At 41.9% G+C, this 144,179-nt stretch overlaps 5 protein-coding genes, 1 long non-coding RNA gene and 1 other non-coding gene across 16 annotated transcripts; 2 read left to right on the top strand and 5 right to left on the bottom strand.

The window, feature by feature from the left end:
• The first annotated feature begins 6,978 nt into the window (after positions 1-6,978).
• On the top strand, positions 6,979-10,194 carry adra2a (adrenoceptor alpha 2A). Its single transcript, XM_061830977.1, has 2 exons — positions 6,979-7,250; positions 7,856-10,194. The coding sequence occupies exon 2, from the start codon at positions 7,967-7,969 to the stop codon at positions 9,230-9,232; it is 1,266 nt and encodes a 421-aa protein (XP_061686961.1). The 5' UTR covers positions 6,979-7,250; positions 7,856-7,966; the 3' UTR covers positions 9,233-10,194.
• Positions 10,195-55,935: 45,741 nt separating this feature from the next.
• Positions 55,936-73,089, bottom strand: LOC133506756 (uncharacterized). The gene is made up of 3 exons (XR_009796595.1): positions 72,590-73,089; positions 72,090-72,473; positions 55,936-55,961 (listed from the first exon to the last, which is right to left on the bottom strand). It is a non-coding gene; the product is annotated as an uncharacterized LOC133506756 (long non-coding RNA).
• A 12,550-nt stretch (positions 73,090-85,639) lies between these two features.
• LOC133505989 (ependymin-2-like) lies at positions 85,640-89,813 on the bottom strand. Its single transcript, XM_061829623.1, has 6 exons — positions 89,297-89,813; positions 88,733-88,767; positions 88,469-88,612; positions 87,714-87,897; positions 87,244-87,331; positions 85,640-86,948 (listed from the first exon to the last, which is right to left on the bottom strand). The coding sequence occupies exons 1-6, from the start codon at positions 89,457-89,459 to the stop codon at positions 86,798-86,800; spliced, it is 765 nt and encodes a 254-aa protein (XP_061685607.1). The 5' UTR covers positions 89,460-89,813; the 3' UTR covers positions 85,640-86,797.
• Positions 89,814-89,953: 140 nt separating this feature from the next.
• Positions 89,954-121,011, bottom strand: pnpla6 (patatin-like phospholipase domain containing 6). Of its 10 annotated transcripts, none has more exons than XM_061829614.1 (37): positions 120,873-121,011; positions 115,650-115,735; positions 114,750-114,803; positions 114,270-114,357; positions 114,080-114,162; positions 113,911-114,002; positions 113,695-113,835; positions 113,453-113,612; positions 110,491-110,571; positions 110,090-110,218; positions 109,824-109,904; positions 109,584-109,719; positions 109,355-109,417; positions 107,582-107,682; positions 107,200-107,379; positions 106,496-106,573; positions 106,146-106,351; positions 105,801-105,932; positions 105,561-105,684; positions 104,374-104,487; positions 104,229-104,304; positions 103,960-104,109; positions 103,797-103,860; positions 103,459-103,627; positions 103,155-103,337; positions 102,922-103,040; positions 102,686-102,842; positions 101,977-102,093; positions 101,844-101,913; positions 99,852-99,968; positions 95,197-95,313; positions 93,490-93,638; positions 93,198-93,350; positions 92,414-92,530; positions 92,081-92,168; positions 91,732-91,877; positions 89,954-91,345 (listed from the first exon to the last, which is right to left on the bottom strand). In XM_061829614.1, exons 2-37 carry the CDS (start codon positions 115,695-115,697, stop codon positions 91,286-91,288), a joined length of 4,143 nt encoding a protein of 1,380 aa, XP_061685598.1. In that variant the 5' UTR covers positions 115,698-115,735; positions 120,873-121,011; the 3' UTR covers positions 89,954-91,285. The 10 variants fall into 10 exon arrangements, with proteins under 10 accessions (XP_061685598.1, XP_061685597.1, XP_061685600.1 ...); XM_061829613.1 differs by having other exon boundaries at positions 115,650-115,738; positions 120,873-121,010; XM_061829616.1 differs by having other exon boundaries at positions 109,355-109,414; positions 115,650-115,738; positions 120,873-120,938.
• Positions 114,420-114,492, top strand: trnas-gga (transfer RNA serine (anticodon GGA)). Its single transcript has one exon. It is a non-coding gene; the product is annotated as a tRNA-Ser (tRNA).
• A 1,140-nt stretch (positions 121,012-122,151) lies between the features above and the next one.
• Positions 122,152-124,868, bottom strand: atp5pd (ATP synthase peripheral stalk subunit d). The gene is made up of 6 exons (XM_061829978.1): positions 124,739-124,868; positions 123,866-123,996; positions 122,808-122,904; positions 122,629-122,700; positions 122,445-122,507; positions 122,152-122,336 (listed from the first exon to the last, which is right to left on the bottom strand). The coding sequence occupies exons 2-6, from the start codon at positions 123,985-123,987 to the stop codon at positions 122,205-122,207; spliced, it is 486 nt and encodes a 161-aa protein (XP_061685962.1). The 5' UTR covers positions 123,988-123,996; positions 124,739-124,868; the 3' UTR covers positions 122,152-122,204.
• Positions 124,869-125,948: 1,080 nt separating this feature from the next.
• On the bottom strand, positions 125,949-127,763 carry LOC133506229 (homeobox protein MSX-2-like). Its single transcript, XM_061830162.1, has 2 exons — positions 127,394-127,763; positions 125,949-126,862 (listed from the first exon to the last, which is right to left on the bottom strand). The coding sequence occupies exons 1-2, from the start codon at positions 127,680-127,682 to the stop codon at positions 126,444-126,446; spliced, it is 708 nt and encodes a 235-aa protein (XP_061686146.1). The 5' UTR covers positions 127,683-127,763; the 3' UTR covers positions 125,949-126,443.
• Positions 127,764-144,179: the final 16,416 nt, after the last annotated feature.

Here is a 144,179-nt window from a genome sequence, read left to right as displayed (position 1 = left end):
AGTGAAAATAAATTTGATAAAAATCCATTCATCCATTATCGGTCAGACGTATCCAGAAAGTCGTCTGTCTCGTGAGGTAAATTCATGCCCCTGGGTAACACTACCCCCTGCTGGTCAATTCAAGGATTCGTATTAAATCATCCAAATTACCCCCGACCCTCCCCACCCACACACACAAATACTAATGCTGCCTGCAAGGCTCTTGCAGGAGACGACAGATGTCACTGTATCACTTCATCTCTACCGCCATGCATCAAGCAGCGTCACGCTAGACCAGCGTTGAGCAACAAACTAGTCAGTCCGCGTCAGCGGTTCCTCCCCAGGCTACAAAGACCTCCCTGCCAAGCTGTTCCCCGTCACAGGGAGCACCTTATGTGCATCTCAACCTTGTTGAAATGTTACGAGACTCGTTTGAACCTCCACTTAAAGGCCAAGTGTCATGCCTATAAACATTCTAAAATAGATATTGTAATGACAAATACATATAACATAATTCACTTCTATGTCTATACGAAAAAATAGCCCGTCATCCATGTGCAAAGTTGCAGAAGTGTCATTCTACGACATCCAAGTGGTTTCCATATTGACTGCATCCACTGTCCGTGATGTCACCTGGACTTTCGCCAATGAAAACACGCGGTGCACCCTAACTATGGGAGACGAACACGCCCCTTCTGACGCAGAAGCTCTTTTCGAATAGGAAAACACTACACAACCGAGTGAAGTGACCGGGGCAATATTACACGATTGTTTCGAGCCATATTCAGATGATCTGCGATCACGGCCAAACCGCCTCCCCGTCCGATCCACTTCCACGGCGGAGATGAGCCATCGTGGCTCATCGCAGCCGGCCGGTGAGGCTCATTTTTGGCGCCGAGTTGGCTTATCACGGTGCCGAGGGGCGCCAAAAAGGGGAGTCAGGGGTGCTAAATGTGTCGATGTGCCACCCTGGCCGATGCTGTGATCGGCGGACGTGCCGGGCCGCGTTGGCTCATCTCCGCCACGGAGATGGATCTGATGGGGAGGCGGTTTGGCCACAGCGGCGTCATCGCTCGCGGCCGCGGGCACCGTTGTTCATTCCCGCCGCGGAGGTGGATCGGGCAGGGAGGTGGTTTGGCCACATGCGGTTTGGCCATGATCCGCATATCATCTAAATATGGCTCGAAACGATAGGGTAATATTGCCCCAGTCACTTTATTTGGTTGTGAGATGTTCTCTTCTTCAAAAAGAGCTTTCGTGTCAGAAGGGGCGTTGGAAAAACTCGAATATCTCTGTTGTTCTCCCATAGCAGGTTGCACAGCATGTTTTTAATGGTGAATGTCAAAGTGTGATGTCACGGACAGAAGATGCAGCCAATATGGCTACCATTTGAATGTCGAATGAGACTTCCGCAACTTTGCCCATGGATGACGCGCTCTCCGCTCATTTTTTCATATCGACATATTTTTTCATTGTGTGAATAATGTTATGTGTATTTTTCATTACAATATCTATTTTAGAATGTTTATAGGCATGACACGACCTTTAAGTCAACATAGTATGATGGTTTACCACCGACTGTACATATATAATGCAACAAATTTCATTCATTTATTCTTACAAAGAATAAATACATGGTTAATTCCAAAACACTGATTATTGGTTTTAATCCATTTTTTTTGAGGAAGAAACATCCAAGGGTGCTGTTGGAGCATTCATTAAAAATTATTAAAAGCCATCAAAATGTAATCAAATGTAATTGTTTTTTTTATCACTTTGAGGAAGCAATTGTGATAGTAACACTGTTATTACATTTTCAACAGGGTAACTTGTAATTGTAATCAGCTATTCAGTATTTCTAAAGTAACCAACCCAACACTGGGAGGGTTTTACGAAAGATTTGTACCCAGAACCTCTTGACTGTGAGGCAGGTTTCTTAACCACTAGTGGTCCATGCTAAACTAACAAAATACAGCTCTTTGGAATAATATTTGCTGCATATTATTGACAAGACATGCTAACACGTTCATATTCCCCCCCCCCCCACCCAAGTCAAATGATTTAATTTTTTCAGTGAGTGCATAAAGGATGGCTTCTGAATGAAACCTTTTCCCCTTGAAAGCAATAACGCCGTTCTGATTTGAAGGACGAGAGAACTAACTGGAAATATATTAAACATGTGTTAGTTGATCCGTGAATGTGAGTATTTATACGCGGCCTGAAAGAACACGCTGCAATAGTAATATATTTTTATTCCTGTGCCAATTATATAAATGCGACTCCCAGTTTCCCAATAATATCCAGCACAAAAGCTGTGAAATGATTGTGTTCGATCTTTTACGTTGCGCCGCATGGAGTGTACTACATAAAAGCAACTTCATTCTATTATCTGACAAAGAGTGGATGCAGCTTTCTGCAGGAGCGATAACTCTTGGTGAGAAACTGATCACATTAATGAGTAATGCAGTTCTCCCTTGGCGTCTCAAGAAGTTTCATTTCCTCTCTGATGACCCCAGGGGGATGTCAAGTGGGCCATACAAGTGTAACTTGGTTGCTCGCAATAAGGGTCTCGGTTCCCAGTGTGGGAATCGGTGAAAATAATAATAATAACAACAGATTATTAGTTTTTTGTTTTTGTCCATGCTTGTGCTCCCACAAATGTATGCTTAAAGACTAGAATGCGACGAGGTTACCTGGTACAAGCAAATAAGTGTTGCTCATCAGGTTTGAATATTTGGCTTGTCGCGGCTCACTTAGAGTATTTGTTATCTCCTGCAGAAACACATTCCATGAGCGAAACCTGGTCGACAGAGGTATCCACGAAAAGGCGGACTCCTCCTTACAGTGTGAGGGGTGATTGACGGCTTCCTCCAAACTTGGCAAGTGAGTAGCACTCCGACCAAGTTTCGGTCACAATTGCACGAGTGAGATGAACTCGGCGTTCCTCGCGTGTGTTGCATTTGTCACAAATGGAAGGTATCTAACGCCTAATAAGAAAATGCTGGAGGTGCACATAGTGGAGAGAGGCTCCGGCTGCTGCTAGGCAACCAGTTGCACACTGCAAAAAATGCCGACCCAACAGGCTGTGCAGCTTGCTGTTAAAAAAAAAAAAAAAAAAAAAAAAAAAAGAAAGAAAAAACTCCATCCATCCAGCCAAACCTTTTTTTTTTTTTTTTTTAATTGAGTCAGAAGGTTCGGCGGTGTCCCATTTGAATTTGGGCGAGAGGCAGGGTACACCCTGGACTGGTTGCCATCCAATTACATGGCATAAACTACACCGATAATCAACCTTTGACAATACTTGTACAAAACAGCAAACAATCACTGTAACTTCCATTCACAATTTATTTGAGATCTGTTACACTGAGTACCTGAATAAATTATTTTATCAATTTTACTTCGTATTCCTTTAAGTGGAATGAGAAAATATTTGTCTTTCCATGGCTTCTTCCAGAATGTTGGTATTGATTTGATATTGTTATTTTTCAAACTGAATCATGGTATTGATTTGATATTGTTATTTTTCTTCGTGATTTAGAGTCATTTATTTACTTTTTGTTTTGTCATAGGTTCATTTACTTCACCAAATACTTCCCAAGTTGTGCTCACCCTTCAAAGAGATTCAAATGTTCACAGTCAAACTGCTCTTCTTTAGCCCCAAATATGATACAATAATTGCAAAATGTATGAATGGTACACAAGTACAAAGTCATGGGCAGGAATGCAACACGCATCTCAATGAATTAGAATGAGAAAAAAAATATTTCTGTAGTTCAATTAAAAAACTCCTATACTGGAGATTCAGGACACAGATGAACTATTTTATTTTCATTCGGTATTATTCTGATGGGGCGGCACAGATGGATCAGTTGGTAAAGTATTGGTCACACAGTTCTGAGGACCCGGGTTCGATCCCGGTCCCGCCTGTGTGTTTTTTTTCTGGGTACTCCGGTTTCCTCCCACATCCCAAAAACATGCAACATTAATTGGACACTCAAAATGGCCTTATGTGTGATTGTAAGTGCGGCTGTTTGTCTCCATGTGCCCTGCAATTGGCTGGCAACCAGTTCAGGGTGTACCCCACCTTCTTCCCGTTGACAGCTGGGATAGGCTTCAATACTCCCCATGACCCTTGTGAGGATAAGTGGCAAAGAAAATGGACGTGTGGATGGATTATTTTGATGATAGCTAGTGAAAACTCACATTTTACCATTGATTCATTTTCGGAACCGCTTGTTCTCACTCGGTTTGCGGGCACGTCGTTGCCAATCACAGCTGACTTTAGGGAAGAGGCGGAGGAAACTTCAGACAAAATACAGACAAGCTTTTGAGTCTTCAATCAACTTACCATTTAGGATTTGGCATATCAGAGGAAACCGGTGTACCAAGAGAAAACCCATGCAGAAACGGAGGGAACATACAAACACCACAAGGTGAGGCCACGATTAAACCCGGGTCCTCAGAACTGTGAGGCGAAGGCTTTGCAGCTGCACCACCATGCCGCCTTCCTTCCATCCATTTTCTTTTGCCGCTTATTCTCACAAGGGTCTATGAGCCTATCCTAGCTGTCAACAGGCAGGAAACGGGGTACACACTGAACTGATTGCCAGCCGATCGCTGGGCACATGGAGACAAACAGCCGCACTCACAATCACACCTAGGGGCAATTTAGAGTGTCCGATTAATGTTGCATGTTTTTGGGAAGTGGAAGGAAACTGGACTGCCCGGAGAAAACCCACGCAGGCACGGGAAGAACATGCAAACCCGTGCCGCCTTGTTTGTCTCAATGTTTTAAAATGAGAAAAAACACCATAAAATGTAGCGAACAGCACACATGTGCTTTACATATATGATATTAGCTAGAAGAACGCTTCACACAAAATGTGCTAATAGTATGTTTTCCTGAACCATTTTAATTTTGAATTGGATTTAATGACTACTCCTTATTATCACTCAATGGGAAATTCAAGTTACACTCAGTTGGCTATTTTGCAAACGGCTCGCAAGGAGAGATGTCAGTGTGAAAGAGGCACGCAGTAATAGTGCTGTACTGTGAGCTGGAGAGTGGCGGCAGTGCTCTCACTGAGGGTACCTCAATTCTTGCCAGCAAGCGCACCAGCATCTCTCCACAAGAACTAGTTGCTATCTTTACTTTTTGGTCTACAGCGGGACTTGAACTGGTAAACATGTGGCTGCAAAACGTAAAAATCCTTACAGAAGAGCGACTGATGCCCTCACTGGTGGCCCAAGCTTGATTGGGACCCTGTTCAAGAAAAAAAAAATACAAAACATGCATGGATTGACAATATGATACTATGCTATTAATTTCACGATCAGTAGTATCAATTAAAAAATGGAACAGAAGTTGCTTAAGTTAAGGCACACTGAGTACCTCTACTGTTACATGTTCAGTAGCTCATCAGACTGCCACTGACATTTTCTAAGAATATAGAGTTACTCTTACATAATGACACTTCATTTGAATTGAAACATTTCGAGAACATTCCAACTTGAAATTGTCACCTGTCAAGCAACAACAAGACCTGGTTAGCACACGCAAGTGATTCTCCTCTTGTCAAAGCAAGAAAATTCACATGTAGCCTTTTGACTTTCAGACACTTGCTTGCCCTACAAATGCTTCTTGAAAGGATCATCAGTTAAAATCTCACAGTATTTTCTAAATACTGAGCTGAGCTGTGACTCAAATTTGGACCCTTATTTAAAGTTTGGCAACTCTGTTGTTGAACAAAATGACCACAAATGTTCACTTTTACATGACAAGTGTCAAATTCAAGGCTCGAGGCCAAGCCTACTCATGTATTTGTATTATTATTATATATTGGTCATTTTGATATAGCAGTAAATTGATAGTAAAGGCTGTTCTTATTGATAGACAAAAAGACATAAATAGCTTAAAAAATATAAATTCTACAATTTAGGCATTGCCCTTCAAACTCTACAGATACATGATCCTAAATACTCATAAACTCATTAAAGTCTTACTTTTATACAGTTCTAATAACGATACACATATGATACGTCTGACACTTTCACAAACTCTTCCATTTTCATTCATACCTCTGCAATAATACCATTTATTTTGCGGTCTGCTGTTGTGTGAATGCAAAATGTTTGCGCCATCCTGTCATTCCAGCTCACAGATCCCTCTGGTGTAATTGCAATAACACGACGAGGCTCTCTACAGCGGCATTAACTGGAAACAAATTAAGTGACAAAGAAAAATAGAAACCTGAAAAGGAACTCTGAAGAGACTACGATGCATTTGTGTTCATTTCCACAACAAGCAGAAGCAAAAATAAAAAAAATAATTTGAAAAAATCCACAATACCCAGAAATGTAATTTGTATCTTAATAATACATGCTGCAAATCATTAAACTTCATTTTGATGGTAACGATATATTTGCGTTCGGTTTGAAAAAAAGAAATTCGACGGAATAATTTTTTTGTTGAATACACGATTTTTTTGGATGACATTTTGATCAAATTAAGTATTTTTCAAAAGGAAATTCGGTGGCCTATGTCTTTCCCGTTACTGATCAAATCGAACCTGTACATGTTGAGAACCTGTTCAACTAACACCGTATATTACTGTTATTTTCAAGGGTCTCCAAGAGGGGACAATGTAACATTTTTACAACATTTTAATCACGAGATGTACGCGATCATATGAAGTACTTTTTTTTTTTTTTTTTTTTTGCAGTAGCCTATAAACAACCGAAGGTCCATGGTCGTAACGGGCAACTGAGACTATTAAAAAAAAAAGCTCCGTGAAAAAGATATGATGACGTTTTTAAAAAAAGAAGAAGAAAAAGAAAACAAACAAACGGTCTCAACCCTTGGTGCTGCTTTTACTTTGGACGCGCCCGCATGTTGCGTGATTGTGCGTGGGGCTCACTTCTTACAGCGTGCAGGCTATAAAAGGAGGGAGTGGCGCCCGGCGAAGCGCACTTGGAGCGCTACAAGCCCCCCCGCCTCCCACCCCACCCCACAAGCACACGAACACACACCGACTCCCGTCAGCGGCCGCTCGCGTCACAACGCAATTGGAACATGATTAGCGCTTTAGTGGCTCCGCCAATGCCGGGCGCCACTACACGCCGCACACCCGTGGGTGGTGGTCCGGGCACGAAGGACGTCGTAACCGCCTCGGCCATGGATCTTCTTTACTTCCTGATGATCCGCTTCAAGAAGTTACAAGCTGACAGTTGTTAATGTCACTCGACCACCTGGAGGCTCACAGCTGGCTCAGGTAACATTTTTTTGCACTTTTCAATAACGGCGCTGACGTCATACGTCCACGTTGTTCTTTACATTATGTAAATATATACAGTACCTATTCCGATTTGTATATACTCGATGTACCCCCACCCCAAATGTTATTTTGATCATCACACTAATGAAATAACTTACACTTTAGCGTCTTAAGTTCCTCCCACCCTGTGCTTGTTCTAATTTGCGAATGTTTCCCATTTCTCGTTTGTCATATATAGTGTGTACATTGTGAACCAAAATATCAGATTTACAAAACCGTCAACGTACAAATAACATGACAAAAACTCTTGAACTGTATTAAGAGACCATAATATGCTTAATATAGGTTTTGCTAAAACAACAACTCAAATGTTGATACTAGTTTGCTTCCCCACTGTGCCGTTGAGCTTCCCTTGACCAAGCCACTCAGCCCCCCAAATCAATTAAGCACCTCCCTATTCCATACTCAGATATCTCTCCCTTGCCTTGAAAGCTCATCTGTGCATGTGTAACGAAACAGTTCTAAGAGATAATTGTGGTATGATAAAATGTCAGTCAATATCAATACAAAGTGATTGTGTCTGCCTTGCTTCACGTTTTCAGATGCACAAAACACCTTGTCAGTGACCATGAGAGAGAGCAGCCTGTCCCCAAAGGGCTGATTAATTTCCTGTCAGTCCCATGTCAAGCGTCTAGCTGCGCGCATCCTTGTGGATGATATTTGTCAGCCTGGCATTAATCGCACGGGAAGTGGGACAATCTGCCTCCATGGGCTTCGACAACGACACCAACCAGACGCTCCCGGGGGTGACCCCCTTGAGCCTGCACATCTCCCTGCCGCTCACGATGCTGGTGAGCATCATAATCCTGCTCACTGTGTTTGGAAACGTCCTGGTAGTCATAGCTGTGTTTACAAGCCGGGCTCTGAGGGCGCCGCAAAACCTGTTCCTGGTATCCCTGGCGTCGGCGGACATTTTAGTGGCTACCCTGGTGATGCCCTTCTCCTTGGCCAATGAGATCATGGGATACTGGTACTTTGGGGAGGTGTGGTGCGAGATCTACCTGGCCCTAGATGTTCTTTTCTGCACCGCCTCCATCGCGCACCTCTGCGCTATCAGCTTGGACCGCTACTGGTCCATCACGCAGGCCATTGAGTACAACCTGAAGAGGACGCCGCGCCGCATCAAGTGCATCATCTTCATCGTTTGGGTCATTGCAGCCGTGATCTCCTTCCCGCCTCTAATCACCATGGAGAAGGAAAACAACAAGGAGGACCCTGCTTGCGAGATCAACAACGACAAGTGGTACGTCATCTCCTCCTGCATCGGCTCCTTCTTTCTCCCCTGCGTCATCATGGTCCTGGTCTACGTTAGGATCTACCAGATAGCCAAAAAGAGGACAAGGGCGCCCCCGGGGGAGCGGAAACGGATGGACAAGTCGAATACCATCGCAGCCTCCAACCAGAAGGAGAATGGGGTGGCCACAGGTGAGGCGGAGAAACTTAAGGAACATGAGGACATTGAGCTGAAGGAAGGGGCGGCGGGCAAAGAAGGCGAGGTCAACGGTGTGGACATTGATGAGTCGTCTTCTTCTGACCACAAAGTCAACAATCCGTGCTCTATGAAAAAGAAAGCTGCCAAGGGCAAGAGCAAAATCAAGCCAGGAGACGGCGATGTGCAGAAGAAAAGCTCCAGGGGAAGCCGCTGGAAGGGCCGACAGAACAGAGAGAAGCGCTTCACCTTCGTCCTGGCGGTGGTCATTGGAGTGTTTGTCATCTGCTGGTTCCCCTTCTTCTTCACGTACATGCTGATGACGCTGTGCGAATCGTGCCCCGTCCCAGACACCCTCTTCAAGTTCTTCTTCTGGTTCGGCTATTGCAACAGCGCGCTGAACCCTATCATCTATACCATTTTTAACAATGACTTCCGGAGGTCCTTCAAAAAGATTCTGTGCAAGAGGGACCCGAGACGATACGGATGATGGACCACAATGCTTGTAAATACCTTCGTTCAGCATATTCCGTACACAAGTGATAAGATAAATATGTTCATATGCTTTTGGTGCGACTCCTTGGAAAGTGGTGGCATAGAGTTGGTTACCAGCGCCCAGGCAAAAATACTGGGCCACTGGTGTGGCTCACGTCCACCGGTCCAGTAGTGCCACTGTAATTCAAGCTCATACTTGGGAAAGCGGTGAGCCAAAACATGTTGGGGGTGGGGTATATTTAAAACAGCATATTATGTTCATTTGTGGCACTGCCTATTACTGTCAATTTTCATCAGTCTGAGGGAAAAAAAGGATTTTGGTCAAAGTCTCATAGACCTCATCACCGGGTAGTTTCATGACTGACAGGGACTCTTGCATGTGTCAGGGAGGGGGGGTTGCAAAGTGCATTGAGAACAGCAAAGTTGGGCAGTAAACCAGTGATTTGTAAATCTACTACTATACAAACTATATTTTTCAGTCCCCCACCCCATATATTTTCATCCAAAGAGACCCCCCCACAACCCCCCGTTCCTTTCGCCCACGCTACAATACTACTTGATGAGCTTTTGCAAACTGAACTTTACATACAACATTGACTTGATTCCTGCTGATTTGAAAAGCATCTACCATGCAGCTTCAGCATAAACCTTGAAAACCCAGGGCGGGTCTGAGCAGTACTTTTATTGTAAATGTATTTTTTTTTTTTAAATATATAGCATCTAAGTCAATGTATTGTTTTATTTTGCTATAATTTGGTGTACAAAACCTGTCTGAATATTGCTATGAATACTGTATTGTGCCATTTTGGACGATATGAAAACTGTCTGGAATGGTGTTGATGATGGTGATCACAATATGCGGAAAATGGCACCACTTGAATAAAACCCATTCCCTGAAACTGTTTCAGGCTCTGCGTTAACTTGTGCTATCAATGTAGTGATGTCATCTCACATTAACTGATACACGAATATGCACACATACACATACACATACACACACAGAGTCAGAATTTATTCAACGAACTGATGGAACAGAGGTCCGGACATGAAAGTTGGTGTTTTAGTTCAACCATATATGGTAAAGGCAGAGTCCTCTTTAATAAATGAATGTAAATTAGCAAACATGAGTGACCTTTCAGCCAAAATCAAAGAGAAAATAAAGAGAACACCAGTGAGTCTGACCTTTACAAGTAATAAAAAAAAAAAAAAACTTTTTTTTAATGAGCCTGAATTCAACATGTGTACATATTTTCTAGGCTTGAATTCGTCACATGTGGGATTAGATAGCACTTGTTATGTTTCATATTCCCTATTCGCCACAATAAATAAAATTTCTCATTATCTAGGATGCTCCGGGGTTTAGTCCTTATGAAGCCAGTGCCTGTGTGAGGAATACAGCACTGTGAAGCAAGAAATCACTGAGGTAATGGTTCATTTGCACTTTCGTGTTGTGGTGTGTGTGTCGTAAAGTAACAAGCTTGTCAAACCAGAATCTCTCTCCCCTTTCGGTTCCTCGCTCAGTCAAGCGTAAAGGGACGGGTGCAGGGTGAAACAAGAGCCACGGTGGTACAGAGAAATGTTTTCCCAGCAGAGGGAGCATAAGTTAAAGTGTTCCTCGCGCCAGGCACGTCGCCTCTTTAACAAGGCCCTCTTCTGCTCATCTGTCCAGTGGATGCTGTGTGCCGAGTGTCTGTCTTTCTGCACGTCTGCCTCAGTTGAGCCATGCCTGGGCCTGTGAGAAAGGGAAGAAAGGGAAGGAGGTCAGGGGGGGGAACGTGCATTTGAACAAGGAAACAGTTGGCGGAGGCTCCACTGGCCTGACAAGTTCACTGTCTTGTCACAATAGCCAAGAGTTACTAAACTTTTACATTAAATGAGACATACAATATAATGTATCCCCCCACCCCTCAACAGTTTATGATCTGTTAATTACAAGTCAAGACAAGCTGTAAGCAAGTTACTACTTGGCCAGAATCTCAAGAAAAACGTGAGTGGTCATTAAGACAAGCTGCCGAATTACACTTTGTCGATTTAGGTTCCGATCTGTTAGGTGGTGCATGCAGCGGAGTCATTGTGCATGACGCCGAACAGTCATCACCCTGTCCAGTACTTCACTGAGCAACCTAACATGTGGCACTTATCAGAAGCTAACGCTGATAATGCAGCCGCTCTGGTTAGCCTTTGGCTCCGGTGCTTCTGTGGTATTTGCATAGACTACAGTGGATGGAACCTCAGTGTAACAGACTAATGAAGGAAAGGGGTCATCCCTTACCATCGATTGTCCGTTATATTGATGCATATTTTTTGGTTGTCATATGGATTTATACTACTGTACCAGTATACAATTGTTTTGTACTTTTTTCGTGGCCTAAAACGCCCAGTACAGATAAAAGAATAAAAAGCTTGAAAATGTTTGAAAATCCCAAATTGACCATATACATTTGTGCTTGTTGTCACAGTGACTCGTGGAAAGTTGTGGCGGGTCACTTTCATGAGCTGTGATGAATTAGTGTGCTTCCCATTTCCGTCCATCCATTTTCCATAGCACTTATCCTCACTAGGGTCACGGTCATGCTGGAGCCAATCCTTGTCATAACCAGGACTCGAGGGCAGACCCAAATGCACGACTCAGTGAACAGGAAGGCAGTTAGGAGAAAGTCTTTATTCGTTCCAAAGTCGGTAACCGGGGAGTCATTCAGCATAAGCACCAGGAACAGGAGCGACAGGCTTACGGGGTTAGTCAGGAAACAGACGTTGGTCGGTACACGGGAGGTTGGCGTCAGGAATGCAGGAGTGCGGGAACGAGGCATGGGTGGCAAACCCAGACCGTCCACTGGGTCCTATAAAGACAGGGGTTAATCAGTGCCGATGAGGTGCCGGTGTGCGCCTCCTAATCAGTGCAGGTGTGCGGGGACCCGCACAGCCAGGGCAAGACCAGCAGGACCATGACAATCCCAGCTTTGAGTCCTCAATTAACCTAACATAAATGATTTGGGGATGGGATAATCTGGAAGGAAACTGGAGTACAGAGAGAAAATCAATGCAGGCAAATAGTGAATATACAAACTCCACACTGGTGAGACCAGATTTGAACTCAGGTCCTCAGAGGTGTGAGGCAGATGTGCTAACCATTCATCCACGGTGCTGTCCCTTCCTATTTCCAAATTTCTTTTTTTGATGCCAACAATGAATGGGTTAACAAAACTACTAATGTTAAAAAAATACAATTTTCCAGACTCTAGAGCAGGGATGACCAGACATGTTTTAGGAGGGGGCATCACCGCGACTGCCGTGGCGAAAGGGACCGTAAATAGGAGGCTAGCTTGCTAGAATGTACCTTTATATGCGTGCGATCAACGTATTGGCCACACCTGAATTAAGAGATGAGATGGATGATAGGCTGATGTCATTTTTTTTTTTTCATTTGTATTTTTTTGGCACACCATCACCGATCGACCAAAACTGCCTCGGCGATAGACCAGTCGATGTGCGTGTGATCAATGTATTGGCTGCACCTGAATCAAGCAATGAGATGGATGATAGGTTGAGTCTTTTTTTAGTTTTATTTTTTTGGCACACCATCACCGATCGACCAAAACTGCCTCGGCGATCGATTGGTTGATCGCGATTGACACATTGAGTACCCGTGGTATAGAGAGATGTTTGTTGTATTCCTATAAAACTCCATCACCATGTACATCCTCTGTATAGGGCTCTATGCAACAATAAATTGAGCTGCATCCACTATGGAGGCGACATCAATGCAGTGGTTGGAAATGTCGCCACATTCAACATGGCCGCCAAATGTCAACCCATTGGCTTGATGGGAATGTCACCATGTTCAACGTGTCCACCACATCGGCATGGGAGGCACCTCTGTTGGCTGGCTCTGGTCATATTTTATATCTGTGACTCCCATACCCATGTCCTGGTCTCAACCTATTTTGCACCACAGCATAACTAAATTAGAGTGGCCAATTCTGGAACTGACATCCTTTGTCAAGGCTGGTTTACATTGTCAACTGGAAACTATTTTTGGACACATGGTACTAGAGTACCACCACTTCCGATACACATTTAACACAATGAAAAGCCTTAATCCGATAGGTCGCGTCATATGTATCATACCTTGAAAATGTGAGGTTAATCCGATATCATTTAATGGTGTTTTGAGATTTTTATCGGCAATTACAAATTTTCATGGACGTGCCATTTTGGCGAGTCACATGACCCACTTGCAAGGATGTGACGTATTCTATGCGTAAACAAAGAAATCATGGCTGATTTGTAATGTCATCACATGCAGGAGCAGCACCATCGGACACGTGTACTACTGTATTGCGAAATTTTGCCATAATTTGGATAGAAATAATCCGAGGAAGGCTCGGTGGCATATTCTGCCCAGTAAGAAAAAGAAACATTTAAGGACCCAGTGGCTAGCGAAGTGTGGTCGCCCTGAGCCGTACGACATATGTACAAGTGTATTTGCGCATTTATTTAAGACCAACACTTTTAGAGTACAATGAGTCTCTGAATTCTTTTAAAAAATATTGCTATGATGTTGCTCACCAATGATTACAAAACTACTTCTTTCTATTAATGTGACTTCTTGAGATTCATACATCATGCAGGCGTTGAGACTTCCATCCGTTAATTGTGAACCATATTCAATTTGATTTGCCATCATGATGCTACGATGATGAACAGTTCTTGCCGACAAAGGCACGTCTTTTATCCGTTTCATTTTCTTGTCTTTATGCGAAGTTGGCAAAATGTTGATTGGCAACGTCGAGTACGAATGCTTTGGCATACTCCCCATCTGTGAATTTACACAGCAGAACCCTCCCTCTCCACAAAGGCTGTCCAATCTTGTTGAAAACTTCGGTATTCCTCATGTTTTTTTCTTTGAGCGACCTCTGTCAAAAGTTTCCATAATTATTGTCCCAACATGATCGGCGTTCAACCGTTCTGCGCCTGTGGTTAGTTAGCTAGTCAGACTCTATGTCATTCCCGTCAGAAGATCGATCCAAATCTTCTTTTCGTTTCGGCTTGTCCCATTAGGGGTTGCCACAGGGTGTCATCTTTTTCTATCTAAGACAATCTCGTGCATCTTCCTCTCTAACACCCACTGTCCTCATGTCCTCCCTTATATCATCCATCAACCTTCTCTTTGTTCTTCCTCTTGCTCTTTTGCCCGGCAGCTCCATCCTCAGCACCCTTCTACTAATATACTCACTCTCTCGCCTCTGAACATGTCCAAACCATCAAAGCTCTCTCTAACCTTGTCTCCAAAACATCCAACTTTGTCTGTCTCTCTGATGAGCTCATTTCTAATCCTATCCAACCTGTTCACACTGAGCAAGAACCTCAACATCGTCATTTCTGCCACCTTCAGTTCTGCTTCCTGTTGTCTCTTCGGTGCCACCGTCTCTAATCCGTACATCATGGTAGGCCTCACCGCTGTTTTATAAACTTTGCCCTTCATTCTAGCAGAGACTCTTCTGTCACATAACACACCAGACACCTTCCGCCAACTGTTCCATCCTGCTTGGACCCATTTCTTCACTTCCTTACCACACTCACCATTGCTCTGTATTGCTGACCTCAAGTATTTGAAGTCTTCCACCCTCGCTATCTCTTCTCCCTGGAGCCTCACTCTTCCCCCTCCACCCCTCTCAATCAAGGACATATATTCTGTTTTACAACGGCTAATCTTCATTCCTTTCCTTTGCAGTTCATGCCTTCATCTTTCTAATTGTTCCTGCACCTGCTCCCTGCTTTCACTGCATTTCATGATGTCATCTGCGAACCTTTAGATGAACGCTCATATTTGTCTGGCAGTTTTTTACGCCAGATGCCCTTCCTGATGCAACTCTCTGCATTTATCCGGGCTTGGAACCGGCCTACAGATTCCACTGGCTTGTGCCCCTCTCGGGCTGCATTCAAATCCAAATCAACCGATACTGCTATTTCTTCATCAGATGAGGATGCATTTGAGAAATCAGCGCTGTCCATGATTGTGTATTCCTTTGTTTATGCACGGGATACATCACTTCCTGTTTTTTAAATCATGTAAAAATTGTAAAAATGACACCGCTCGTACAAAAATGTAATTACTTGGTTAAAGAGTGCATTAAAGTTATTATTTTCAATTTTTTTCTATAATTTTTCTGGATGTTCTTATATTTATAATGGATTAACAAGATAATTGTTGAGGTAAGGAATCACCGGAGAATTCCTTTAATTGGAGTTACATTGTAATTTCATTAAGAACCACAAAGAAATGAAATCTAATTCAGCAATTTGTTTTTAATCCCATTTTGGCTTTGTACAAGTACATGTCTCCCATGCTAAAAGTCCCATTTTTAAATGTTATTGATGATTTAAAATTTTAGGAATTCATACAAAAGGCAGAGAAAATGGTTGTTGAACATTTGAAAGACATAACTTCATAATGATAAATCCAAAAGTCTATAACAGTCAAGACAAACGTTTTCATAAAAAAATCATGCAAGTTACATAATTTACACACCCTTAAAACTCTACATATAAAAGTACTTAAATTATCCTAATTACTCATGAAATCCTTTACACTTTTGTCTTCATACAATCAGACGATTGGTAAAGGTTCCGTCTCACCATGACGTTCTGGTCAACGTCCTCTGAACATTTCAATCGTTCTATTTTTCAGCGTTCTCAAACGCGGATGACACATCTGGCGTGTGATTAACGCGTGTCTAATGCATGACTTAACGAGTGTGTAACGCACGAAAAGCGTGTAACAGCGCCCAAATAAGATACCCCTAAAAACCATTAGCGTGTGGAAACGCGTCATTGGGGCGCGACGAGCGATTTGTCAACGTAAGACAAGCGCGTTGAGCGTGTGACCAATGGGTGAATAACGACAGAAAAGCGTTTTGCTGGCGTGTCATTTTTACAGTGGAACCGGGACTAAAACGTTGGAAAGTTCATAGTCACTTCAGTTGTTGTCGTGAGTTAGAACAGTGAGCATCATGCCCCCGAGAAGAAAAAAAGTTGGGGCGCGGACTTCAGCAACTAGCGCTGCGAGTAAGAAAGCTAAGACTCTTTCATCATGAGGAATGTGTTTGGAGGAAAAACAACAGCAGGAGGAAGAGCAAGTCCGTGAAGTCACGCACCATGTGACACCCCCTGGGCACCCTAAACACCTTGCAAACCCCAGTGAGGACGGTCCAACAAAGAGACAAAAGAAGCAGAGAAAGGATTGCAGGATCCTGGACTGGGCTATTGAGGATAGTCTGGTGGAGTTTTTCCGTGAAAACGAACTGCTGCTTTCTGGATCTTCCATAGTAGGTGCTCTCCACTGTAGCTTAATATTAAATGGACCTTGCTTACAAAGCATCGGGTTATATACCCATATGCATGGAAGTTCGGGAAAAGCTCGAATGTCGCTCAATGGACGCCAAACGACGTTCGTTTCACTTTAGTTACACGCTGTGTGTGCGAGAGGATTGTTCAGTGGTTGTTGACAGGTCGCCTGTGAGTCGTTCACTGCAAAGCAAATGATTAAGTAACAACCAAGTAAAGCTCGAGTTACGAATGACTAACGATAGCCAAACGCGTGCAACGCTTGGCAAACCTAAGTAAAACGTTCCACGGACATTCTTGAATGTTCTGCAGCATTTAAAATTAAATGTTGATGAACACTGGTCTTGGTGAGAACTTTTGTGCATGTTCAAAACTTTTTTTCCGGACCGGCATTCTCTGCGATTCCCAGCGATCATTGACGTTCACTAGTGATCAAACAACGCTCTTCTGGAGCTATCCCGGCGACCATGGGCGACTACCAACGTTTCCTCAAATGCTATAGAACGCTGACCAGAAATTTATGAACCTCTGACATGTAAACAAATTCTTGCGTAACCATTCATATTCATAAAAAACACATTTACTTTGCTGCCTGTTATTGTGCAAATGTAAAGAGGCTGCCTCATCCTGGCACTTCAGCTCACAGTTCCCTCTGGTGTATTGCACCAACTTAAAGAGACTATCTGCAGTGGCATTAAAGAGAAAAATATCAATACCAATATCATATCCATCCATTCATTTTCTTAGCTGCTTATGCTCATGAGGGTCACAGGAGTGCTGGAGCCTATCCCAGCTGTCAACGAGCAGGAGGCAGGTTACACCCTGAACCAGTTGCCAGGCAATCGCAGGGCACATGGAGACAGACAACAGTCACACTCACACCTACAGGCAAATCAGAGTGTCCAATTAATGTTGCATCCTTTTGGGATGTGGGACGAAACCGAAGTGCCCGGAGAAAACCCACGCAGGCACGGGGAGAAGAGGCAAACTCCACACAGGGAGGGGCTTGGATTTGAACCACAGTCCTCAGAACTGTGAGGCAAACGCTTTCCAGCTGATCCACCCTGCAGCCTCAATATCAATATAATTCACATATTTATTTGGTGGGTGGGGATTCGGTGGGCTGAGTGTTTTCCTTAATTGGTCAACTCATATGAAAAGGATCCTTCTGTGCAGCCATTGGAAGTGGTGGATCTTGGATGTTGGTTCTTGTCCGTTGAAGCGGCAGGAGCTCAGCCTTTAAGGATATGGTGTACTTGAGCAAGGCATGGTCCTCACCACCTCATGTAGTGCATCTTATTCACTCTAAATCTCTCCTCGCATGTCAGTATGTGTGAGATCTGGTTCTATAATATGGGTGGTGTACAGCACAAAATACTGTATACATCAGAGTGGGAGTGAGTGAATTTCCTCCTTAGGGACTACAATACTTAAAATGTATAAGAAATGAAAATAAATTCATTCATCACTCTTCACCCACATAACTACAAAGTCAGAGGTTGAGAAACTGGACGTGGGGGCTATATTTTGAAAATAATTCAGAAAAACTTGCTCACACACTTATTTTTAGAAATGGGCAGCCCAAAAACATTTACACACTTTGTATTTGGATACAAAGATTCGATAGTCACTTGTTTTTCACATGTTTCCATTTCAGATTAAATATCTAAACCTACAGCCAGGTGTAAAAATGCTGGGAAATTTGGTAATTCGATTGGGTTTAAAACACTCGCTCTACCTACAGTATGTCACCCACATCATTTAATCTAACTACAATATTGTTTGGGTCTCTATGACTTCCTACAGTATGTCACCAAGATCACTTGAGTTTTTTACAGTATGGCAGCCTGGCTCACTTCTGCCAGCTCATTCATGGCTACCATGCCCCCGTTTTTTTTTTTGGTTTGTTTTTTTTTGCTATTTTGCTTGGGTCAGATATGAAGTACGGGACATACACGGCACCACAGTGGCCGCTTTTGCAGGAGTCACCTGCAAGATCCAAATCATTTATGCCACCTGTTCACCTATAATATTTATTTTGCCTCTTTTCTACTCTGCCATGTTACATATGTCACAATATCTAGCCTAGGATGAGCAAGTCCATATTTTGTCTCTTCCAAAGCACATGCAGGGATAGATTCCTTGGGACTAATTTAAAGGTGTGAAGAAACCCAGCTGGACACTTGACATTCGTTGATGAATATGTCCATTTTCCTTGTCTTTGCTCCCTTTCTCCACTATCTGTTTTCATATTTGTAACCCACTCATCACCAAGTAACGGTGATGTCTTACTGAGAGCTTATTGGAGGGGGCCAGCTGTTGAAATGAGAAGATCCCCTCCATCTCATACACACTCACACACACACACACACACACACACACACACACACACACACACACACACGCATGCGCACACCCTTCGCCTCTGGGAATCGAATGGAAGCACGGATCATCAGGTTAGAGTGTACATCTGTCACCAAAAGACTGAGTGCAGCTACGATTCAAAGAGGCGGGGACAAAACGACGACAGGAGTGCCAAATTTTTGAGGACCAGCAGTCATCGGGAGCCGAGATTGAGACAAAGGATGAAAGTTTGTAACACTTCTGAAATTATTTTTTTTGCGCATGGATGTGGGACAGTGGGCGCTTTGACTGTTTGCAAATGTTTAGTAGGAGTTAAGGTGAAAAGGACGCAGTGACGCTAAATGTTAAGTGTGGCACCCACATATGGCAAACTGTTATGCATCTGTTTTTCAGAGTGACATCCACCCATCGGGGAGGGTTTCAATATGACTATTTACAGAGTCACTCATCGATGACTCACTCTTGTTTTTTTCCTACTTATTAGTCCCACTTGAATATGGCAGTTTCACACGTCCTTCTTTGCCGTCTACGTGACTGGCGCTATCCATTTCAGGGAGAAGCAGCATCATGGCGAGCTGTCAGCTCCTTTTTCAGAGAAGACTTTTAAAAAGTGTCTCAGAGCTATCATTTCAAATGGCATTCCAGTCTCATTAAGAGTAGCTGATTAGCTGTCAAGCCTCTGGGAATGATTGGAACTGCAAAACAATGCTGGGCCGGCGGATATTTCCCTAGAAAATAATTTGTCTAGACAAATCTATTTTCCAGGAGCTCATTATGATCGAGAGCAATCAGCTCTGATGGTCCTAGAGACCACGCTGCACCATACAACGTGATTATTACACTGGCCAGACAATTCATTTCGGCTGAAAGACAGGCATGTTGATATCCCTGTTTGAAAATGCTCTTAACATCGTGATAGTGACGTCCCGATTTTCAAAATAGGTCGATTTTATGCTTAAAACGTTTTTGGGGACACTATGGATGAGTAATTTATGATTGCGGAAATAAGGAGACTTTTTCCAATTTAATGTAGGCAACTCCCAGGGTGACAGTAAAAAAAAAAAAGCAATCAGAGCATGAGAAGAGAAGATCACAGCCGGCCTCTGATAGTAACATAGAACCCTTTAAAGTTGCACTCGCTGTTTACTTTTATTCAATGCCATGATTTGTAACAGTCGCCATGGTAACTTGCTACAGCTGCTTCTTTCATGTCACGTCGTCCTCCTTGGAAGCCCCTGAGCTACTTGACATCACCTGACTGAAGTGCGGAACGTGAAGCTCGTATTCATTTCGCACTAATGCATACTATGTAAATGAAGACATCAATATTCTTGTTTTGATTGAAAAAGGGCTATATCAAAAATATGGAAACCGTCAAATTACACGTGGCGGACACTGTTCAAGCATCAATGCATACACCTGCTTTGAAAAGTTTGAGCCATTTCTTTGTAAACACAACATTTTTTTAAAAATGTTCATGGTGAGTGGAAGCAATTAGGAGAGGTGGCTGTGGAGTTTTTGACCAATTTAATCAATCGAAATACTACCAGGTGAGAAAATGGCAGAAGAATGGCAGAAAATTGTGCTAGTCCCAATTTTTAAGAAGAAACGTGATGTTCAGAGCTATGGAAACTATAGAGGAATAAAGACGATGAGCCATAGAATGAAGTTAAGGGAAAGAGTAGTGGAGGCTAGACTCGGGACAGAAATAAGTATCTGCGAGCAACAGTATGCTTTTATGCCTAGAAAGAGTACCAGCGATGCGTTATTTGCGTTGAGGATGCTCGTGGAAAAGTACAGAGAAGATCAGAAGGAGCTACATTGTCTCTTTGTAGACCGAGAGAAACCCTGTGACAGAGTACCAAGAGAGGAACTGTGGTACTGCATATGCAAGTCTGGTGTGGCAGAGACAGGACAAGCCAAAAGGGAAAGAAGAGAAGTTCATGGTGAGTGGACTCACCTCATTTCTTTAATTCATCTGGAGGAAGTACTTACCCTGGTGGCTGATGGATGATTTTTTTTCTTTTTTTTAACTGCCTAATGGAGGTTTGCAGAGGAGCATGGTCAGGAACATGCATGGATAGACCCATGTGGTGCTCCAGCACCTGCCCTGTTTTGCTCCCTGCCTTGAATGAAAAAACGGCATTTTCACTGCAGCCCTTTGTTTTCCTTCACTCAGCAAGTTTTAAAATACACAATGACTCAAAATGTTGACAGGTGATTCCTTTTAACACGAGTTCAAATGTGATCACCTAATTCTGAACATATTCATGAGAAGGTACGTGTCCTCACATTAATACACATTATCTCACTTGTTTCCTTCTGCTTTGCCGCTGTAGTTTGAGTTGTACAAGTTCTTGTCTGAACAAGGCTAGTTCATTTCAGTAACTGCCTAATAGAAGAAAAGTAATAGACTTGCAGATATAGTGAAGCTTATAAGTTTGTTGTGACTAAATCACACTAAAATGTTGATCAAATGTTACAGCTTACTTTGCAACACTGATTTTTGCGAAGTATTCTGGGAGGATAAAGGGGATTTATGTCAGTTAAGGGACTGTTCCCATTTCTTGACTGTTTTTCAACACTAATAATAGCTCTATATATTAAAGAGTTGGTCATTATATTCTTGGGCCTTGGCCAAAGATATTTGAGGGTTTCCACTATTCTGGAATTAAAAAAAAATCGTCTTTTAGACATAGGAAGCGCTCAAAGAAAATGAGAAAGACTCCCTTACAATAGCATTTACTTTGAATCCATCCATCCATTTTCTTAGCTGCACTTTACTTTTAATATGAGTGGAAAATTAAAAAACAAAACACTTTGTTCAGAGCATGGCGGTGCGCTGTGTGGCTTCGTAATGGCCACCGCTGAAGCTCCCGTTGATGACTCTTTTGGACCTGTGTGATAAAACTCCAGCTCTCTCCAGATGATGGGCAGCCCAGAAGAATAGAAGTTTGTCACTGTGAGAGCGGCAGGGCCAACATGGAGGAGAGGGCAGCACAAGTGGGAAGCTGTAGTATCTGTAATGGTTGTGTAGAGCGTGCTGATGGGCGTTTGAAGGAGTTAACATCCAAGCACTCGCTGCACCTTTTACTTCATGTACACTGCTCTTTGGTAAACAGCTATGCCGTTTATCATGTACATGCTTTTCAATCACATACAGATGGTTATATATATCTTTTTATTTTGTGTCTCATAAATATGTAAATGAGTCTTTCATTATTTACTTATGTGAGAGAGATCTATCTTTTGGAGAATTACACGGTGCAACCAGAAGGTTTCTCACAGCGCTTCCCCTTTTCCACATTTTGTTATCCAGTATTACAGCCTCATTCTAAAATGGTTTCAAGTATTTCCCCCCTCAGGAGTTGACAGACAATACCCCATAAATGTATTGCTTGGAAGAAAAAAAAAAGAATAAAGAATTCACATGTACCATATATGCTGTAAAATAATTTCCAGATGCACTGTTTACTTCCATATATGTACAAACACATTGGTGAGGGTCCTTTTCAGATGCCCGTGCACAGAACATGGTCCGTAAAAGCAAGGTTAGATTAGTTTGGTGCGGAAGAATGACCTGACCTCAACCCCATCTATGATCAGCGGGATGTAAAGGCGGATCTGACTGGAAGCAGATCCAGCTTCATATCTGGAGCCATTTTTAACATATTCATATACTATAGTATAATGTTGCTAATCCCATATTTTGATGTCAAGACAGTCAAAGGTTCAGTTGCTTTATTGCAAATTACTTTTGCTTGTCAGTCATCTCTTTTGACATTTGTCTGATATTAAGATCACGTAAAATCTTGAGGCAAATTGACCTCATTAATGGAGCTGGATTAAAAAAACATTCCCCTAAAAATCCTGAAGGGGATTCTCACAAAACTTCAAACTGACAAAAACTGAACCAAAGTGCACAAGAATAAATGAGTCCACCCACTTCTCTAAGGACCATTCCAAACAATTTATTTAACCCAGTTGAACTCCTGTTCTTTTCTCCTAGAGGTTTATTTTGATATCTTATCAAAGATGATGTCAATATTTTATTCAATTTGAAAAACATCTTTGAGTAAACATGCATCTTGTAATGTAGATTTCATGAAGATGATGGCTGCTGTTGTTGAATCAAACGGTCTTGCAATGTCACCAAAGCATAGGTGTCAAAGTCAAGGCCTGGCGGCCAGATCCGGATCCAGCCCGCCACATGACTTTATGTGGCCCGCAAAGGCAAATCATCTGTCAATTTCCATGATTCTCTTGAAAATCTATACCAATTGTCATCTCATAATGATAATCATGATAATGTTGAGATAGTGCAAGCATTTTTGTGGTACCAAATGTTTGCAAAGGTTGAAAAACCCAATACTCTTGATATCTGATTCAGAAAATATTTCAGACAATTCATGTATAAACATGATGAGGCAATTAAAGATTCTTATCGTTTCACAGACATCATCATGGCCCGTGTTAGGTGAAAAATAAATCAAACTCAATACATTACTTGTACATTTGTTGTCGTTCATCACTCAAAACAGAAATCCATACAAGGAAAAAAATGTGCTGAAAAAAAATGTCTGCCCAGTGATTGACTGGTGATCAATCTGGGTGTAATCTGTCTGTTCCCAAAGTCATCTGGATTAGGCCTCAGATCCCAGTAACCCAGTGAGCAGTACAGAACATCCATAAATTAATGTAAAATCTATATGAAAGCTGCAACAGCGATGACATACCTTCACTATGATTGGAAAATGATCACCGAATACATTTAACATCTCTCTGTGTACTTTGTTAAAAACATCTGATTTTGGAGGTTGTCCCATCTCATGCACAGAGCCACTGCTCGTCCTGTCCAACCTGTTACTGCACTGCTCTCGCCCATGGCAATTTGAACCACTGCAGCTCTGCCTAGCTTTTGTTATACCAACGATAGTGGTTCTGTATAGTCCGCTATACTTACTTATATATCCTCAAGTCAAAATTTATTTGGTTATGGAATTTTGTCTGCAATAGAGCTGGCAACCTGTTCTGGGTGTACCCCACCTCCTGCCCGATGACAGCTGGGATAGGCACCAGCACTGCCGCGTGAGTATAGGCGGCTCAGAAATTGGATGGAAGGATGAACGAAATTTTACACTTGATGGGTGGGCAGGCACTTCATTCTACTGGACACTTTTTGTAAACATGCAACTGCAAAGTCAATTTTGAGAAAAACATTCTTCCAATTTCTGCTGCTTCATGCCGCTTCGTTTGGGTATGTGCTATGGCCCCTCACTAAGTAATGGGTTCGACCAAATGGAGCCTTTTTGAAACAATGTATTTATTGGGTGAGCCATCATAAGCCATTATGTTGCTCAATTGCTTCCAGTAACTGTAACCTGATATTGTTCCATAACTCGGCTCAGTGAAGCCGAGGGGACAAATCATGTTGCCGACTGCAGTTAGTAGTCGTCAATCCACACCTACAGATAGAACACAGAAATTATAATGCAGAAGTCAGATTTGTGTGTCGTTGATGGTGGAGTGGTACACATGCCTGCCTTTGGTGCGGGCAGCGTGTGATTGTTTCCCGCTCAGTAAAAGTAAGTTTCTTTCGGCTTGTCCCTTTCGGGGTCACCACAGCGTGTCATTTCAGATGTGTTGATATCTGCCATGTGCCTGACTGGCAACCAGTTCATGGTGTAGTTTGCCTTTTGCATGAAGCTAGCTGAGATAGGCTCCAGCTTTCCCGCAACCCTTGTGAGGACAAGCGGCTTGGATAATGACATGACACATCAGATTTGTCTTGTCAGAGTTTTCAATTTAGCCTTGGAAAATCTTGGTGCTTAAATGTTCAGTATAGAGGAGGAGACACTACCCCCCAACCCCAAAAAAAATATATATATCATCTATCCATGCATGGTGGCCTCCATTTATACAAGATCCTGTGCCTCATGCGGTCTTCAGGTTACGGTGGCCTGCAAGTGCAAAACAACATAACAAATTGTGAAGCACTTTTACATTTCGGAAAAAAAGCTGAAACAGTTTTGCAAAACACAGAACAAATTACAGTTGAGACAACCCAGAAAGGGAGTGTTTAATTTCACATCCATTCTTGGAAATCCCACGGCTGTTCTCGGCAAGACACACCCGGCTTTAACATGATTGGCTCCTGCATCGATGGAATGTGACGTCCATCTAAAATGGAGCTTGTGCACGTGACGTCGCTGCCATAATGCCGGTCGAATAGAGCTGCTCGACGTTGTGGGAGACATTGAACCGGAGGAGAATATTTACAATACCCGAGACCTGTTGTGCTGTTGGTTGTCAAAACAGATGAGACAGATATTCAAAGAGATCATTTTATGGAATACCAGCTGAAAAGACCAGAAAAGATCAATGGATTTTGACAATTAAAGGTGATGGATGGTGCCCAACCAAATACACACACGCCTGTCTAACGATCACTTCATTCCAGGTAGGAATTATTCTTCTTAATCTCAAATAACTAAGAAGTTTTTATGATGCCAAATTGACTCATTTGAGTACAATGCGTATTAAAAAAAAATATGTCAGTCACACGGAGCTTTATGGAGGTTACTGTGTGGCCGCAATACGCTTCCATGTACGGAGGCTAAAGTTTCCCCCCCCCCAATCTTCGTTAATGAATGTGAGTTTGTGTATTGAAAAAATCTGAGTGGCTCCATCACTATGAGGGATTTATTCTTGATTGAGAACAGATCTAGCAATGAAGTATTTGTATGTGTCCAGACTTTTATGCGCTTTCAAACTTTTCTCTGTCAATCTCGACGACTTACTCACCAGATACACGTGCAGATCCAGTTGTCCAAGACAAGTGGAAGCGTGTTAACAGTTGAATTTCTTATCGGCGAAAACATCGACTTTGGCGTTAAATATGGGTCCTCTTTGCAAAGTGTCTCTCATCTTTCCACGTACCTTCTTTTATTATCACCTTCTAAATGGTATCGGACAAAACTCTGGGCGTCGTGTGATAAGACATATTTTCGTTTCGTCTCAACTGACTTAGCATCGAACAATGCTTTGTTTGACCGGCAATATGACCAGTCACGTGATTTCGGTGACGTAGGTGCATGAGCTCTATAGGGATTGCATATTTTGATGCCCTCATCAGCTAGAATGTATAGATGTTTAACGGTGTATATCAAATGTATTCTACTCTCATTTCGTAAACTATCAAAAAATATTTAAAGAGTTAAGGAAGAAGCAGTTTGCTGAAAAGAGAATTAAAGAGAAAGTGTGCATATTTTTCTTTTTATGTCTTTTCACCTCTAAGGCAAGCTTCTGTGCATTTTCATTAAATGTAAATTGTGATGTGAAGACGCCGTACAAAGGAAATTCAAATTTCACACCGGGTCAAAACCAGCGGCCTACCAATCTGCCACTAAGGGAAACAGCTGCCAAACCTGGCACGCCGCTCCGCAGTTCAATCAATCAATCAACCTAACCATAATAAACTTCTTTGTTTATTAAATTATATTTGAGATGGACATTTCATTACATCTGTGTAGCCTACCTGCACAGTACAGTATTTAAATAGTATTGGATGCTTCTCTACCTGGCGGCACGGTGGAGCAGCTGGAAAAGCATTGGCCTCACAGTTCTGAGGTCCCGGGTTAAATCCCGGACCCGCCTGTGTGGAATTTGCATGTTCTCCCCGTGCCTGCGTGGGCTTTCTCTGAGCACTCTGGTTTCCTCCCACATCCCCAAAACATTAAACATTAATTGGACACTCTTAATTGCCCCTAGGTGTGATTGTGAGTGCGGCTGTTTGTCTCGATGTGCCCTGTGATTGGCTGGGAACCAATTCAGGGTGTACCCCGCCTCCTGCCCGTTGACAGCTGGGATAGGTTCCAGCACTCCCCGCGACCCTTGTGCGGATTGCATTCCCTCACTTCATCCACCTGCCAAGCACATGTTTGATTGTGTAATAATTTGCATTTGTAGTACCATAATTATACACATTTAGTCAACTTGTTCAACTGAAGTCTTGCCTGCTGTCATTCACTTGACATCTCTCAAGCTTCCAAAGCCATCTTTCTTTACATGGGCACGTTTTCTCTCGTTTCTGGTGTCTATGAATAATTAATAGCTATCCCTACATACTTTACAGACTGTGAGCAATATACTGTACAGTAGTGATGACATCAAAGCAATATAATGGACACTTAAATATTTCACAGTGATATTCATGGAATCTTTACAATATAGTTATTTCCTTGGGGAAAACAATGTTAGTATATTATGTGAATGTACATGTGGAGAAAACTACTTATCGACCACAAAGATCCTGTTAAATAACGTTTAATTACAGGGTTGTCAAACTAATTTTTTCCGAGGGTCACATTGTCGTGTCGATTTCCCTCAGAGGGCCATTATGACAGTGAAAACCATAAGTCATCGTATTCTTTCATATAGAATAAATTACAAGTACTTGTCATGCTCCTGGATTCCAGCCAGGGCTGGGCGTGGCCAGCTAATCTGAAGGTGCACACCTGCGCCTCATGACCTTTGATTAGACCCAGTACATATAGGACCCGGGGGACGACAGAGACTCTGCTAGATCGTTGCCTCTCATGCCTCGTTCCCGCACTACCGTACTCCTGACGTCTACCTCCCGTGTACCGACCAACGCCTGTCTCCCGACCTACCCCGTAAGCCTGCCGTTACTGATCTTGCTGCTTGTTTGGACTGACTCCCTGGTAACCGACATTGGAACGAATAAAGGCTTATTCCGCACTGCTTACCTCTCACCTGAGTCGTGCATTTGGGTCCACCCCCGAGTCTCGTCCGTGACAGAACGATCTAGCCAAGAACATGGACCCAGCCGACTCTGAAGCCATTCGCCGTGTGCTGCAAGTGCAGGGCAAACGCCTGGGTGAGCAAGAGGCTGCTCTCCAGGGTATGACTCACCAGATCCAGGAGCTCCGTGGCTAGCCTCCCAAGCTAGCGCGGCCGCTCCTGTGCCTACCCGTGCCACCATCACTCCGCTCTCTCGACCAGAGCGGTTCTCAGGCGACTCCGGTAACGTCAAGCCCTTCCTGGCGCAGTGCGATCTCCACTTTGAGCTGCAAGCTTCCGCTTTTCCCATGGACCGCTCCCGGATCGCCTTCGTCATTTCCCACATGACAGGGAGGGCGGGGGCATGGGCCACCGCCGAGTGGAGCCGTAACTCGGAGACCTGCCGCTCATGGGCGAGCTTCGTCTGCGCGCTCACCCAGGTGTTCCAGTATGCGGCTCCGGAACGCCAGGCGGCGTCGTCACTCATGACAATTCGCCAGTGGCGTCGCCGCGTGTCCGACTACGCCATCGAGTTCCGGATTCGGGCTGCCGAGAGCCGCTGGAATGAGGAAGCCCTCCATGACGCGTTTTACGAGGGACTGTCCCCACAGATCCGTGGTCACCTCGTGGCCATGGATCTTCCGCCTTCGCTTAACTCCCTCATCGCATTGGCCCTCAAGGTGGACCAGCGCCTCACCGTGCAGAGACAGATGGAGGGCCTGAGGGAGGAGGAGAGGGAGAGTCGCAGTCCGGTTGTTTCCGCTTCCCGGCCACCCGTGTTGTCAGCTTCACCGGAAGCCATGCAAGTGGAGGGGCTTGGCAGCTCAGCGGAGGAGCGCTTACGTCGGCGACGAGAGGGACGCTGTTTTTACTGCGGGCGTTTGGGACACTTGATCGCCCATTGCCCGACTCGACCAGGGCATTCTGACATCAGGATCGCTACTCCGGTGAGTGTGCGGTACACCGCGACGGGGTCAGGGAGGTCCCTTCTTCACCTCACCTTGGGAACGGACTCCCGTTCATGCTCTGTGACGGCTTTCATAGATTCTGGGTCGGAAGCAAACCTGATAAATCCCCGTGTGGTCGAGGAGCTGGGGGCAGCAACCTTTCCCACGCAATGTTTTCGTCACGCCTATGCCGCCAACGGCAAGTTCCTTTGTCGGGTTACACATCGCACTCAGACGCTACGTATGAGCTTTCCGGACGCTCACTCGGAGCGTATTAGCTTTCATGTCTGCGACCCACGTAGTAGCGACATCATCTTGGGCAGCCCGTGGTTCAAAGAACACAATCCGCACATAGATTGGACCACGGGTCAGATCAAGACTTGGGGAGAGGACTGTCTTAGTCGCTGTGTCGCTGGCCGGAGAGACAGGAGTATTCAAGTTGCGCCGGTTCGGCTAACAGAACCTAGTACCGCCTTGGACCTGACCGCAGTGCCCTCCTACTACCATGACCTACGGGAGGTCTTCTCTGAATCTAAAGCAAAGTCTCTGCCACCACATCGGTCATACGACTGCGCGATTGAACTCCTGCCAGGTTCCTCTCCTCCCAGAGGGAAACTGTTCTCTTTAACCGGCCCAGAGCATCAAGCCATGAGGGACTACATCGAGGACTCGCTGGCAGCCGGACTCATTCGCCCCTCATCCTCACCAGCCTGTGCGGGTTTTTTTTTTGTCAAGAAGAAGGACTCCACGCTGCGACCCTGCATCGACTACCGAGGCCTGAACGACATCACAGTCAAGAACAGGTACCCTTTGCCGCTTATCTCTACAGCATTCGAACTCCTCCAGGGAGCCCGGATCTTCACCAAGCTCGACTTGCGCAGCGCTTACCACCTGGTGCGGATTCGGGAAGGGGATGAGTGGAAGATGGCGTTCAACACCCCCACAGGGCACTATGAGTATCTGGTGATGCCCTTCGGACTGACTAACGCTCCGGCCGTCTTTCAGAACTTCATTAACGACGTTCTTCGGGAGTTCCTGAACAGATATGTCTTTTGTTTATCTGAGATGAATGGAGAAGTGTGAGTTCCATCGGGCATCCGTGTCCTTCCTGGGCTTCGTCCTGGCTGAGGGAGAGATATGGATGGATCCCGGGAAGGTCGACGCGGTGCTGCAGTGGCCTAACCCCACCAACAGGAGGGACGTACAGAGGTTTCTGGGATTTGCCAATTTCTATAGGAAATTCATGAGGAACTTCAGTTCCGTGGCCGCTCCTCTGCATTCGCTCACCTCGCCACATACCCTCTTCGACTGGTCCGGGACCTGCCAGGTGGCCTTCAGCAGGCTCAAGGCAAGTTTCACTACTGCGCCCGTTCTCATTATTCCGGACCCAGATAACCAGTTTGTGGTGGAGGTGGATGCATCGAATTCAGGAATCGGAGCAGTCTTGTCGCAGAGGAGTCCCAGGGATGGAAGGATCCACCCGTGCGCGTTCCTGTCTAGAAAGTTGACCCCGGCAGAGAGGAACTACGACGTGGGAGATAGGGAACTGCTGGCGGTCAAGAGCGCGTTGGAGGAGTGGCGGCACTGGCTGGAGGGCTCGCAAGTACCGTTCGTTGTCTTCACGGACCATAAGAACCTTGAATACCTGAAGTCGGCGAAGAGATTGAACGCCCGTCAGGCCAGGTGGGCCCTATTTTTCACCCGCTTCCACTTTAAGGTGTGTTTCCGCCCAGGCTCCAAAAACGGCAAGCCGGATGCACTCTCGCGGATCCACGAGGGAGGGCGCACGGATTCAGACGCCGCTACTATCCTGCCAGCGGGGTGCTTCGTGGCCGGTTTCACCTGGGCGATCGAGTCGCGGGTGAAGGAGGCTCTGGGAGAGACACCGTCACCCGCGGATTGTCCGTCGGGCCGCCTGTTCGTCATCCCATCTCTGCGGGGAGACGTCATCAACTGGGCCCATACCAACAAGACGGTCTGCCACCCGGGTATGGCGAAGACACGTTCAGTGGTCGAACAAAGGTTCTGGTGGCCTAACCTCATCAAGGACGTAAGGGAGTTCGTCAACGCCTGCCCGGTGTGTGCTGCCAATAAGACTTCCCGCCTACGGCCTGTTGGTGAGTTGCAACCCCTGTCCATCCCCTTTCGTCCGTGGTCACACATCGCGCTGGACTTCGTCACCGGCCTACCGCCTTCTCAAGGGAACACAGTGGTGCTGTCCATAGTGGACCGTTTTTCCAAAATGGTCCACTTCGTGCCGCTTCCGAAGATCCCGTCGGCCAAGCAGACAGCCCAGTTGGTATTAGACGAGGTCGTCCGTTACCACGGCCTACCCCAGGACATCGTTTCGGACAGGGGTCCGCAATTCAGCGCCCGTTTCTGGAAGGAGTTCTGCAACCTCATCGGCGCTTCAGCAAGTCGGACATCGGGTCATCACCCAGAGTCTAACGGCCAGACTGAGAGGATTAACCAGGAATTAGAGACCGGTCTTCGATGTCTGGCATCCAGGGACCAGAGCACATGGAGCCAGCACATCAAGTGGGTGGAGTATGCCCACAATTGTCTACCCTCCGCTTCAACAGGTATGGCTCCACTCCATGTCGTGCATGGGTATCCTCTGTCCCTGTTTCCTCCACTGGTCACAGAATCCACAGTTCCCTCGGCCCCGGCCGTGGTGCGACGCTGCAAACGGACCTGGGAAGCAGCTCGGAGGACACTGCTGCGCATGAGCAGTGCCTACAAGGCCGCAGCAGACCGCAAGAGGAGGGCCGCACCTGAGCTCAGAGTGGGACAGCGAGTGTGGCTCTCCACCAAAGATCTCCCGCTGCGGACGGAATCCCGCAAACTTGCTACCAGGTTCGTTGGCCCGTTCCCGGTTTCCAAAGTTATTAACCCGGTCGCCGTCTCGTTGAAACTGCCCAGGTCGATGAGGGTGCACCCTACGTTCCACATCAGCAGACTTCGCCCGAATCGCACATCGTCACTGGCTCCTCCGCTCAAGTCCCCCCCGCCCCCCCGCATGGTCGACGGTGGGTTGGTGTATACTGTGCGCCGGTTGCTGTCTTCCCATCGCAGAGGAAGGGGGGTCCAGTACCTGGTGGACTTTTAAAACAAGAAGGATAATAGTAGGCTCAACTATTGATCACGTTATCGTAAAAAGGCAACTGGTAGCAGAAAATGCCGCATTCCAACATTATCTTTCATTTGATGAGAACTTTTGAATTTTAGTTTAGATCACAGCAAGAATCACTGAAGTTGACGCGCATGATTTCCTTTTACAGGCCACATAAAATGATGTGGCGGGCCTTGAGTTTAAAAACCCATGGATTCAAACAAGCCCAGGAATAATAATTCAGATCATAATCCATCCATACATATATTTTTTTGGACCGACTTTACGCGAGAGGTGTGGTACACCCTAGACTGGCAACCCTGTCAGTTGCAGGACACACACACACACACAAAAAAACCTATCCCATATTCCACACTCACGTGAACAGCGTTAAGTCATAAATTAACGTTCCGTGCATGTTTTTGGAATGAGAGAGGAAGCATAAAAGAAGAAAAGGAAAGCCATGCAATTGTCAAGGAAGATATGATCACCACTGGGTTCTCGTCCTGCCCCTATAATATTCAATTGACTAATAATATTGTTAAGGAGTTGTTCAATTAAAAAAATGTTGTTGTTTTTTTAAGTCTTGTTACTTTTTATTTGTAATCCCTACTTTTGAAAACAAGCAAACTAGAAACACTGGTTTCTGGCAATTCTCAAATATTCTGTCTAATTTGGAAAAACAAATACTGCACCTGTAAGGTCTACAGGTAAGGTGTATTTTTTTCAGTTGTTGTCACGTCCCATCGGAACGAGAGTTGGAGCCAAATGCAGGACTCGGAAGATGCGAGGTAGTTCAAGGAGACACGTTTATTATATGCAGAGGTAGGGGATCGAGCAGGCAGTCCGGTGCAGCAGCGGTAGTTGGGACGTCGGGCGAAGAGAGCAGATGAGCGGACAGGCAGGAGTCGGTACACAGGGGAACAATCAACGCAGGCAGAAGTATCAAAGGAGTCAGGCTTACAAGGTTGGTCGGAGAACAGGCGAAGGTCGGTACACACAGGTTGTCGATCAGGGATCCGAGAGTGCTGGAACGGGACATGAAGCTCAACGAACTGGCGGGGACCAGTCGTCATCGCGGTCATATAAATCCAGAGCATAATCAGGCTGCATGAGGCGCAGGTGTGCACCTTCCAATCAGCGCACCTGCGCGGACACCCGCACAGCTCGTGCTAGAGCGGCAGGATCATGACAGTTGTTATTATTTGCTCATTTAGGATTTTGTGTTACTCAGATCACAGTGTTAGCAAATCACTGGGAGTACGATGTTTTGAGCGAATAAAAAAAGAGCCGATGTTAGCTAGTTCTCAAGCAACAAGCAAAGTAACAAGATTTTTAAATTTTGATTATGGCAAAACGCAACAAAAGATAAGTCATCTGACCAAGAAATTTTAGTTGTGTCTTGGATTTGCTGTTGTTTAGTTATTTGTTGTTATCAGTTAATTGCTGTTGTGTTGTTTTAATCTGCTGGTGTGGCTAGCCATTTGGTGTTGTGTTTTGCACTTCAAAGCCACAAAATTTAACAAGTGTGCTCATGTGAATTTGAAAAAGTACATTTCATTCCTTTTGACTTGATTTGGTTTTGATTTGATTTGATTACTTGAGTTGAATCAGTACCTTTCTTGTCCCAGAGTCTTTAATTACCCAAGTATTTCAGCACGTGAGTTCGTTTGGCCCCTGCGGAGGCCGATGTCGTTGGGGTTGTAGTCGAAGGGCGGACAGGAGGCAGCGGCGGCGACGGCGGATGACAGCGGTGGGAGTGCGTGTGACGAAGAGCAGCCGCAGCAAAGCAGTCGGCCTGATTCGATCTTGTGAAAACAAAAGCGCTAATTGAGAGCACCGCCAAAGGGGTTGAGGTGCACGGGCCGCCGGTGTGTTTTATGTATCTGAAAGCGGGTGGGTGAGCTTTTGAGTGAGTACACAAACTACTTTGCTGGGAACACATAGTCCATCTCATTTATATGCTAAAGGATTCCACTCCATTTGCACAACAACATCTTGAAACCTCTTCACGCTCGGCCTCGCTAATTCCTGAATATATCACTTCCCAAACCAAAATGCATTGTGAGCGTCCCGTTCTCATCTAGAAGTACATTTACTATCCAAACTGAAGTGACTCCACCCTTTCCCATCAATAAGAATAATCTGATTTTCTCGGGACAAGATTCATCTATCATGTCAATGCTGGTGGTAAATTAGGCCGAAGCGCAGCCTTGGAAGATGGACATAATAGTAAATATTTATAGCTAAAATGTTTTATGCGGCTAGCAAAAACAAATGGAAGCAAACCGCCAGTGTTCTCTCTGGAATAACACTCCCAGCCAATATGAACGCAGCAGACAAGTGATGTGTCCATGAATCAGTGGAGCGCATGGAAGCAAATGGCTTTTGGAAGCAGACAATAGCCCAACGTTGTGCATAATTAAAAAATAACAGCTGTTCGTGGTGTGTCACGCCAAGTGAGCGCCAGTGCATCTGTGTGTCCCCGACAGCCATCGTTTTCTTCAGCACCACACCAAAGAGGATCACTTTACCAAAAGACAAACAGCAACAACTTATTTCAAAGCCCCTCCAAAGGAAAGTCAAATTTACTACCCCTTCGGGCATTGCGCATTAGGAATAAAACACAATTGCTCTAGAGAGATCAGGTGGGACCTTGGGAAATAAATGTTCTTAGTCTTCATCCCAAGCTGCTCCAAAGAAGGAAATATCCCATTTGGATCTTCCGAGGTTTAAAGTCGAAAGTAAACAATAAACATTATCTCGATGTGCATGTTGTTTAGTATTGGTAGTCCAGTCGAGTCAATATGGTGGAAGCCGTTTGAAGCGAGTTTTAGTGCCAGCTTCGATGACCCTTTTTGAAACCCTGTCTATCACGGCCAACACCCACCCGCTATTGATTCCCACTACAGTATTGCACACTTCTGGATGCAGACGTCATATGTTGCTCCTGGTACCTGCTGGTGCTGTCCTCCCAGCTTGGGGGTTACTGCCCCCAGTGCCCTGATCTCTACAGCCACCACTACTGCCTACACCATCCACATTTTCTCAAGTTTTTCGTTCAGTCCTTGGTATTACACAACTTTGGTAAGTTGTGCCAGCCGCAGGCTTTTAGCTTGAGAAAACACCTTACAGTAAATTGCGGATGTTTTTGCTGTTGTTGCATAGAGAAACATTAGCACTATTTTATGGTCTCAAGTATAGGTAACAGTAAAAAACATGCATCTTGCTCTCTCTTTTTCTCTCTAAAACGCAGATACACACGCATACATATATATGTATACTCCTCTGGTGAGAAGTTTTAGAACATCCTAATTTTTCCAGCTTCTTTTAAATCGAAATGTGTGCCATTTAAATTCTCAATTTACTCTTTAATCTTCAAGGAAAGGTTTTTGGAATGCAGGAGTGCCTGAAGAAAATCCAGACAAGCACACGCAGAACATGAAATTCCACACAGGAAGGCCTGGGCTGGTATTTGAACCGCTAACCTCAGTTCCTTCTGCCGACTATTCTAAACACTCTTCTGGGATTGAAAACGTTCACAATTCATTCCTTTTTAATATTAAATCAGCCTAAACATATGATAAATTATGACAAGTCTGGAACAAATTATTTAAATGCATATCGCAGTATATTGCTTTGATTGATATTTGATTAATCTTTGACATTTATAATGGTCGTCACCATTGTGGTGTGGTAGAAAAATGGAGAGGTATTCAAAGCAGCGTTAGAAAAGCCATTCTAAGATGACCCTTATGAAGTCTATTCACAGTACTTTAATATGTGGGGTTTTTTTTCACTGACAAGCTTTATTCTTCAGGGTAAAAGAAATGTTCACGCTCCCCTTCCAGCTTTTCCCCTTCAGCGGTAACCTCTTCTGCTTTTATTCTCATTTCTCCCCACTTTTCTATCCACATTAAAGCGACTGAAAGTAGCAACCAATGCACAAAGGGCATCCTTTTAAGGATTAATAAATTGAAACCTTCAGCAGGGAAAGTGAAAAATGACACAGCGTACGAGCAGCCAGGAGAAGGCCTGCTGCTGAATACTGATGCCGTAATCATTTTGCATGCAAAAATCCAGGCAGCGCTTGGATCACTGAGTGAGAAAACAAAGTGCGAGCTGAGCTTTGGGGAAAACCAAACATCTGGCAGAGTTCTTCACTCCCATCACGTTTTTTTGGGTCCTTGTTTGTTTCTTGGGGAATTGTTGGGCCACGTGGGAGCCAAGTGAGGGAAATAGAGACATCAGTCTCCCTTGCATGATGACGAACGAGAATTGAGTTGTTCCCAGCACATGGACAGCTATTCATCGGCAATTACGTGACGTGGCGCTCAAATGTGTGCGCCGTGGTCGTGTGTGTTTACGGTTCGGAAGCCGTTGTCCATTAATAAGATTTGGACAGCAAGAAAAGTTTCTTCTGACAAAATAAGATCAAAATAAACCTGTTACGGAGCAAAATGGACTTTGACCAGCACTTTGTACCGCTGAGACCCCTGCTGAGTTGTGAATGTAGCTGACAGCGTGTTTGTGCATATGTTTGTGTCCACAAGGATACTAGTTCTGCACACAGTAGTCAGTTCTCACAGGATTTAAGATCTCTCTGAGGGGAATGGAAGAATAAACAGACAAAATGATTCCAGAGCTGCTCTCCCCCTACTCATTCTCCTGTCCTGTCGCCTCCTCACTCGCCATCTTCACTTTCTTTTGTGATTTCATCCCCTTCATTTGTTCCCGTTGTCCCTCGTGTCTATCCATTTGGGTTTCATTTGCCTCACAGCTTCATCAATTCCTCCTTTTGTTGACCCCAACGCTGTTCTATCCTTCACCCTGCTTTTTCCTCTTCTTTGCAATCATTTTTTTCTACTGTCCTTATCCACGTTTCCTCTTCCTCCCCCTGAATCTGGTGACCTCTCCTCCCCAGTGACCTCGAGCTTAAGTGGGAACTCGCAGAAGAAAAATGAAAACAAGGCAGAGGGACGTGGTGACAATTGACATGCTCCCTGCTCTCTCTCTCTCTCTCACACACACACACACACACACACACACACACACACACACACACACACACACACACACACACACACACACACGCATGGAGGCATGGGGAGAACATACAATCTCCACACAGGTGGGGCCGGGATTTGGACGCCGCTCCTCAGAACTGTTGAGGCAGATGTGCTCACCAGTCGTCCACTGTGACCTCTGTACCAAAGTAAAGAGTAAAAATGTACTTTTACCATCAATGATCAGTTTTGCTACATTGGTGGTGTCACAACCCATCGAGACGGAGGAAGGACCCAAATGCAGGAGTACACGGGAGACGCAGAGGTAATTCGGGAAAAACGTTTATTGTTCCACGGTCGGGGATCAGGCAGGCAGTCAGGTGCAGCAGCGATAGTCAGGACATCGGGTGTAGAGAGCAGGTCAGCGGGCAGGCAGGAGTCGGTACACGGGAGATCGATCAAAGCAGGCAGGAGTATCAAAGGAGTCAGGCTTACGGGGTCAGTCGGAGAACAGGCGGAGGTGGGTACACAAGGGAAAACAATCAGAGATACGGGAGTGCTGGAACGGGGCATGAACCGCTGTCGTCCCCATGGTCCTATATACAATGGGGCCAATCAGTCAGCATGAGGCGCAGGTGTGCGCCTCCCAATCAGCGCAGCAACCCGCACAGCCAGGGCTGGACCGGCAGGACCATGTCAGGTGGTACAAAAAAAAAAAAAACTTCCCTACACACAAAACAATTGTCTTTTGTCCACCTTTGTGAACTTACATTGTGCTATAGAGCTCATGCACCTGCATCATAAAATTATGTGACATCACCATATTGCCGGTCAAACAAAACATTGTTGCGAGTTAATTCCGTTGAGACGATACGGAAATATGTCTAATAGCATGGCACCCACAGTTTTGTCCGATACCATTAAACTTTCAGAAGGTGATAATAAACGAAGGTACGTGGAAAAATTAGAGATACTTGGCATAGAGGACCCAAATTAAATGCCGAAGTTGATATTTTCGCCGATAAGAAAGTGGACTGTTGATTCATTTCCACTTGTCTTGGACAACTGGACATACATCTACACAAGTATCTGGTGAGTAAGTTGTTGAGATTTACACCAAAAAGTTTGAAAGCATAAAAATGTCTGGACGCATACAAATACTTCGTTGCTGGATCTGTTATCAATCAAGAATAAATCCCACATAGTGATGGAGCCACTCAGATTTTTGCAATACAAATCCCAATATTTAAATAAATGACCCCTGGTTTTACACAAACCCACATTCATTAACTATGTATTTTTTTTTTTTTAGCCTTCTTACACGGAAGCGCATTGCTGCTACCCACTTACCTTCATAAACCTCTCTGTGACTGATGGTTTATTACCATTTTTTTAAATACGTATTATTTTCAAATGAGTCAATTTGGCATTATAAATACTTCTTGATAATTTGAGACTGAGAAGAATAATTCCTACGTGAAATGAAATGATCGCGACACTGCCATGTGTATTTCGTTGGGCACCATCCACCACATGCACGATCTTTATACACTTCTCATTTTTTCAATACAAATACCAATATTTAAATAAATGACCCCTGGTTTTACACAAACTCGCATTCATTAACTATATTGGAAAAAATAACTTTGGCCTCCTGACATGGAAGCGTATTGCTGCCACACGCTTACCTCTGTAAACCTCTCCGTGACAGACGGTTTATTATAAATATGCATTGTTCCCAAATGAGTCAACTTGGCATTATAAATACTTCTTGATAATTTGAGACTGAGAAGAAAAATTCCTACCTGAACTGAAATGATCCCTACACAGATGTGTGTATTTGGTTGGGCACCATACATCACGTTTAATTGCCAAAATCCATCGATCTTGTCTGGTCTTTTCAGATGGTATTCAATAGAATGATCTTTTTGAATATCTGTCTCATCTGTTGTGACAACCAACAGCACAACAGGTCTCAGGCAATGTGAATATTCTCCTCTGGTTCAATGTCTCCCACAATGTTGAGCAGTTCTGTTTGACTGGCAATATGGCGCCGTGAAAACGATGACGTCACGTGCACGAGCTCTTATAATCTCCACACAGATGGGGGGGCCTGGATTTGGACGCCGCTCCTTAGAACTGAGGCAGATGTGCTCACCAGTCATCCACTGTGCCCTCTGTACCAAATTAAAGAGTAAAAATGTACTTTTACTGCAGATTACCTCTTTTGCTAACTTAGTGGTACCCAAAAAAAAAAAAACCCTTCCCAGCACACAACAGTATTGAGTTTTGTCCACTTTTGTTAACTTACATTGTGCTATTGAGAAGAAGAAAATATTTTTTTAAACAGTGGTGGACTACGTCAATTTTAAAGCGAACCAGAGAGCTTTACCAACATTAAGAAAAAAAAATCCAAAATAGCAACAACAAAGAGGACAGCACCGCTGCTGTCCCGCCCCCCCCCCCTTTTTTAACACCACCTCAGCTTCCATTAATTAATCGTGTCAACTGCTGTTGACTTTTCCTCTCTCTATTTACACTTTTCTCATGTATTGCCATCCCCGAATGTCGAAATAAGTTATGACCTAATTTTGACAAGGAGTAAGAAGTAGAAAATTACGATTTTGTGTACGGAGTAAAAGTAAAATGTCTTTCGATAAACATCAATTAAAGTGGAGAAAGAACTGCTTAAGGGCATTTGCGATGTGTGTGTATTTTTTTTACCTTTCACCAATGCATGCTCACGCTGTCACTGGGCAGCTGGCAGATAATCGGGCCAGTGCAGGATTACGCGAGGCCACCTGAGGGGAATTCAATTTCAGGAACCTTGTGTGCAATTCGAGGGTGCTCCCAAAAGGTATTGCCTCCATATTGCCATTATGATGCTATTTTGCAAGGGCACGATGAACTTCGCATTCCAATGTGACACAGTGGAGATGCAGTTCTCAGAAAACTGATCGTGTAAATTAAGATGACGGTGCAAAATTGATTATCACGCTGCGTATTTCTAGACGAGATGTGACTTGAAAATCATGGATTATACATGTCATTTTTGAGAAATGGCCGAGAGATGTCAATATTTTCATGGAGGGAGGCCTCTCGTTCATCAAATAATAGTTAATTGCTTTGGGTAAGCCATGTCTGCATTCTTTATCGTAATCATACGGGACCTAGTACTGTGCAATTTGGAGTACCTCACCAAAAAATATGCTCCAAAGTTTGAAAAATATCTGGAATTCAAACCATCAACTGTCATACTACTTCATGAGCTGATGTCTGCGACACTTTTGTTATCTTCATTTATTTGAGTGATTCCCAACCAGTGTCACAGCACATTAGTGTGTCGTCATTAGGTGTGCCGAAAATGTTTCTGTTTGACTTAGTCTAGTCTGAAAATGATTCATTAACAACAAATAAAGTGTTTTTTGTCCATCCATCTACGCCAGCAATGTGTCGTGAAAGACTGAACAATTAAATGATCTTCCGTTCTGTTGTCAACGCAGTAAATGTACTTTTTGTGACATTTTTCTTTGGTGGTCTGCTACTGAATATTTTTTTACTGTATGTGAATTATTTATCTCATCTTAAAAAAAAGTTAGGAAACGGTCATAAATGTGACAAAATGAGCACACAATTCCTCTTAATTTCTGTACATTGACATTGCAGTGGTAGAGCAAAGTACAATTTAAAAAAAAAGGAAATGTAGCTGTCCATTAAAAACTTGATACGCATAAGATAGATGGCTTTGTGCTTGTTTGGTAGGAAATACACGTCAAACATTCACAATTTTCATTTACCACAATTACTCAATCAGGCTGAAATTAAGTTTGACGGGGAAAATGTATTCATGAAACTTTAATACAACTAAAAATTTATTTTTGCTGCAAGCAGTCCAGAATGTCTGCCACAGTCCGATGTTTAAAATGTTGTTTTGACTAGGAACTATCCTGTGCACAGAGAAAAATACAAACAAATATTGACGTTTGTTACATACAAAAAAAAAAAAGAAAGAGATATTCAAAGTCTGGTACTAGAGTATAAAGAGGCAGTGAGGAATAATGCACACTTGTGTGTGCTCTAATTTGAATAAATATACTCCATTTGTAGGATTTGTACAGGTAGGAGTGTATTTTCTCCCAAAATACATATTGATTTAGAGAATTTTAGTTTAATTTGTAGTTTTTTTTAAGACCATTTGACCATTCATATCTATTGTGCTTTGAGAAGACTGCCGTGATGTTGGATTGACTTCATTCCGATAGGATTAGGAGGAATTCGAATGGCTCCTTCATTCAAATCCTATGAACACACAAATATTGAATATCGATTCTGCATACATATGAATGCAGTACACTTAAGTTACTGTGACTGGTCACTCTCGTGCATGTAGCGGTATTACTGCAGCGTAGAGCAAAGCTCTGTATGCAAATTCAGGTTTAACAAATTTAACAAAAAAGCATGAGACAGGTTATACTTGTGGTTAATGCAATGTTTAGTAAAATTATAAATATTTAACACATCCGCTCAATGTGTTAACAATATCATCAATCATTTATTCATTTTCCATGCTTATCCTCACAAGGGTCAAGATCGTGCGACGAGGCCCGATTTCAACGAGGATCCTCAGAACTGTGAGGCAGATGTCCCGAGCAGTTGTCCGCAGTGCCGCTATTATCTAGCACTCAAAATTTATTCGTAAAACACTTTTCATACATCCAATGTAAGCCCAAGTGCTTTATATGAATTAATGTCAAGCGCCCCACCACTTGTCCTCAAGGACACAGACATGCCGTAAAACTTAAACGATGCCTTGCCATCAGTGCACATCCTGACAGGAAAGCCCAAGACTATTACAAAACAGGACAGGAACCTTAAAATTGATCCTGATACACATTGTAGGGATTTTAAAATCAGTGTAATGCCTCTTCAGGTCTTCGTCAGGATGTACTGTGAAATTCCATCGTAATTGTAAACATAAAATGCTCTATTTTAGGAAGCTCACAAAGCAGGGTGTTACAGTAATCGATCTGATTACTGATAAAAACGTGTGTTATTGTGTAAATGTTGGCCTGAAAATCATCATTTTTTTCAAATTATACAATCCTGTTCTAGTTCTGTTTCTGTAGTTAGGGTTAGTTCTTTTAGTTTATATACTGTAGATAAACGTGCCCTCAGAGTAAAGAATTTTTCTCTTGGCATGAGGGATTTTGACATAATATTTCTACTTTAATTAAACATTTCTCTTGCTGGGCCTCTGTACCAATGACTAAAACTTCATCCATTTGATTGTCGTGAACAGAAAGAAGACAGTGATACGACTGCGTATCATCAGCCGAGCTGTGGAAATTCACTCCGTGCTGCCTGATGAGACTGACAATAGGGTGCATATAGAAGATTGATGATGCATCCATCCTTCCATCCATTTTCTGAGCTGCTTATTCTCACAAGGGTCACGGGGAGTGCTGGAGCCTATTTCAGCTGTCACCGAGCAGGAGGCGTGGTACACCCTGAACTGGTTGCCGGCCAATCGCAGGGCACATGGAGACAAACAAGTCACACTGACAATCACACTTAGGGGCAATTTAGCGTCTCCAATAAATGCATTTTTTTGGGATGTGGGAGGAAACCGGAATGCCGGGGGGAAACCCACGTAGTCACGTGGAGAACATGCAAACTCCACACAGACAAGGCCAGGATTTGAATCCCGGTCCTCAGAACTGTGAGGCCAACGCGCTAACCAGTTGGTCCACCGTACCGCCAATATGAACAGTAAAAGACTAAAAATTTAATCCTGAGGCACACCACATTACTTTATAGATTTTTGTAGCGCATATTTCTTAATGTATCATAAAATTTCTCTCAGTAATGTAGGATTCAATATGGGTGATAGGGAAGCTGTTCCAGAAAAGGAATGCATATGTTTACAAGAAGGAAGAATTCACTTAATCAAAACAAATAAACCAAAATGTTCTGCATGCACATGCCTGTTGCTCACTAGTTGTCAAGTTTGTTCAACTCACAATTGCTCTTCTTCTGAAGTAGCATTGCCACTGCTGCTTTGAAAGCCACGGGAAAGGTCCCCGTCTGAAGAGGGCCATTCGTAGCGTTGTCCAGAAATAGTCCAGAAAATGTTTGAAAAAGTGACATCCAGGAGAGTGTGGAGAGAACTTTGTCAAGTGTCTCATCATCTACCAGAGCAAAATTGTCCGGTGTTTCACCAGGTCACGATAAATAGTTAGAAGAAGTTAAAACCGTGTCGCAGCTAAAGTATCACATTTCATACTGTTCAATTATTAAACATACTTCTTTGTGTAGTAATATTGACTCTGCCTTCTGTCCAAAGCTAAAATGAGTAAAATATGCGATCTGCAGTAACGACTTCTTCATGTGACAGCTTGGCTACTTGCAACTTCTATAATATAGAATACAGAATCTATATTGTGTTTCATGTCTTGTCCCCCCTGGGAGATTTTACCCCATTGGGTGTTGTGGCCAGCATTAGTACTCCCCCAGTCCCAATGCTTCACATGGCAGGAACAGAACACCTTTCATGTCAAATGGAACAAATGGAATCGTTGTCAGGATGCACAGAGTTTGAAATAGTACACACATCGCTGCCTTTCTCTAATGGGATAAGCGGCTATTTCATCAATGTGTGGCATTTTCCTCTTGACTGAGGAATACACGCTGATATGGAGGATGGCGAAAGGGAACTGCATGACTTTTTCACAAATAGGAACCCTGCTGCAATAATGTGGTGCTGCCCGCCAGAAAGACAGAAACCCGCTCTGGCGTTGACTTGAGCAGAGATTTGCAAAAACTCATTCACAGAAATAGCCGTCTGACATAAAGGAGAAAAAGACTTGTTTATTTGCAAGTATTTTCACAAGTTCTGTTAAATTTGGGTACTTTAGGCATTTTATTTATTTTTTTACTTCAATGTTCATGTATTTTTGGTATTTAAATGGTTAGGGTCATGTAATTACCGCATGGGTGGTGATATACAGGATTAAAAGTTTGTTCGGCTGTGTGTCTTAATGACCACTGAGTACAAGCACATAAGTACACAGGTATAAGGGCCCTGTTAAGCATTTTACACAATGTTAAGTCGTGATAGGTACCACGGAGCAGTTGCTAAGTTAGCGGCTTCATGAATAACAATAAGAAATAATAAAATACAAACAAAAATATGCTGTCTGTCACATGATGCCCCTTTAGTATTTCTGCCTGCCCTCCTCAAGTACTGTATTCCTAGAACCGGCCCTGGGACAAAACAATATCCACCATAGTTAAAATTACAGGACTTTACACAGTGCCAAAATTAGATTTCTATTTCTATTGTATCTTTAATCCATATTCTTATTTTAGTTCACATAATTAATTACATTTGGTGGAAATTAAAGCAGGCGGCACGGTGGTGCAGTTGTAAAGCATTGGCCTCACAATTCTGAGGACCTGGGTTCAATCCCAGCCGGCCTAGGTGGAGTTTGCACGTTCTCCCAGTGCCTGCGTGGGTTTTGTCCGGGCACTCCGGTTTCCTCCCACATCCCCAAAACATGGAACATTAATTGGACTCTAACTTGCCCCTAGGTGTGATTGTGAGTGCGGCTGTTTGTCTTAATGTGCCCTGCGATTGGCTGGCAACCAATTCAGGGTGTACCCTGCCTCCTGCCCGTTGACACATGGGATAGGCTACAGTGTTACCGCAACCCTCGTGAGGATAAGGGGCTAGAATATCGATGGATGGAAGAAATTAAAGCAATGTTTGAGCATGCATACTTCAATGTAGTATTTTCTCATCCTTTTTTTTTCTAGGAAAATAAATTTCCTGTACTGGACAATTATGGAAAAGAACTGAATAAAGCCTTCAGAGGACTCAACTATAAATGTGTGAGAAAAAATATCAAACAACACCAAGCTTGTTAAGCAGTACTGACGTGATGAAGGAAAGCAAGGCAAGTTTATTTCTTTAGTGCTTTTGAGAAGGTAAATCAATGTGCTTTACACGATTGAAAGCATGAAAGACAAACAAAAAAAAACCCCACAAGCAAACATTTATGAGAGAAGGAAGAATAAAAGTACAATTAAAACAGAGTACAGTGCAAGAAATGTGAATTGAAAGCACTGAGAAGATGGTGTGATACTTTTGTTGACTTCTTCATGTTGTCGCCAGCTGTCTTCTGTGGCCGTCAACATAGATAAAATGATGACGGTGCAGACATAAAAATAAAAGGTGAGCATTGTGCGTCGGGACTTTTTCAGCTTGCATGGACACTCTGGATGTGTTTTTATGTTTGACTTTGGTAAACAGCACAGTAGACGAGTGGGTGTGGCCCAGTGAAGCATCAAAAACAGAAAGAGGGGCAGTGAGTTCCCTCCTGGGTGTTTTTCCCACACATGAATTTTGACTACTTTCCTTGACTTTTCACTATTTTGTGCGAATGGCAACGGTGAAGATATTTTCATACATACACTTATAAAAAGCTAGTAGCAACCAAGGGAAGCATTAGCAGAACAAAATAAAACATACTGCCTCTCATGCTGTAAGTCTGTATTTTTATATTTTGGTATTTGGGTTTTTCTTGTTGGCTGTTAGTAGAAGCCACTTGACACCATATGTAGGATGATGGCATCTGAGAACATGGTAAAAAAAATCGTTCTTGTATTTTTTACAAAATTTAACCCAAACAAAAATGATAAGCTAACCTATAACTGGATATGTCAAACCTCACCTTTACAAAAGTACCACCCTTGTCCACATACAGCTGAAATTCAACTCCTTTATGATGTTGTTGTTTTTGTTGTCATCCACTTTTGAATCCATTATTTTTGCTGTTCTCTCTCTCTGCCCACGAGCAGCTAAACATGACAGATTAAAAAGAGAAGAAAAGGGAATGCTTTTTCAAAACATGTTTTAAACAGAATGAGTAATTAAAAAACCTGCTCTGCTGCTTGTGGACATCATTGTGAAGTAGAACAAAGTTTAAATGGCCAGCAACGTGATTACAGCACTTACTGGAAGTGGTTGTGTTTGAAGTTGCCTGAATGGAGGCATGTAAGTATGCTGCAAAAACGAGAGGCACGTAGTGTTGTCCCCTCTCAATGCAAAGTTTCCTTCTCTGTCTTTTCATCAGGAGAGAATCCTCACCCTGCTAGGCATGGTTGTCTGTGTGAATATTCAAATGATGTTCGGTGGGAGTGTCCACTCCCTGGAAATGATCATGGTCAGGGTGAATGGCTGCATACTGACTTTTGTTTGATTTACCGATGGATATAACAGTCACGCTTATTAACGTGTAAAACTGCTTTTACCCATCATTCTTTTCCACCATTTGTGCTCCTCTCCTCTTGTTCCCAGGACTCACGAGAGGTGGCCTCTTTTGTTTCCTATTGATTTTCTCACGGGCGAATGGCCAAGATCAGGTTCTCAAACGCTTTAAAGATGGCCGTCCTTAACCTTCAGCGACTGACACTGAGTGCAATTCATTAATGTAAAGACAACAGGGGATTGGTGTCAGCCCTCTGCCGCGTTAAGATGGAAGCGCTCATGACATTACATGGCCGGCTGAGATGAGGAAATTACGTCTCAAGGTTATGTGCAACATGCACCTTGATGTTTTATCGGCCAGTTGATAGACAATGGATGTCTCTTACGTTAGGCAGTTCATTTCACACCCAAGAACTGGACCAAAAGATGCAAGACACTAAATGTTGCACAATCTGTGATTGGAAAGCCTTTCTAGAATAAACAGCATGCCTGATTAGACTGGAACATCAATCACCTCAAAGTGCCAGCGAAGCAGAGCAAATGACAAAGATATGAACTGGATTAGTTAATATGTAACAAAAAAATCGAAGAACTCTCGGACACAATTACAAAAATGATGATAGATAGCATGATAGAAATGACACCCACTTGAATAAGTGTTCTAGTGTCCTAAGTACGGTATATTATATGCACTGTAATATATGTGATTAGGTATGAATGTTAAGTTTGGTTTTTGTTCCTGAACAGTCAATTCAAGATCAAAGAGCAAGCAGGACTATTGCTAATTCCTTGTTGTTTCCAAATCCTCTCAGCTGCCTCAAGTGAAAGGGAATTGTCTTGGTCTCGAGAGCTTTCCAAATGAATTTTTTCGGCTTTTGTTGCTTCTTCCCACTGCAAATGAGCGATGGGATTTTGATTTCTATTTCCTGAAGGTGGATATTCCACCATAGCTGCAGCAAAGAAGCTGCTGAAGCCCAAGGTAACAGGACAGCGCCGGGCCGCTCTGAGTGCGCCCGCAAGTGCCTGAGAAATAATCACAGTAACACCGCGGCAGGCATGACCTCTGCCTCTGATTGTTTTTCCTCAAGCATGATGGTTTCTTGTAAATCAAAGAAGTGGTACAAGATGGGAACCGAGAAGGCAGATTTGATTGTTTTTTCTCTAATTCCGTATCTGGTCTAGCAAATATATGCTGTATTCTTCCAAAGTCTTTAGCGCGATACATAAAACCTACTCCAGAGGCTGTAGTAAGTTTAGCGCTCTGGGAAGGTGAAACATTTTGTTTGGGTTCTGTGCTCCATCCCTCCGACGGCTGCATGGTGACACCGTGGTGGCCCACTTGTAGGTATGGTATGAGGCACTCTGGCAACATATGCTCATCGATTGTGTTAGGACGCCTAACTTCCATATATCCATTGTGGGGCTAAGTTCACATATCAAGTGTAACCTATTTCCCAAAAATGGATTTCTATGGGGCGGCACGGTGATCAGCTGGAAAGCGTTGGCCTCACAGTTCTGAGGTCTCAGGTTCAATCCTTAGGCAGAGTTTGCATGTTCTCCCCGTGCCTGCGTGGGTTTCCTCCAGGCACTCCAGTTTCCTTCCACATTCCAAAAATATGCAACATTAATTGGACACACTAAATTGCCCGTAGGTGCGATTGTAAGTGGGGCTCCTTGTCTCCATGTACCCTGCGATTGGCTGGCAACCAGTTCAGGGTGTACCCCATTTCCTGCCCGTTGACAGCTGGGATAGGCTCCAGCTTTCTCCGCGATCCCAGTGAGGATAAGCAGCCAAGAAAATGGATAGATGGATTTATTTGGCCTTCACGCATGTCAGGAAAATGCCACGATAAAGAAATTCAAGTGCGCTTCAGCTCAGCATGCGCAGTGTCTGTGTCAGAAGTCATTGACAGCGCCTAAAAAGAAGACTTACCAGCAACAGGAGAATATGGCTCAATGTGATTAGTGCATTGTGATTTTCTCTTCAGGTGTAAGCCGCTATTTGGGCTTCTACCTTTACTATGAATGCAACATAGCTATCTTTTTGTTGTTGCTCACATTAGCTAGCTGTTTCCTCCATTAGTCAAATCTGGTTTTTTTTGTGCTCTATATTATACCCCCCACCATGAAGGCATTATTGCTCTCTTATTTGAATTCCTTTGTTCTCAAAGTGAAGAAGCCCTGGAAACCTTCAAAAGACATCAAATAAATTACTTTTAACAGCATACTGGAGCGTTTTCCGATGTTTAATGATGAAATATTAAAGTCACACTCAAGATTTGCCTGCAGGCAGGTGCTTTAAACCCCTTGTGTAGTTTTTTTTTCTCCTTTTCTGAGCGACAGCGTCTGCCCGCATTCCGTAATTTTGTTTGGCAAATGAAATATTTAATCACGTGCCGAGATGTGCCGCGCAATTCCCTCGTTCCCTCGGTAGTCGTGCGAGGCAGGAGGATGTCATTGTTCACCTATTCCACGGGGAGAATAGAAGAAGATGATTGTCAAAATGCAAAACACAACTAGTCACATTTTATAAAACAAGGACATTGGTTTTTCACCTGACAGACGCGTACTCTTGTGTAATGCACCCTCATGATTCTAGCTTAACATTGTATCCAATCATTTTTAGATTGTGTTGCTAACGGATGCCGCATGAAATATAAGGTGAACCCGAAAAATGTGCGTCATTTGAAATATGGGAGTAACGTGCTCGACTGCTGAGGTACAAGTAGAGGTTCACTCCTGCTCCCTCCCCTCCCACAGAGATGGCTCCCACACCCGAATTATCCGAATCAGAATTATCAAGAAAAACACATGTTCCCACGAAGAAGAAAAAGTTAAATCTTTGTTGTCATGAACATGCATGCATGTACACAAAATTTGTTGTCTGCATTTTAGCCACCTTCACAGCTGCTGTGGCTGTAATGTAATTACAAATGAGTGGTAAACTTTATTCATGTTTTGTAAGTATTTCATAGCAATGGAAATAAGGTATTTATTTATTTAGGTATTAAAGGTTTTAGGTATCATTACAGGTATATAAGGTGAGGTATTCTTCACCTGAAATGTTTAAATATTCCCAATTAAAATGGCAAAAAATTGTTGCACTAAAATTATTGTGTAAATTCTTTAGGCTGCTTTTGCAGTACAGGTACAAGCATTGTTTTTAGGTTTTAAAGTGGTTAACTTCATTTAGCACTTGATTGAATGACTCTTTTACACCTGAATTCTCAGTTGACTTGATTTCAGCAGGGTGTTTTTTTTTTTTGTTTATGCAGTGCATTGTGAAATTATTTGGCCTCCTTGAACTTTTTGACCTTTTGCCACATTTAAAGCTTCAAACAAAGATACAAAATAAATTTTTTTTGTGAAGAATCAACAACAAGTGGGACACAACCGTGAAGTGGAACAAAATTTATTGGCTATTTTGAACTTTTTTTAACAACTACAAACCTGAAAAGTGGGGTGTGCAGTATTAGTGGGCGCCCCGGATTAATACTTTGTAGCGCCACCTTTTGCTGCAATTACAGCTGCAAGTCGCTTGGGGTATGTCTCTATCAGTTTTGCACATTGAAATTGTTGCCCATTCTTCCTTGCAAAACAGCTCGAGCTCAGTGAGGTTTGTGAACACCATTCTTTAGCTCTGCCCACAGATTCTTGATTGGATTCAGGTCTGGACTTTGACTTGGCCATTCTAACACCTGGATATGTTTATTTGTGAACCATTCCACAGTAGATTTGGCTTTATGTTTTGGGTCATTGTCCTGTTAGGAAGATAAATCTTCATCCCAGTCTTAGGTCTTTTGCAGACTCCAACAGGGTTTCCTCCAGAATGGTCCTGTATTTGGCTCCTTTCATCTTCCCATGAATTTTAACCATCTTCCGTGTCCCTGCTGAAGAAAAGCAGGTCCAAACCATGAGGCTGCCACCACCATGTTTGACAGTGGGGACAATGTGTTCAAGGTGATGACCTCTGTTGCTTTTGCGCCAAACATACCGTTTTGCATTGTGGCCAAAATGTTCGATTTTGGTTTCATTTGACCAGAGCACCTTCTTCCACATGTTTGGTGTGTCTCCCAGGTGGCTTATGGTAAACTTTAAACGAGACTTTTTATGGATATCTTTGAGAAATGTTTTTCTTCTTGCCACTCTTCCATAAAGGCCAGAATTGTGCAGTGTACGACTGATTGTTGTCCTATGGACAGACTCTCCCACCTCAGATCTCTGCAGTTCAACCAGAGTGATCATGCACCTCTTGGCTGCATCTCTGATCAGTCTTTTCCTTGTTCGAGGTGAACGTTTAAGGGGACGGTTGGGTCTTGGTAGATTTGCAGTGGTCTGATACTCCTTTCATTTCAATATGATTGCTTGCACAGTGCTCCTTGAGATGTTTAAAGCTTGGGAAATCGTATTGTATCCAAATCTGGCTTTAAACTTCTTCACAACAGTATCTCGGATCTGCCTAGTCTTCATGATGCTCTCTGCACTTTAAACCGAACCCTGACATTATCACAGAGCAGGTGCATTTATATGGAGACTTGATTACACAGAGGTGGATTCTATTTATCATCATCAGTCAACATTGGATCCTTTAGAGATCCTCACTGAACCTCTGGAGTGGGTTTGCTGCAATGAAAGTAAAGGGGCCGAATAATATTGCACGCCCCACTTTTCAGTTTTTTATTTGCTAAAAAAGTATAACATATCCAATAAGTTTCATTCCACTTCATGGTTGTGTCCCACTTGTTGTTGATTCTTGACAAAAAAATGTAATTTTATATCTTTATGTTTGAGGCCTGAAATGTGGGGAAAAGTTGAAAATGTCAAGGGGGCCGAATACTTTCACAAGGCACTGTATATCATGCAGTAATAAAGTAAACTTTTGTTTTGAAGTACACAGAAATATCAGAGTAATATAATTGTATACAATCATCATCATCTTCAATTATAAGTGAAACATGTACATTGCTTGTACATTTTAAAGGGGTTGACTCAGGAGCAGTTTAATAGTATTCATATAACTTCCAAAGGATTTTGTTGCTGAAAAGATCAATGATCCATCTGTATCCTGAAAAAGATTCTACTTGACTTTGGACATTCTATTTTACATGAAAGGGCTTTGTGAGGGGGTGACAAAGTGTATCCTTTTATTTAATTAAACATCATTCATAATCATATAAAGGAAGTTTGACATCATGGGCGTACTTGTTGGTCATTATTTCCAGGGTTGCTAATGAATGCTGTGCTAATGAGGCAAAATAAAACACACACACTGCCGATTCCTATCTTTTCATACCAATTTGAATTAGTGATTATCATTAAGACAACTTGTTTGCTTGCCATCGGGAAGGTCAATGACCCACGCTGCTAATGTCGCAAATTCAATATCAATGCAAAGCACCGCTTTTATGCGGTCAATATAATAGCATAGTTTGGAATAATAATGTCGTTTTCAACACTGTCAACTCTGGAGTTCCAATTTGAAAGAAATGCATTCCCTTTAGAGCAAGGGTTGTCAAAAGGTGGGTCGTGGAGCCATATTGGGTCAGTAGTGACAGGTCATAAGAAATTACATGACATTTCAAGATAAGAATACATTTTCATGTGGTACAAGAAAGTATGCCCAGTCAATGTGTTTACTGTTCTTTATTGGATTAGTTTTATTATATGGCCTATGATTGTTTTTCATCCAAATATTTACTGCAATGGTGACTTTAATATTTCGTTAGCAGAAATTGGTGATGGGCCAATGTGTACGAAATTGTGTTAAGCCGCCAACGAAGGACAAGTGATGTTTTTTTTGTGTGTGTGTGTATCTGAGGAAGGAATTTCCTTTTATTGGGAATATATATATATATATATATATATATATATATATATATATATATATATATATATATATATATATATATATAACAATGCAGACTTTAAAAACTGCTACCACTGCTGCTTTGGTCTGCATCTTTTGTTTCCTAAAAAGAAAGAAAACTGTTCGTGTTGCACTTTCCTAACAAGAAGAGATCAGTATCGTGATATACATTTTTGTACATGCAGGTGACATGTTCAGCATCAGTTTCAGGATAAAGTGTTCCAAAAGGCACTTTGAAAATGTCAGCGTGTGTAGTTAGACTGTGATCTACTGTATGGTTTCAACGGCTATTGAATAAAAATAGATTTCCTTTTTTTTTTTGTTGTTCACGTCTTTGACGACACACAAATGCAGGTCCCGGTGTGACAGCAGTTGACAACCATCGTTTTCGACAAGTCAGTGCTGGAAGGATGTTAGAAAAGCCAACAAGTGCAAATAAACAACACTGCAACCCGAGCAAGGAAATGCGTTACGGAGAATGGGGGGAGTGAATTTACATTGACAGTGAAATCATTCAAAAATATCTATTTTGACACCATGATCAAGACTCATACAAAACGAGGTAAATCCATTAACAACAAAGTATCGATGTCAAATATTGCAAGCATTGTGTTTTTATTATTTATGCTTTGTGATACTGAGCAGAGAAAATCTGTAATTGCCTCACAGCAATGTGGGAAGAGGTTTCAGGGCTTTGCTGTGGGGTGCAGGGATGACTGAAAAAGCAGGTGGGAAAATGTTCAGCATGGGGTTGGAAGCCCGGGGAGAGCAACACATAGCAACGGGCCTTACGTGCGGCTGACTGGGGCCGTCGCAGTTGCCTCTGAAGGACGCCAGACGGGCTCCTTTCTGTAATGTGTGGTCAGCGAAGGACAAGACAACGTGGCCCCAATGGAGATGCACATCCATGAGAGGACTCAAACTGAGTCCTAATAAGGTGGTAGGATGCTAGCAGTCAACACACCAGCCCCCCACTGGGTCCATATTCAAATGTGCTCCCAGTCCAAATTGATTGAAATGTGTATGCTTGGACTGCTCCACAGCATTTTTCATGGAGGGTTATGGACACTTCATTAGGTACACCTACCTGCAATCAATAATAGTCTTTTACATGATAAGGCTCACTTTGATTGACATGATGAGTAAGATATTCATTAACCAGCATTCTTAAATATTTCCTTGTTTTCATTTTGACGAACAAGGTACCAAAAAAAAAGAGAAACCCTTGAATTTGCTGTTGTACACCACAGCAAACTACAATAAAAACCGAACTGTTGCTAATCAAAATCGAGCAACGCTGGCTCACGCTTACATTTTCATTTTTATATGCTTTCAGCAAAATTCTCTGATTATTGACTCAAATCAACAAATACTATGGAAAGTCAAATATGCTTGTTGTTGTTCCCCGAAGGAGCCATTCATCAAACATTCATATATGAGATATTATCATCTAATTCATATTGTACGGTATTCTGGGACTGTGTTGAATGTAATTTTGCTGCTTGAGTGAGAAACTTTACAAGGCAATAGTTCAGTATGGTGCTTGTGCCCTCTAGTACTGGCAACAAATACTAGCTAATGTAGGTCTAATTTGAATTTTGTGAGGCTCATTATATTTCTATGTCTTAGTTGTAAAAAAAAAAAAAAAAAAAAAAATCACCACAAGCCTCTGATGTCATTACTGCAGTCTGGATTATTCATGGCTGATTATTGCCAAGGGTCCGCGTGTCTCACTGGTAATGTTCTGCCACTAAATGGATGCAATCACTCAAAGCACAGAAGTTGCTTGTCAGAAGAATTCTGGATACGCCGTTTTAAAGGAGCTTTGTGAGGCCGCTTCCTTTTGTCTCCATGCCGCGAAAGTACCTTTATGCACATTTAAAGAACTGCGTTTTACATCGTGAAGCCCCATCTTGTTTATAGTGGTCAATAAAATGAAGAAAAGGTTCACAAATTTGTCTACAGATGGCAAATCAAATGGAAACAAAGTGTGGTGATTAGGCAGAACAGAACAGTTTCATTAAAAAGTCAAATAAAACACTCTTAATGAGGAGAAATAAATCTTACGCTCCTGATATAGCTCACACCTCATTCTGTAACATGCCTAAAAGTGCACAAGTGCTGAAACTGCTAACGAGATTTGAATGGAGCCTCACTTCATGACTTGATGACCCACACCGGCCCACCCCATCCCCTCCTGCCCAATGCATGTCACCAACTGGCTTTACTGTAGTCACGCAGTATAACTAGCGTTGCCATTTTTTTGGCATGTTTTGCTTTGCGGCAAGTAAAAGTTGTCAAACCGTATGAGTGGCAAAGTGATTCGTGACGTTATAGTTAGAAAGTTAGTAGCATCAACATTACATTTAATTAATTACTAGCCCCATTTTGCAGCAAGCAGTTTTGATATAAATGTCGATACTCCATATTGTAGTAAAGAGGCAATGTCCGGTGAATCTACAGTATGTCCTTTATTGTTTGGAATTCCCAAGAGGAGAGCGCAGCTATTGGTGACCCCAACCAAGTACATCTCTGAGTGACGGACGAGGATGTACGCTATGCGCTATACAACAGTCACATGAGTTATGAGTACGCATCCATTTACATACAAACACATTTTTAGTATTGGTGAAAGCAAATTGTGGCAACTACCATGATTTTTGAAAAATTGTACCCAAAATATTCAAATTGTCACCTGTTGTGATGTCAGAAAAGCATTTTTTTTTGTTATGAAACTTGAAAAATAGCTGAACAACCCTCAAACAAATCCTTGACATCAATTTGTTGTGTATGTATAGGACGTAAAAAAAATAATAGATGCAAAGTTTGTTACAATGGAAAGCCAATTTGACAAACCAGCATGATATTTTGGTTTACAGGAAAGAGTTGACAGTGTGAGTTTAGAGCAATCACAAATAGTGATCAAGAAATTTCTGCGACATGACCCGAACTCCAATGTATCTCGAGATATCTGGGGAAGCTCATCCGAATCTTCAACTCCCCTGTTTTACGGGCTTGTGTCTGGCATAACTGCAGACGCATGACAAACCTCACAGAGACAATCTTGAATGAGAGAGTTTTATGCAGGGCCAGACAGATGTGGAATGACATCCGGACAGCTGATGACCTTTGTGACCGTGTAGAGAACAACAGACATCGAGGAACCGCATTTCATATTTTCAAACCATTGCTACAGCAGAAACGTGCATGTTATATTTATAAATATTTGTCAAAACAGTTGCACTTTTTTTTTTAAATTGACTTCCCTCTACCATTTTGAAAGTCTTCATTGGTTATAAATAAAGAACTGAAAGTAAATGGTATTTTATTTACAATTGCCACTTAGAAACTCACTCTCTTTCCAGTTGAGAAACATCCGTGCCTTGAATAATAAAAAGCATAAAACTACATCAAATGACTTCAACACAATCTATGTATTTAGAAGATACGTACATGCTTCAATTTTGGAACGTCACCCCGAGAGTTTTTTCCAGTATTCTGTCGTGTCGTGTCACCCTAATCTTGATCGGGCAATGTACTCCAGAAAGAATCTCATATTTATATAACTATTAAAAGCATTTCACACACACTCCTAAATACTATTAACATTTTCTTTAGACAAACATACAAGAACTCAAAATGACTACAAATAGACCTGATGTCATTGAGAAATTAAAAAACTATGTATACGCGTGGATGTTTCTCATGAGATTATTCATATTTGTATATTAGTATTTCTTGAGACAGGCCCAAGACTGAAATAAAACTCATCTTGGCTTCTGCTGAGTTCAGTTTACAGCACCTGAGTAGATCATCAGGCTTTAGTTCTTGTAATTTGCAGAAAGCCACTGGTGAGAGGGAACCTGTAATTACATTTTATTTCTATTGGCTTATTTGTAAGGGGCAAGAACAGAAGGAAATTGACAGTTGCAGAGGCAGCAGGAGTTGTACTGCAACAATGTTACTCTGAATTTACGAGATATACGGCAAGGATTCCAGCTCTGTGGTCCACCTGAAAAAACAATGGCGACAAAGTGCTAAGTAGCATGATCATACCGATCAATGACAGCTATTCAAATAGTGTAGCATAATGAATCCACAATAATAAGTTTAGGTGAAGAACAACAAGTAAGTTGAGGTTAAAAATCATTTTTAAAAATATTTTGGGTCAGCTCGCGAGTTTGCGGGCTTGCTTTTATAAAATACAATTCTACACCAAATGTGGACTATTTTTTATTTCTTTTTTTTGTTATTGTTGTTGATGGGCAAAATAAATATAAAGAAATATATACTGTCATCAATAATACCAAAACTGTTAATTCCGGGATTTTTGTCTTTTATCTAAATGTGTGCCGTCACAAAAAAGACACTTGAGATTTGAAGAATTACCAGACCAAAATGTATAATAGAAGTCAAAGAGAAGTCAAAGAGAAAACAAACCATCCGGACTGTTACGGATGCAAAGTTCAAAAGGCAGAGTCTGTGATGGTATAGGCATGTGTTGGTGCCAATGGGATGGATAACTTACACATCTGTGAAGGCACCATTAATGCTTAAGGGTACATGTGGGTTTTGGAGAAAGATATGCTGCCATCTAAGCAACGTCCTTTTCATGGACGCCCCTGCTTATTTTAGCAAGACAAATGACATTCCGCACGTTACAACAGCATGGCTTCAGAGTAAAAAAGGTGTGGGTACGAGACTGGCCTGCCTGCATTCCAGACCTGTCTCACATTGAAAATGTGTGCTGCATTATGAAGCATAAAATACAACAACAGAGACTGTTGAACAATGTATGCTGTACATCAAGCAAGAATAGGAAATAATTCCACCTACATAACTTTAACAATTATTGTCCACAGTTCCCAAACATTTATTGAACGTTATTAAAAGAAAGGGGTGGCACGGTGGTTTAGCTGGAAAGCATTGGTCTCACATTTCTGATGACCCAGGTTCAATCCTAGCCCTCCCTGTGTGGAGCTTGCATGCTCTCCCCGTGCCTGCGTGGATTTTCTCCGGGCACTCCGATTTTCTCCCACATCCCAAAAACATGCAACATTAATTGGGAACTCTAAATTGCCCCTAGGTGGGATTGTGAGTGCAGCTGCTTGTCTCTATTTGCCCTGCGATTGGCTGGCAACCAGTCCAGGGTGTACCCCGCCTCTTGCCCGTTGACACCTGAGATAGGCTCCAGCACTCCTCGCGACCCTTGTGAGGATAAGCGGCTAAGAAAATGGATGGATGGATGTTAAAAGAAAAGGTGACATAACATGACCCTGTGCCAGTGTTTAAGCCATAAAATTCCATGTTAGTGATTATTTGCTAAAGACAAAGTTTATCAGTTTGAGCATGAAATATCTTCTCTTTGTGATACATTCAATTAAATACAGGTTGAACATGATTTACAAATCATTGTACTGTTTTTATTTAACACAATGACCCAAGTTAATTGGAATTGGGTTTGTAGACAAAATGACTTCCAAACAGTTAAAATCTTATCTTCTCATGATCTTTACCTTCACATCCCTTGGTGAGACTGACCCGCCACTCAACAACTATCACAAAAGCCAGCGTTAAAAGCAAAACAAAATCAATTTCATCCTGTGATGCTGACTGAAAGGACATCTTTCGAGATTTATCCGAAGAAGAATTCTTACATTTTTCCCGAACATTCATTCACATGCAAAGTTTTTGAACTTTAAGATGATCAAACCTTAAGGTGCAAATTGGTGCCTACATTTTGTTGAACTAATTTTGCATTCAATGACTGCCGCAAAGAGAGCTGCGCTGAGATCAGTTACTCCTCACCAATCTCAAATATCAAGCATTTATGTATTCAAGCAAGGTTGATCTCATCATGTAATGGCTTGCATTGCTAAAAAAAAAAAAAAAAAGACTTGCTTTAACAAAAGTCAGCAGGGTTACACTATCACATATTGCATGATTTTAGCTTGTGGAAATGTTCTTGCTATAATTTTCTAGCAGTAACTTTAGTGCCAATGGTGCAGAGTTTGTACAAATTATACATCGTTTGCTTGATCTCACGCTAACACCCCCTGAGGGCTGTCGTGGCTGGCCCACAAGCCTTCCTGACTTCTACAGTAGCTGTTTGAGGTCTGTGACAGAGGGCAGCAATCAGGCAGGGCGCAGTTTGCATTGAAGGCCCATCAATCCGCTTTCTATAGCGCTTGTCTTCATTAGAGTTGTGGGTGAGTTTGAAGTGCAACTCAGCCATCGTGCTGCCACACCATATGCCTCTTACCCTGAAAGGTCAAGTAGGCTCAAGCTTTTTTTTGTTTGTTTTTTTTTTTGCTAATATACATTGTATTTTTCAGTACTAGTCAAAACACTGTATTATGATTAATAATATGGTTTCAGAGTAAGAATTATGTAACCAGAAAAATTCAGCACTCCAAGGAGCCCACCATGTTGGCCTCTGCCACAGTGACAATTAAAGTGGCGGTAGAGAGTTACCCACTTTCCATCCATCCATTGTCTTAGCTGCTTATCCTCACGAAGGTCACAGGCGTGCTGGAGCCTATCCCAGCTATCATCGGGCAGGAGGCGGGGTACACCATGAACAGGTTTCCAGCGAATCTCAGGCACATGGAGACAGACAACAGCCGCGCTCACAATCACACCGGGGCAATTTAGAGTGTCCAATTAGTGTTGCAAGTTTTTGAGATGTGGGAGGAAACCGGAGTGCCTGGAGAAAATCCACCCAGGCACGGGGAGAAAATGCAAACTCCACACAGGCGGGGCCGGGATTGAACCCAGTACCGCAGAATTGTGAGGCCAACGCTTTCCAGCTGATCCACCGTGCTGCCAGTTACCCACTTTAATAACTTTAATAACTGTATGGTTTTCTTAGTAAATAAAGTTTGTGGGAAATGGCTAACACACTTATATTCCAAAATTTGGCATTATGGCAAGTGTGAAAAGATGTAGGAGTAAATCTTTTAGAAACTTTTTAAAAAATAAATACAGATAATGAAAATGTGCACCTCTAAAATATCACAAATGTTTTGACACCTTGGGTTTAATTCCCCTTTGAATATAATTTTCCATCAAACAGTCCATTAGCACAATAGCTTAGTATGTCAACTTTTACATTTTTCACTTTCTGTTGTCAGTGGACTCAGGGTACATCAGCACTACAAGCTTTTAAAAATAATAACGTTTGGTGCAATGTTCTCGGCATATCTTCATTAGGTTATCATCGGTAGGGTAACTACATTATAAGATAACACCCCATACACTGCTGTCTGTGGACTGGCGAAGACAGATCCCCCCTCCCACCAGGACATTGGATTTGACTGATGCCATTGAGACGCACCTGAGGATCTGACTGTCCTGATTTAAGTTTGCCTCTTTAGGCCTGCAAATGTGAGTCCTTGCTCTGGCATACTTTAACGTGTAATCCTTATGCAAGTTCAAGACTGGACCTCTAGAAAAGGACGGGGGTCAAAGGTTAATGAGCGTAAATGTGGCCGATGATCTCACGGCAGTATCAGATTCATGAAGGCTTCCTTCATGAATCTGATACTGCCGTGCAGCACATCAGATGAGGCCACATGAGATCATGTCCAACTGGTTAACCTTTGAAAGGAAAGGTCAAAACAGAAGCGTTTATAATCTCTTTATGTGACAAGCTCATCTCTTTTTTTTTTTTTTTACATTTTATTTGTTTTTTTATTTAATTGATATTTCACAATTAAAATGTTATCACCGAGACTTCTGTGGATCCGGTTCTTTGTTGGTTGGGCTTCTCACTGATTTAATACAGCCGCGGCAGGAAAACAGCCAATCTGTCAGCGTCCCACTCACAGTTCAAAAATTGATTTTGGAGGACTAAAGAGGCTTTAACGTCCAGATGAATCTAAGTGAAATTGGAAGTGTTTGCACAAAAAGGCTTCTTCTGGCGGCCGGTGCATTTCCATACCTTTTGGCTACAATTTTGTGAGACGGTTCCATAACATTGACACCCTTGTGAGGGAGCTTGAAAACCAACTTTCCTCCACCTCCTGTCAATAAACTCATCTCAATTGCTTTCACACCACGTGAAGGCTTGTATTTACTGCATTCTTTGAGGATTACATTCACATTTGAAGAGGAGATCGATATTCAGCTTTCTGTTCTTTGGGTTTAATTATTTATTGCTCTTTTTCACAGGCTTATTTGAAATGAGCAGCAGGCTGTGCGGTTTTCCTCTCGAAATAAAAGCAAAAAACAGATACAATTAAAGAGCGTTTCCCTCTTGAGATGTGCCTCATTTCAGCAACACACCATAAACACAATTACAAGTTTGAATCAGGTTAATTGCCGAGCTGTCCATGATCAATTCATGGATTTAAGGTCAAGTTATACTTCAAAGGCATTCACTGATGTTTAACACTGAATGCAAATTGATAATAATAAAGTCATGTTTGCATTTATAAACAGAGTAACCAGAGGCAGTCTGCATTTTGTCACAGATGGAATATGGAAGGCACAATATACTGTATATGATCCCCCATCCCTGCAGACACTGACTGGTCACATCTGGCAGGCACAGCTCAGTTTGTAACTTACATATCCAGAAAGTAAAACATACTTCTTGTTTATGTTTCTGAAGCAGCTGTTCTATGACTCCTGTCTCCCTTCGATCAAGACACACCTTAGGTGGTAATCCTTATGCCAGTAAAGTTATTTCAAATGAAATAGTGTAACTCTAAATTGAATTTACCTAAAAACAAAATCAATAAATACAAAATAGAATTGAGATGCTGTTCTTTTTTTTTTTTTTTTAAACACCATCTGGTGGGACGTTTAAGGATGCTTCCAGCGTTTGTGGGAGCAGATGGATCGGTGTGCTTTGCTGGTTTATTCAGTGGCTTTTAGTGCTTCATATTCACATGTGCACACTGCTTTTATTAAGCTCATCAAAATAGAACGTGCCTTCATCTGTATCAAGAAAATTGTGGCTGTTAAAGTTATCACCACATTTACCCCACGGCCCTGTGACTCATACACTCGGTGCTGTGTCTGTGCGTGTGTGTGTGTGTGTGTGTGTGTGTATGAGCTAAAAACTCATCACTAAACATTAAATTTAGCCAAACACACAATATTTTAGGACCCAGAACCTCAATGCAAGTGACGAGTTACCCTACATAAGAGCATTTTGAGTTATTCAACTGATTTTTTTTTGTTTTTGCTTTGACTTACAAGCTAAATTTGAGATACACCCAACAGCTGAATCGTTGAAGTGAACGTAACACAACTCACTTCACAATAATCCGCGCTTTGGAAATAGTGAACAATTCTTCAAACTAGAGGCCTCAAACTGTTTAATGCCATGCCCGCTTGAAATTTACTGACAAACGAAACACTTTAAATATAGGGAACGGTGCAACAACACATTAGGATATTCAATGTAACATTACTCAGAGTCATAGTACTTATCCTCTGCGATGAGCTAAGGCGTCTTCCACTGTTCAAATGTCTTTGTACGTGATACCTCAGCTGTCTTATATAGCTTCCAGGTGTGACAAAAACTGTTTAATTCTTTTGAAATATATTCAATTATACTGTGACTGTACAGTTTTATAAAGTACAATATTATGGAATTCTATACTTAACATTAAACAAAAACACACTACATTTTCTTGGAAGGGGTTGGAATGGATTAATGGCATTTCCATTCATTTCAGTGGGGAAAGATTATTTGAGAAGCAAGTGATTTGAATTATGAGCATAGTCACAGCACATATTAAACTCATGTCTCAAGGCATATATTCTTGTATAGTAGGACATTGGGGAAAGTACTTAGAGTAGATGGAAGCAATTGTCATACTTTGTCAAGCTGTGGCATCTATTGTTTTTCTTACTATAACATGTCACATTGTTTTCTATTCCATTTCAATAATGTATATTTAATTTGTTCAATGTTTAGTTTGGGTCCGTATGTTTTGGTATGTATATAACTTACCAAGAATCACCTTTTATTGACAATAAAAATGATAAGGTAGCATAGATCTCTTATTGAGTAAAACAAGGTTACTTAGTACTTAAAAAGGTTACTTACTAATTTCAATTCCCTAATTTCTAGATTACTTCCAGAGGTTTTGGAGGTTTACTGCACTTGGTATTTCCAGGTGGTCTCTCATCCAAGTAAGAACCAGGCTTGCTTAGTTTCCAAGATTAGACAAGACTCGACGCATCACTGAAGTGACACACAAGCGCATTGATTTAACGCAAGTAAATAAGGTTCCTCATGTAGGTTTCAATCCCGATGCATGTGTGGTAACAAATTTGTGAAACTGCAGCCAAAATCTTCTCACATTTATTACGAATCCACAATTTGTCCGTTTTCTTGAACACTTGTGATGTTATTTGCTTTTTGATGACGTACTGCACTTGGATCGGATACATATCTGATTTATATCTACATATGAAAGAGCACTTGATCAGATATGAGAAATAATTTGACCCATACTGAGAAAAAAATTCATATACTAGATGTCACATTGTGCAAAAAAATGAGTTGACCTCAAGTGTGAACATAACCCAACACTCACCACTTCAAGACAGAAAGACATACACCCACAGGCAACATGAAAGATGCGAAAACGACCGTCAAAATATCAGTTTTTAACAATATGGTTGTGGCGCGCAATGGGGAGGGAGGGGGGTCTGACACATCTTCACACTGCCACCAGCTGTAATTTCTGTCATCTGATGAAAGTATCATGAGTGTGAGAGGGCCGCAGGGAAAATGAACAGCTTGAACCTGTGTGAGAGAAGAAAGAAACGTGTTGAAAAAGTGTCTACTTGTATTTCAGACACGCTGCAGGGTGGAAGAAAAAGCCTGATTACAAAGTGGAAAAGACACACACACACACACACACACAGCAGTGGAATGTGCTGGAAGAGAAATGGAGGCGCATCATACAGACTAATAGCACATCAAGCAGCCACCCTCCCACCTGGCAAGCTTCCATGGGAACTGTGTTAAAGCTTCTCAAAAGCTGTGTGATGTTAAGCAAAGCAAACACACAAAGATAAACGCCGCAAAGTAGCACACAGACCCAGTCACAACGTGGCCGTGACAGTGGCCGCTGCGTTAATGAAGAGCTTATCGAAGTTAGGCAAGATGGACACCGTGTCGCTGAACCACGCCTGCAGTGTGTTCACGATACGTGGGTCGTACTCCTGCTTCATTCGGATCACACAGTTCGGTACGTGACAAACAGAGAATAAGTTCCAGCCTCCACACATACTGGCAGCGTCATTAGCTGGACCAGAACAATTTCGCCATTCAAACTCACGTTCACATTAAAGGGCAATTTAGAGTCTTTACTCAGCCTAGCATGCATGTTTTTGGAATGTGGGAGGAAGTCCGATTACCCAGGGGCAACCTACGCATGCATTAAAGACCATGCAAACACCACACAGAGAGGTTCCACTGATGACTCAAACTCAGGTTTCCTGACTGTGGGGCGGCCATGTAAATAAATCAAATGGCACATAAAACAGTGAAGTACTAAACCACAGTATATAAATGTATATATGCATACCGTCATGTTGTGCATATGTATTTGTGATGGGTGAAAAGGACACCTGAATGAAGACGTAGACTGCGAAATTAGCTCCTTGCGTTATCCGCTAGCCATCTTTTTACATCCAATATGCGTTTCACTTGCTCTAATACTGTTTATTGTTCAAACCAGCGTGATATGTTGTTTAAGCAATTTTTTTTTCATGAGTTTTCACGGTAGACAGGCAAGTCCAAATTTAGTAGTTGCAAGTTGTGCGGTAACGTGCTTTGCAGTAGTAAGGAAGAAATGCAGCATAATTAAGAGCAACAAAAACAGGATACCCCTTCTGTGCAATACATTACCATGTTCTGATATTTTAACATGCATTATTTCCACAAAGAAGAGAGACTATAAGCCGATGGGTATTGCTGTAGACTCTGTTTATCTGTGTTAATGCTCGTGTGTTTTAAAGTTGTTTAAAGGTTTGAAGTTACCATAACATCTATGCAAATCGTCACCCTGCCTGTGGTGTTTCGCTTTATAGAGTTGTAATAAGCAATGGAATGTTTGGCAGATGAAATTATATGGTTTGGGCGAATATTTGGGTGTTTAAAGATACAGTGTTTTAGATCTCTTTTCTTCATTGTAAATTTTCAAGGAAACCTCAACTGAGAGTGACAAAAAATTGAAGAAAGCACAGGTTTTATTTTATTTGAAGATCTGAGCAACTGAGAATAGGCGCAGAGGTTTCATCAAAAGTGTTTTTCGGGATCTATTTTGCATTTGTTTACAGGGTTTGACGGAGGCTCTCTGCACTATGGGTTTACACGAACAGGTTTTGTGGGTGGGTCTGGAACATCCCTGTGATAAACACTGTACAACAAGTGACTCACTACCAAAACCACACAGTCCGGCATGCCTCTACTCACTGCCAGTGGGGGGCATTTGGCACCAAAGCACGTCGGGTGAACCAAACAGCCACAATTCTTTCAAGATGTCCACCAACATATTTATGAATCAAGATGATAATGGCAAAACTGCTGTGAGGGGTGAGTATGTATGTTTTTTTTTTTTACCCAATATCCTTTCATTGTTTTCTCACTATGAAGCAACAAATCAGAATTAACGATACCGTTGACACTTCATAATTGCATCTGTTTCTGTATTTTTATAGTATTCAGATGGAGTTTAAAAAAACCCTGCAATTTCCTACAAAGCAACGAATCAATGCCTTATAGTATATTTGAATGATCTACAAGGGTCTGTTTACAGAAAAATCCAGCAGCTGTGTTCCCTGAGTCACATAGAAGGCCAAGGAGGTTTCTCCATGGTAACGTACATCTGTGTAAGTGGAAAACGTCACCGCACGGCGTAGCAAGGAAGGCTGGATGGATTGTTGGGATCTTACCTAATGAGGCAGAATGGGGCTAATTCTATTTGAACTTCTCCTCTTGAGTCAACTTTACGGGCACGATTAGCTCGCTGACACGAGAGACGGGAACAGGGGTTGTGGGAAGGTGGCAATGGCAGGAAAAATCAATTTCCTCTCTGGGCAGTTCAAAACAAATGTTATGAAAGTAATATCCTGTCTTTTCCTGTACTTGACCCACTATTCCTCTGTGTATTATAAGGAAAACATATCGATCTTAGGTTTTAGCTACTTCCTATATTTTATTAGAGTATTTGAGTCCTTCACTCAAAGAGAACAAACTTTTTAAAGTGGGGAAACGAAAAAACAACAGCGAAAGAAAAAAGGTAACTATGGCGTTCGCACGTGTCGATTGACATATGACCAATCCTGTTCTACCAATTGTAAATGTAATTGCTGTGCCTGCGCCGTGGGAAATGAGGACTCAACCCCACCCATTTGAGAGACGTGGTCCGGGCCAGGACTCCCACCTAAGAGTGGCCCAGTGGATGGGATACTTGCAACACAGAGGGATCTAGACTGGTCTACTGACCCCACAGGGGGCCCCAGAAAACTGGCTACCTGAAGGAGGTCACAAAGACCCAATGCCACCATCCAATCCCATCCAACCCCCACTCCCACCCCATGCACCACACCGGCAATGCTCCTCACTCCCAGAGAGGCCCCCATCAACCCGCTTGTCCCACAGTGTAGCCAGTTCCTGTCCAGCTCAAAGGTGAAATGGTGTCCCCTCTTTGGTATAAAGGAAGGTGAATTGGGGCACGTCACAAATGAAACATAAGAGAGGCAACCTGGAGATCAGCCACAGGGCATGAGAAGAGACTCCCTACACCAAGCAGCCGTCCATACAGAGGGGCCCAGCCCCAGGATCAGAGACTAGTGACAACCCACCTCCTCCCATGTTACAATGCTGAGAGGTGGGGTACGCCCTGAACTGGTCGCCAGTCAATCACAGGACACCTATAAGCAAACAATCATTCCCACTCACATTAACATTCACACCTACAGGCAATCTTCAATTTAGCTACCATGCATGTTTAGGGGGTGTGGGAGGAAACCAAAGTACCTGGAGAAAATCCACACAGGCACGGGGTGAGCATGCAAGCTCCATACAGGCGAAGCTCAGAACTCAGAACTATGAGGCAGATGTGCTAACCAGCCGTCCACCGCGCTCCCCTGTTTCATCATTTCAATCATAAATGGCTTCAGTGGCCTTGAGTCCATTTTCAGGAATAGTTTTACTGTTTAGAAAATACAAGCTATGAATCAAAGCAGTGTTCTAAAAACCATCATCTCCAAAGCGAGCTGCCTTTGACAACAAGGGCATCAATCTGAAAATTCATAATCTGCTTGGGAAAATGGCCAGTAATAAAGTTAAATGTGCAATTTTCTCTTTCCACAGTGAACAAGATAATGTAAAAAAAGAGAGCAATCATGGAGTGAATTTGAAACACAATTTAGTCAGTGTCATGGAATATAAAGTCTGAGCACAATTTTTCTGGAATAGAAAACGAGTTACAGTGACAATGCAACAACCAACACAGTGTGATAGTTGATTAGGTCGAAGGTGAAAGCCGCTGAGTCACAATCACCCATCAGTAAATATGACATTTGCTATTATATTACTGTGAAGCAGAGGTGCTGTTTGTCAGAACTACGGTGCACCACTCACTTTGATAGCATTTACATGAACGAGGCTGCTTTCAGAGGAAGAAAATGACACATAATTGCATTTACTGTCATTCTCTCACAATACTGACCACCACCCATGTTTGACCCTGGCCTTTTTGAACAAAATGTGCCCGCAATAGTTTCTCTTGCACATGTGACAGACACCTCACTGCTTGTGTACTGTCACCTGGAAACAGATAGCGGAGAGCAGAGGGGATTTTGAACCATTATTTTGGGTGCGTCATTGCTTTCAGACAGTCACATTACAGCTGAACGATGTTGTCTTCTTGATGTATTATTTCCAACAAATAAGCCATTATAGGGGCATGATTTCCATTCATACTCCAGGTAGAAATCTTTTCTTCATCACAGACACCAGCACGCATGTCACTGACAAATTTTGCGTGTCTTTGAAAAATCAAATATGAGTTTCAACCCAGCACAGGGAGTATGAATGCATTTCGCACACACTTGTGTGAAGAAGAAAAAAAAAGACTTCGAGTATGATCAGTAACCTTAATGCTTTGAGTGGAAGTGATGCTGATGAAAAGTCGTTACATCAGCTTCAACAATTTAAAGTCCTATATTTACCGGTCAAGTCTAAAGTTCTTCTTTTGCAATGTCGGGAAAGAACAAGTCTTATCAAATGCAAGTAGCTTTGAGTCATCAAGATTCAGCGCAACATTATAGCTCCATTTATCAAGACCAATCAATCGCTTCAGGGAGCAATAAAGTTGAGGCTACGACCTTGACAACCAAACAATTTAAGAGGATTTAGATTTTTATAGTACAGTACTACCCAGAAAACAGATTCTCACAGAAGTTCTCTCATTGTTCCTTGAGGTGGTCGCTACTTGCTCGTCACTCTGGTTGTATGCGCCGACATTTTGATACAACTGTCAAACCATCTCCCTGCAGTCCGGAGGGTAGACCACTCTCTTTGAGCAAACCTAAAACTTACCTCTGTGATAAAACGTATCGTCTGGAATAACTAAGGCTTCTGTGGGCTCATCTCTTTGTGATGCTGCCATAGGCCTAGACTGCAGGGAGATCTATTTCCCTTGACACAGCACGTCTCCCTTCATCTTTTTTTCTGTCCATCCTTCTCACCTCATCACCATTCATAAAGTATCCCGAGGCAGATGGTCGCCCCACTCAACCTGGGTTTAGTATAAGGTTTCTTCCTTGAGCCAAGTACACACACGAGGATGTTTCATATTGTACCTATTTTTTTCCTTTTCTGACAGACCCGACACATAAAAGATAAAACCTAAGTTTTGCATGGATTTTCTCTGGGCACTCCAGTTTCCTCCCACCTCCCAAAAACAAGCATGGTAGGTTAATTGAAAACTGAATGTGAATGGTTATTTATATCTGCCCTGTGATTGGCTAGCAACCAGTTCAGGATCTACCCTGCCTCCTGCACGAACATAGCTGGGATAAACTACGGCACTGCCATGACCGTTGTGAGGATAAGCATCTTAGAAAATGGATGGATGGATGAATATTAAAAAATACCACAAGTTGAAAAGAATGTTTTTTATCCAACATAAAATATTAACAAGATGTCAAAATTGTTGCATTACTTATTCTGAGTCAAGTTTAAAATATAGCCATTACGATTGAAGCAGGAAAAGGAGAGCGCGTGAAGTTATTTTTTGAAAAAATATTGATGGTGAATTTCCTAAAATACGCTCAAAATTGAACTGCAGCATTAGCACCAGTGGTAATGCCAGCTGTAGCTCGGAAAAGGTCATGTCTCTGCGATCTGATGTTTTTGTTGTCCATCTATATTGTAGATAGAGCATAATGTTCCACCAGTGTCGTGTAGCCTGCTGTCACACTGACACTTATTAAGGTAGGTGTACTGGACCTTGGCAGACATCCAGCCTGAAAGGGTCATGCGTTTGCTACCTTGAAATCACTTTGGCAGCAATGAGAGCAAATTGGGTGGTAAATGTCGCAATCCATCACCTGATCAACCTCAGCAATATAAAAGTGTTTGACGGACAAAAAGCTGAGATCCTGACAGTCTTCCTTAACGCGTGTACATTGTAGACATTTAGCTTTGAGATGCAATGGAGCTCATTATCTGTTCTTGTTTTCCAAAGGTGATCAGCGTAAGGCCACGGTGGCATCAATTCCAACACTTTGACAGAAAACTATTAAAAAAAACAAAAAACATAACGGGGCGGCCCTGACAAGAAGGCACTTCCCAATAGGCCTTAATGGTCAGCATCTGTCAATGTTAAGCGCTTCCTTTTTTCCCTGTCTTTCCTCATGCCAGCTAATACAAGGTTACTGACTAGATGGGCGGTCGCATCCTCGCTACCCTTTCAAAGATAAACAGCACCATCTGTGCCTGGATGAAGAGAGTCATCCTAAATGCTTTTCACTGAGGTGCCAAGTTTCGGCATCGAGCATCTGTAACCAGTATGTTGGATACTTCAAAGAGTGGAATCCATCTGAGTCACAAGGTGGTTTTCACTTTCTATTGTCTAATATCTTACATAGTCAGGCACGACACAATTATATTTGAGCAGGAAAACTACAGTACTTTCTCTTACTGCCCAATGGAGTCCGTCACAGTTATTGTCATGAGCAAAGTGTCGAATGCGATTGAATAGGGCGGAGCCTTTTAGGGATTTGGGGCGGGTGTTGTGCATCTTGTGGAATAGCATTACAGACTTAATAATCTGCATGGTTAACAGTACAAATTAAAGAGAAGCGATTAACTCCTCTGATTTCACCTTCTCCTGGTGACAGCAGATATTTGTGTGAGCACTTGTTGCTCGGCAGGATATTTGTCGCACAATCGTCTGTGTCTCAAAGACCACTTAAAAAATACGTTCTCGATGCTAACTCGGATCGTCAGCTATCCACCCATCCATTTCCTTCACTGCTTGGCCTCACGAGGGTCACAGGTGACTATGTCAGCTGACTTTGATGAGAGGGAAGGCAGACGCTGGACTGGTTCCCAGTCAAACACGGGCATAAATAAGTGATCACACTCACATTCACACTTGCTGGTACTTAATATGGAGTCTTCAATGAAGCAAACATGCATGCATGATTTTAGAATATGGGAGGAACCTGTAGTACGCAGACAAAATCAAAGCATTCACAGGGAGTCCATGCAAACACGACATAAGAGAGCATGAGACAAGGTACAATAATAAAGAATAAAATGCCTCATTATTTGCAAATGTGCCCGTAATTTGTGTTAAGGAGTGTAATTTACATTTGTTTAATCTTCTGCTAAATTTCAGCAATCTCCTAGCTGCCAGCAATCAAATCTCATCAAGGCTCTCACATCCCATCTGACTGCACTGAAAAAGATTCACTGTCGCAAAATTTAAAGCTACAACCAACTGCTTATTTAGGATCTCATATACTCTGTAGCTAATCCTATTAAACTTAAAATCCCCATTAGAAAGATGAGCCATCTATTCATTCTTGCTTTGAATGAATTGAATTTTAGCCAATTGACTTTGGTAAAAATGACAGGAACACCGTGGACTTGTTGCAGAAGCTTCAGGTATCAGGGTTCCACTGTATATTTCATTTAAAACACCACAAAGACAAGGCATTTAATGTTGTTTAATTGTTTTGTTCCTGGCACATATTCACTCATTCTGAATTTGACATCTTAAATGGGAAAAACAAAATGGCTTGGATGGGCATGTTTACCACTGCGTTACCTCAACTTTCCTATTAACTACACTCATTAGGTATTTGGGAACTGAGGATATTAATTGTTGAAGCTTAGTAGGTGGAATTTTTTCTCATTTGTGCTTGATGTGAAATTTCAGTTACTCCATAGTCTGAAGTCTCCCTGTTGTATTTTGTGCCTCATAATGTGCAACACATGTTTTCAGTTGAAGACAGCTCTGTACTGCCGACAGGCCAGTCTCGTGCTTGCAGTGTTTTACTACAAAGCCAAGCTATTGTAACACAGGCAGTATGTGGCTTGGTATTTTCCTAAATAAGTAGGGGCATCCCTGAAAAAGATGTTGCTTGAATGGCAGCATATGGTGCTCCGAAATTTGTATGGACCTTTAACTATCAATTTCCAATTTATGTCAGTTCATCTCAGATGAGCTCAGGCCCTGAGAAAACGTTTCCGTGTTTCAGGATGTTGGTGATCTATGACTTGGACTTTCCATAGTAGAGTTTTAAATTTCTTTTTTTGATGTATCGACAAACTATGTTCACTGAGGCCACATCGAAATATTCTCTACAGAATGAAGTTGTTTTTTAATGCAATGCCACTTAAGGGATAGACGGTCACGGCATTCATTCATTTTCATCCCGATCACTCAGGGGGTATCTGAAGTTAGCTACTCCAAGTTTGATATTAGAGGGTACCGTTGTGTAGTATCTGCTCAGACCATTGGGAACTCTGGCTTACTAGGTAGTAGAAATAACACCTCAGTTATGAAGGTGGCATCTGGTTTCGTTGATTCAAAAACCTATGACAATGTGTAGATTGAATCACAACATAAACTTGTTGTTTGCTGTTCTCTGGGAAAATGCTATTTTAGTGCAGGGTCTTGTTTCTCTTTCAGGTAACAACAGAACTTGAAAAAACTAGATAAATGAGAAAAATATGCATAATAGAAACAGTTTATATGCAAAAATTCAAGTGCATTATCAAGTATCTTCCTGAAATATGTGCAAATTGATATCTCCTCACTGGCTCATGTGTTGAATTACTCGCTGCTGTTTAGGAAACACTTGTTGCCAAATTCGTGATTCTGGTGCAACTGATGAGTGTTTTACATAAACACATGAAATACAATTAAGTAGCACTTGTGTCTTCTCAGCTGTGCAGCAGCTGGCGACATGCTTGGCCCCCTCTGCACATATTTTGGAGAAAATTGCAAAAGTGTCAAAGATGAAGCACTAGGAAAAGTTGCGTGCCAACCCACCTGCAGATTTGCATTAATGTCCTTAACCCAAGTTGTAGGTTACAGATGATGGGCTGTAATGTTGTTTCCCTTCATTGGTCTGTGTAAACAGCAAGTTCTATCAAAGGTTGAGCAATCAGGGTGCCAAGACTCAACATAGGGAAAAAGAACATTTGGAACCACTTGGGAGACTGCTCTTGTGTTTTTCTCAACAACCAAAAGTCAAGGTTCTATTTCTAAATGGCCATGGTTATTTCCGCATGTGAGCTGGAACCATGTCAACAAAGCCCTTTAACCTTGACCCATCCATCAATTTTACAAGCTGCTTATCCTCACAAGGGTTGCAGGAGTGCCCGAGCTTATCCCAGCAAACTTCGGGCAAAAGGCAGATTACCCCCTGAACTGGTCACCAGTCAGTTGCAGGGGACATATTGACAACATCACTGAGCGGGAATTAAACCCACGCTGCCCACGACACAGTCAGGTGTGTGTACCACGAAACCATCGGTGACGCTAACCTTGATCATCTGGCTGTAATTTGAATCTAAGCAATTTCAGCCCAAGTAAAAGATTTCTCAATCAAATTCAAAGTACATCACTGTCAAATTAATTACCTTATTTGTGAATGATGGCAGCCAGAAGATGGTTGGGAGTCAGCTCTCACAGGGGAGGAAGTAGAGGCGGGCGTAGCAAAATAAATGAGGCTCACAGTTCTGAGGACTGGGATTCAAATCCCGCCCCCACCTGTGTGGAGTTTGCATGTTCTCCCCGTGTCTGTGTGGGTTTTCTCCGGGCACTCCGGTTTCCTCCCACATCCCAAAGACATGCATTCATTGGAGACACTAAATGGCCCCCAGGTGTGTTTGTGAGTGCGACTGTTGTCTGTCTCCATGTGCCCTGCGATTGGCTGGCAACCAGTTCAGGGTGTACCACGCCTCCTGCCCAATGACAGCTGGGATTGGCTCCAGCACTCTCGTGTCCCTCATGAGGATAAGCACCTTGGAAAATGGAATGGAGGGATCAAAACTCATCTCTAATATTGTCAAAGTAAAATAATACACAATAATAATAATAATAATAATAATAATATGAGTTCACGTGCAATTGTACTTACCAGGTGGTGTAGTGGGAAAATGCCAAACCAGATTAATATGTTCAGTACATGTTGCAATGTCGGTTATGTCGAGTTGTGTTGATATCACATATGTAGTGGTCATCTCGTAATTTCCTCCACTCTTTCTGATGCAACATCCCTGCTAAGTAGATCATAACATGACAGAAGTACAAACAAATGGGAACACATCCTCCATGGTACCTCAATCTCCAGTAAAAAGTCCTGCTCAAACATAAGACAGACAGCCTTCCATTACATACACCCGTCATAATGGAGGTAGCCCCATCAGTGGCCCACCATTATCCACTCGTTAGTTCTCACATACCTGTTTTAAGTTGTGTTTCGGTGTGTACTTGTTTGTTCTGTTCATGGTGCCGTGGTGCTGAAATAGCCCCTCACAGAACATGTTAATGGGGAGGGGAGCTTAGGTTAAGAACGCCCGCCTCCATTACATGAAATTACCCGACATTGCCGAGGCTCTCAAACTGCAATGTGCACGTGTTACTGTATATTATATTCTGATCTCACGTTTCAGTTGTTCTCCTACTTGAAGTTTCTATTTTAAATTAAAATTACTATTGATCCTCGAACCTAATTAGTCCCATGCTCTTTCTATGGCGACAAGCAATTTGAGTTTTTATGATTGTACCTTCATACACAACCACAAACGGCTTGAAAATATCTGAAATATTGAATTCTGGGGGTGTCAAGGCTTCTAAGGGATGCTGCAAATTGGGAAAGAAATTCACTTTCAATATCTATCCTTTCAGCCAACCATTTTCTGTATTTTTCTTCATGAGTGTCATTGGTGAGCTGGAGTCTATCCCAGATGACTTCAGGTGAGAGACAGGGTAGACTCTGAAGTGGTCACCAGCAAATTGCAGGCCAGATACACTACAGTATAGTCACATTTGCCCCGAAGGACAATTTAGTCTTCATATAACATTCTATAGGGTGGCAGGCTTGGTTAGCTGGAAAGCGTTGGCCTCACAGTTCTGAGGTCCCGGGTTCGATCCCAGACCCGCCTGTGTGGAGTTTGCATGTTTTCCTCTTGCCTGTGTGGGTTTCCTCCGGGCACTCCGGTTTCCTCCCACATCCCAAAAACGCGTAATGTTAATTGGACACTCTAAATTGGCCTTAAGTCTGATTGTGAGTGCAGCTGTTTGTTTCGGTGCGCCCTGTGATTGGCTGGCAACCAGTTCAGGGTTGCCTCCTGCCCAATGACTGCTTGGAAAGGCTCCAGCACTACTGCGACCCTTGTGAGAATAAGCAGCTCAGCTAATGGATGGATGGATGGATGGATGGATCCTTTCTCTGTTTGCATCCTGTGATTGGCTCGAGACCAGTGCAGTGTGTACATTACCTCTTTCCAAACGTCAGCTGGGATAGGTTTCAGGTCACCACAAGTTACAATTTGGCTTGGGAATCTCTGGCATGAGGCAGATCTGATGCATATCTAGATAGAGAGGTTGCAATTTAAATATATGTATATACTGTATATATATCTTTACAGGCAAAACAAATGGATCCAATTTGATTCATTATGCGAGTGATCCGAGTCTCGATTTGATCCGGTACATATTCTTGTATATATTTATATTTATTTTAATTAAATTAAAAATACACCAATTAATTTGGAAGCTTTTCAATCCCACAAACGTTGCACGAGAGCCATGGGGGGGTTCTCACATGCCATCCCATTCATGGCACGACCGCCACTGCACACACATATTGCTTTTTTTTTGCTGCTTGCTGAGTGACTTTTTGAACTTTGAAGTCGTGATGACTAACTTTGTTTTACTGCCGATTGTTGTATTGTCAGCTTCAGGATATACAATGCCGTGAAAAGGTATTCGGCCCCTTCCTTATTTCTGTTCTTTTTTTTTTTTGTCTCAAACACACAAGGGTTACAAATCATCAAACCAGTTTTATAATCACTCAAACACAATCCAAGGAAATAGAAAATGAAATTTTTAAATGAAAAGTCTATTTATTAAGTCCCAAAAAATTCCAAACCTTTCTCCCCAATCTTGAAAACGTAATTGCCTCCCTTGTCAAATCACAAAGTCAATGTGACTCACCACAATAATCACATAAACAAAAAAAAAATAATCACGAAGGGGCAAATACTTTTCCACAGAGATGTTTCACTGCAGACTGACTGACTTGTTTGCATAAATGAGTTGAGAGGCAGCTGACTGGGTTGGTCAGCCCAGCCCAGACCGAATTCTCCCCACGAACAAATGAACAAAAGCTTCCAAATACACTCACTCAATGCAAATACACACTGGTTTCACAGCATTGACATAATGGGAGAAGGCACTTCCGTGACGGATGTCGGCCCGGATCCACTGCTACCACCGTGTGAAGCTTCTGTCCGCTAAGCAAAGACGTAACTAGACACAGTAGATACACACATGAACCCAGACCACACAGGTTAATGACGGTGCCTGCACACCGTCGTTTTTTTTGCCCGACAAGTGCCACTATCGGGAGGCAAATGAAGTCTTGGCTGTGCATCGGGCATAATGAACAAAACAGGAGGAGGTGGGGGGTTGTAAACTGGATTTTACAGACAGCACTGATTTATGTGGGAAGAAACAGAAAATCCACATAGGCGTGGGGAGAACATGCAAAGTCCACACAGGTCAGCTTTGAACACGGGTACTCAGAACTGCAAGGCAGATGTACTAACCAGTCACTCCGCTGTTCCGTCCTTGTGTTGAAGTGTGTTTCGATGGGTTGAAATGTGTTAAAAGCAGAGGGGAGACTTATAAACTTTTGGATGTCTGTAATGGGCTGGCAATCAGTCCAGGTGTACCCCACCTCTCGCCAAAAGTCCTCTGGGATACACTCCAGCTCCCCTGAGACCCTCATAAGGATAATGGATGGATTCTTACTATAGACCTTGATGAACCACTCTAAAGTCTTTATCCCAGGAAATGGGCTCTTGGAATCTCACACAAACATGAGCACAAAAACACACTCGGTCTAATGAGAGAATCGAACCTATATTCTACCTCGGAGGATCCCAATGATGCCGATCTGTTCATCTTGCACAAATCAAGTCATTACATTATCTTGTGGTTCTAGCCCCTCAGTCTGTTTCGAAAGAATAGAAGGGATTCATACAGTGTTCCAAAGTGATTCCTTGTGTTGTAAACCTCACAGGCTGATAAATCCTAGCTTGAAAGTCCACATATGACATAAATGTCAATAAGGGGTTTTGTTGGCTAGTGAAGAAAAATGTCTATAACTAAAATGTAAATGAGCGTCAAAATGATTTATATGTTAAATGCCTCTTTTGTTCTAGCTGGGGTTCTGTCTCAAATAAAACAGCATCCAAACACAAACTATGCAGTCACCAGAAAACGAATACAATTTTCATTGACAATGACAAAAAATAAAGAGAACAAATTTGATACTATATGTAGTTGTACTAAACAACAGCAGAAGGTGTAAAGTTTGTTTTTTTCCCCCATTCAAAAGTCACGGTAGCTTGTCCACTAGTGCCCCATAAATGACTGCCAACGAGTCCACGGTGCAGTCAGCCAAGTAAGATGAGAAAGGCTCAAGTTCCCCGAACCCCTGAACGTAAGGAAAACCTGTCAAGCAAATGGAAGCAGGGATGATCTATCTATGATCTATTAATATATTTTCCCATATGATGACTGTCAAGAAAGCCAAAACGTTCCGAAGAACATTCCTCATAGGCAAATTCTGGATAGGATTAATGAGGGCTTAAGTTGTCAACAGGAACATCCTCCTTTCCATTGTAAATCCCTTCTGCAGGCAACTGGAGCCTCTCCCTGCTGACTGGGCGAAAGGCAGACTACACCCTGGAACGGTCGCCAGTAAATTACAAAAAAAACATTCACACTCCCATTCACACCATCACTGAGTGAGTGGGAAATTCCCTCACCTACCTAGCATTAAATTACGTGTGGACCTGCAACATCAAAGATGGTGGACGTGCTGACAGGACAACAACAGGGTAACCCACTTAAGGCAGTACGTTATACGTTTATGCGAATACGCTGTCAGTCGTTTGGATTCCATATTGTCTTTCATTGCAATGCTTCATCAATTCAGTGCATAAATGACATGAAGTTCATGTTTGTCCAGCTATTGATGAGCTAAATTCTCAATTGGTAGATTCATAGTAACAGATCAAGTTCGATGTCAGTTATTGTGCGGGTTATCTTTGATTTGCATGTTGCCATTCTCTTCTTCCCCCAAATTGCTTCTCTTTCAGAAACAAAAGGCACATCCTCTAGAAAGATTGCATTTGCCAGTATTGCAAAGTAGGCGAGGCAGCCCCGCTCCCAGCGGTGGACGTACACTACACGTGTTTCAAGTGTGAGGGGAACGGACGCAATTAGCTTCCCAAATGTTTGCATAACTGGACTGCGGCGATGCCCTTTGTGACCGCCTCTACATCCTGCCATTAAAACGTCAAATGAACACTGGACAGATGCGGCTAAGGCATTCCACAGTTGAGGCAATTGAAGTCCCGCATTGGTCACGTGACATGCACTTAGTGACCGCAGTTGGACCAAGCGCAATGCCCAATCTCGCCTCCATGAAGAGTTCAGATGTCAATGAAAAACATCAGCTTGAAATGGCTTGAAGCATATTTTGGGTTCAATCACTATTTTGAAATCACTGTATATTCTTTCTTTAATGGGCACACACACACAAAAATACACACACACAGACACACACGCTCCCTCAACATCACAGCAGGATATCGTAAATCAGTGGAGGCTGCTCAAAAATTCCACACGGACCACTCGACTGTTCCAAGAACTCTTTTGATGCATCAGAAATTAAAAATAGTTCCTGTGTGTCCCTGCAACAGCATGTGTTATGTCGCTGATACTTTTAGGCATTTAGAAACTGTGTTATGATCTAATGTTCTCAATTTTTCTCTTCTGTTTTTGTCTAACTAAAATAATTTACATCCTCAACTCAACAAAACAACACAAAGAGACCAAAATTTAACTTTTGAATTTAACTAACTAAATTTAACTAACCTCCTGACAATGAGACGAAAGACTTCAGACTAGTAGAGAATTTTTCACCATTGCCTATATTATCGCAATGGAGAACGCTTTACCGTCACATCCAAAGTTTTAAAAACAATAAGTACTTTATGCAGTATTTAACTGCATAGTATTATTGAAGATTCATTCGTTAGATGAGACCCAATTTTGCTGTTTCTTATAGATGTCCTTCATTAATCCATTAAATTTAAGAAGGTAGATGTAAATAATCAAAATAACTGGGAAGTAGAACTTTTTGTATATTGGGCACACCAGAATGTTCATGGATCAATTAATCATAAAAAAAAAAAAAAAAAAAAAAAACAAGCAGAGCATAATGCCTTTAGCAACTACTTTTTCAAAAACAGACCATATATATTTATACACATGGTGGAACAGTGGTTCTAATTAACATATACAGTGAACAAAATAAGTATTTGAACACCGTGCTGCACTTGGAAATCATGGAGGGGTCTGAAATTTTCATCGTAGGCGGATGTCCACTGAGAGAGAGATAATCTAAAAAGAAAAATACAGAAATAACAATGTGTGATTTTTTTAACAATTTGTGTGATACAGCTGCAAATAAGTATTTGAACACCTGAGAAAAACAAATATTTGGTACAGTAGCCTTTGTTTGCAATTAAAGAGGTCAAACGTTTCCTTTAGTTGTTCACCAGGTTTGAACACACTGCAGGAGGGATTTTGTCCCACTCCTCCACATAGATCTTTTCTCGATCAGACAGGTTTCTGGGCTGTCGCTTAGAAACACGGAGTTTCAGCTCCCTCCAAAGGTTTTCTATTGGGTTTAGGTCTCGAGGCTGGCTAGGCCACGCCAGAACCTCAATATGCTTCTTACGGAGCCACTTCTTGGTTTTCCTGGCTGTGTGCTTCGGGTCATGGTCATGTTGAAAGACCCAGGGACGACCCATCTTCAATGCTCTAACTGAGGGAAAGAGGTTATTCCCCAAAATCTCAATACATGGCCGCAGTCATCCTCTCTTTAATACACTGCAGTCGTCCTGTCCCGTGTGCAGAAAAACCTCCCCATGCTTCACAGTAGGGATGGTGTTCTTCGGATGAAACTCATCATTCGTCTTCCTCCAAACACAGTAAGTGGAATTATGACCAAAAAGTTAAATTTTGGTCTCATCTGAGCACAAAACTTCCTCCCATGACTTCTCTGTATCATCCAAATGGTCACTGGCAAACTTGAGACGGGCCTTGATATGTGCTGGTTTAAGCAGGGGAACCTTCCGTGCATTGCATGATTTCAAACCATGACATCTTCGTGTATTACCAACAGTCACCTTAGAAATCGTGATTCCAGCTCTTTTCAGGTCATTGACCAAGTCCTGTCGTGTAATCCTGGGCTGATTCCTCACCTTTCTAAGGATCATTAAGACCCCACGAGGTGATATCTTGCATGGGGCTCCACTCCGATTGAGATTGGCTGTCATGTTTAGCTTCTTCTATTTTATAATGATTGCTCCAACAGTGAACCTTTTTTCACCAAGCTGCTTGGCGATTTCTCCGTAGCCCTTTCCAGCTGTGTGGAGTTGTACAATTTTGTCTCTGATGTCTTTGGAGAGCTCTTTGGTCTTGGGCATGTTATAAGTTTGAGTCTTACTGATTGTATGGGGTGGACAGGTGCCTTTATGTAGCTTACGACCTCACAGGTGCATCTGATTCAGGTTAATACATAGAGTGAAGGTGGACCTTTAAAGGCGGACTAACAAGTCTTTGAGGTTCAGAATTTTAGGTGATAGACAGGTGTTCAAATACTTTTTTGGAGCTGTATCACACAAATAAATAATTAAAAAATCATACATTGTGATTTTTCGATTTTTCTTTTTGGATTATTTCTCTCATAGTGGACATGCACCTATGATGAAAATTTCAGATCCCTCCATGATTTCTAAGTGGGAGAACTTGCAATATAGCAGGGTGTTGAAATAATTATTTTCTTCACTGTAGACAGCACAGCACATAGATAGGACGACAAATAAATGTGAAATAAGATTGGCTTATCACCCTCTGTCAGGATGCTACATTTGTCCACACACTTCTGGAAAAATTGCCTCTAATCTCATTTCAACTTCTCCTTAAAGTCCCTCTCAACTTTTGAGTCTGTGTGAGGGTTGGTCCTGAATGAACTAGAGGCAGAGGACAATGTTGTTGTTGTTTTGTTTTTTTTTAAATTAGTGTTCTCATGTTATATCCTCTTTTCAGGCAGGATGAGTGATGTTATTCAGCACTGCCCCCCGACCCCTCACACACGCACACACACACACACACACACACACACACACACGCACACACACACAAAAAGACCAATGATAGGGTTCCTATTTTTATGGCTGCAATCTTCAGACCTCATGTGAACCTTGTGTCACTCTAGCACAGCACAACGCACAAATACATAATGGAGCACGTCTCCCGAGTGATGCCAGGCCATTAAACCTCAGATTATACATCTGACAACTCCCTTATCATCACAAAAGCTCTAAGGTAAACAGTTGTGAAATTAGGTCGTTTTTCACATAGCTGTATTTTATTTGGAGGATTTATTTTTCTGACATCTTTACACTTTTACCCCAAAATTTGAAAAAGTCTTTACTTTGTGTTGTGTTGTGTACTTGTAAGGAAATTTTGGTCTACTGCCCGCCGTCTCAGGAGTAGGAAGCAGTGTACAGTCAAAACTTTGTACAGTGCCTTTGGATTGGCATACTGGAGTGCTGTGGTGGTCGGGGATTAGATGCTGCCCCAAGTGGAGGAGTTCAAGTATTCTGGGGTCTTGTTCACAAGTGAGAGAAGAACGAAGCAGGGGATCGACAGGCGAATTGGTGCAGCATCTGCAATAGTGCGGACTTTGAATTGGTCAGTTGTGGTAAAGAGGGAGCTAAGTCGAATGGCAAAGCTCTCAATCGACCATTCGATCCACGTCCCATGGTCACGAGCTGTGGGTCACGACCAAAAGAACGAAATCCAAGATACAAGCGGACCAAATAAGTTTCCTCTGCACGGTATCCGGGACTACCTTAGAGAGAGGGTGAAAAGCTCGGTCATCCGGGAGAGGCTCAGTGTCGAGCCGCTGCCCCTTCGAATTGAGAGGAGCCAGATGAGGTGGCTGGGGCATCTGATTCGTATGCCTCCCGGACAGCTCAATAGTGAGGTGGTCCAGCCATGTCCCACTGAAAAGAGAGCCCAGGGACGACCCAGGACATGCTAGAGAGACTATGTCTCTCGGCTGCCCTGGGAATGCCCTGGGATCCTCCTGGAAGAGCTGGATGAAGTGACTAGGGAAAGGGAAGTCTGGGTAGTCCTGCTGAAGCTACTGCCCCCGTGACCCGACCTGAAAAAACTGAAGATGGATGGATGGATGGATGGATGGATGGATGGATGGATGGATGGATGGATGACCCCCCCATACACACACACTCCCAACGTTTTTTGTAATCTGTAATTCACTCTAATTTTGTAATTTATAAAAGCATACAAAAATGACAATTAGATAGAACATAACTAAAGTTTACTTCAATTAAATGGACATTGAGCTACTCACAGTGGTGTGTCTCCATGTCTTAGCCACCTGTGAGTGGTATGTAACACTCAAACTGATATTTTCATGGAGACAGTAAAATCAGTAAGGTGTGCTCAATTAGTCATTTTTGAAAAACAAAATATATATACACACACACACACAGTATACACACACACACCTGTATATTATGTTATATTCTCTGCCTACATGACTTGCTGTATCATTTGTTTGGAAGTGGTGATTGGGTTGTGATACCAGAATATCAATCCTATTGGTTAGCTCATCTATGGTGTTTTGCTTTTGTTAGCATTAAGCTAAGCAAATTTACCGAAGGCAAATCTACCATATGTGGTTGTTTTATACACTAATACACAACCAGCAGTCTTTTGTTTAGTTTAGTTTAGTTTAGTTTAGTTGGACAATAAACTTCAACTGGTAGTGGCAATAAACAGCCTCTTTTTGAAGAATTGTTCACAATTTTCCCAAGTATTTTTAATTATGAAGTGAGTGAGTTAAGATCACTGCCATCTTTTCTCAAATTTTTACTGGAAAATCATAATCAACAATCAGCTCGACTCAACTCGAAAAAGTTGGATCACTCATGTCTCAAGGCACCACTGCAATTGAAAGTGAAGGCCTCCTTTTACTCGAGTACTTTTGCCTAACCCTATCTAATCTAACCATAATAATGAGCTACTGTACATTGGTGCAAAGAGATACAGAGAATCCAGGTGCGCAGGAACATTTGCATTCTTTCTGAATCCTCGTTCTGCCCACCAGTTCGCCAATATTCACATTCACTGGAATGCTCCTGGGGAACACTATGACACTTGAGCCACTATTTCATCGGCTGTGCTCCACAGCTGCGGTTTGTTGCTGGCAATCACGGGCAGGAGGATTTTCACTGCGGCTGTGGAAAATGTGTCCCAGAAACGAGTCAAAGGTTGCATTGCAGCTTCTCGTGCCTGAGCTGTGCTGTTGAGTTACACAAATATGAGAACTTTTCCTTGACAGATAGGTTACGGCTTAGTTAGCGTAAGCACACGTCAGTCAATATTTGTCCAAACACGTCCATGTTTTGAGATCTGAAAAGAGAGTCTGGGTGGGATCACACATCTATCAAGGTAACATTCATCCATTATCCAAGCCGCTTATCCTCACAAGGGTCACGAGAGAGGTTCTGGCAAAAGGCGGACTACACCCTGAATTGGTCGCCAGTGAGTCGCAGGGAAGACATCAACACCATCACTGAGTGGGAATTGATCCCAGACTGACCGCACCAAAGTTGGGCGTGTGTACCACTACACCATCGGTGACTCCAAAGATAACGTGCTTTCTCAAATTTTAAAACAAAATTTACAGTTTACTGTATATCTGTTAGGTTTGTCATTTCCTGGGCACAAATATATTTATTGACATTTGATATTTATTTTGTGTGTTCTGGATTGCGTAAAAAAGTTGAGGGAAGTTCAACAGAAAGAATTTGTTGCGGGGCCAGGGGGGTTGCATATCTCATGCAACACACTCAAGTCACACAACACCATGGCCCCTCAGCAAATTAATTATTTACAGAAATATATTTCCTTTAGATATCATCGATAGCCAAGAATATGTGCTGGTAACACGTGACATGTGATTGAGCAATCAATGTACAGATTATAAAGCTGTCCTCTAAGAGGGTAGCTCATTCCAAGTCTCCACAAGTGAAAAGGTTATGTGTTGAATTATATTTGGGGTCCTTGTAATTTCCATTAAGTGAGTCTTACTTCCTGTGTTCCCGTGAAATATTGGGAAGTTTTGAGGTGCCTAAGTTTAAAATTGCTTCATTTCTCCACTGACATGCAGTCAAGCACAAAATTACAACCCTGCAAGCAGCGTCTCTACTAACATTACAGCTCAGTCGCTTCTGACACCGATTTTAAATATGTAATTACCTCATCACAGTGGCATAAGCCATGTTTTTTTCTATGCACACAGATGTATGCTTTAATTTGGATGACTCAAGTTGAACTTAATTCATATTCAATAGAGCTAACACTAAACAAGCTTGAGTGTGGTTAAGGCTACATGAAACACGCATATATTTGGAGCCCAAAGCAACACAAAATCTCCTCAGGTCCAGAAAAAGAGGTCCATTTACGCATTTAAGCCTTGTCTAATGTTCCGCCAACTGCAATTCCAGATGAAACGCCGATATACAGTACGTATTTGGATCTGATATATGGATCTGGTCTTAGCTGTTCCCTCCCTATGATGAAACCCAAAAACTGAACAGAACACGAATGAAATTCACACTTGGCTTTTACATGCAACCGGTTCTCAACTAGTCTGCGGAAGACTAGCAAGACATGCTGCCAGCGTTCATCGAGATTGCTGGGAAAAATGAGAACATGGTCCAAGTAAAAAAAAAAAAAAAGCGATCAATCGTATCACACGGTGCATTGTTGAACAGGTTTTGGAACACAGCGTTGACATTCTTAAGACTTAACAGCATCACCAAATACTCAAATTGACACATGTAAGTACTGAAAGCTATCTTTCTTTCATCACACTTTCTGATTCTCACTAAATGGTAAGCATTACACAAGTCAAACTTTGTGAAGATGGTGGCAGAAGGCAACAGACTCAATGCCCAATCCATGAGCGGCAGCAGGTACTTATTCCTGATTGTAATATCATTGTGGCCCCTGTAAATGACACAAGGACAAAGCATTTTGTCCTTTTTATTGTTTAAAAAGAAAAAGAAACCGACCCCTACTAGGGATTTGGAAGGTCGAATGAGCCCTGTAGATAGTGAGGAAGAAATATATTCACTCAGTGCATCCTGTTCAAGTTTAGACACGTGGTCCTGTTTAATGTTGGGCAATGGCACACCGGGAATTAAATCAATTGCACAATCTTGCGGACTCTGCGGTGGCAGAGATTGTGATCGAGCTAGACTAAGGCCTACTTGAGATCGTGGGTGGTATAGAGTTCAAATTTATGGATTTAAATCCAAGTAAAGCAGGAACAGCAGCAACAGATTTCAAACAGCTGAGTGCCAAAACAAGCTCCAATTAGTAAATTGTCCCAATTCATGTTCAGGTTGTGCTCTTTAAATCACGCAAAGCCAAAAATACCATCCATATTTTATGAGCTCCTTATCTTCACAAGGGTCGCGGGAGTGCTGAAGCCTGTCCCAGCTACAGTATCTTCGGCCTGAAATGGTTACTACCCCATCACAAGGCACATAGAGACAGACAACAGTTGCATTCACAATTTAGAGTCTCCAAAGAATGCATGTTTTTGAGACGTGGGAGAAAACCGGAGTGCCTGGACAAAACATACAAACTCCACACAGGCGGAGTCAGGATTTGAACCCCGTTCCTCAGAACTGTGAGGCTAACGCTCTCACCAGTTGCCCACTGTGCTGCCAAGCCCATAACAAGAGGTGCTAATTGAATCAGCATTGAGGTCCTCATTAATCTACGGTATCTCCTTTCCCTTCGCCAATTTAACTACCATCCATCCATTTTCTTTGCCTCTTATCCTCACAAGGGTCGCGGGAATGCTGTAGCCTATCCCAACTACGTATGGACAGGAGGCAGGGAACTACCTTTAACTGGTTTCCAGCCAATCACAGGCCACATGGAGACAGAAAATTGTCGCGCTCACACTCACAACTAGGGGCAATTTATCCATCCATCCATTTTCTTTGCCACTTATCCTCACAAGGGTCACACGGAGTGCTGGAGCCTCTCCCAGCTGTCAACGGCCAGGAGGCGGCGTACACCCTGAACTGGTTGGTAGCCAATCGCAAGGCACATCGAGACAAACACCCACACTCACAATCACACCTAGGGGCAACTTAGAGTGTCCAATTAATGTCGCATGTTTTTGGGATGTGGGGGGGAAACCAGAGTGCCCGGAGAAAACCCACGCAGGCAGGGGGAGAACATGCAAACTCCACACAGGTGGGGCCGAGATTGAACCCTGGACCTCAGAACTGTCAGGCCAAAGTTTTACAGCTGCTCCACTGTTTCGCTAACAAACATTAAAGGTTTTGTGTTACCACTGACTGCTATTTACAAATGTTCATAAACCCTGACGAAAAACAGCCCAAAAGTATGATGCTTCCTCTACAATGTTTCAGTGGACATACAATGTTCTTGTGGTGATGAGCAGCATTGTGTTTTGGGCCAACATCTCTTTGAATTATAACCAAAATGTTGAACACTGGTCTAGAGAGGGAGTTTGCGGTTTTTAACCTCACTTCACTAATACGCCCACCGCCATTCTCAGAAATATTTATTGGGCAGAAATCTTTCCATCCTGCTGAGGTTGTTAGAAGTCCATCAAGGCTCTGATCAAAGGCTCTTACAGTGGCCATAAACTGTCCATGGTCGATAGGCTGTGCACCTCTGAAATAATGGAGTCAAAAAAAGGAAACTCGACTTGTGCAAACATTTTCTCATCGTAGTAAGTAGTTAGTGGCAAGTATTTATTTTCAGGAACAACAACAATAAAAGGTATAGTCACTACTAGAGGGGAAAAGAATGTTGCTTCTCTCTGCTGGAGGACAGTGAGTATTGCAGAAATATGAGAAGGTGTTTAATAGGCAAAGTTTGAGACAAATGTTTTTAATTACTTTTGAGAAACTTTTGAAGTGATACATTGGCTTGACATAGAATAATTTAGATGTATAGAATACCCGTCACGCCGTGAACTACTGGTGAGCACATCTTCCTCACAGTTCTGAGGACATGGGTTGAAATTCAGCCTCGCCTGCATGAAGCTTGCATGGTGTCCCCCAACTTGTGCGGGTTTTCTCTGGGTACTCCGGTTTCCTCACACATCCAAAAACCTGGATTGTAGGTTAATTGAAGACTTTAAATTGCCAGTATGTGTGAATGGTTGTTTGTTTATATGTGCTCTGTGATTGAATGGCCATCAGTTCAAGGTGTACGAGCCTCCTGCTCAAAAATACCTGGGAATGGCTCTAGCACTCCCGCAATCCTTGTGAGAATAAATGGCTCGGAAAAAAGGATGTATGGATAACCTTTCAGAAAAGTTTCAGATCTGCTGTCACAAGATATTTCATACTCAAACAGCAGGCTTTACCCTTCAAAGTGGGCCAGATGATCAACTAGCGCATCCATAGAGAGATCCTTCGGTGTTTGCTACATTCATTGTGCAGAGGTGAGCGCTTTGAGAGGACTTGTGGCTGCTTCACCATTGCACCTTCTCACATGCCCTAAGCATCTAGCAATTTCTGGCTGAGGATAACATTCCAAGCTGGAGCAACTTCCAAACTCACCGAAACTGGCTGGAGGTGAATATTTTACAATTCAAAGCGGGTCACGAGGGGACCTGTTTTCAGGACGTGGACAACATCAAGATTGCACCGTGAATGATCTCAGGATGCTTCACAGATTGCATGAACGTATGTCAGAAAATGTCTGGGAAAGTAAAGTGGCATTCTGTGCATATAGTGAATGCCTTTTTCACTAGTAAACCAAATGAGCATAGTGTATATTTGCAATTGTTATCGTAAGAGACTTTATTTGCATTGAGTGTTTGCAGGCATGGGTTGTTCCTCTTTTGAATGAGAGGCTGACTGATGAACACAACACCTGATCTTTACTTCATGTTCTCAGTTTTCCGCGCCAGAGACTCCAAAGCAGTGAACATGGTGTCAGGTGCTTCAGAATCCTCTAGATGAGACATGGCACAGAAGAAAGGCGGGAAGAAGTCCATTGGATTGGTGATCCCAAGTACCCAGTTGAAAGTGCTGGAAAAGGAAAAAAGTTGGAATTGTTCATATTTACATTTTGTCAGTGGTGGTTCCATGTCTTTCTATGGAAGTCTATTTTGGTAATTCTGCATGTTTCACAGTCATTCAAACAATTTTTTATTGTTTCAGAAACTGTTCCAGGCAGTCTAGCTGTGGAATTGTTCCTGCCTTTTCAAATAATGTGCGTGTAAACCTCTGGTTTCTACAGTGGGTGCATATATGTTTTTTTATTGCCGACATGTTCCCCTCGATTGTGGGGCACCTAGTCCAAGTTATCCTCTGCAGTTCCCACCTTATAGTGGTCCATCCACTTGTTGGTGTGAAGCCAGTGAACGTCATGGGGATGCAGCCAATCTCCGTGAAGACGCTCATATAGGTGCCTGAGCTCATCAAGTATGTAAATGGTTCAAGTCAAACGCAGTTGCCCGAATAAGAAACACAAGGGCAATTCTTTATTATTTATGGCTAAACATTTAAAGATTAACACACTATGTTTGCACACACTATTTTCTCATTTGTGAATGAAGCTGTAGTTGATCTTTTGTTGGTAAAAGTAACATGCTTATTAACCCACTCCATTACAGGGCTTTAAAATTGCTGAAGTCTACCCTGTAGATGGATTAATACAAAAATGAATACATTCAAATTGTGAACTTTGCTGCATCAACAGACAGATACACCCCCCCCCCACACCACACACACACACACACCACACACACACGATGTGCTCATGTCACAGATTCATCAGTATTTTTATCTCACCATTGCCGGGCAGGGTTCCGTACCAGGTGTTGACCAGGACACCCATTCCCCAGGAGGAGGAGGAGCCGAGAACGGCCTGACCCATCAATTTAGCGTCATCAGGCACTTGCATGGGAATGAAATCTGTGCTTAGATGCCTCTTCTTGCAAGAAAGTTTGCTCCAGTCTATCTCATAATATATTTTCTGAAGAAAATGAAAACATGTTGACCATGTAAATGATACATAGATATTGATATGTTGCCTTTGTCAAGTTTATGAAATCGAATTATGAACAGTTCCAAATACAAGTCACTGTTGAAAGAAAGCCTTAAGGCTTCCACCAGAAACCAACAAAATGCTAGGAAAAGGCTACTAGAACATCTGACCTTAATATTAAATAAGGGCACTTTCAACCAAAATCAGAAGACCCCCACATCGCCACTTACAAGAGGGCATGAAAACTTGTGAAACCACATTATCTCAGTTGTTTATTTTTACTTGCGTGCTCAAAAAGACTTGTCTTTTCAATTGAGTTGTGCATGTTTTACGTTACATTAATTGTGGGTAAAGTTTTGAAGTCTTTGCCTTATTTTTTTGTATCATAAAAACCTAGTATTTTGCAGGGTGTGTAGATTTTTATTTACACGATTTACTGTACACATAATATGCTATAAAATGCTTTTACTAATACGAAAAACTCCAGTTAGTGTTTCTGTAGATTAAAGCACACCCCAAAATGTATTTTTAGGAAGATTTGTCACACAGACCCAAATACCTTGTTGAAAAGCATCAGCTGGTCCACAGTGACAGTTTCATTTCCAACCAGGCCAAAGGATCGAACACGAACCTTCTGGCCAAAAGCATCATAGCTGATTGTTCCTGTGGACGTAAAGGACGTAAAGAGCCCGTCGGGGCCCAACTGCGAAGAAAAAATACATTTTTCTGGACACTAAAGGAAAACTGTATCCCCAATATATCTGTCTTGTTTAAGTGTGTGTGTGTGTGTGGGGGGGGGATAACTTGCAATGGTCTGACTTACCACAGACACCCCACCACTCATCAGAGGGGGGCTCACTAAAATAAGCATAGAAATAAATGGTTACAATGACCAGAAAGAAGTATAGCAAATGAATTTTTCCAGCACATTCACCAGCCACAACATTAAACGCACATCGGCACAGTAAAACAATCAATACAAGAGCTAGATCAAGACTTCTGTCTTTGCACAATGATAAACATAACATTAATGTCAGTGTTCATTGACAACATATTTCATTGCATACATAACCCTTAGTGTTCTTAATCAAGGATTTCAACTGGTGTGCCATGCAACTGCAAAAATAAAAGCACCTGAGAAATATATATATTTTTTAATAACCTGAAAACAACCTACAAATTGTCAAACTAGCAAAGCTTTTTTTTGGCCTCTGACAGGACAAAAGGTTCCCAACCTCTCATTTAGCCAGTATGTCTACGTAATTCATGCTAATACAGTGCAAATTTCTATCCAGATAAAATGTATTGTCATTGTACAGTACTGTCCATTCCAATTCTAAACCATTTAGGTAGAAGCATCACGTTACAGTGTCGAGCACTGACTCACCACAATGTTGGGGTTTCTGGGCTCTGGCAGTTGCAAGCAGCAGGCCGAGAATGGACAAAACACTAATGATGTTCATGTTCAGAGGCTGCAAACACCTTTGCGTCTCAGAGTGTGTCACAGTGTCTCCAAATATACCTGACCACATCTGGAACGGTCCCATCATAAGCTTCCACCCATGCTGACTCTTAGCTCTCGATAAAAAAGGGAAATATTAACTCAAAATGCAGGCAGACATGCCATGTATCACAGGAGTCCCAACCCACATGCTCAGTTGACTTTCTGGAGACAACTCTTCATTAAATATTAATCTCACATCCTCAGCCCTATTTTCGTGTACAGTAATTGAATATGAATATTTTTCTACAAAAAGAAAAAAACAACAACAAATGAAATACATTCGAACATACGATAAGCAGTTGTGAGTGGAAGTCAACACAGATGGAAAACTCTCACATTGTGAAGACATCCACCTGCTCTCTTCTCATTGAATTCTCAATGATATCTGAGAAAAGTAACATTTTCACCACTTTTTATAAAGGCCAGTTCATCATAAAAAAAGGCTACTGCCGTTCCTGAATAATGGGAATGAAAATAAACTAACTTCAACATTCAAAAAATGGTGACGCTCAAACACACAATAAAAGGTAAACTGCAATATCGCATTATGCATGTTTATTTTCCAATGTGCATATTAAATAATTCTTAATCTTTATCTTCTGATGTTTGCTACTTCAGGATCTTAACATGAATAATGAATTAAAATCAAGTATTTGATGAGCAAGGGATATTGTCACCATTTCAGGTACCATTCAAAGCAAATTAAAACCCCCATCACAACTTAAGGGGATTCACAAAAATACACAAATTAAAATCAGTAGCTCATAAAGTCAAACCAGTTTAAAAAATAAAAAGACCTAGCAAATAAACTGTTCATTTTTTTGACATCACCTTTCTTTGGATGTCGGTTTTACAACTAAGTATCAGAAATGTACACCTCACATAAATGTATGACTATCAAAACAAGGTAGTCCAGATCATTTTAGTTTAACGAGGTGATTCTTAATCAGCGTGCTTTTGATTTACTCGTACAGTATGACCATAAGCTACAGGGAGATTCTGTACCTTCAAGATGAAAATGGACATTTTCTGAAAAAAGGGGTAGAGGGATGGAACACCTGGATATTGGCTGCATTTTGTCACCCAAACCACTTGGATCACTTGAAGCAGCCCAATCAATCCAAAGTTCAAAATTCTCTCTTCTCTTCTCTTACAATTACTAAAAGCGAGCTGCCAGTTTTCAATAAACTAAATTAACACTCACTTACTGGTCCATCGTGTGTTTTGTTTTTATAACTTCCTTGCAGACACATTTGAAAAAGGCCCAAAGTCCTTTTCTCGGCTTTGACTTTAAATATCCAGTTCATGGTCTTCGGAAAACTTACAACCTTTCCTGATGTGACTTGAAATGCTTTCAAAAAGTGAAAAATGTAAAGCTGTCAGCAGCATTTTATTCCTCCTGCAGTTTCTGGACATAGCCATCTTCCAGTGTCCTGGTACTACAGTATTTCAACATTGAGGTATCCCAGACACACACACTGCATATAAATACTCTGGAGGCATGCAGTAAAGTGTAATTCCAACCATTTCTTAGCCAAACACTGTTGTGAAAGGTCCTCCTGTGTGGGTTTGGTTATTGGAGTCCTTCAGAGTAGGAGTACTGGAGCCAGGAGAGTGCTTGAAATGAGAGGGATCCTTTAATATCCATTTTTGAGAAATCCGCTTTGCTCCTTGTGGAATTGAAAGAAACAGACACTTGTGGTTAAGTCAGGGGTGCTGAGACAGCTTTGGGGATGAGTTCAAGATTTATTTAAAAAAAAAAAAAAAAAAAAGCAATTCCAGAAAAATCTGGAGTGGAGCACATTGTTGGTTTGCTTGTTTCTTTTTTGGCCCTTGATGATCCACTTCAAAATTTTCTGCTGTAGCTTTTTGTCAGCAATCAGAGGTGTCACTTGTAAGTTGCTTGCGTTGCCTCACAGATTTCTCCTCATCCTGTACAGCAAAACAATGTTGTTCGTGTCAAGTGCAGAGGCTGACAAGACACTACTGCTCTTTCTGTGGTGCAGAATAAGATGATAATTCCTCAAGCGTTATTGATGCGATGTGATTATGACCCATAATAATTCAAACTATTGTGTGGAAATTGTTGTTTAATCATGAAATAAATTAAGTGAGGCATTGTCGATTCCGTCTCCGCTAGTCCTATTGAACATCAGCTTCGAGAAGCTATTAAGCTGAGCTAAATCAGTGTTTGATATAATGTACACAATATACAATATTACTACATCAGAGTATATCATAATATAGCATGTAGAATCCCTTGGCTTTGGAACCCTGCAGAGTTCTCTTTACTCTTTAGCCATTAGAGTTACACTCACAGTCTGGAAGATTCCGTTTGGTCCCCACTCTCCGGGGGACTGGTCCTCTAGGTCGTCTGCCTCTTCTTCCTCCTCCTGCCCTTCCTCCTCTCTCACAGTGTCCATCCCATCCTCCTCATATTCCGTCAGACAGTCCGACTCCTCCGCTGAAAGAAAAGATTTAGAAGAGATATTTTCGCGATAAATTATGAAGTGGCTGAACCCACCAACATCCATCTAATGTCAGGGGCTTGCTCTGCTGTATTCCAATAAAAAAAGGGCCTAAATTGTAAGCCCTTATTTATTATACCAGTTACAGGGAAACACACCGTAAAGAGCAAAAACTGAATTTAAAACATGAATACTTCACCTTCAGCAGAAACGTAGTTTTGGACTGGCTCTATTCTGGATACAATCTCTGCAAGATCTGTGAAGTCAGCTCCTTGACATGTGCATGACTGGGAAACATATTTTTTTTGCATCATTTATTCATGTTGATATAATCACAGCAGTAAAAAAAAACAAAAAAGACCTAAACTATGTAGTCTATTATTAGTATGACAAAATATTGGCGCATGAAGATTACAAGGCTTTTGTGACAGAATCCTTTTCACAATATTTGTTTTAGGGTTGCCCACTTGCTGGACTCTGAGTGTCTACACAGTCACATAGAGCATCTTAGGACGGTACTTGTAGCTCTCACATCAACTCTTTTGCTGTCATTGTAGTCAGCCGATCGGTGGTCCCTCAGCATGTTTTCAATGATGTCACCTCGGGCCCATCCGGTGAACACCAGCTTACCGTGCTGGAAGCCCACATCCTGAAACAGCACAATATAACAATAGGAGATGTTTGGAATGAAAGGAAACAGAAATGCTTTTGTTCAATCGTGAATCCCTCTTAGTATGGTGAAGTGGTTTTCAAACCGGTGGGGTACGCTCGGGGGTGTGTGTGTGTCGGGAGGGGGGCAAAGGGCAACCATCATGAAAATGTTTCATTAATTTAGACCTAGCTGTAAAAGTAAGTTTCTTTCGGCTTGTCCCTTTAGGGGTTGCCACAGCGTGTTATCTCAGATGAACGCACATATATGTTTGGCACAATTTTTACGCCGGATGCCCTTCCTGATGCAACCCTTCTCAGAGAGTAGAGGCCCCAGTGGGATACGAACCCACAACCCCTGGTTTACCAAACCAGTGCTCTAACCACTGAGCTTTAGACCTAGCTGTAGTTGTTCATAATTTTGGAATGTGGGGGGGGGGGGGTAGATTTCATCTCCAAAAAATGTGGGTGCACCCATAAAAAGTTTGGGAACTACTGTATTTGGTTTGGTGTATCCATGGGAGATAAATTAGATTAGAGCGGAAGGAACAACAAAATAGCCATAATCAAAACCCTGAAACCACTGCCATGTATATGAGGATGTCAAAACAATTGTTCAGGATGTGTCAACAAGTACTGAAAGAGGATAATCCCATGAATAAACTCACATAAATCTCATCAAACTTTCCAAAGTCCATGGTCTTGAAACGATCAATGGGCGGTCGAATGTACTCGCAATAAGCACTCTTCTTCACCACCTCTAATTGCCGCACACAAGACACGTAGGCCAACCGAGACTGGATCTCTGCCATATCTGGCACCTAGATGAGGTCGTTAAGATTATAATTGCAATGAAATCACTGGATAAGTGACACAAATAGAGTACGTCACCGCAGCAACACAATGATTGGAAGTTATACATTCACCGCGGTCATCACAATGCTGCCAACTCGAACGCACCTTGACTTTTTCAGCCCAGGGATTGATTCGTTTCCACAGCAACCACCAGCCAGACAGACAGTCGCCATAGTTACAGAGGTCTGTCTCATCCTGGCTGCCCACGTCGATGGCAATGACTGTTTTGGCGCCCATGTTCCTCGCAATATCCGCTGTGATGTCCACAAGGCAAACACCAAAATCGAGCCGCAGATAAAAGATAAAGTTTCCGTCAATACAAGCTGTATTCTAAAGTCCCAAATTAAATGAGCTCAAACCACCAAAAGGATTTGCAATAGGGAATTTTATGCCAGTTAGTGAGTAACAGTATCGAAAATTAATGCACAGATGAGAGTAGAGCGATTGAAATTTTTGTCATGAAGTGTCTTGCATTTAAAAACTGGGCTTCATCATTGTGGTGGCGCTGAATCCATTTAAAGACAAGAAGCACAAAGCTCTGATCCGGTGTCACGAAGGGCCATAAATACTCGATTGATCAAACTTGTCATTGAGGGGGAAGACCAATAGTTAATCAATAAAAGGCTGTTGATTTCACAGGACCTAAAGTCTGCCAGGTCCATTTTTAGAGCCACAGAGTGCCATATTTCACAAGCCTTCGTGACAACAATCTGTGGAAGATGAGACACGATTCCCATTTCAAACAGAGATTTGCAGTGTGGAGCTTTGTGAAATGCGGCTGCTCTCTTTTATCAGGATGACACAGAATAACAAGAAGGTATTTTCATCCGCATAACATTTTGGACTTCAGAGACTCTTCACATCTTACAAATGGAGCTGAAATGTACATCTTTGAACAATGATTTGCAGACCAACAAACTCAAATCATTTTTCCTCTTGTTGAAATGAAGCAAAGGCTAATTTTGGAACAGAGCAAGACACACTAGGTTGAGTGGTGTAATAATTTCTAAACATTAACCTATGGACCAATATCACACGGTTTTCCATTCCAACATTAATTGCAAAATAGCATTGACATTTTGAACCGTGTTGCTTTGTTTTAAGAATAATGCACATTTCAACTGAAGGCATTAAGGTCCTGATGTCATAGTGAATTAGTCTCAGCCAGTCAAGGAAAGAGGAACAAAAGTTTGTTGATTTTGCACATATGTCTGGATGTAGGAATGTAAAACTAAATGATTCCAACTTGAAACCCCCAACATACCTCCAATGTTCAAGTTTCTGAGACTAGTTTGAGAGGCAGATGTAATGCTTATATGCTACAGCACCATGTTTTATCATGCAGCGCCCAAGAGCAGACTTACCCTCCTCATTGAATGCGTTTGACAAAGACTGTTTTTTTGTTTTTTAATGGAACTCTAGAAGAGACCGTTCACCGTCAAACCAGCCTTGTGTTGTCAGCATGACTGACATCTTTGAGGGGAGGAAAACATAACTAGTAGATAGTGAATAAACACTCTGTACCCAGTAATAAAAACTGAGATGATGTCTTTCTAAAATGTATCTGAATCACTTTACAAATGGACCCAATGGAAAGGTGGTTTGGTTAGCAGAACTGATTTGGTGACGTGAACGTACCCTTATACGCTGATCTTAGCGGACGTTAACGATGCCTGGCATTTAACATACTCACCCATCCTGTTTAAATAAAAAAAAAAAAAACACCAACCTAGTTTCTCTCAATCCACTTTAAGACATCCTTCTGGGCCAGGGTGTCGGTGGATATTGACAGAGTGTACCACCTTTACTTGCCTGGCAGGTTGTTGATGTAGCCACCATCCATAAGCAAGTTCCCATCTTTGGGGTCGCAGAGAGGCGGCAGGTACCCGGATAGGGTCATGCTCGCCCGAACATAGCGCCACAGAGAGCCTGGCACACCGGGGACGGAAGTAGGGAGGAGGAAGGGGGGAATAACATCTCAATTTTTGCTAAGAGATTCATGTTAGTGTCGATGCAGACCACAATCCCAACACCAGCAAGAGAGAAGACGATCCCTGCAAAGTTTGGGACTGTAGTTCTGCCCGCCTTTACACTCTGCTGTACACCAAAGCAAACCTCATTACCGTGCACAGACATCCATTGTGATTTGTGCGGTAGGTAAAAGGCAAATGGCAGCCATAGCAGAGGACCAAGGCTGTACAGATCTCCAAACTGTGTCACACCAATAGCACATTTACTTTTAAATCATGAAAGCAGCAATATCTGGAAAATGAAGGTTTGGTCTAAATCTTAACGCTGCAAAGAATTCAAAATAGTAGCCATTTTGTGACAAGTTTGAAGATTGTGCTAAAGAACAACCAGCCTGCCCAATTCTGCAGTACTGTTCAGTACTAGCAGGGAGCAGGAGGAGAGAGCTGCATGGGTTGGAAGGATAAAGAGCACAGCAGAGATGCGACAGGGTGTAACTGTGCGTAAGGTATTTGTCCATAATTGAGAAGAGATTTTGGAGGCTTTAAAACCATCTTTGCAGAGTTTTCTTTTTCTGTCTTAATGAAAGGTCATTCTCTATTTAATACACGTTACAAATTGGCAACAGCAGGGTCCAGAACACTTAATTCCAGATACTTGAACCCCCCCACCCCCCAAAAAAAAAAGATAATGCAAGAGACCTTGCACATTTATGAAAATGCAATGGAAACTAAATTGAACAGCGGGGGCTGTGTGTCCCGATTGCCGATTGGCCATTAGATTGAAGCATTTTTTATTGAGGTCATATGCACAGGTATTACTGTGCAGTACAAAACTATTGTTTTGTAGTTTTTTTTTTTTTTTTGGATGGCCTAAAATGCTCAGGATGGTACAAAGCTATTATAAATAAAATTAAAAAGGCTTGAAAATGTATGAAAGTTTCTAATTTTACCCAAATTTACCACAGCGGTGAGCTTGGTCACAGCGACATTATTGACGTTCAGTACTCATCATAGTCAATTGGTATTCATGAGCCCTGAGGAATTAGCGTGCTTCCTAGTTCTAAATCTGTTGCAAAAGTGAAACGGCTTGTCAAAAAAAAATAAATAAATACATTGTTACTGTACAAACTCCAAAGACTTGTGTTTTGGACTCCCTTAGAGTGAACGCCGCAGTCATGGTGCTCTCTCTATGCTCTGTGTACAATCGACTGTAGCATAGTAACCATCGTCATGGCTGAAACGTCAATACCCCACATTCCACATGGGTACCACGGAGGGATGGGAGTATATCTGTGACGCGGCGGCACATCTGATTCGAGCGTCTGCCTAACAGTTCTGAAGACTTGGGTTCAAATCCCGGCCCGTCTGAAGAGTTTCCATGTACTCCCTGTGCCTGAGTGGGTTTTCCCCGGGCACCCCGGTTTCCTCTCACATCCCTAAAAACATGCATGAATTGGACATTCTAAATTGCCTCTAAGTGTAATTGTGAGCGCGAATGCTTGTTTGTCTCCTTGTGCCCAGTGATTGGTTGGCAACCAGTTAAGGGTGAACCCAGCCTCCTCCCCGCAGATAGCTGGGACAGGTTCCAGCACTCCCGTGACCCTTGTGAGGATAAGTGGTTCAGAAAATGGATGGAAATATCTCTGACCCAGAAATACGTCTGCTTGCATATCGCCACAATGCTAGTATACAACAGCGGATTAATTCTTTGTAAACAGTAGTTTAAAATGACACATTGAAGCTACTGTATTTTTTGATACATTGTTCAGTCCAGATGGTCTGTTTTATCCAAGAGATGTTATATCAGTCTCCAATTTATTGAGGTTCCATTGTACATTTATTGAATAAACAAGACCCGAACTGGCATACAAATAGAACCAAGCAAAGACAGGAGAGGAGACAGGTTTAAAAAAAAAAAAAAAAAAAAAAAAAGAGTTACTCGAAGGTGTGACTCAAAATGTTGCATCAAGTAAAGATAGACTAAGAGAAGAAATGAAACAGTGGTAGTTTCTTAAACAAAAAAAGAAAACCTCCTCGTGAAGAAAGAAGACACATTTCAGCCCAACGACAGGCACAGTTATCCAAGCCAAAACAATATTGTTATGTAGACATGATCTAGGGCTGTACCTCGTCCTGAGGATGCCAAAGTAGTACACAAAACTGAATATAAAACTATAAACAAAAACTTATAACACAAAACTGTTGGCTTTCATTTAACCCAGACATGACACTGTACTATATGATAACTATGCTCAAATGTCAATGCAAATATCCAAAAATGTCAATGCAAATATCCAAAATAAAAGCGGCATTGTACGATGTACATAGCCTGTTAACCATCCATTTTCTGCAGCGCTTACCTTCACTAGGTTCATGGGTGGACTGGAGCCAATCCCATGTGATTTAGGACGAGAGGCAGGGTATACTGCGGATCGGTCACCAGCCAATCCCAGTGAGCACATAGTATTGACAAAATTATTTACACTCACAATTATTAGACAATTTGAAGTCTCGGGTGAGGAAGCCAGAATACCTGTAATAAAAACACACGCAACCACGCAAGAACATGCAAACGACCCACAGAAAGCCCGTGATCCCAACCCTTACCACAGAATACAAGGGAGCCACGCTAACCATTCGTACACTGGGTGCCTCAGCTTTTGAACAACCCAACTTTAAAAAAAATACAGCCATTACAGAATATGGGGAGGTTGGCACAGATTTAAAAGCTCTCAGCCAATATGACAAAACAGTGTAACACTCTCCTAGACACACTTTGTGTAGTTGTCTACAAAATCATGTGTGACAATGTGGGGCCAATTAAAATGTTTTATCTTCAATTGGGAGAAGGGCTAAATGATACGTGAAAACACGTGAAGGTTTTCTGTGATTGACTGGAAATGGGCAAAAAAAAAATTATAAAAATCCTGGAGGCCAGGCCTAAATCTTAGGATGAATTCATTTGAAGAAAAAAAATCTTTGTGAATTGAATTGTAAAAAGAAAACCCTTCACAGTAGAATATTGACTTATTGATTTAATTTCATGCCTTGTAAAAATGTAATACTGTATAATGATGCTCTTCACAGTAGCAGTAGCACTGCTGTCAGTGTCAGATGAGTACAGAAATAACGTAATGACACGAGTGATACTTTTCATCACAAAAGATGTGAGGATAAAAATGGTTCAAATGGTAAAATTAAATTACTATATTAAACGTAATGTTATTATCAATTACAGTATGTGTCAAATTGATTCATTTCTGATTTGATAATCCATAAAAGTTTGCCGTAGACTCCCACATGACTACTTACAGTAGCTACGTATAGCATTGGTTCGAGACAGCTCCCACGAAAGCCAATGTGGGGTTCGCAGCTCATGCACTGATGAGGTAAGACAGCGTTGACATTGACCATGGAGACTTTAAATGTACGTCGGGGTAATGTGTGTGCTTCAATTCGGTGCCAGACAGCATTGGGTCTTGTCCCCGATGTGTTGCTCCCTGCAACCAAGAAACCCTATGCGGCTGACTACTTGGGCAGCAGCAGATGGACAACGGATTGAAGTATTATAAGAAGCGAGGGGGAATGGGGATGCCTAAAAAAAACCTAAACCATTAATTCTGTTCACACACAGCAAAATGTGTGCGCTTACTTTAACTTTTAACAGAAAGGACTTTTTTAATTTTGACACGGGCAGTTTTGATTCACCAGCAGAGCGAACGTGGGCAAGATTCACTTTGTCACATTCCGTTTCAATTAGCCACTGGCGTGGTCGCGAATGGGCAGGGCGAACTTATCAGGGGTGTTCAGGCACTGAGGATTTTCCTGCTTAACTAATTCTACCTCTCATCTCTCAACAATTAAAAATCAATCCAAATATATTTTTCCTTCAACACACCAAAAGCGATCTTTAATAACAGAAAGATTATGTATTTATTTTTTTCTCCTCAAGCTACTTCAACACCCTTGAGTCTCTGGCACCCCCCAGAGGAGGCATGCTGCACACTTTGAAAATCACTGGGTCAGATAACATCTACTACATGGAAGCATCCACATTATTGATCCAAATTCAGAAATGAAATTTCAAAGGACACACACTGGAGGGCGAAAGCAGCAATATGATCACACACACACACACACACACACACACACACACACACACAGACACACACACACAATTAAGAGATTAGTTTTTTTTTCCCCCCAAAGGCAAATGTACTGTACATGTGAGAGCCAATTGAAGACAATGAACTGTCCTCCTGGCCATTACTTTCTGCAAGATGATACTCAGGTGGACACAATCTAAAAGACTCATCTATGAACATAGTCTTTCCTTCCAAACCATGGGCTCCCCAAGTCTAGCTGGTCAGGAGAGTGGGGTTAGTTAGGATCAGGAATGAATGGGGAGGGAGAGCGAGACGATAGCCGAGCCACTGTTTGTCGACTTTGAGGGTGAAGGAGGAGAATTTGATGTGCGGGTGTTTTTTAAGATCTGACCTGGGACATTGTTTACATAGCAACCGTCCACAAGCAAGTGGCCATCCTTGGGGTCGCAGAGGGGAGGTAAATAAGGGGTGTAGGAGGCGCTGGCTCTAACATACCGCCAGACGCAACCTGTCAGGAAATTGAGATGGAGGAGGAACACATCAAATATGGGTTGGACTCAAAGTAGCAGGTGGAAAAGAGAATGAGAAGACAGTGTGAAAGGAGAATACAGGAAGCTGCCATGGGCATGAATGAATGGCAACATGTTGATCAACCGTATTTACTTAAGGCTAAATAAAACACTAAGTGTTTTAACTAATTGATCACACAATAGCACAGTTACACTTTGACTTAGTGACTCTTAAAAGAGTAAAATGCAAACGGGGCCTACAATCAGTCCAATGCGTGTAACTGGATGCCATGTTAATTTAAAGTGTTTATAATGAATAATACTAGCCTTGTTAGCTAACAAGCAGAAAGAAAGAGAAAGGTGAGTACAGTAGTGTGTGAGAATGGTAATAGAAAAGAGTTAAGTACGGAGAGCAAAGCAAGAGAAAGTCCAACGTGTCATTAGGTACCATTGGGCCTTTCGCTTCAATCTTCAAACTAACGTGAAAAGAAAATTAACCAGAGAAGGCTGGGTTTCTTTTGAGTTTCAACACATCTACACCCCATTGCAGAACTTCAGCGGATGAAAGCTAAATATGAAATCTAGATTATGACACGAAGAGAAACCAACCCATCCCAAAATAAATAAATAACATTAAAAACGATAAATAAATACATTGAAAAGCCACTGGAAGCACTGTAATTCTACTACCCCAAGGGTAGGGACAGACATTAATATAATGACAGAAAGGACGAAATGAAGTACAATGAGTGAATGAAACATGCTGTGGTACCATTTTAGCGGGAAAAGGTTGGGATGGGGTGTTCTGGAACCTACATGCTGATATGGACATGGGAGAATTAAAAAGTATTGAGGGGAGTGAGCAAGTTATTCTTTTCCTGTTCCAAAAACTGGATAAGCAGCGATTGACTTTGGAACACAGCTTTTTAAAAACAATGACAAGATAGCCACTTTAATAATTGTGTTGATTAAGTTAAAAAAAAGGTAAGAAATTAAAATTTGAAATAACCAAGGAGATGAAATAGAAATGAAAGAAGCTGGTCAAATAAAACTGGAACAGTGAGGAGAGGGAAAGGATTTGCCTCAGCTGTTAATATACATGCCACAATACAATTTGTATTACAAAATTATGCATTATATTGTCCTGAAGCACTCTGGCCTTTAAACCCCTCACTTCCAGCATGTTTCAAGGTAAAAACAACTTTACAAAAATAGTTTCTGATACTCGTTAAAGAATACTCTAATTAAAAATATAGAACACCACTGTGATCATTTATACTATACTGGATTTGTGGGGTGAAGAGGGCAGAGAACCATAGTACTTTAGTCATTGTTAGTGATGATGCATATTAGCACATATAACCATACAAGCAGAGAAACATCTAAATATATTTTTTTTCCCCTGTCTGTCGAAAAATTCTTCAAAATCATTGGTTGTGGCACCCCTCAAACAGCATCATGGGAATTCCTGCATTATCTGTATGCATTTGATTCAATTTACATTTTTGTTTGGAGTGTGCCACAGTTACATATAAAGCTGAAAGCATGCCAGAGTCACACTAAGATTTTTTTATAGCAAGGACTTTGCAGCTTCAGTTGACTGTATAACACAGTTACAATAAATACTGTAGGTCTATGTTATTTTACCTCTGACTGGCTTATTCAATATGTGGAATAAGTACCGTACTTGTGAATGTATTTTTCATAAGATTTTTACGCTGAGTTTTTGACACTAGAGAAATCCAGCATGCTTTTTCCGCGGGCCTTTTTATTCAAAAAAAGGCATCTGCTGCCCGAAATTGCCTCAAGTTTGAAGCCAAAATACAAAGGAAGGACGCTCCATTGTCCTTCTCATTTAAACAGCTGTCACTTACCATCCTGGTGAACACGCATAGCAGATGCTGTGATATCTGTAGTGACGTTGAAATATGGCAGCCACAAATCCTGAGGACACAAATTTTTTACCCTCATCTTAAACGTACTAAAATCCAGTACACTGCAAATCACCTCAGCTTGCTTGTCCTGAAAAACTTTGTAGATGCTGGTGTTGAATGCCGAGCCGGAGAACATGGAGGTGATGGGATAGGTCAGGTCCAGGACTGTTTTGAATACAGAGTTCATGGCCTATTGAAAGAGCAAAAGACGGCACTTAAAAATCATATATATTTTTGACAACTACCACAAGAGTGGGATATTAACTACATGCTGCCAATAATCATAGACCACCCTTTTTTTGTCTTTCACTGCTATCAGGCAGAAAAAAAAAAGTTACAAAACTTTTCAGGAAACCAAAACAAACATGTTTGTTGAGCCAATAACGTTGCATCCTCAAAGAGGACAAACCATTTTCAACACTTTAGCATAGTCAGTCATTTGTACACATGTATAAAAAAGTATGCAAGTAAATAAAAATACATGGGGACTGACCAACAGTATCGTTACTGACCAAATTTGAACAAGGGAGGTTTGGGGCTGATGCCACCACTTCAAATAAATACTAACGTGCAAAAAAAAATGTTCACAAAATCAAAGAGTTATAAAAGTTGTGGCCCATGTTTACGGCCGACAGCGAAAGTGAACATGGTTAAACTAAAAGTGTGAAATGCATTCTGACAGGACACATATTATAAGAAAGAAGAAACGACTACAAATCCAATCATACAGAATGCCAGCGGGTTCCAATTTCTGAATAGCATTATAAATACGAGTACCACACCTTTGACCACTCTCTAGCTCTCTGCTTGGTTCTGACAGCACTTCTCTCCTCAGCGTACAGCGCACCAATAAACGAACCAATAGATGTTCCGCCAACAATGTCAATGGGAATCCCCGCTTCCTCCATAGCTTTAATGACACCCACGTGAGAACAACCTCTGCAAAAGACAAACACAGGACTGTCAAGATGTTGCAAATGTACAGGTAACACTATGCACATTCCGAGTCACTGCTCACCTTGCCCCACCTCCTCCCAGCACAAGGGCTATGCTGTTACCAGTCAGCTCTCGGGCCAGCCGAGAAAAATCACTGTGTCTATCAGCTGTTTTCTCAAAAACCTTTTCGTAAACGTCTCTCTGAAAAACACAGAAGAGGTATGGGAAAACTTTGCAGTAGCACCAGCTTCAGAAATAAAAAGTTGAATATGTGAGATACTGTATACTATAAGGTGTCTATTTGGTATCCCGAACCAGTTTGCTGGGGCTGCGTCTGGAAAAGACCCTACGAGGGCATTTCAGGTGAAGATGCCCTGAGCACCAGCTACGCATGTTAAGCCACTCAACTGTCCTGGAAGGACCAGGACTATCCTCTCTGTGAAGAAGTATGAGCTGTTTCAATGCACGGACTGCTGTGTTCTCCAGCATCTGCTCCAACTGGTGGCAAATACAAAAAGTTGAACAGGACATTTGCACAAGGAATATCACATGAAATGAAAATAAACTTTTTTCCACAGTATTCAAATTTTCTGGTATTCTGCTCTTCCTGTGACACAACCTCTCCTAAGGTAGGTTCCTGCTCTCCCAAGCCAACAATAAGGATGCAATCTGCCTGCCGAATGCAGCGCTGAGTCCATGGCGTCATACTGTTGTCTGTCTGGTACAAGACAATTCGATTGATGTCTTCCTGCTGGGCCAGCCAGCCAGAGAGGCGGTACTCATGGATGCTGGTGGATAGGAATAAAGGGTATCACTAGCTACTGTAACCACAAAGGCAACAGCAGAGGGAATAGTTCCAGTAAGAGTCAATGAGACTTATGGAATTATATAATTACAGTAATATTAACACAAGTTCAAATATGAGGCAAAATAAGATCTGACAGAGAAGATGCTGACCTGTCTAATGCAGATGCTCCAAGTCGTTCTCTGATTATGTCACTGGTCAATAGCAAAGTTGGCCCTTGAAGGTAGAAAAGTTAATTTTAAAAGTAAATATTATAAACCATCAAAATGATAATATTTTAGCGGGAGTTTGATCACTGAAATCATAAAGGCCTACCGATGGCACTGAGGGCATGGCTGAGCTCCAGGTTGAACGCATTGATTGGCACTTCATCACATACTGGTAATACAGCCACAGTAGAAAGGTTGCTGGCAGGGTTGGTTACATCAGCACTGGTGGTCATACTTGGAAGACTCAGGGTTGAGCCTGCACGTGACCCAAGCAAGAAATGTCAAAATCTAAATCTAAAGGGTTATTTACTGTGAACGTGTCAAATTGACATCCAATCACCACAATGTGCATCGTCACTATATTGTGTAGGAGACCTGAGAATGGTCCACGACCCTGCTGAAGGTTCCCCAGAATTTTCTGGCCCAATAAGTGGATCAACCTCGTCACCACCTGATAGCAAACAGTGACATTCAGAAACAGTTGAGTAAAACAACAACTACAAGTCAACTCCATTTGTACCTGAGGATATCTTCTTTTTATGTTGTTGAGTGTTCCCTCGGGCAGCTTGACCAGTTCAGTGTCTCTTACAGCATGCACAGTGGTTGCTCTGGGCTGTCTGGTCAATGCCTCCACCTTAACCATATGGACATTCAAGTATATAGATAGAATTTTGGGGCATAATAGTAATCATTATATTGCTATGGCTTCAAGCAAGTGCTCATCAGAAGTTTCATCGTGTTGTCACCAGCATTATTTTTAAAAGGTTACTGGCAACACGTGTCAGAATTAGCTCATTTTTTTACAATGCTTACAAAACTTCCTAATGTAAAATGACAAATGCAATGAAAAAACAAATCAGCAATTGTGAAAATGGTCCTCCATAGTTTGATTTCATGAATGGAAACAGGTATAGAGTGTGAACTATCATATAGAGAAACTGATCAGGATTAAAGTGTGTGTGTGTGTGGGGGGGGGGGGGGAGTCTACACACCCCAGTTCAAATGCCAGGTATTATTACTGTCCCATTTTTGAAGCTGCTTATCCTCACCAAGGCTGCAGGAGTGCTGAAACCTAACCCAACTAACTTTGGGTGAAAGGCAGAGTACACCCTGAACTGGTCACCAGTCAGTCACAGGTCACATACCAACACCATCACTGAGTGGCAATTGATCTCACGTTGACCGCACCAGTCAGGCATGTGTACCACTACAGCATCAGTTACTGTCAGGTATTTATATTTGCAAAAAATAAATAAATTAAAGAGACCTAAAGAAATCATTTTTAAAAAAAAAAATTCACTTTTAATGCGACGTATAAACTGTACAACTCAGTTGAACAACTAAATGAAATATTTTAATTGATAAAAAAAACTAAATAACTTGTGTAAATATGCAAAGCTTTAAACTAAAATGTTCATGCAGCACCTTCGATCAGTGTGACACATTCTGCAAAACCTGTCCAAATCTGTCAGATTGCGAGGGCATCTCCTATCCACAGCCCTCTTCAAATCATCCCCTACCCTCAGTTGTTGATTTTTACTTTCCCTCACTCAAAGATGTCAGTTAGATGTCACAATAGTGGAAAAAGACTTCATAATTACTCATTTTGAAATTAGCAAAGAGCTGGCATTTGAACAGCTCCATGCAAACTTTTTATATCCACTGTATAGCAACCAAAGCTTCACTATGAGGAAACTGAAGTCTCACCACTCCTATGAGGTCTCCTCTTCCGTATTCCCCTACAAGCTCTTTCTTGCCATTTGCCTTCCGGATGACTGAACGCAGACGTCCGTTCAGAACAATATATGTGCAGTCTGACCGATCATCTTGTCTGAATGTTTGTAGGCAAAAGAAATACTGTATTACATGATATCTTATATTAATTATGATGGGGGGAGGGGACTTGACAGTAATGCATGCAAACCAGTAAAAGATGGACAAAAGTACCTGTAGAGGGCTCTACCTGCTTCCACAGCCATCCAGTCAATAGCAAAGTCCATCTGTCTGACAAATGGTGACATCCGGATGGCCACAGTGTGTGCTGCACTCAACACCACACTGGGCTGCTCCCTCATAATCCTGTGAAATAGAGCCACATAAAATATGGTTGTCATGGAAATCGAAAGCTTTAAATTATGGGTCAGTTCAAGTTTTTAATAATGCTTCATAGAACTCTTATGTACTGTTGCAGTATTTAGTGGACATTAGTGCTTCCTTGTTAAGATTTGGACAGGCACAATACTTTCAGGACAGCAAGTAGTTTTCAAAGGAGGCCTACTCAAAAATACTCACTCATAGAAATCCGATTTTGATATCTTGAGGTAAGTACAGTCTCGAATGGCCTTAATGGTGAAAATGAGAGGCTCGCCAGTAAGCACAGCGAGCTGTCCCACCATCTCTCCTGGGTGGGTCACAAACAGGCAGACAGCTTCTTGCTTATTTATCATCCGCTGATAGACATGCAGGCAACCAGACAGAACAAAGTGCAGACTCACATCCTTGGAAAGTGAACAGAGGGAGGGAAAAAACAAGCAAGCATCATATGATTTAATTTTGTCTACTTGTCATTACTGTTATTAGTATTTTGCAATTTTGCTTTCTAAACGAAAGACAGACTCCATCATTTGCATGATGATACTTACCTGGTCTCCCTGTCTGGCCAAGACAGCTCCAGCTTTAGCATGATGTAAGGTAACTTTTCCATTTAACAGAGAGGGGTCCTAGGACCAAAAGAACAATGTCAAAAAGTATTTGTAAAAATGAGAAGAAATAAGCAACACTATCAGATTTATTCATGAGTCTAAAAAAAAAAAATCCAACAGTCTGGGCTTAGAAAGTGAAGCATTAGCTACTCACTTTGAAACATATTTGTTTCTTCAAACTGATAAATCACAAATGGAATGGGTTTTAGTTGAATGTGTTTGTCATGAAGCTCTTCTGTGTGGGTGTGGGTCCTTTTCAAAACATAGAAATGTCCAGTACAATTTCTCTACAGGGGGCCTCCTGATGTACCTACTTTTAGCATGAGAATCCGTAAACAGATGCCACAGGCTAATTTATGCTCATTCATGCAGTCAGTGACTTGTCATTTCTCAGTCAATAAAATAAGCTTTTAATTTGTCAGTATATCAGGTGGAATTTACAAAATCACATTGCAAAACAATACCTTTTCCCCATTTCCAATAGGTTTGTTTTGACCGTAGATATGAAAAATTGACAGTCCCCTGAAAAATGCCCAGTTTTGCACGAGCATGATTTAAAAAAAAATTACCCTGAGCTAAGGAAAGTATTTGTTATTACCATTCCAGGAATTCAATGCAAAATAGCGACTTTAACAGATATATACCTCAATCCTCATAAGCTTTAGGACCTCTTTCTGAGCTTCCTCAAACAACGCTGAACTGGATCGACAGGTTATAGTTGTGAAAATATTGTCCACTCCTGTCTCTTCCTCTGGATAAAGGTATATCCCTGAAGGAACCTCATCCACAGTCACCTTCCTCTCTCGCTGGTCCTGTGAGATTGACTGTCAATGATGCACACAATGTTTCATTAGCCTCAATTGATAAATTATTGACAGTAATGGGCAGTGAGGGAATCTAACTTGTGACATCTAGTTTGTTTTTAAATCACTTGCACAGTAACAACAGAGTCAAATTTGGTGATGCAGAATAATTAAAACTAAAAATGTATCATTGGTTAAACAGTGTACAGTATATCGCACTGACCCGAGTAAAATTGGGTGGGGTGTTGCCATCTTCTGCAGACACAGATATCCGTCCTCTTTCATATGCCATGTCAAAGTCTGATCTCAGACCTTTCTGTATAGCTGCATAGACAGACATACATTAGACATTTTAGTCCAGTGTGAAGAGATGTCCAAGCAGGATTTGGCTACAGGCTAATAAATATGGTATAAAAAGTTAATACAGCCTGTTCAAAAACTGATACCTTATCTGCACACTGCAGCTTGTTGAAGACATCCTTATTACACCACTCACTGTACATCTCATCCACAAGAAACTCTATTTGTTACAGGCTGGGCGATACAGCCAGATAAAAATGTGGAAATTTTGCATTTTACAAAGATTACAATTTTTTAACAACCTACAAAAAAAATATAAATGTCTATTGCTTCCTGGGACATTTATTTTTACACCCAATGTTTCATAACAACAGCTTTTTATTTTTAAAGTGCTTCATACATCATCTACAAAACATTCCACAACAATATTATATGGCAGTATTTATCAAACAATTAATATAATTGTGTATAATGTACATTTTTTCAAAAAAATCTTCAAAAGTCAAGTGTGTATTATACATTGATATATTAGTAGTAAAGATTAGAAAATTATTTCACACTGAAATGACGTATAAGCAGATATCTGTTTTACAACATCCATTAATGAGTTTTAAACTTTTTATAATAAACTTTTAAACCAAACACTAGGGTGTCACACAATATTATACAAAGTACATTAATCCATCCATTTTCTGAGCCGCCTATCCTCACAAGGGTCGCAGAAGTGGTGGAGCCTATCCGAGCTATCTTCTTGGCAAGAGGCAGGGTACAGCTTGGATTGTATGTCCTGCTTTATATTATTTATCAAACCATAAAAAGATAGATAAATAGATGGAAAAAAACAGGTTTCCAAAGTATCAGGATGTGGGAGTGAGATAGTATTTTAAAAGATCACTCTCTTGTTCGGGAGACGTTTTTATGTGTGTAACTGTGTGTAAACTGACTGGACAAAATCTCTTGGTATCCTGAGCATTTAGAGATTCTGTCACTGGAATTTGGGAGCTAATATTAATTATATTTCCAAATTTTTGGGAAATTCCTGTTCTACCATGAGTATGCATCAGTGTACAAATCAAGATTCATAAAGACGTGAATAATGCAGTTTCATGTGAATGAACTTGACTGGCCTCTATAATCCTGACACTATAGAACACTTTTAGATAAATTAGGTCAGCGACTGAGAGCCAAACCTTCTTGTCCAACATCCGTGTGTAACCACATAATTGTGCTTCTGGTAAAATGGTTACAAATTCGCATAAACGCATTTGTAGACCTTGTGGAAACCCTTTACAAAAGTGTCTAAAATGTTATAATTGCAAAGGTTGGACCGATGACATATTATACACTATGGATTAAAAATTGGATGTCACTTAAATTCATATCTGAGTCAAAGCAGGTAAGTGAAATTTTTTGGTAACGGTGTATGTGTGCCTTGGCTTAAAAAAATGTAGCGCTGGTAGATATGTTGGATGGATGGATATACCGTCTTGGTTGATAAATTTCTTGCTAAATAGTAATCCCATATCCCTTAAATATAGTGTGTGTATATATATATAGTAATTGAATTTAAAAAAAAGCATTATATGAAACGGAATTTATGTGTTATGTAGACAACTTGTAAAAACCTTTCCACTCACGCACATTGTGTCTGAAGAATTTCACAGTAAATGAAACACAACAAAGAAAAACACCTCACCAGCAATATCCACAGGCATGGAGATGGTCCTACTCAGAGTAACTCCATCCTTTGCTTGATCTGCTATTATACACACCAAAAATGACAAATGAACAGGCCATCAAGATTTAATGTTGAAAAAAGAAAAAAAAAACACACTTAAACCAGAAATATGTAACTGACTTTCTCAATTTCGCATGCTGGTATGTCTTGAAATACAATTCAAAGCCTTCAAGTCTCATTTCCTTACCAGTCAAATCACCTTTTATTGCAGCTTCGCGTTGCTCCTCAGGCACTGTCAGGCTGCCAAAGCGCTTGCCGTGGCGGATGGGACTGGCACGGGTCGGGTGAGGAGATGGAGGGGGCTGACGTGACGGATGCAATTCCTGTAATAGTGAGTACGTGAGTTGAGTGATTCAAGACAGAGGAAAGAGGTAAGTTAGACCTCTAGTAAATATGTACAGGGCTGGTGGGTGTGTTATAAACTCACATGGCTGAAGAGCTCGTTTGTTAGGCCCAAGTAGTTGTGCAAGGCTAAAACTGTTACTCTCTGAAGACGAACCATGATAATCTGAAAGAGGGGAGCTTGATGGGTAAAAGAATCCAAACCACAACTGGTGTTTGAAGTCATACATTGAAAGGACCCAAACTCGATCCATAAAAAAAAAAAACGGAAAAACGTGGCACGATGCTTAGCTAATTAAACATACTGTGAAAGGAATTAAAACATCAATCCAGAAAGAATAAACTTCTCACCTGTACTACCCGCACCAAGCTCTCAGGGTACTTGTCAAATATAGACAAGAAGGCCTCTACTGGTAAACGAAGAACAGTGGAAACCTCAGCAGCCCGTGCCGACACTGTCCTGTAAGGTTTCTGGTGGCCCTGGAGAGATAGGAAACAGAATTATTTTAGATGTGCTTAAAAAGAGGTTGACTATCGTTCATTTTAAATAATCAGATTATAGGATTAATGTAGGTATGTAATTAAAAGATAAATATGACAGTATGGCAGAATTGATTGATGAATTCTGCCATTTTTGGAAAGAATTTAAAGCCGGAGGAAGCTAATCTGCTACTTGTTTTTTGCCACAACTTTTACGAATGATCGAGTCAGTATTTCTGCCCTTGCATGTCAGAAACATGGCAGCAACAAACCGTAATGACATCCAGAATGCTAAGGAGGCTGTGGACACTGTCTCCAGGGAAAACCTCCTTCACCACACTTTCTTTGCCATCCTGGGAGAAAAGAGTCAGGAGAGGAGACCACAGCAGCACATTGAATTGCAAAATTCTTAAATTATGAGCTCAAAGCCAAGCAAACAAGAGCAACAACCCTGTAGCCTTCTGTAAAATTTTTCCCATCCCATTCCTGTGACAATCTACCCCAGGGGTGCCCAGACTCGCCGCAACTGCTGTAGAGAAAGCAATAGAGAGACCGTAAATTGAAGGCTAATCTGCGAGAACACGCCTTTATGCGCGTGCGATCGACATATCTGCCACAGTTGAATCAAGTGACGAGATGGATGATGGGCTTTTTTTTTTGTTTTGTTTTTTTGGCACGCCATCACGCAATCGACCAAAACTGCCTCACGATGACACATTGAGCCCCCCGATCTACCCGAACATAAGAGTGCCTAAAAGTAAGGAAAGGAGTACATTGAGATGCGACGTAGGGAAAAGGTAGAGGTGGCAAAGGCTAAACAAGAGGCATATGAAGACATGTACACCAGGTTGGACACAAAAGAAGGAGAAAAGGATCTCTACAGGTTGGCCAGACAGAGGGATAGAGATGGGAAGGATGTGCAGCAGGTTAGGCTGATTAAGGATAGAGATGGAAATGTGTTGACTGGTGCCGGTAGTGTGCTAAATAGATGGAAAGAATACTTTGAGAAGTTGATGAATGAAGAAAATGAGAGAGAAGGAAGAGTTGAAGAGGAAAGTGTGAAGGACCAGGAAGTGGCAATGATTACTAAGGGGGGAGTCAGAAAGGCACTACAAAGGATGAAAAATGGAAAGGCAGTTGGTCCTGATGATATACCAGTGGAGGTATGGAAGCAATTTGGAGAGATGGCTGTGGAGTTTTTGACCAACTTATTCAACAGAATACTACCGGCGAAAAGATGCCTGAAGAATGGAGGAAAAGTGTTCTGGTTCCCATTTTTAAGAACAAAGGGGATGTTCAGAGCTGTGGGAACTATAGAGGAATAAAGTTGATGAGCCACACAATGATGTTATGGGAAAGAGTAGTGGAGGCTAGACTCAGGACAGAAGTAAGTATCTGCGAGCAACAGTATGGTTTCATGCCTAGAAAGAGTACCACAGATGCATTATTTGCCTTGAGGATGCTCGTGGAAAAGTACAGAGAAGGTCAGAAGGAGCTACATTGTGTCTTTGTGGATCTAGAGAAAGCCTATGACAGAGTACCAAGAGAGGAACTGTGGTACTGCATGCGTAGGTCTGGTGTGGCAGAGAAGTATGTTAAAATAGTACAGGACATGTATGATGGCAGCAGAACAATGGTGAGGTGTGCCTTAGCTGTGACAGAGGAATTTAAGGTGGAGGTGGGACTGCATCAGGGATCAGCTCTGAGCCCCTTCCTGTTTGCAGTGGTAATGGATAGGCTGACAGATGAGGTTAGACTGGAATCCCCTTGGACCATGATGTTCGCAGATGATATTGTGATATGCAGTGAAAGCAGGGAGCATGCAGAGGAACAATTGGAAAGATGGAGACATGCACTGGAAAGGAGAGGAATGAAGATTAGCCGAAGTAAAACAGAATATATGTGCGTGAATGAGAAAAGTGGAGGGGGAAGAGTGAGGCTACAGGGAGAAGAGATAGCGAGGGTGGACGACTTCAAATATTTAGGGTCAACAATCCAGAGCAATGGTGAGTGTGGTAAGGAAGTGAAGAAACGGGTCCAAGCAGGTTGGAACAGCTAGCGAAAGGTGTCTGGTGTGTTATGTGACAGAAGAGTCTCTGCTAGAATGAAGGGCAAAGTTTACAAAACAGTGGTGAGGCCGGCCATGATGTACGGATTAGACACGGTGGCACTGAAGAAACAACAGGAAGCAGAAATGGAGGTGGCAGAAATGAAGATGTTGAGGTTCTCGCTCGGAGTGAGCAAGTTGGATAGGATTAGAAATGAGCTCATTAGAGGGACAGCCAAAGTTGGATGTTTTGCTGACAAGGTTCGAGAGAGCAGACTTCGATGGTTTGGACATGTTCAGAGGCGAGAGCGTGAGTATATTGGTGGAAGGGTGCTGAGAATGGAGCTGCCAGGCAAAAGAGCGAGAAGAAGACCAAAGAGAAGGTTTATGGATGTGGTGAGGGAAGACATGAGGCCAGTTGGGGTTAGAGAGAAAGATGCAAGAGATAGGCTAAGATGGCAAAAGATGACACGCTGTGGTGACCCCTAACGGGACAAGCCAAAAGGAAAAGAAGAAGTACTGAATACTAGCTGAAAAGATCGATGGATTCCGTAAAAGGTCAACGTGTCGCCGAACACACTTCCGCGTTAACAAGCCGTCAAAAATTCCTGATGAGAACAGATACAGCAACAAAATATTCATATGTGTCCAGACTGCTATACACTTTCAAAAATTTCCATGTAAACAACACAACTTACTCACCAGATCCAGTTGTCCAAGACAAGCGGAAGCGAATCAATAGCCCAATTTCTTATTGGCGAAAACATCGATTTCGGCATTAAATACGGGTCTTATATGCAGGGTTTATCTAATTTTTCCACATACCTTCGTTTATTTTCCCCTTCTAAATGTCTCACAGTATCGCCAGGACTCTGGGCATCGTGCTACAAGATATATTTCCGTGTCGTCTCCAACCGACTTAGCATTGAGCAATGCTAAGCTTGACCGGCAATATGGCAAGGTAAACAAAAGTCGCATCATTTTTTGACGTAGGTGAACGAGCTCTATAGGAGGCAACATAACATTAACCTTAAAACTGTTTGGGAGAATTATCATCATCAATTTACTCACCCCCAAAAGTCCGTAGCTCGAGAGAGGCTGTCTGCTTGAAAAATAGATCTTGGGGTAAAAATGTCTGGGCACCCCTGCTTTACATATTAGATACAACTTCTGTAAAATTTGCCTACCGTTCCAGTAAGGCACAATTCTAGTTTTCCATCTTGAACCACGTAGATGCTGCTGTCCGGCTGGCCCGGCCTGAAGACATACTCCCCTTGTTGGAACTGTACAAATACCATATGCTTACAGAGCTCTAGAAAGAGCGGCTTCTCAAAGTGGCCCAGTACACTGTCAACAAAAAACAAAGTGTTAACAGTTCACTTGAGGAGTCATCATATGCAAATCAGCTATCTGATTGTTTTTAACCTACCGGACATTTTTAAGCATATAAAGCACCTCAGACGGAAGGTGAGAGTTGGCCACGTCAAACTCAGTAAGGTCTGCCTCCAGTACGGAGGGAGGAGGCTCCTTGGCCTGCAATGTAGGCACTTCCTTCTTAAACCGGAGGATCCTGCAAATGGAGATCGTTTGCGATAAAGTGTCAGAAAAGCGATGGTTGGATTTATGGGATGAAGTATTTTGGTACTTTTTGGCAATGTTTAGCATCTTCTGCTTCTTTTTCAGGCGTGGTCGAGAGGAGGAGGAGGTACCCACTAGTGAGGAGGTAGACTGGGAGACCTTGCAAGAAATGACAGTAATGTGAAAGGGAATTAGAAACAGAATTCCTGAGACTGAACTCCTGAGAGCAAACTTACTTTACGCATGATCTTCCGTCCATAGAACATGACTTTGTCCCTCTTACGAAAGCGATACTTGGGAGCCTCCTGTGCTTCTAAGTCTGTCAACAACAACAAACCATCTTAGAATGCAGAACTATACAAGCTGTGACTTTGTGTAATTATTTCATAAGTGCAAATAAGAATAGCATCACAAGCAACCACTGACTTCGAAGGTGGATCCGCCGTAGGATGAAGAAAATGAGGATGGCGATGAGGATTATGGCAACGCCAGCACCAATTACAATCCCCATCATCTGGGAAAAAAAAAAAAAAAAAAAAACACCAATTAGCTGTATTATGACATACTCCACTGAGAGGCCCCGTAGCTCAGTGGTTAGAGCACTGGTGTGGAAAACCAGGGGTTGTGGGTTCGTATCCCACTGGGGCCCCCACTCCCTGAGAAGGGTTGCGTCAGGAAGGGCATCCGGCGTAAAAATTGTGCCAAACATATGTGCGTTCATCTGAGATGACACGCTGTGGCGACCCCGAAAGGGACAAGCCGAAAGAAGAAGGATGACATACTCCACTGAATGACAACAACAACAACAAAAACATTGTATCTCATCAATGTACTGTTTAAAAACTGGACACATTTAAAAAAAAAAAAAAGGCGAATTAAAAAAAAAAAACTCTTCACAGCACTCACCATGCTGGTCTGGAGTTCTTCCTCCACAAATGTCTTGATATCTTTAAACTTGTCCTAATTGTAAACAGTGAAGTGACATGTTATGTTAATCAAGGAACTGTATCACCTCACTAGTGCAGTGCTTGGGTCTCTACTTCATTTACAGCAAAATTCTATCGATCAATCAAAAGCCTTCATTGTCAATATAGGACTGCGCATAGAACGAGTTAACGAGCGCTACTCCACAAGGTGCTTGTACCAATATAAAGAAAATAGAAATATATCTTATATTTTACTTTCAAATTCAGGTTGTTGTTTTTGTTTTTTTTGTGGGCAACGCAGAATGTCAATCAGAGGGAACGTTGTTTGGAACGTAATATTAGCTGTATGGTGCCCCACTAAACGTGCAATATGAATTACAGTTGTCCATGCATTCCTGAGTTGCAGACATTTTTCTGCCGAGAGGTCTAATATCATTTGAAATTTCAGGAGCTTGTCTACAACAGTCGCAAAGATCTCAATCCCCACCACCACCCCACCCCCCCCCCACCACAGTGGTGTCAACATAAACGTGTGATCTCACTGAGACAACAATCAGAGGAATTGAGGGCAGCCTTGACCAAATATGGACAAAGAAGAGGTTACAAAATCGGGTCAAACTGAAGTTGCTCTCAGAGCGGCCTTTTCTGGACACTCGTATGACAAAATCATGGTGCATTTTTTTAAATGAAAAATTACATATTCCTAGTGACTCCATGTTAGAGAGTCACTCTTTGTACATCTAAATAGGTAAAATATGGGGCCCTCAAAAATGTTATACTTCTGCATCATCTTTGACAAAACAAACAAAAAAAGGAATAAAAACCTTTACAATGCCAATGACCTCCCCATTTTTCCAGAGCTGCTGCATGCCAAACCAACCTCTGGGCCATTTGTTTGGACCTCTTGTTCCGAGGTACTCTGTCCCATTGTAACAGTGTTTCTTCATAAAGGTGATCCATAAAATGCTGCTGGAATAAAAGCAAGAGAAACATTATTGTTACAATATAGATATAGTACATTGGTGATCTTCAATACAGGATAAGTCAAAATGCAAGCACAATGGGGCTCAAAAGCACATCATTTTAGTCTCCATAAAAAAGGGCCTCTCAAAGGTGCCACAAAAGCAACCTCAAAGCCCGATGTGTGGTTTTGCATTTTGTCACAGGATGTCACATGACGTTAGCTCGGAGAGCATCTAAATAATAAACTCTTGTATGATAACGCATATTCAACTCATCCACAATGACTATCCAATTTCACTTGCTTAAATGCTACATCACGTGTCATCAAAGCATGGATAGTTTAATTTGGATTTTACATAGTTTTATGGTGGTCGCAAGGTGAAATAGTAGCAAACATGACTGCTTCACAGTCAGGAAATCCAGTTTCAAATGTCTGTTGCAAAAGAGCTTTGTGAGAGATTTTACACCAGCTTCTTCAAAAACCTTTTTCAAAAGCATTCATTTTACTTGAAATTTTGACCTTCTTTTGGGAGAGAGGGCATCATGTTCGGTTTATTACAGCGTTTAAATTACCCAAAGTTTGATTTAAAAACACTGTTTCTATGGAGTCAAATCAAAATTAGGGAATTTTTAAGAGGGAAATTCAAACAAATCGGTAGTCCTTTCTAGAACATAATCTTTACCCTAAGAGGTTCCAGTGCATTTCCTTTGTGCAATTAAATAATAAGAGAACACATGAACATCAATAAACAACAGTATGGACAAGCAAGGAAAAAAAAAAAGACTAGTATAGTTGAATAAGATCTTAGAGAAATGGTCTGACAAGTTTGACTGCCTTTCAGATTGCTGTAACAAAAATCTCATCTCTGGTTCAAAGCCTGCAATGAAAGCAAGTGACAGAGTCAAATGATTGCAATCTGCAGCAACAGGAACCAGAGTCCGAGCCAAACCTTTTGAACAGTCTACACCTCCTTGAAACTCAAGCACCTTTCTAGATAACATATGCAGATGATGGCGCCCCTTCCCTAGGGTTGGTCTTCTTATTGGTGTTGTGAAAAAATGTTTGTCCCCTTCCTAATTTCTCAAGTTGTTACATGTTTGTCAGACATAAATGTTTGCCATCATCAGACATATCTAAATATTAGTCAAAGACAACACGTAAACACAAAACGCAGTTGTTAAATTAAGGTTTTTATTGTTAAGGGAGAAGAAAATCCAAACCTACATGGCTCTGTCCGAAAAAGTGATTGCCCTCTAAACCCAATAAGGGTTGGGTCACCCTTAGCGCAGCAACCCCAATAAAGCATTTGCAATATCTTGCAATGTGCAATTATGAACCGCTCATCTTGGCAGAATTGTTGTAATTCAGCCACATTGGAGCATTACCGAGCATGAACCGACCGCCTTTTGAATCACTGCCAGTACTTGATGTTTACATGGACATTTGAATTCAACAGCCCCAGACCATCACACAACAACCAACATATTTTACTGTTAACATTGTGTTGTTTTTCTGAAATCCAGTGTTGGTTTTACGCCAGGAGTAATGTGACACACACACCTTCCAAAAAGTTCTTATTTTGTCTCGTCAGACCACAGAGTATTTTCTCAAAGGTCTTGGTGATCATCAAGATGTCTTCTGGCAAGATTGAGACGGGCCTTAATGTTGTTTTCACTGGGAGTGGTTTTCATCTTGTAACTCTGCCATGCTCACCATTTTTGTAGGTATGTTTTTTATAGTGGTGTCATGAACACTGATATTAACTAAGTTAATTAAGCCTTGTAGTTATTTGGATGTTGTTGTGGGGTCTTTTGTGACCTCTTGGATCAGTCGTCGTTGCACTCTTGGGGTAATTTTGCCAGCGTTCATCTCTGAATATGTTTGTACCCTTTGTGGATAATGGCTCTCACTGTGGTTTGCTGGAGTTCTAAAGCTTTAGAAATGGGCTCATAACCTTCCTCACATTGGTTTATATTGTTTAGCTTGCTTCTCATTAGTTCCTGAATTTCATTATATTCCTGCACGATGTCAAGATTTTCAGGCTCTTTCGGTCTATTCACTTTGTCAGGCAGGTCCTATTGAAGAGGTTTCTTGATTGAGAAAAGCTGTGGCACTATCAGTCTTCGGTGTGACTAGAGAAATCAAACTCTGGTATGATAAACCAGTTATATTTTAACAGGGGGAGGGGCAAATACTTCTTCATACAAGGCCATGTAGGTTTGGATTTTTTTCCCCTCCCTTTATAAAAATGTTCACTTAAAAACTGCATTCCTTTGTTATGTCTTTGACATATTTAAATTTGTTTAATGATCAGGAAGGCAGAAAAAATTTTCATAAAACCGCAATATGAAACCTCTACTGAAGCTAAAGCTTCGGCGCCAACCATACAGAGACCATATCCAATATAAAAAAAAAACTGATTGAAATGTTTTATATACTCTAGTGTATATAGTATGATGTGGGGCGGGACGCTGGACGACTGGTTAGCATATCTACCTCAAGGTTCGGAGGATTCTGGGCTAGAATCCAGCCTCCCCTGTGGGGAGTTTGCATGTCCTCCACATGCCTGTATGGGTTTTGACCGGGTACTCTGGTTTACTCACATATTCCAGGTACATGGTAGTTTATTAAAGACTCTAAATTGCCTGTAGATGTGAACGTTAGTCTGAATTGTTGTTTGTCTTGGTGTGCCCTATGATTGGCTGGGGACCATTTCAGGATATACCTCGCCTCTTGCAAAGATTCAGCCGGGATTGGCCCCAGCACGCCCGTAACCCTAATGAGGATAAGTGGGATGGAAAACATATGGATAGTTTACTCTGCTGGACTTTTTTGTTTGTTTGGTTTGAAATCAAGTTGCTCAAAACAATATTGATGTACAGTCGATTTTCCGGAGATCACCCAAAAACATCTTAACCTCGGCCAGTGCTTTATAAAGATATTATAACATTATCATAAGACAATTACATACTTATTCATCCAGCCTGCAACATACCAACCCGATTTAGCTGACACAGGGATACGTGGTGTAGATGAGAGTCCATGGGACAATAGAACATGTGTCTCTGGAAAAATACGCCGGGGCATGCAATTGGTATAGTCATTGTGAACTGACTGTTTTCACACAAACGACTCATCTGATAGTCAGCAATCGTGTCTTATTGTTCAAACTCAGCCAAGGGTTAGTGCATCTGCCGTGATCACATTATAAGATGTTTAATGAGCTCGATTGTAGCATGCATCACCTCCAAACTGGTATCTTAATATGGAATTTCAATTTTGTACAGATGTGAACTAATTTTATTAATTTTCAGAGGAACACCAAATGCTAAAATGGTTGTAATTGTCTCCCTCTTGTACTTGCATGTACTCAAAATGAAGCAGCAACGCAGGCTGGCGTCAGCAGCATGATGAGTCTCATACACTCCCTGTTAGTCTTCATCATCAGCAAATGGTTGAATGTTACTAAACTGATGTACAAAGATCAGAGATGATCTATACATCGATGAAGTAGTGAAAGGCTGGGGGGAGCATCGTGTTGCATGAAATATGACGCAGTAACAAAACAACCCCCCAGACAGGCTGCTGCTGCAATAGAGTGAGAGAGGAAGCTTCATCTGTCAGCCATTATCCCTAAAACAAGAAGCTTCAGCTTTCAAGGTGGCAGAGCTCTTCTAGTTAGTATACCTATTATAGTTGTGTGCCCTTTTGACTAGAAATTGGAATTCAGCAGCAAAATCTAGCTGACCTTGCACTTAATGCAAACAACAGAAGTCAGTTAATGGAAATCAATAGCAGCTATTGTCTGCAATTACAGATTTGGGAGAGTTGAGCATTCAATTTCCAAAGTGTACGTTCTATTGCGCCAATTGCCTGCGCAAACATGTTTTTCTTTTTGGCTTGAATGAGAAGGTGTGTGACTCTGCACCAAAATTGCTTTCACACAGGTAAGGATCAATCCAGGCATTAATGATTAACGTCTTCCTTCACATGTACATGTGTGTTGAAGACACGAGCTTGTTGCCCAACAGAGAACGAGACAAGTGGCAGTCTCTTGCCTTCAGGCTGTGCCTCCCTCCACCAAACTCAATATCTATTGTTCTCTACGAACAAAGCTAGCGTTGACAACACTGTACAGAGAAGATGCAAACACAAACATGCCTTTGTAACGGGATGCACATTTGTAATTTGATTTGAAATGTAGGATTAGCAAATCAGATTACGTTTGGGCCAACATGCGATTGGGTTTTAGATGCGACACGCCACACCCCCAGGGAAAACTTGTCCAAACAGGACATGGCATTGAGTTCACTGAAAGAGATGTCACAGCTAAGTGATTTTATGGTATGTAGTAAATATGAGCGTTTTGTACAGCACTGGCAATGTTAACATGTCAGGTGTTAGCGCATGTTTTCCCCTCGTAGCCAAAATAGTTTTGTATAACATGCACCACCTGAGGTGTTGCCTTACTGACCTCAGAGAAATGAATTGACTGATAGTGTTTTAAGTTCTGAGGGTATTGTCCAAAATAACAAATACAATCCATGGAACACACGTGAACGCAAACAAACATCGGTGCTATATTTAGTCCGTGGAAATTAGCAACATTGGCTCGTTATTACCCCTCCCTGAAAACCACTAAGTGACAGATGGATGTGTGTGAATGTGGAACATACAGTACAGAGGGAGACAAATTATTGAAATGCTAGTGCTTCTCGTTGTATTGCTATGTGGGAAAATCGAGACCCTGACAAACATCTTGGCGACGTTTAGAGCAGGGGGCACTTGGCTGCCTGTCCCACTGGTAACGTCATCCCTGATAGCTAACACAAAAACATAAGCTAGCGGTCGCCGTCCGCTTTTGTGATAGCCACCCACTAATAACTCTAGACTTGCATATGTTATCAAGAAGAGCGATACACTTGGGTTGCCTAATTGTTACAATTCCCTCTGAAAGACATTAGATACTCAGAACGATAACACCCTCGTTACTCACACTGACAAGGCTGAGATGTACTTTGCACCACTCGCTTCTCCTCAGGGTCAACTCGATCAGTACAACGACTCGGGTAATGTCTATACAACCCGTACACATTTAAATTAAAAAGCATTTATGACAAGTTAGGACGGAACAATTACCTGGGCTGAGGGACTCCAGATTTTCCATCAATGACGGTCAAATAACCAAATACTACTCGCGTTAGATAAACTCCTTTATTTTCTGCAAGCCGCTAAACCAATCAAAAATAAAGGCTGTAACAATGAACCAATCATTGCGCTTATGCGGGCCAGGGGCTGAACGTCGGCCTATTCCGATGTAAATATAGTCTCGTTGTCCAATGAATATAGAGGTACACAATTTGTCCATACGTAATTGGATGTCATGAGGACTGACAGCCTTCGTGTCCTACCCCACGCGGTAGAGCTCGCGACGATGGCAAAGTACTGTACTACATTTAAAGCGCACATATTTTGGCTATTTAGAACCAAAAGAGACTTCAGTAAAGGCACGGAAGAGCATTTCAAATAAAGAATGAAAGTCTGAAGTCAATGGGTCGCAAATTGATGTTATGTCACCAAATATCAACTAGTGACTGGCTGTTCCGATACTTTTGTTCACTTGAAAAGTGGGTAACTTCGAGCAAAAGATGCACTGTCTTCGGTTGTTTAACATGTCTAGATGTGAATATTTTGAAATAAAAGTTGAAATTCTGAACTTTTGACCCAGATCATCTTTTGATCTGAAACCCAAATATCTTCAAGTATACAACAAAAACAAAGGAATCGACCTTGTCATTCTAATACTTTTAGAGGGGAGTTCATGCAAAAATAAAATTATTAATTAAATTGGAAGATGTCCGAACATGAGCTCAATCATCCATCCATCCATTTTCTTAGTTGCTTATCCTCACCAGGGTCACGGGAGAGCTGGAGCCTATCCCAGCTGTCAACGGGCAGGAGGCGGGGTACACCCTGAAAGGGTTGCCAGCCAATTACAGGGCATATCGAGACAAACAGCCACACTCACAACAACACTTAGGGGCAATTTAGAGTGTCCAATTAATGTTGCATGTTTTTGGGAAACCGGAGGAAACCCACGCTGGCACGGGGTGAACATGCAAACTCCACAGACGGCGGGTCCGGGATTGAACTTGGGACCTCAGAACTGTATGGCCAACACTAATCGGTTCCGCTACCGTACCGCCAGGCATAATTCGTTAAAAAAAAAAAAAAGTAGTATTGTAAATTGTGTATTTTTTTTTCCATACAAAAACTAGAAACCGTAATGATTACATGAAGTAGAAAAAAAAACCACTCTCCACAATGTATAAATACACACTATTATGCGGTGCCTTTATGTTGACGAACAGCGATTCCGTAACATTTAGTATTTCAGTGCAAATCCACAGACTCAATCTGAAGCATTTAAAATGTTTTTATTGTGAGGTGAGTGCCAAGTCAATTAAATAATTACAGATCTGCAATGGGCTTGTGGGGCCAATATGGATATTTGACAGTGTCCAACTTTGTCTCAGGGAAGGTGTTGTTGAGATCTTCAATGGTCATCTGGTCGAAGGGGATCATATTCTTAAACTTATCCAACTGTGAGGGAACATGAAAGGAAAGAAAAGAAAAGAAAAAGACAAAAGAAAGATGTACATAAAAAATGTCTTCACGATACCCTTGCGGTATTTTAACAACAATAATCACCTCCGCCTCATACTGAGCGATGCGAGCTTTTGAAGCTTCAATGTAAGATGTGGCATCTTTGTCCTGGTCACGCCAATGTCAAGAATTAAATGAGATAAGAAATGCATGTAACAGAAGACTCAATTCCAATAAATGGGGATCTCTTTTTTAATGTTTGGTGATGGCAATATTTGTGAACACTTACAGCTTCTGCCTCCTGCTCATTGATGGCACTGGTCTGCGTATCAACAGGCTGAGGGATCTGCAGCGCTTTAAACTATGAATAAGACAACGATGCAATCAGGAACACAACCAATTCTAGTTCATTGAAATCATTCAGAAAAGCTCAAAGTTGTCATCCAGATGTTGGCTTGCTTAATTTACCTTCTTCTCAAACTCATCGACCATCCCAGCTTTGGCCACAGCACTCTTGTAATAGCTCCAGTCAATGGCCATGGGAGACTCCGGCAAGGAAGCCAGTCTAGTCAGGCAAGAGTGTAAAAACACAGGAATGAGCACTGCTGGGGTTTAGTTAGAAAGCAACATTCAAACAAAATGGAATTTTTCACAAATGTGGAAACTGAGCTGAATTTACAACTAATGTTGGCAGAATATCACAATTTAATAATACTGTAAGGCATTACACTTTCAGTATGTAGCTCTTTTCAAGCCACTCAGACACTTCACAATCATTGTCTCCTCAGTCACAACGTGGTGGTGGAAAGGTACTTGTGTAGCCATAGCTGCCCTGGGCCAGTCTCATGGAAGTGTGGTACTGTACCAAAAGGACAACCACACTCATTTAAGTTGTCACACACCGAACTGGCCCTCATTTCAGCTAGCACTCTACAACACTTTTTCTGAGGGTGTTAAAAGAACTTGAGACTTTTTTTGGAATAAACACAAAGACAAGATTGCTTTCTCACTTATTTTGTCAAATAGATTTGCCAAAACAGTAGCAAACACACTCATTCATTTCATACTACCGCATTTTCCTGATACTTTTTTTGAACGGCCTGTTTTCCAATGCGGTTAAAATGTTTTTGTTTTGGGTTTTTTTGCTAGCGGCTATGAAATTACTGATTGTTGTCCAACTTTGAGCAACCTATGTAAGACTCTGAAATAAACAATAATCATCTTAATGAGGACCTGATGAAAGAAAAATATCTTACATGTCTTGGACAATTGGCTACATACCAGGCTACAATATTGCAATCCCAGATATTACATTCTCACTCCGTAACGGTTAACCAACCAAGACACTGCTAATGTTGCACTGGTGCTAGAATCAATGCTAACAATGTTCATTGTTGTGCTCAGTGCTTTCACTAACATTTTAAAGATCTATGTGTCGTATGGAATAAGGAAAGAGAGAGCAAAGATTGAAGAGTAACAAAACAAGACTTAGCGATAAAGTGTAAATGCGATGAAATTTAACTGACTTAGCAGAAATTGCATCACTCCGGGTCTTGAGGGCATTAAACATGCCCCTCTGGTTGGGTGGGACACGCTCAGCAAATGCCACCCAGTCGACGGCCTTCAGGGCTACACGGCGGGCTGCCATCTTGACAATCTGAAATATACAACGGAAGACATCAAAGGAAGATAGATAACAGAAGATCATACAAGCATTGAAATGTTCACGCATCTTTTAATATAGACTTAAAGGAAATTTTAAAGACACTTCTCAATCTCATATCGAAGTCAGTAATCACAGTACACCACCCAAATATGGCATTCCATTTTCTACAGGAATAAACTATGTCTAATTTAAAATGAGTGTATCGCAGACATGATATTTTCCTCAAAATTTGTAAACCATGTGAGGATTTCAATACTGCTGAGATTAAGCGGACATCAAACTGCTCATTTCAAAGCTGACAGTAGGTGTTTCTTGAAATGTATTTAACCGAAGCACATGTTTTTAATCATCTTTCACCGCTCACTGCTTGGGAATTAATCATTAGTGTTGGGACAGACGCATGTCAGTTGTACGATCAAATGTAAAATCTACCAAAATACTAAAGTTTTCAATGTCAACAAAACAGGAGAAATAATTGTACTTTTGCCACATTTCGTGCATCGTCCTTGGTATGAAAACGAAATTGGCTGCAAAAGGACTTAGCACCAGCTACAATTGCTAGCTTGCTAGCCAAGGTCAGAGAAGACTTTTTCTCACCCCAAGGTTTCGACTAAACATCGACCGACAACAAATCCACATTTTCGACGAAAACACTTGCAGAAAGCCTCTCTATTGCATACAAATATAGCTTTATGTAACTTCATTGAATAGGAGCAGACGACAGAGTACTCACCTCGCTTCACGCGTCTGTGACAGACAGCAGGACGCAGGAGCGGAAGTGCTTCTTGATTGAACCAAACGGGTCTGTACTGAGCCAATCACCATCGCCTCCTACTGGTCAAACAGGAAAACAACAACCTTGCCTTCTGACGCGTGAGCACACGGTACAGTATTTATGGAAACAGCAATGGCCACAACTGCGTTTTCAAGGTGAGATTAATAATAACAATAGTATAAATGATCATTAAAAAGAAATAAAAAAACACGGCAGGTGATGAAAAATATGTCACCTTGCTGATTTTAATAATAATGTACAGTAATAATTCTTTCGTGTTTGAAGTTAATTTTTTATTTATTTACAATTAAGTAACCAATTATTTATTTACATTTTACAAATTTAAATGTAAGTATTTTTATGTTCGTGTCCCGTATCATGATATACAATAAGCAAAAGAATCAGTTATTATTAAAATGATTATAGATGTCGTTAATGTACATTTGATTTTTTTTCTAAAAGCATTTTTGATACTATTTTATTTGATTATTTATGCTCCATACATTAATCAGTTATTTATTGTTATTAATCAATACAAATAGATTAAGGTTCATTCATAGTTTTTAAGTAACCAAACATAAGAAATAATGACTAGATGAAAGAAAAAAATGAAAGTATTCATGATGACTTTTTTCATTGTATTATCTACGAATTATAATTTAATTAAAATAATTCATTTACTTAAAACTAATTAACCTTGAGCTCACCACAACACAACCAGGACTGTTTGTGAAATATAGTGTCTCATGTATATCCTCACCTGGCCAGAGTTATCCAAATGTGTAGATTAATTGCAAACGTCTATGCACTTGAAATGTTTACAGTATATATATTTTAGGTTTGTTTGGTTTCATTTTAAACACCAATCGGTGTAAACTGTTCCCTAGATAATATTGTGGCCCGTGAGTACTGTCCTGTCTTCATTAATGAAATTTAGGAACATGAAGAATTTACATTTGACAAATCGCTTTGAATATACAAAAGTTTTCTCCTCAGTTTGCATATTTTACAGCAGGGTTATTCACCAAATTTCCAGTTTACCTTGACACTTTAAGACGGAGAAATGTCCACATCAATTGAGCTTAACTTAAAATAACACTACACGCAGTCTCCTGTGACAACAACATTAAAATACAAAAGAGATTCGGGTTTTGTACGTTTATTTACATCTTTCATATGTAAGAAGTGTACACAGTACATATAGAAAAGATTCAATAAATACAAACATCCTGCTGTTTCTCGAGCGAGACTGCGGGACATTTTTATCTACATTTACAGCAAAATAGGATAAAATTCGATAGTAATCCTCATAAAGGCCACGCTGTGAGAGTAAACGAATTTGATACACACGTAATATAAATTGTCTCTGTTGACAACTCTGTGATAAGTAAAATAAACACTTGAAGAAGATGGTGACACTTGATGCTGGCTCTCTTTGATATATGCTAAGTCACCTAACCACGCGTGCCCCACAAATGCATACATTTGTAGACGTCCAACAATGCAGTTTCAGTTATGGAGGTACCGGTAAGAAGATTTGTCAAAATATAAGATCGTTTTTTTTTTAAAAAAAAAAAAAAGTTTTTCAGCTGGAAATACTTATTGTGCCTTTGAGTGATTTTGCAACCGACTGTCCTGAAAACTTGGATTTCCCGGGAATTTACTAAGACAAATAGTACATCCCGTAGGTGACAGGTCCACCAAAGAGTCCAGGCACCGGCAGACTGGTCCGGGGGAAGGGGTTCGAGCCGGGCCCCCATGATGCCGAGCCCTGCATGTGCGCGCCGAGGGGGAAAGGCAGCGCGAAGGCCGACAGGACGGGTTTGGAGGCCAACTTCAGCTTCTCCAGCTCGGCTTCCTGCAGCCTCTTGGCTTTGGCTCTGCGATTCTGGAACCAGATCTTCACCTGGGTCTCGGTCAAGTTGAGCGAGCTGGAGAACTCGGCTCTCTCGGCGATGGAGAGGTACTGCTTCTGGCGGAACTTGCGCTCCAGGGCCAGCAGCTGAGAGGTTGTGAAGGGTGTGCGAGGTTTGCGGTTGTTTTTGTGCTTGCGGAGAGTGCACTGAGATGGGCTGGAGCTACCTGGGAAGGACACAAAGAAAACAGAGATATATGTTATGGTACCGATGGGTGGGGAGCCCGTAATACATTTAACCTATTGCATACTGATGCTCCAGGATATGTGCTTTTAAGAATGTTAATGAGTCAGTGATGGGCATGTTTTCAGTGTCGTATTTTCTGGACGATGAAAGGAGGGGAAAATTAGAGACCGCCATCTGAAAAATAAAATTATTAAAAGCAAATTCTTGCTAAAGTCACCATCACGGCTTAGTTTCTTTTCCGTTCAATTATTTTTGGTATACGTTGATAATTTTGCTGTCATCTCTTGTCCAGCCCCACCCCAAACCAATAAGCGTTCTATAAATATTTTAGTATACTATCAGCAGCCGGATTTAACTGATGCGAAACAGAGTAAACTATATTAAAAGTCAGTCAGGATGAGTCTCATCGTGAAAGGGTTTCGCGACATCGCACCAGAAACCGGCCTTCAAATGATAAACGAGAGTACAACGAACGCACAGAACCAGCCATTCAGTGGCGTTTTGTCCTTACGAGGGGTTGACGGGAAGGTGCTGGTCTGGAACCAAGTGCCGTGATCGCTGTCAGCCGACTGCGGGGCGTCCTCGGTCGCGCTGCTGCGAGCAGCGGGCGAGCCCTCAGCGGCGTAAAAAGTCCTCGGAGAGAAGTGCGGGGCCGGCTCCAAACAAGTCCGACAGGCGTCCGTCTTGGAAATCAAAGCCTCCACGCTGAACGGGAGGCGGCTTCTCTCCTGCTCCTTGGGCTGGGCGTCGTCCGTGTCCTCTTCGGCGTCCCGGGACGGCGAGCCCCGCGCTGCGTTCATCTTGAGGCGAGGCGATGGGGGCCACGCACCTCCCGGTCGATCGCGATGAGTTCAGTGACAGAGAAGGAGACGCGCACTTAACTTTCACGCGGAGGAAGAGGTGTGTTTCTCCTGCTCGCCCCCGCCAATCAGATGGCTAATTGGGGCTCGGTCGCGATTTGATTGGCTCAAGGCCTTCTAAGGAACATCAAGAGGAGTAATTCATCATCCCAGCCCGTGCTGCCAGAGGCCATTCGGGGTCCTCGCAAAGTAGCTTAGGCCAATTTTAGTGGAATTAACCAGTGGCGAAGACACTTCCCACCATTTCTATGATTCATTAGCCGGACACTCAATCTGCAGCACTCGCTCAAGTGGCACTCTCACGTCTGCATCCAAATCAACACACAAGAATGCACTCTTGTAATGTGTGCTGTGATCACTGCACTAACCACATGATGAATAACATACAAAAAACAAAAAAACAAAAAAAACTAAATGTTTAACGCATGTATCACACGAACGTGACAACTCGTGACCTTTTTCCAAGAAGGAATCACCTATAGACTAAAAGTTATCCCTTTATCAGAGAAAATCAAATTAAACAAGTCCACAGAGAGCGACCATGATTGGGTCCAACACTTGCTGTATCGCAGCAATTTAAGGCCTGTCACGATCCTTTCTGGCTTCACAATGGCCTCGCTGAGAAGCAACAGGCCTTTTTTCTTTTCCGTCTTCCTCCAGCTCGTCTATTTAATAAGCCAGAAGACAAGCTGTGTTTAGCAGGCGCCAGGCTCGGCTGGATCTCAAAGGGAGACACCTCGGGGAGAAACTTTGGTGCAACCCCACTAAACCGGTTGTCCCCAAATATTTCAGCACACTTCCCAACCAGCCTGGACGTGTAATTGATCTTTTTTGTTTAAAACTCACAGCAACATTATTTGGAGTTTAGGACTTTGGTCTAAAAATCCTTTTCATCATTAAATAATAAAAGAACCATCAGCATCTACCTGTCATCCATTCTGTCCAATACATGCATTCTTTGAAGCTTGTTGTTGTAGTTGACGGAAGTCATTTTGAAAGTCTCTATTTGATGGTCAAAATGATAAATTTAACATTATTGGGAATTATTATGCTGTATTTTATCCGGCGTAAAAATTGTGCCAAACATATATGTGCGTTCATCTGAGATGACACGCTGTGGTGACCCCGAACGGGACAAGCTGAAAGTAAGCTCCATTTTAGAAGATTTTTTAAAGTGAACCTATCTTATAATCCATCAAAGACAAAAATAAAAACAGGCAAATGAATTATTATTTTTTAATAAAATAATTGTTTATACACAGGCGGCATAGTGGACATTTGCCTCACAGTTGTGGACCCAGATGGATTTTGCATCTCCAGGCATTCCAGTTTCCTGCGGCTTCCCCAAATCATGCATGTGAGGTTGATTGAAGACTTCAAATTTGCCTATAAGTCCAAATGTGTGCGCAAATGGTTGTTTACATGTCCCGTACGACTAACAGGCGACCTCTCGCTCAGAGTCATCTGGGTTAGGCGCCAGCACACCCACGACCCTTCTGAGGATAGGCGGTATGGAAAATAGATGGACAGCTATTTATACACAATGTTCCTGTATTGCCACCATCATACAAAGTAGCTTCTTGAAATGAATAGTCATAACTTATGCGATAGCCCCTCAACTGAAAATGTGAGGGCCACAGCTTTTGATTGGTGACCCAACATCAGTCGATCCTCATGCTGATTTCCTTTGCTTTATTTCTATTTGACAAAGTCAGATGTCTCTCTCAGCACGCTGGGGCCTCTTGTTACCCACATGGTTTGGGTTTATGTCTCATGCGGGCCCCTCCATCTATCTGGTGCATACAGGTATACCTAGTGATCTCAGCACAGAACAAGTTCTCCTCCCTCCTCCCCTGAATGTCTGGTGTCCGGTGGCCCAAAAATACATCTGTGCAAAAGTGTGCAGAGGAATAAGCCATGTCAGAAGATGTTAGTGAGTTTGAAAGCAGGTTTGTGCTTCAAGGTCAGTGCAAGCATGAGAGGAAGCATGTTTCCTTCAGCAGGAGTCACAAACGGAAAACCATTCGAATGCTTACAGAGCACTCACTGGCCCCTTTTCAAAGCACACTTGTACGATTCACTGAAATCCGATTCAAAAGAAGCATCAAAACTTGGCATTTTATAAGGGCAATAATCTTTTTGGACAGGTTCAAATTTAATTTAATTCACAATGGTGATGATTGCGGTTCTCCTATGCTGTGCAGAAAGGGGATTTCAGGTTTTTTTTTAATCGTAAGTTTAGTCAAAACCCGAGTGATGCAAAGCGCTTTTTCACCACTCCAAACTATAAAACGGCAATAATAAATATGCCGGTTGCTTAAAGCAAGAGTGTGCGACGGGTCGATCACAGCTGTGATGTTACATTTAATACCTTTTCATACATGAAAGCTTCATTTTGGTCCCTTCCAAATCGTATGAGGTGTCTGTCAAGGAGCTGATCCTGACGTTGCACAACATTTGCGAATGTATCATTAATTTTCATTTGACATAACTTGATCCAAGCCAGAGCAGAATTACTTTGGTCATAGTTTTTAAAACCTGGAATTGACTTTTTTTTTTGCCAAGCCACTTCCTTAGAATCAACAACTAGTTTTGCCTGGCTGAACTGAAAGAAGAAAAGCTGCAGTTGTTTATTTATTTATTTGCACTATAATGTAAAGACAGTCAAAGTATTCTGCAGTGATATTAATGTGTTTTGAGCAATACACGATTATGACTATGTAAAACAATAATCATCAGAAAAAGTAATAAGAAGGGCTTATTACTTTTGATTCCATCCTAAACAAAAATATTATTGTTGTGTCAATAAAATTGGAGGATGTTTCTTGGGCATAGAGCATCTTTCATGGAAGTCTCAGAAACAAGACAAGTTGGCAAGTTAACCCGAGGACATTTATGAGGCTGTGAATGTCACACTGTGGTCACATTCACAAGCGCAAGAATGCTGTCGCCATTTAATTTCGCTCTCAGAGCTCAAAGCTGTGATGGAGCAGGGACAAACATAGCAACATCATCAATTTTCATTTTTATATATACTAAAATCTTGACAGGATCAAAACCAGCAACTGAATAACTGTGGTCTTAAAAAACAATTTGGTGTGTCCCCCCCCCCCCTTTTTTTTTTCTTCCACAATAAAATCGATAACATCAAGAGTGTGTCTGGAACATTTCAAACAATATTAATTTGTGTGGAATTCAGATTAAGTCAAATGATTAAAAACAAATTTACAAATGATTAAAAACATTTTAAAATGTCAACTATATCTGGTTTGAATGAAACATTTATTCTTGATCCTCATTTGTGGCTATTGAGAGGGAAGTATAATAATCATCACAGTAATTGCATAAAAGTTGCCACAGATGAATTACTTTGATCACTATTAATGTGTATTAAGTGCCCAAAATGGACATGAGCAGTAGTGTTAAATATGCAACTTTCTTGCAGGACTGCATATTCAGTTCAATTTTAACATGTTGATACTTTAGAAAAAAAATGTAAAAAAAAAACTTTTCCTGTCAGTGTAAGTGCTGTCACATGGTTGCAGTGAATGGGCACCGCTCGTCTTATAACGATAACGTTATTGCGGGCTCCAAAGGTCAAAACAAATGCGCGTGCTTGAATCTGGTGAGATTACAATTTCAAAGTGTTCCCCATGTGAAGGGGAACAATGGGGTGGGTGGGGAGTTAAAAAAGCTGCTCTCTTTCAAATAAACAAGCATGGGTTGACTCTGAATGAGACTGCTCGGGAGCAGCCGCATCGGTTCTCAGAGGTTTGGGAGCAGCCACCCTCTTCCTCCTCCTCCTCTTCCTCAGCTTCTACACAGAGTAAACACAAACAACCTGATGGAGCCTTATAAGCATGATTCAGTACTTTGGTTCACTTCTTTCAAGCTGCTGGAGCCCGTCCCTGGTTTCCCCTTCCCGTCCTGCTGAATCTAGCATTGACGTTAAAGCAGATGGGGGGTTCCCTTTTTTGTGCTATTGCTTAATGAGCCCGAAAATACAATTGCACTGCTCTGGCTGTGAAGATAGCCTGCAGGCTTGTGTAAATTAGCAGTGTGAGGAAGCCCAGAGGGTTGAGTCTTGCTGAGCCAGCAGAATAGGGAGATACCGTGAGAGGAGCAAATCCCGTTAGGAAAGTGATGCGGAGGAATCACGGTGCGTTTTGGAGCCGACAGCTGCCGACAGGCTCACTTGTTGCTCCGGCGAATCCCGGATCCATGACATAGTTGCGACTTCCTGACACTAGTGAACGGCATCATGCCGCGATACTATCGAAGCTCCAATTCCAGCACGACCCCACAATTGCTTTTTCGAGACGTTACCGTAATCATCACTCAAGTGAATTTCCTACACTTGTGTAAAATTCAAGTGAGGGTGCAGCGGTGAGAATCTCCTAGCATAGCATCTGTCCTCTCATGAGCGCTGGCTGCTCCTTTGACCGCTCCGTTTGGCATCTGCTGCTCGTAGCCTTTCTATATCTGCATTCTAATGCACATATCCTGCTGGGATGTTAACTCTGGTCTTTCCATAATTGATGGCTTCCACACTTCAACCGGGTTCCCCCCCTTGCCCTCTCCCCGCCGATTGTTGGTATATCTCTGTGGTTTGGGGGTCTTTCAGTCAGCCATTGTTCTTTTATGTAGGAATTATAATAGACTATAGTAGGGGGGAGCAAAGAGAAAGAAGCCAGAGAGGAGATAAAAAGAGAGCCAGTGCTGATATTTAGTGAACTCTGAAGGGGGAGTTTTCATTCTCATTCTGCAAGTTTGGCACATGCCTTCTGTTACTAAGTGGCAGTGCATAGACGGAGGGCCTCGCATTTCCCATTCTGTGTCCCCGCTAGGTGCCAAGACTTACAACCCTGCCAGCTGTTGGGCCTTCTATGTAGCTATAGACTTCTCGCCACAGGTGAGCCGCCCAACCCAACTCCCAGTCTCCCCTCCACTCAATAGAGCCTCTTTCAAGTCGTCAATTGTGTGTGTGTGCGCGTATTTATTCACCCCTCACCCAAACCGCAACAACAACAGTAATTTTAAACATCTTGAGTAATGTTTGCAATTGTCTTTCTGTAGCATTTTAAATCATAACTAAGCAGACAGACATCATTTTCAGGATCTCAAGCAGCTGATGGGAAGAAAGTGGATCAGATACATTCAAATTCCGATTTATGTGTAGAGAAACACTGAAACCTTGAAAGACAAACACCCTAGGAGTCGCGAAAACTATATTAAACACAACCATTGTCATGCTCATGATGTCTCGTGATATTGCACAACACCCTGTTATACCTGAGATTAAATAGTTTGCTTTTTTTGGAATTTTTGCAACACCAAATTAAAAAAAAGAAAAAAAAACATGGACATGGACAAATCTGAGGTGGACTAGCATCCCAGAATGAATTGCTTTTGAATGTAGTCATTCCATCATGGTAAATGTGCACAGTACCGTGGTTTGTTCAGCTACTTTGAAATATGTTTGTTGTTTCTCTCAGTCCAGGCTTCAGCGCCTTGTTTTCTTCCTTTGAAATGGGTGGCAGAATCTTCTGTTGTTTACGTTCTCCATTTTTCTCCTGTGTGATGCGAGCTGTTACATATTACTCCTGAGGTGTGGTGCCTCTCCCCTCAAAGGCCTCCACTGTTTCCCCCGAACTGCTGCCAAGCTGGGCTATCTATTCATTTGGTTACTTAAGTGTAATTGCTCCCCTTTGAAGCCTCAGAGAGGCAAATCATTTGCTTTGGCCCCGGGGCAGTAATGGTCACCGAGCCAGCGACCCCCTCCTGGTCCGAGAGCGTCGGAGAGACCGCGAGAGGCCAGAACCCATACAGAGAAGAAATAATACAGCCAGGGCCGCTCAATTTCACCTCCCTTTTCATCCCATTCTTTGAAAAGTTTTTATTAACAACAGCTTTCTCTCTCAAACCGGGGCGCCAGGAGAGGGGGGGGGCACGCAGGGAGGGGCGGCGGTGGTGGCATGAGAGGATATCGGCGGCAGTGGAGGTGGAGAAGGCGGAGGGGGTGCCGGTTCCCCCTGTAGATGTCTGCCGGATTCTCACACACTCTCGTGCTCACTCCCATGCACACATCATCAATAGTGACAGGTCAAGGAGGTACTGAGCCCCCTCCTCGTCCACTCTCCCCCATGGTTCACACCGCTAAACAGAGTCTCGAGTTTCATATACCGCAGGCCTACACACACAGCGAATACATGAATTTATTTACCTTTATATGCACTCACTTGCAACCTTGGACAGGCCGTAGAATTCTATGGTACACAATGAGTCCATTTAATGGTGAAAATTACTACTGTACTCCACTTACTGTAATTGTCACATCTCCAAGAACATCGACAATGCAATCCCTTTAAAGCATAATGGGGGCTGAAACTGTGTACTGGACGACAATTAGAACAGTGCAGCACAGGAAAAACGTTTTCCCATCCATGTAAAAAGGGTGACGTTGTGTGTGTGCCTGCGTGTGTGTGGGTGTGTGTGTTCGCTTTATTGAACCTGAAAAAATCATGGACAGTCATCATGGACACCGAGGTTTTGGCAGGACTCAAATGTCATGTTTCACTAACTTTGCTGCTCCATTCACACTGATTCTGTTTTGCTCTTTTGAGACGCTCTTCGTAAATGGCACACACCCCCATCACAATTGTCCCAGATGCTCATAGTTACTCAGGGTCAACACTGTATATATCAGGTATTTGTACAAATTGGATATATTTTCTGATTAAAAGATGAGATTATTCAGCAGAAAGCACGTAAACATTTTGAAATATTATTTTAAAATAATGATGCAGCAAAGTTAGTGGAACATAAAGTGGGAGTCACTGTCAAAACAAAAAGAAGAACTAGGAAACATATGGTAGGAAGCTGTAATCGGAGGTCGTAACATCTTAATTCAAACATTAATTTCTTTTAAAGAATTGGATTCGTTTCAAGCTCCAGGAGCCAAACCAGTGCAAGCAAGGCATTTTACTAGTATCATTGTGACTTTGAGTTCTTTTAAAGCGAGTCGAGCCAGATGGTAGCAATTCTTGGACGAATTACGGGCTGGTTTGTGCCAAATAGCATACCTTTGGGCTAAGTTTTCAGTGGGCTATAAAAGCCAATAATGTAATTTTAATCTATTTTATCAGGCATCACCCTGCCCTGGCTGCGCTGACACCGGACAAGAATTTGATCTGTTTTGCTTGTTACAGCCTCAGTGCACATTTTCAATATCTGTCCCGCTGTGTGCCTTTGTTTGCTTGACTTTTGCAACAGGATGAAATGTGCAGATATCCGTAGCCATGTTTTCACATATCGGTTCTTTAGTATAAAGGATGAAAAGGTAAAGTAAGATACTAAAGGTTGTGGTCTGTGAATACGTGTGAGGGTTCTTGTGGAATCTCTTAAAAAGCTTGACCTTCCCATCCTGTGCAGTGCAATAAGGACACAGTAGCAAACGCTCCCGAGTGGTCCACCAACAGGGCTATGACTCACCAGTGACCTTGCAATAAGTTTCCAGACTCATTTACAAAGCTTAAGGGACCATCACACAGCCCAGCAATCTATAAGTGACATCCCATGATACTAAACACACTTGAGAACTTAGTGTGAACCAGCATAAAGACACACACGTTACAGAAAACAACAAACCAGCTAGAATGTTCCCACATTAGATCCAAGGAATGTGCGACCACATCAAGGTGGGACAATGGAGGACTTTAGCACAGGTTTTCCATTGTGAAGGTTGTTTGCTTCTTGGCCAATCGCATGCACAACTGGAGGCCTGCTGGGTGGAAATACTTGCACTAATGGCACTACACACTTTTGTAGCAGGAAATGGGGCAGCCACATTGTAACTGCTAAAACAGTGATTAAAAAAAAAACAACTCAAATTGCATCATGATGTGGCGGAGAAAAACAAGTCTGCAAGTGGAGTGACTGACACGCTCTGGGATGTGTAAAAGGATCAGTTTTGTGCAAAGCAAATAAATAAAATCCTCCAAATGTAAGCTAACTAGTAGAGTCCAATTAAAGATCCCAGTATTCACTCCGTTATTTGCTTTTCTGTAGAGTCATTAAGTGTCTCCCTGGTTTAGTTTAATGTCATACAAAGTGCTCTTAATGGGACAAATAATTACCAAAGTTCTGCCTGGCTAAATGTTGGTTGTGGATACTGGGAAGTTCTTTGTACTCAGTAGGGAGGGTCATCATTAAAATTAGGTTTTATTTCACATTGGTAATGAAAAGAATGAATGCCTTGTATAAGACACGATGACTGCTTTTATTTTTCTCAAATCATTGTGGCGCATTAAAAAACATACAAATAAGGATGTTACAAGTGAATTTTATATCCATCCATCCATTCATCCATCCATCCATCCATCCATCCATCCATCCATCCATCCATCCATCCATCCATCCATCCATCCATCCATCCATCCATTTTCTTACCCGCTTCTCCTCACAAGGGTCGTGGGAGCGCTGTAGCCTATCCCACGTGTCAATGGACAGGAGGCAGGGTACACCTTGAACTGGTTGCCGGCCAATCGCAAGGGACATGGAGACAGACAACAGTCGCAATCACAATCACACTTATGGGCAATTGAGAGTGTCCAATTAATATTGCATGTTTTTGGGCTGTAGGAGGAAACCGGAGTGCCCGGAGAAAAGCCACGCAGGCACGGGGAGAACATGCCGACTCCACACAGGCGGGGCAGGGATTTGAACCCCGGTCCTCAAAACTGTGGGCCCAACACTTTTCAGCACATTTTTCTTCTATCTCATTTTAATTTTGCATTGCGCCGTTTGTCAGTCCCACACGAAGTTTCATTCATTTTATTTATATTTGCCTCTAGCAGCGCTTCCAAGGGCAATGGCATCTGCCTTTGAATCATACTTGGGATTTTGAGAGATAGCTAAAAAAATAAAATAAAAATAAAATTAATTTGAATAAATAGTTATGAGCAGGATATTACACAATTTGTGATTTGTATAACATTCCGTTCTAACCTGAGATTTATTCATTTTTTATTTCAGTTTTTTCTCTCCTCTAACCCTAAATTCTGGGTAATTATTCGTTCAAATTGCTCACTTTGCAGCATGAGCAGTGGTAACTACTGTAAGTAAGTATCTTTCGGCTTGTCCCTTTCGGGGTCGCCACAGCGTGTCATCTCAGATGAATGCACATATATGTTTGGCACAATTTTTACGCCGGATGCCCTTCCTGACGCAACCCTTCTCAGGGAGTGGAGGCCCCAGTGGGATATGAACCCACAACCCCTGGTTTACCAAACCAGTGCTCTTACCGCTGAGCTACAGGGCCTCCAGCAGTGGTAACTACTGTAAAAAATGAAATGGGTCCACTCCATACAAATACAGATATCAATGTAAAAATACATCTGACATAGTTCCTTCCCTCTCTTCAAATGTAATGTCCACATTTCAAATGATATAATATAATTATTTTCCAGAGGCTGCTCAGAAAAATAAATCATTCTAGAATATCACTAAGGGAAGGAAAAGAAACTGAGGATTTGTATACCTTTAAGAGTGCTCCTGCGTTCAAGACTTCACTTGAATTTTTAGATTCAAGCAAAACAAAAAAAAATTACATATATATATATATATATATATATATTGTTCGGAGGCAATTTCCAATTTCTAATGTCATAAATAGCAGTACAGTAAATTATTAAACGGACAATTTCTCAATGGACACTCTTGTTTGACCATATGCAGTATTATTGCCACAGCATTAATACTGTTTTTGGGGATAGAAGTCTACTGTGATATATTACATGATTTGAAACATACCTATGAGAGAGAGAGAGAGAGAGAGAGATAGAGAGAGCTATGGAATTTATCCTTAAACTGTGTTTAAATCCGGTTCTTGTTTGCACTTGAATTACAGGACACTTTTGTCATGTCTTGTAAAATGACAATAAAGAATCTTGATCTTAATCATGAATAAACAGATGTAATCTGATTTTACATTGAATGAATTGCAAAAGTGGATAATGGTTTGCTCCCTGGGCTGTAAGCGCACAGCGTGACTTGATTGGGGTGTCTGGAATCACCACATACTGTAATCGCTTCAAACTAGTGATGCCGGCAGCTATTTCATTGGCTAATATGGAAAAGAAAAAAATTGATTTCTTACGTACGGCGCGTCCAAGTCGAAGCATGTTTATTTTCTGCTGCGGTGGTATGACAGCTGAGTTCTATTTATTTATATATATTTATGTACATATTTATGGGGCTGGGGGGTTAAAGTGATCCCAAACCTTTTGTGCACGAGTTAACCGAGTTAGTTGGCTTTTTTCCTAGCCCTATTATACAAGTATCATGTACAGCAATTCACTATTTTGTGGTATCTTTTCTTGTGACACCTGTTGAAACCTACTGAAGATAAAAACATAATTTTCCATAGATAAACTCTAGCGGGCAGGCGCATCTTGTTGTGCAAAACTGACTTTGTCATCAGCAACGGTTGCTTAAAATGACATTAAGGATTGTCTGACTTTTTTTTTTTCACCAAACCTTTTTCCTATTTATTCCCCTTCTTGTTGTAAATTTGCGGTTGTGTGCAAACCTCTAAGGAGCTCCATCTTTGACCTGGCTTGGATGTTTCCAGAGATGTTATGTCTCAAAAATCAAGGAACGGCCAACACTTGACTCGAGTTAACGTTTAGACTTATACAGTTTTCCACTTGTTTTGAATGACTTTAAGGACTTTAACAAAAGTTGGTTTAGAAGTTCTTTTGAAATTACTCGCACTATTTTAGATGTTCTCCTACTGCCTTTTTTTTCAAGTTTTCCATTTAAACATGTGTCCTAATTCTTCATTTTCGACAATAATGCTGGGGGGGGGGAAAGGGAACATGACCATAAGTGACATGCCAGCCGTCACATTGTTTGAGGTTTTTGGCAACGTAATCAAATTTGGGACTGTTTGGAAAGCCAAGGTCATGGTATGCGTCTTTATGCAGAACATATTTAACAACATATCCACTTTAAATGGAAATAAAGAAAAGCATCCAGCGATAAACTACGACTGAAGTGATTTTCTTGAAAAAGAAACATGAAATAAACATCCCCCAGGAGAAATCGTTTCCATGCGTCAATATAAACGTTCCTATTACATTATACAGTTGTCATGTCCTCAACTTTGTTTGTGTTGTCATGTTGCTGCAGGCTTGTTTTTGTGTGTGTGGACGAAAGCCTTCTTGACTTAAGTGTGATTGAAGACATGTGTCCCGTTTTTGGGGGCCAGTGTCTTCTACGGTTGCCCTTTGAAATGACACTGGCTCCATGGGATCATTTGACTTCATGGGGAGGGTTCTCCAGTGGTGAGTCAATCTCCATGTGCCTGGCGGCATGGATCAGCTGTGTGCCTTTAGACCTGTTTGGTGTGTACATCATTGGAAAGGCTTGCAATTGTAAATACAGCACATATGGAAAAAAGAATAACGGGTGAGTTATGAACAGATATCGAGTAGTCGTGAAGTAAAGCCGTGACAATAAGTGAAATTTTGTGCAGTTGTGAGATTTAACTTGACAGTACATATTTTTGTATATTTTATATTGAAAAAGCGCTGAGAACATGTAACCATGGGTAGGTAGATTTAAAAATATGATATATAGTGAACCCCTACATATATTGTGGTTCATCATTTCCGCTGTGATATATTCTTTAGCAACAGTTGGAGACAAGCTTTCCACTAATACTTTCTGTTCCCACACAGCAGAGAAAATATAGTATGTTGTCGTGCTTTGCTCTGTTTGTATGTGTTAGTGCTCCATGTGTGTTGCAACAGGAGTTTTTTTAAGATTTCGAGGCTAATTTAAATTTGTCTGTCTATGGCGTTTCGCATTATAGCTTATGCTGATGTTAAGGTCCTTTTGTTAGATGTGTTAAGGTCTTCAACAACTATATGGTTCGGTTGACTATGTCATCAACAGAATTGATTAGAGAACTGTGCTAACAGGAAAGTTTTTGTTTTGTTTCCTCAAAGTGATGTTGTACAATAGTTTCCCACTTCTTAATGGCGTGAGGACAGGTACTCGCGAATACAGTACTTTAAAAAGTGTGTTTTAAGAGATACTCTATGTGGTTTCTCTGCATCAGATTTTCACCTCTTGGTGGTGGGTCTCCTTCATTTCCCCACTGATAAACTCAGATTCATCGTCCATATTTGAAAGACTAATTTTGAACAATACTTTTTATTTATGGTCCTTACCTTCGATTGAAGTAGGTCTCTACTGAGCAGCGATAACAAAAAGGGTGACAACAGATCAGAACTGCACTTTTCTTGTTCTGGTTTTTACGGGTGGAAAAAAACAAACATAAACAAACAATCCTGGAGCTAAATCTTGTATTATATAATCACGCATATAAAAACACACGCACATGCAGCTCATGACTCAGCTGAGTCTGGTAATTCCCAAACCAACATCCCACAATGGAGCAGTGTTTATACTGCTGCCCTGCGTTCACATCATCAAATTGAAAATTCTGGCTGGCTAAGCAATAAAAGCGACGGCAAGGCCACTTTTCATTGGTACTCGGGGGGAGTCCCTTAAACCAAGGAGGAAGGGAAAATTGATTCTTGGCAAATCATCTTTCATCTGCGCTTGGCACTACTTGGACCGTCAGTCCAATCAGGTTGCTGCCTTTGCTGCCAGCGAGGTCCTAATTCACCGCAGTTTGATTTTGTTTACTTGCTGTATATTTTCCTCCTGGCACACAAGATTGCCCAAATCTGCCAACATTTCAGAAGCACCTTCCTAAAGCGTTCTCCAAATAAAGAGCACCAGATTTAAGTTTTATAGCATGTGCCGTCAACAGGAAGTGCAGGCAGCATGACTTCAGGCCAACGGCTTTAATTTGCTGTCTGCAGAAATTTCGGCTGCGGCAAACTAATTGACCAACACCTCCGGGTGCTTTATCAACACAGGGGAAACGCCACCAACCCAATAAGCAGCCGGCCTTGTAAACCAATCTAGAACTATTGGTCAATTTGAAACGTCTTATTGGCTATTTCACGATTGGTCCCCTTTTCAACTTGACCGAATGTTAATGTTGAATGTTTAGTAATTGGTGGTAGAAAGTCAAGCAACAGTAAGGAACATTTCTTGTTTTTGGATGCGAATGGAGAATGTAAAGACAATACATACAGTACCTAGTGAAAGTATTAGGCCCCCTTTTCAACCTTTTGCCACATTTCGGGCTTCAAACATAAAGATATATATATTTTTTTTTCAAGAATCAACAACAAGTGGGACACAATCGTGAAGTGGAACGAAATTTATTGGATATTTTAAATTTTTTTAACAAATAAAAACCTGAAAAGTGGGGTGTGTGTTATTGGGGCCCCTTGCATTAATACTTTGTAGCGCTACCTTTTGCTGCAATTATAGCTGCAAGTCGCTTGGGGTATGCCTCTTTCAGTTTTGCACATCCATCCATTTTCTTTGCCGCTTATCCTCACAAGCCTCGTGGGGAGTGGTGAAGCCTATCCCAGCTGTCAAGGAGCAGGAGGCGGGGTACAACCTGAGCTGGTTGACAGCCAATCGCAGGCCACACAGAGACAAACAGTCACACTCACAATCACAATCACACATAGGGGCAATTTAGAGTGTCCAATTAATATTGCATGTTTTGAGGATGTGGGAGGAAACCAGAGTGCCCGGAGGAAACCCACGCAGGCACGGGGAGAACATGCAAACTCCACACAGGCGGGTCCGGGATTGAACACAGGACCTCAGGCCAACGCTTTACCAGCTGCTCCGCCGTGCCGCCGTTTTTGCACATCAAGAGACTGAAATTCTTGCCCATTCTTCCTTGCAAAACAGCTCGAGCTGGATGGAGAGTGTTTGTGTACAGTTTGTCTTCAGTTCTGCCCACAGATTGGATTCAATCTTTGACTTGGCCATTTTAATTCACATGTTTGGTGTGTCTCCCAAGTGGCTTGTGGCTTGACTTTTTACGGATATCTTTGAAAAAATGTTTTTCTTTTTGCCACTCTTCCATAAAGGCCAGATTTGTGCAGTGTACGAGTGATTGTTGTCCTATGGACAGACTCTCCCACTTCAGCTGTAGATCTCTGCAGTTCAACCAGAGTGATCATGGACCTCTTGGCTGCATCTCTGATCAGGCTTCTCCTTGTTCGAGGTGAAAGTTTAGAGGGACACCCGGGTCTTGGTAGATTTGCAGTGGTCTGATACTCCTTCCGTTTCAATATGATTGCTTCCACAGTGCTCCTTGAGATGTTTAAAGCTTGGGAAATGTTTTTGTATCCAAATCCAGCTTTAAACTACTCCACAACAGTATCTCGGACCTGCCTGGTGTGTTCCTTGGACTTCATGATGGTCTCTGCACTATAAACAGAACCCTGAGACTATCACAGAGCAGGTGCATTTATACGGAGACTTGATTACACACAGGCGGATTCTATTTATCATCATCAGTCAACATTGGATCCTTTAGAGATCCTCACTGAACCTCTGGAGTGAATTTGCCGCACTGAAAGTAAAGGGGACGAATAGTATTGTATGCCCCACTTTTCAGTTTTTTATTTGCTAAAAAAGTATAAAATATCCAATAAATGTTGTTCCACTTCACGATTGTGTCGCACTTGTTGTTGGTTCTTGACAAAAAATTTTAATTTTATATTTTTATGTTTGAAGCCTGAAATGTGGGGAAAGGTTGAAAGGTTCAAGGGGGCTGAATACTTTCACAAGGCACTGTAAGTTAATTGAACTCACGTGTGTGTCGTCACATTTGCTTGTTCTCATCAGGGTCGGAGGTGAGCTGGAGTCTATCATCATCGCCTCAGTCAAACCTGGTGGTGGTAAGCTACTTGTGTAACCACCGCTAACCTGAGGCAGTCTGACCGAAACGTGGCTGCCATTCTGCCCCTACGGCCCCTCCGACCACCACAAACATCCAGTCACATTCATTCATAGGCAATGCTGGTCTAGAGTCTTGCCAGGGGCACAATGACGATAATGCACTCCCCACGAGATAGTTAATTCTACACAGGTAGGCCTGAGCCGAGATTTGAACACGGTACATCTCGACTGTGAGGCAGATTTGGCAACCATCAGTCCACCATGCTTCTTGCTGTAACATCCATTCGGCAAAACCTGTGCAAGTACTGCAAACAATTGTGAAATTGATGATGGGAGAACAGAACAGAACATTTTATTGACTACGGCTTGTTGTTTATGTTGTTTGAATGGTAAGATTGTATGTTGTGCCAGGCCTTAACTGGCTGCAAGGAGAACATCATCTTCTGTCTACTGCTCACGACAATGTGGCGAGCAAGCAAACGAATACAGAGCGTGCTGATTTTTTTCTCCCCTCCTAAATTGACGATAATTAGATTTCATACCTTGATTTTCTGAATAAGTTGTCAATTTATTTTTGTTTGACATTAGATCACTTTTATTTTCGGCGCCCAATCTTATGTAATGGCTTTTGCTGCATTAACTGAGCATCTCATAATCTCGTGTAGGGTCACTGAGCTTTTAACTTTGGACAAGAAAAATGATGCAGTAAATGCTCTGAGTGGGTGCCACAGGTCGCAGTGATCAAAACCAGCTGCCAATTAACTTAATGACTAAATCTATCACATTCAATTAGAGGGAGTCTACGAGCTGCCAATCCAGCCCTCGGATCACTCGTTAAGCAAAAACACAGACGCAGTGATCGCTTTAGGAGCTGTATCTGTGTCTTTGTGATCCTTATCTGGCAGGCCCTGCATCGTATTTGAAGCAACCCCTCCGCACTCCCCACCCCCGGAACCCTGACGGGTCCCACAGATAAAACACTTTGTGGAAGGGCTCACCTCAAACTCTGGAATCCATCGACCACATTTTGTCTTGCACGGGGGATAAAAGTGCTTGCAATTGCGCCCTGGGAGCATTTAAGAGAAATTCCCTGATGCGTGCGTGACTCTAGAGAGGAGGAGAACAAAATAGGTGATCAACATTTTCGACGTGAAATTGTTCGTGCAAAACAAAACACAAAATGAGAACCACTTTCACTCAATAATGGGACTTTGGCAAAGGGCCTCCCTTCTATTAGTCCCCAGACGAGCAGCTATCTGACAGAGGGGTTGCTCCATGGTCAGTGTCTTTAACCCGGCATGATAACACTTAGCCCAGCCATAAAGAATTGGCCCCTTGAACTGATCCATTAGTGTCTGATCCCTGAGAGGGGACCCGGCAGTGTCTACTGAAACTTGCCAGGAAACCTTGAAAGGAAACAGCATGGCAGACGAGCGGCAAGATCAAAGTAGGTCTCTGCCCTCCTCTTCGTCGGCTCTCCGTCTCTATCTGCGGATTTGACGTGGCCACATAAATCAACATTACCATTATTTCTTGTGTAAATACACGTTTTTACCCCAAAACCTCATCGGCCAATAGAGCATATTA

This window comes from Syngnathoides biaculeatus, chromosome 9, assembly GCF_019802595.1.
Source record: "Syngnathoides biaculeatus isolate LvHL_M chromosome 9, ASM1980259v1, whole genome shotgun sequence".
Lineage (NCBI taxonomy): Eukaryota > Metazoa > Chordata > Actinopteri > Syngnathiformes > Syngnathidae > Syngnathoides > Syngnathoides biaculeatus.
This window is presented reverse-complemented; position numbering and strand designations above follow the sequence as displayed.

Excerpts from the sequence above, each read along its gene's own strand:
- LOC133506229 (XM_061830162.1), bottom strand. The coding sequence starts at position 127,682 with ATGAACGCAGCGCGGGGCTCGCCGTCCCGGGACGCCGAAGAGGACACG. Across the intron at positions 126,863-127,393 it reads CACCTTCCCGTCAACCCCTC|GTAGCTCCAGCCCATCTCAG; the intron begins GTAAGGACAAAA and ends TGTCCTTCCCAG.
- LOC133505989 (XM_061829623.1), bottom strand. The coding sequence starts at position 89,459 with ATGATGGGACCGTTCCAGATGTGGTCAGGTATATTTGGAGACACTGTG. Across the intron at positions 88,768-89,296 it reads CCAGAAACCCCAACATTGTG|TGAGCCCCCCTCTGATGAGT; the intron begins GTGAGTCAGTGC and ends TGCTTATTTTAG. Across the intron at positions 87,898-88,468 it reads AGCTGATGCTTTTCAACAAG|AAAATATATTATGAGATAGA; the intron begins GTATTTGGGTCT and ends CATTTTCTTCAG.
- pnpla6 (XM_061829614.1), bottom strand. The coding sequence starts at position 115,697 with ATGGGACAGAGTACCTCGGAACAAGAGGTCCAAACAAATGGCCCAGAG. Across the intron at positions 110,219-110,490 it reads GCATTCTGGATGTCATTACG|GGCCACCAGAAACCTTACAG; the intron begins GTTTGTTGCTGC and ends CTATCTCTCCAG. Across the intron at positions 109,418-109,583 it reads AATAAAAGGTGATTTGACTG|CAGATCAAGCAAAGGATGGA; the intron begins GTAAGGAAATGA and ends TGTGTATAATAG.
- atp5pd (XM_061829978.1), bottom strand. The coding sequence starts at position 123,987 with ATGGCAGCCCGCCGTGTAGCCCTGAAGGCCGTCGACTGGGTGGCATTT. Across the intron at positions 122,508-122,628 it reads ATGAGCAGGAGGCAGAAGCT|GACAAAGATGCCACATCTTA; the intron begins GTAAGTGTTCAC and ends TGGCGTGACCAG. Across the intron at positions 122,337-122,444 it reads TCGCTCAGTATGAGGCGGAG|TTGGATAAGTTTAAGAATAT; the intron begins GTGATTATTGTT and ends GTTCCCTCACAG.
- adra2a (XM_061830977.1), top strand. The coding sequence starts at position 7,967 with ATGATATTTGTCAGCCTGGCATTAATCGCACGGGAAGTGGGACAATCT.